The sequence below is a fragment of the Thermobia domestica genome, chromosome 4 (assembly GCF_964235325.1).
Source record: "Thermobia domestica chromosome 4, izTheDome1.hap1.1, whole genome shotgun sequence".
Taxonomy (NCBI): Eukaryota; Metazoa; Arthropoda; class Insecta; order Zygentoma; family Lepismatidae; genus Thermobia; species Thermobia domestica.
In genome coordinates, this window is record NC_137457.1 from 168,250,238 (window position 1) to 168,394,416 (window position 144,179).

Here is a 144,179-nt window from a genome sequence, read left to right on the forward strand (position 1 = left end):
TACAAATAGATGCAGCACTTCTCTTTCAGAGAATGATGACTGTTGCTGCTGGTGGGGATATGAATCTTGAAGATGTGATGTGTTATGAACTTTGTTCTTATCCTCCTGCGTTATTTGAATCTCAGAGTGTGATGAGGAAAGCTGACAAGTCTCAGTTAGGTCATGCGATACTAAAATACACAAAAAAAGTACACATGGAAGAACCTGAAGACATTCAGTTTACAAACCAGTATGTATTGGACGGCGGATCTCTCCTATATCGGCTTTCATGGCCTAGCAATGAAACATATGACAACATTGCAGCTTCTTATGCAGATTTCACCCTGAAGACATATGGGAAAGCTATAATTGTTTTCGATGGTTATAGTGATTCTCCAACTATCAAGGATATGACTCACAGAAGACGCTGCACCAAGACCAGTAAGGATATTAATTTCAATCCTCATATGAAGTTTGTTGGCAAGAAAGAACTATTCTTAGGTAATGCAAAGAACAAACAGGCAATAATTTACCTAATAACTAAAAAGTTACAGGATCGCGGATGTACTGTGCACAATGCAATTGGAGATGCTGATGTAGATATAGTTCGTGCTGCAGTCTCATCATCTGAAAAAGCAAATACAACAGTCATCGGGGAAGATACTGACTTGCTTATTCTGCTTCTGTATCATGCAAATAATACAGATTTCAAGTTATACTATCGCAGTGATATAAGACGGGGACAATATCCCAATCCTGTGTATGATATTCTCCTCATTAAATCATTATTGGGTCGTGATATATGCGAATTCCTGGTATTTCTGCATGCTTTCACAGGCTGTGATACAACGTCCCGAATTTTTTCAATTGGAAAGTCCTCAGCATTTAACAAGCTGCTCAAGAATAGTGACCTCCGTTCAGTTGCAAATGTATTTTGTTCTGACTCTTGTCAACAGTCTGAAATTGAGGCTGCTGGAAGAAAAGCAATGCTTCTGTTATATGACTGCAATTCACTGGAATACACAAATGTATTACGCCATCGAATGTTACTTGAAAAGGTAATTGCAGCTACATCATTTGTTACACCCTAAGGTTTACCACCTACTGATTCGTCTACAAAGTACCATAGCTTTCGTACATACTTTCAAATAAGAATCTGGAAATCTACAGAAGGGGAAATGAAGGCTGAAGAGTGGGGTTGGTATATAAAGGATAATTCCTACCATCCCATACTTTGTGATATGCCACCAGCTCCAGAGCATCTACTTAACATGATACGGTGTTCTTGTACAGCGGGGGACACTTCTAAATGGTACACCTTAGCCGTAAATCTCCATATGGCTGTACCATTTAGAAGTGTCCCCCGCTGTACGAGTAGATGCGCAACTTTTCGATGTGGATGCAGACGTAAAGGATTGCCATGTTCAGCTGCTTGTGGAGACTGCCAAGTCACTGGTTGTGATAATATTCAAACTCGTGCTGATAATGAATATTTCAGTGATGAGTATGATTCACATTAAAGTGTTTGTATTTTACGAACTTCAATTTTTTAACGCAAACATACATAATTTGAAGTAATTTTATTTAATTTAAAAGTTGATATGTGAACTCTGTTAATCATTGTTACCTGAAACAGTTGCTGTAGAATACTGTTGATATATGTAGTTTTATTTTAAATACTATTGGGTACAAACGAAAGCTGGATTAAGTTTAAAAGTTTTACCTTATGCATACAAAAGGATAAGCACAAACGAGCTATGCTATTTTTAAATGAATTACATTATTAGCATTCTCACACATATAAAACACAGTGAAGTGGCAATAATATTTTAATTTATTGAGCTTTATCAAATGATTAAATAAATAAATAAAAAATACGTTGATTGTAAAATAATAGTTTTTTACACGAAACGGTGTAAGATAGGAGAAAAGTGTTATTATTAAAAACTTTAGCATTTATATGTAGCTATTATTTAAAAAATGTTTCATGTAAATCCGATTGCAGATACCCGAGATACAGACAATTGTTTAAGGTGTAAATGTAAGAAATTATGATTTTTAAAATTAAATGTCGTTTTTCACAAGAAACTATACGAGAGAGGACATCAGTGCTCCTAATAAAAAATATAGTATGTAAAATGACCTTTGATTTAAAAAAACAATCGTCAAAATCGGATGACAGGAAACCGAGATACAGAAAAAAATTGCAAGATAGACGCAAGGTTTTTAAATCATGGTCCGCCATTTTGAAAACTGTTTTTGGGAGCGTTCCCGTGGTCCGATTTTGTCGGATTTTGAATATGTTATTCAGTAATGATTCCTGAATAAAAAACTGTTTTAAAAGCTTCTATTGCAATTTTGCCCAGGTTAAGGGTATAATTGCTCTAGATTTCCTGGACTAATTCGCGTATCTAAACCGAACTAATAATAAATTTTGACTTTCACATTTACCATATGACGTCACGAGAATTGTGTATTTGAATTAACATTGCGCAATTATGAACCTTATTTGTTTAATTTTTCATTGATATCCAATACAGAATTTTTTTAGACGTTACAGACTTTCTTTACACATAGTATTGCGCAGATTTTCATAACATGCTTTAGTAAACAATATGTATTCTAAGGTATGCTGAAACATAGTATGTTTAATCTGAAATTACTAACATATCTTTCATGGATCACACCTATTATGTATAGAATGACAGTAAACAATTTTTCTTTGAAATGAAACACAATGCCGTAAGACATGTTATTAGCAAGTTCGAATTCTATAGGACGAACTCCAATACAATCTTGTCCTTGGTATGCGAAAATGGACATTAACATTACGGTTCCTAAATATTTCTAATTCTAACTTAGTTAGTTCCAAAGGTTTATTGGGGTCCTTCTGGTTAGAATATAAAATACTTTCACGAACGATTAAATCCAGAATATCAGCACTAAAAACATTTGGGAATATTCAATTGGAGATCTGATTTTATTTGGAGAAGACAAACGCGATTTCTATTGTGGTGACTGAAGAGGTGGATAATTTCTTGTTATTCTTTTCCATTGGGGCTGACGACTGGCAGCAGTTGTAGCCTGACTGGAATTGGCATTTACTATTTCATCTGAAGAAAGAAAAAAGCAAATGATTCTTTCAATTTACTAATCTAAAAGTATCTAATTCAATGAAATCAATGTAAAATACTGGAATACAATAGTTTTGAACATATCTTCTGATTCATTTGAAGTTTCAAATTTATGACGCCATTCTTCATCGTCTGAATCTAGAACTCCTAACTCTATCGCTTACCTGGAGCTGCTCATCCTCACTGTTGTCAGGAGGTATGTATGGCTGAACGAGTCGTTTTTCCGAAATATATTCTTGCTTATCTGTTAAAGTAATATAAGCTTTTACAGTCTTCAAGAATCTTTATCGGGCAATAAATCGGTAAGTAATACTAAAGAGTAACAGAAAGGAAAGAGAGAGAAAGAGTAACTGAGGTTTTCAAAGTAGCACAAAATCGAAAAAAAAATAGAGAAAGATGTCCGAAATGACGTTACGTTTAGTATTTTTTTTCGTGTTCAACTTCATATTATTTTTATTCATAAGTTGGTAACACTGAAAGCATACACTACACGCAACAATGCTTTCCATGAGCCAATAAAAATTCCAACAAAAGTCAAAGAAAAGAAGGTAAGAAACCAACCTTTAAAACTTTCCATTAGGCCTATCAAAGAAATGTTTGATTCTTAGTAAAAGAGGTTCGTAGTTGCTCAATGTTAATCAGAATATACAAACATATTTTGGACGATTAAATACAAAACGAAATTAGTGTGATAAGTTACAAGCACTTAAAATAAACAACAGACACAAATTTCCCTGTTTTCGACTCCTCTTGCTTCAGAAATAAACAAAGCAATGCATTTCACCCAGGCTGTATCCGCCCTCGCAACAGAAACTGCTGGAAAACCTCTCCTTCCGAAAGAGATGCAATTATGAGTGTTCATAACAGATGGCACGGCATAAAGGAAACCATCTGAAACAGAAGTGGCACCATCTACGGTATGACTTTCGAAGTATCACACTCAACATGGTTTGTTAATTTGGATTAACACTGCGCAATATAGGGTTAATATTATAATTGATACTGTGTCCCTCCCTCCAACTTTCATTTATGCACCTTAACCTGCTAAAAAAATGTTATAATTTATATATTTCTCACAAGCGACCGCAACGACCAGAAGTGAAGAATTTAGCGTGTCTCTTTTGTCAATTGTCTTGAAGGCAGAAGCTCCGAAACAGTGAGGTCGTGTGTTTGTTGAAGCTGTATATGATAATGTGGTTATTTCGTATTTTGAAGGGAGATAAATAAAATCGGAAGAATATTCGTTTCTTCCGAAGCAAAATTTTGTTTAATTGAAATAAAAAATATATATTATATGGATTGATAGAATTTGATTTGGGGGAGAGGGTAGAATACTTCCTATTCCACTATAAGGAAAACGAAGGTGGCACTTTAAGTTTTAATAATTAAAGCTTAGAAAGCTCTATTCCGTAAACAACGCGAATTTATTTCATGTGTTCAGGAGTAATAGCAAAGATTGTGAGAGATGAATGTGTCACTTGTGACATGTAAATATTATATATATGAACTGATTAAGATTTTTTTCAATATAGCAAATATTTATACATAAATTCTAAGACTATCCAAATAGCTACCCTATAGTCAAGTGAGTTGCGATTGAAGATTTAAAGCAGCGTCAAGAAAATCAGTTGCATGTTAAAGGATAGCTTAAGATAGAAACAGTTTCAGTACTCTTTAAATAATTATTCCCTTACTTAATTTCTTTTCCCTTAAACCAACGAAATGACGAGTTTTACGTCCAACGATTATGACAGGCATTCTAAAGGGGACAGCAATGATGGAAATAAATGAAACGGTGGAATGCAGAAAGTAGGAGGAAACGGGAGAAATACGAATAAACAAGCACACGGTGTTTGTCCTTCACAAAGCCCACTTGGCGCGTGCTAGGTTCGAACAAGGAACCTCACGCATCAGAGATGAATTCTCTGTCATGGAGCCATCGCAGCCTCCTTGTTTTTATTAGATTTTAGAGCACAAACAAGAAAGGTGAAAGTAGTAAACCTTGTAACGTTCCTATTTGGATAGGAGCACGTTACTCGGTACGGGACTCCCACCGGTGAAGACCCGCCACATTTGAGAAACAATATATATTTTTTAAATTAAGTATAGTTCACAGAAATCCTAAGGACCACCATATGTTCAGCTTAATTATAAATACCATATATCCTTCCTAAAAATTAGGACAATCGCAAATCCACAAATAGGTCAAGGATTTTAATATTAGTTTCGTTAAGTAATAAGTCAATGATTTAGGAAGCTCTTCTTTATAACAAAATAAATCTATATTACAAATTTCCTTACAAGTCATTAAACTCGCTGGTACTGATTGGACACATTAAATAAAATGCAAGTGAAATTAATATGAGTTCCAATAAATCTCAACTTAATCGTGTTCTACGACAACCTAAAAAGAATTGGATAATTGAACCGAGTTTTCAAATATATATACATATATCAAATACAGGAAGTTATAAGTATGGTTAAGACACAATTGTCTATATCCCATTCAATCAAACAGTTAAGTTTCCATTAGAACATATATGAATTTGAATTAAATTTAAGAAAATTATTATACAACTCACCAGAATATTAAGTAAATAACAGTCCACACTTTAGTATGTCAAGGTGAATTCACTTGTAATATACACACAACTCTAATAGCATAATTTACTAATTTTCGATAAATAGAGCTTACTATTTCAAAGTTTTACCGAGTACCTTTCCAGCACACATCTGATGAGGATAACTCAAGTGCTGGGTGAAGTAACAACAATCGCCACTAGAGGCGCTATATTCAAAATTTGACAAACGAAACTAGTTTATCGAAGACTCGAAATAGAATGAATTTATATAATATCTTACAATTTTTTTTGGTAACTAACAGAGTGACATGTTACAACCTTAAACTAAAATAATGGAAATTAATTACTGAGACAATGTTCCTCGCTGTACCAATGTTCATAAAAATGTACCAAAAAATGAAAAAAGGTTCTAGTCGTTTCTACTTACTATTAGTAGTAGTGGCCGTGTATATTGAACTGGGTCAGCAAATGCATCATAGGACAAAGGTCAATGCCCCTGGCCCGGAATCACCTGGGGGTACCTAGGACCACCCCTCAAGATTTTGGCCGGGATACCTTGGCCCACCCCCTAAATTTTGGCAGGGTTACATGGGCCCTTGGGCCGACGCCTTTAAATTTTGGAAATTGCCAAATCTAAAAATTTGATATAGTAGCCTAGGATATGGTATGTATCACTATTAGTATTCGGGGTCTATTTCGTTCCGTTTCATGGGTAAGAAATTCCCAAAAAGTCACATTTCGGGGGTTTTGACCTAATTTATTCCCTTTATGAGGTTTAATTTAGGGGGACAAAATTGCCAAAATATAAACGTAAGCTATACGTTGTTGTTTTGGCATATTTTATCCCCTTTAATGAGGTCCTATTATCTTATATGGTTATATGCTCATGTATAGTTGTCTATTCCCTTACAAAAGAAATGCGTACATTGATGCACCCCTTTAAATTATAGGAGGGGTACATTACCCCCCTTCAATTTTAAAATTGCCCAATATAAGCATAGTACATAGTACAGGACCTCAATGTGTATCATGATACATTTCGGTGGTAGATCTCGTTACTTTTATGGGTACAAAATTGCCTTTTTCTATTACAAACAACGTGTTCGGTTATTGACACAATTTATCCTATTTGATGAGATTATATAGGGTTATAAGGTGTGGACGCGTACCTCCTTTTAATTTGGTAGTACCCTTAGAGTGTCAAATGCTAGTACGGTCATGTGATCGATGATTTGGTTTTGATGTGCGAGTCTTTGATACTCCGACGGATCCCTGCTCAATGTTCTCTAGGAATTAGGAGGAAACTTTGAACCGATGCATGGCATTTAAAAATGGTTTCAACTTTCAAACTAAAAAATTCAAACAAAAATTTTTGAAAAAAAATTGTAACGAAAATTTTAAACAAAAGTTTTTAAACTAAAACAATTCGAAACAAAAAAATTTCAAACATGATTTTCAACAAAAAAAAAATTGAAGTCACTTTAAATACGCATCATATATGAAACAATGTGTTAGTGTTCATCATGGATACACGGTGGTAAAATCCATTTACATATCTCGCATGATCTAGTGGTTTTGGAAAAACGTATTTTGTGAAGCGATTTCTGTCACACCTCCCAACCATGATTAATACGAAATTTCGTAAGATATACTGGTATTATGCAGAATGGCAAGACATGTATGCAAGAATGCCGGTTCCAGTAGAACTTCACGAAGGACTTCCACGAATAAAAGATTTTCTGCCTCAAGATGGACCACATTTGATTATTATTGATGTCCATATGCGAGAAGTGAATAGTGATATTGCTGATATGTTCATCATCGAAATATTAGTGTGATTTTTAAACACAAAATGTATTTCTTCAAAGTAAAGGAAATAGAAATATGAGTTTAAATTGTTCCTATTTAGTGTTGATTAAAAATCCAGATGACAAGTCACAAATCAAACATATGAGTTATCAAATCATGCCTGAGCATCCACTGTTCCTTCAAGAAACTTATGCAGACGCAACAAGAAATTCACATGGCTATTTACTGAAGGATCTTAAACAAGATACACCTGATGAAATGCGATTTCGTACAAATATTTTTGCATCATTACGTTTACGTAACAACAAAACATGTTTAAATTATTGTGCATGTGAAAAGGATGACTTAGTCTGTCACGATGTCTCCTACAGTGCAACATGCTGGTCTGCTACGTGCTCTTCACAAAGCTAAACCGAGATTGCGTAAAGCCATTATTATCAATGCAGACACTTCATTAATTCATAGTATTTGTGAATGTTGTTATAATGTCTTAAAAGGCAATGTTCTACTGACAAGTGCGCAGAAGGCAAGATTAAAGCGTTTCAAAAACACGTTCCGCTATCTCGTGAACAATACAAAATCATTGTAAAAAAGAAGAAACATTTACCCGTATAACAAGGAAGATTCTTACATGTACTACTTGCACCTATCGTAGGAAGTGTATTATTCAGTATTTTGTTTAAACAATAAACACCATTGAACATAGAAAGAATATTGTTTTAGTCCCACCTGAAATGCTTCAACGAATGCACGCGTCATCCCGTGTGAATGAAATTCGAGAATCTAATCTCGATCGTGAAATGCAATCTATATTGAATACATCGGATCCAAGTGATGAGGAAAAATGGAATCAATACAACAGAATATTACAGAAATATCTTTATAATATATGTAAACAAGAAGAACCAATACCACTTACAATTACATCAATGAAACCTGATGGCGCCGTTCGGAATGGTGAAGATAGCTACGAATTGTCAACATGGATTCTGTGAATCATGATTTTGGGAGTCATGCAATACAAATCTTTAATCCTGCACATTATGTTACGGTGGAAAAAATGAATTTTGAGGAAAAATAAATCGATATAAGGGATAGCACAGATCATCGTATGCCATTCACCTTTGTAACGGTGATTACAAAACAACATTTTTGTCGTCGTCGTCATGACTGATCAGTATTGGCAATACTACCAAAAACAAGCGTTATCCGGTATCGGCAACATCTATGTGGGAAGTCCCTATCAAGCAGAACATGGCATTGGAAGTTTCCTAGGTGGCTTATTTCGGTCAGTGTTACCACTTTTGAAGCAAGGAGCTAAAACTGTGGGAAAAGAATTATTAAAAGCAGATTAATAATGTATTAATCATATTAATGTGTAAAAATATGATTAATAATGTTGCGATCTCGAATAAACCGCTGAAAGAATCGTTTCATCAACGTGTGCAAGAGGAAAAATCAAATTTATAAGAAAAGGCTAAAAATAAGTTGAAAACTATGCTGGGAAGTGGATATCATAAGCAAAAATGGGACGACTGCTTTCAGTTTCAGGTTGAACATCCAACAAACAACAACATCACCACTCCTACGAAGAGACCTAAATTATCACATAAGAAGAAGAAAAGATAATTGGCGTTGTCACCAGATATTTTGATTAATTCAACGATGGCTTTCTTGCATCATAAATCCTGTGAATGTGTAAAAAGTAGATTGGACATTTTTCAACTTTACCCACGCAAACCAGTGTTCTGGACAATTGTATTGTTGGCTACAAACCAATAGCTGAAAATACACCAATAGAATTTATAGTGAGTAATAGCAGTGATGAATATATTGATTTGCCACAAACCTTATTGTATCCTCGTCGCCAAAAGTGCCTTTACATCGCCGTGACGGGTATGTGACAGCGCAGTACACCAAGGAAGGGATGGTTGCATAAGAAATTGTGATTAATTTTGAAGAGTTTTTATTTTGACTAGGGAAATAACGTAGGTATAGGGAGTAAAGGCACAGATTTGAACCGTCAGTACTCTGCCATCTCTTAAAAGATTCGTATTCTCAGTTTTTCAATTTATTGTCTTATATGTTAAATTAGTAACTGCTAACAATTGCTACTAGCGCTTTTTACTCTTCAGAAATTTCCTACGACATGTTCACAGGACATTTTTCTAAGTCCTAAATTTGTGCGTGAATAATATCATTCGCTTCACTGACCTTATTTGAGAATGGAATCTAATTACACTGAGCGTGAATATGTTTCGCTGTTGTCAAGCAAGGGCCGTAATAAACATAAATAAGATTCTTATTATTAAATAAAACACAGAAGTATTTATTGTGTATCACAATATAATACAGTAAGTAAGCAACATGATAATCACTAACACCAGCAGAATTTTTTCCAACGGGAGGGGGGGGGACAAAAGGCCCACATAGAGTTTTTCGATTTATTGCCCTATATATATTGTTTAAATTCATAACATTTATAATTGGTAGCATATATCTTCTTACTTTCTAAAATCGCCGCTGTAGCCTATTAGTCAGAACATTCATCTCCAGACACGATGTAGAGAGAAGAGAAAGAAAGAGCTAACCAGTATATGACCAGTAGCGTAACTAATTTTACTGCGCCAGGGATCGATTAATAATCAATTTACTCATACCCGCCGCCTGCCCCAGGAATTTCAGATGCTGCTTTATATATATGGTTCTATGTCAAAAGGGCCAGACAAAGGGCGAGGAAAGGGCTCAAGGCAAAACGGGCCCACGTCAAAAGGGCCCTGCGTCAAATGGACCCGTGTCGAAACGAGAGCCGCTACAAAAGAGCCCGAGTCAAAACGGACATGGTCGAAAGATCTCCGCAACAAAAGTTAACGAGCCAAAACGGCACCGCGTCAAATGGATCCGGCTCAAAAGGGTCCTGCGACAAAAAAGACCCGAGTCAAAAGGGTCCTGCGTCAAACTTTCCCGAGTAAAAACGGCCCCGCGTGAAAAGAGCCCAGGTCAAAAGGTATCCGGTCAAAAGAACCCGGGTAAATGTCCACCCGCGACAAAAGGCCCCGACTAAAAACGGCCCCGGGTCATGAGCCCTTCATGACAAAAGGCCCTGTGCCAAAAGGGCCCGAGTCCAAACTGCCCCGCGTCAAAAGGAGCCGGGTCAAAAGGGCCCGCAACAAAGTGACCCTGGGTCAAAAGAGGCTCGGTCAAGAGGGCCCGCTCAAAAGGGCCCGAGTGAGAACGGCTCCGCGTCAAAAAGGCATGGGTCAAAATGTCTCCGCGACAAAAGGCACGAGTCAAAACAACCCCTGGTCAAAACGATCCGGGTCAAAAGGTCTCGAGTTTAAAGGGCACTGCGTCAAAAGAGCCCGGGTCAAATGGACCCCGCCTCAAAAGGTCCTGTTTCAAAACAGCCCAGCGTGAAAAAGGCCTTGGTCCAATGTTCTCCGCGACAAAATGACCAGATTCAAAAGGGCCCCGTGTTAAGAGGGGTAGAGTCAAAAAGGCCCTACGTCAAATGGACCGTACCAAAAGGGGTACGCTACAAAAAGGCCCGAGTCAAAAAGGCTCGGGTCAGAAGGTCCCGCGACAAAAAGACACGAGTCAAAACGGCCCTGCATCAAACGGGCCCGAGTAAAAACGGCTCTGCAGAAAAGTGCCCTGGTCAAAAGGGCCCGGATAGAAGGACTCCACGACAAAAGTGCCTGAGTCTAAACGGCCCGGGGTCAAAAGATCTCGACGACCAAAGGGCTCGAGTCTAAAGGACCCGGGTGAAAGGGTCTCCGCGAAAAAAGGGCCCTCCATTTAAACGGCCCCAATCAAGAGGGCCCGGGTCAAAAGGACTCTAGTTAATAGGGCCCTGCGTCGAAAGATCCCGAGTCAAAAGGACTCAGACTCAAAAGGGCCTTATGTCAAATGGACTCATGTCAAAACGGGCTCCGCTACAAGAAGGCCTTAGCCAAAAGGTCCGAGTCAAAAGTCTCCGCAACAAAAGTGTCCAAGTCAAACCGGCCCTGCGTCAAAGGGTCCTGCGAGAAAAAAGAAAAGACTCAAAAGGACCCTGCGTCAAACGGACCCGAGTAGAAACGGCCCCGAGTTACAAGAGCGAAGGTCAAAAGGGCTCGGGTAAAAGGGCTTCACGACAAAAGGCCCTGAGTAGAAACGGCCCCGCGTTAAAATTGCCCGGGCCAAAAGGGCTCGAGTTAAAAGGGTCCTGCGTCAAAAGAGCCAGGGTCAAAAGGGCCTGAGTCAAAACGTCCTAGCGTGGAAAAGCTCCGGGCGAAAGGGCCCCTCGACAAAAAGACACGAGTCAAAAGGGCCCAGTGTCAAAATTGCCCGGTAAATACGGTCCACGTGTAAAAAGCCTGAGATGAAAGCAACAGTGGAAATCAGGCATGCACAATGGGAAAGTATCCCCTTAGTAAGTTGAAGTGTTTGTGCAAAAGAAGGAAAAATATCTGTAGTTATTAGTAACAAATAGGAAATTTGAATGGTGAAATTAGTTTTGTTCGGCTGTTGATTGTTCTGCAACAATCGCTATTGCTTAAGTCGTTCTCCATTAAAGTTTGTTTGCACTTCCGACTGTCTGAGTTTCTATTCTTGATACATAGCCTAATCAAACTCTATCTATTATTGGCTTTCCCCTTAGTTCTAAAATTTCATTTCTACCCCTGGATCAAAGTATAGAATGAAAAATATTCTGTGGAAAAGATTAGTATAATGTTGCTGTGAGAAGACATATGTGGATCTGTATACAGGTCATTGGGACAGAACAATAATAACGACATGCGTAGACGCACTGATTTGGAGTGGATGTTTCCTTCTGAGTACTCATATCTTTATAGGGAATATATACTTGACACAGCGAGTAGTAGGGGTCCCGTTATATTGAGCCGAGTCAGCAAAAATTTTTGTGACGTCATAGGTCAAAGGTCAATGACCTTGGCCCGGGGTCAATGACCTAGGGGTACCTAGGACCACCCCCTCTAAATTTTGGCAGGGGTACCTTGGCCCACCCCCTAAATTTTGGCAGGGGTATATAGGACCACCCACCTTAAATTTTGGAAATTGCCAAATCTAAAAATTGGGTATGGTAGCCTAGGACCATAGTATGTACCTCTATCAGTATTGGGTGTCTATGTCGTTCCCTTTTATGGGTAAAAAATTGCCAAAAATTCAAATTTCGGGGGTTTTTGACCTAATTTATCCCCTTGGATGAGGTATTATTACCCTATATAGTTATATGGGCGTATACAGGGGTCCATTACCTTTCATAACACATGGGAATATTAATGCACCCCTTGAAAAATTTGGGAGGGGTACCTTGGCCCACCCCTTAAATTTTAGATATTGCCCAATTTAAACATTTGGTATTATAGTACCGGACCCTAATATGGATCACTATAAATTTGGGTGGTCCACCTCGTTCCCTTTTAGGGGTACAAAATTGCCAAAATATAAACGTAAGCAATACGTTGTACCACGTGTTTGGTTTTCGACCTAATTTATCTCCTTGGATGAGGTCCTATTACCTTATATGATTATATGGTCATGTATAGGGGTCCATTCCTTTCATAAGACATAGGTACATTAATGCACCCCTTGAAAATTTTGGCAGGAGTACATAGGACCACCCCCCCATCCCCCTTAAATTTTGGAAATTGCCAAATCTAAAAATTTGGTATGGTAGCCTAGGACCTTAGTATGTACCTCTATCAGTATTGGGTGTCTATGTCGTTCCCATTCATGGGTAAAAAATTGCCAAAAATTCAAATTTCGGGGTTTTTTGACCTGATTTATCCCCTTGGATGAGGTGTTATTACCTTATATAGTTATATGGGCGTATACAGGGGTCCATTACCTTTCATAAGATATGGGTATATTTGTGCACTCCTTTAAAAATTTGGGAGGGGTACCTTGGCCCACCCCTTAAATTTTGGAAATTGACCAATTTAAACATTGGGTATTATAGCACAGGACCCTAATATGTATCGTGATAAATTTGGGCGGTCCACCTCATTCCCTTCTAGGGGTACAAAATTGCCAAAATATAAACGTAAGCAATACGTTATACCACGTGTTTGGTTTTTGGTCGATTTTATCCCCTTTGATGAGGTGTTATTATCCTATATAGTTATATGGTCATGTATAGGGGTCCATTACCTTTCATAAGATATGGGTATATTTGTGCACTCCTTTAAAAATTTGGGAGGGGTACTTTGGCCCACCCCTTAAATTTTGGAAATTGCCCAATTTAAACATTTGGTATTATAGTACCGGATCCTAACATGTATTGTGATAAATTTGGATGGTCCACCTCGTTTCCTTCTAGGGGTACAAAATTGTCAAAATATAAACGTAAGCAATACGTTGTACCACGTGTTTGGTCTTTTGGCCCAATTTATCCTCTTGGATGAGGTTCTATTACCTTATATGGTTATATGGTTATGTATAGGGGTCTATTCCCTATCATAAGACATAGGTACATTTGTGCACTCCTTTAAAAATTTGGGAGGGGTACTTTGGCCCACCCCTTAAATTTTAGAAATTGCTCATTTTATATATTTGGTATTATAGTACTGGACCCTAACATGTATTATGATAAATTTGGATGGTTCACCTCGTTCCCTTTTAGGGGGTACAAATTGCCAAAATATAAACGTAAGCAATACGTTGTACCACGTGTTTGGTTTTACCTAAGTTATCCCCTTGGATGAGGTTCTATTACCTTATATGGTTATATGGTTATGTATAAGGGTCTATTCCCTATCATAAGACATAGGTACATTTGTGCACTCCTTTAAAAATTTGGGAGGGGTACTTTGGCCCACCCCTTTAATTTTGGAAATTGCCCCTTTTTACATGTTTGGTATTATAGTATAGAACCCTAATATATATTACTATAAATTTGGGTGGTTTACCACGTTTCCTTTCATGGGTACGAAATTGCCAAATTTTAGTACAACCACGTGTTTGGTTTTGGCTCAATTTATCCCCTTGGATGAGGTCCTATTACCTTATATGGTTATATGATCATGTATAGGGGTCCATTCCATATCCCCTTAAATTTTGGAAATTTTCCAATTTAAGCATTCGGTATCATAGTACATGACCTCAACATGTATCATGATAAATTTGGGTGGTCCATCTTGTTCCCTTTCATGGGTAAAAATTACTAAAATATAAACATAAGCAATATGTTGTACCATGCGTTTGGTTTTTGGCCCAATTTCTTCCCTTTGATGGGGTTCTATTACCTTATATGGTTATATGGTCATGTATATGGGTTCATTTCCTATCATAAGACATGGGTACATTGACGCACCCCTTGAAAAATTTGGGAGGGGTATCTTGGCTCATCCACTCGGTTTTAGAAATTGTTTTAATATAAGCATTTGGTATCATAGTACAGGACTTCAATATGTACCACTATAAATTTGGATGGTCCACATCGTTCCCTTTCATGGGTAGAGAACTACCAAAAATCGAATTTCGGAGGTTATTGACACCTATTTAGCACGTTATATGGTTTATTACCTTTATATGTTTATGTTCCCTTTTAAATTTGGGAATTATCAAATAACAAAATTCGGTAAACGTTTTCTAGGACCCATTGGTGTTCCTCTTATGGCCAAATATTCAAAATTTAAATGTTATTGACCGGCTTTATTATTGAATAAGTACAGGATTTATTACTTTTTCATAAGACACAGGTGTATTTGTGTACCAATCTTTAATTTTGGGAGGGGTACATTTCTTATTGTCATATCAATAATTGGTAATTGTTCTTTGGGTAAATCATTATGATCACGTGATCAGTTATTGACCTATGATGGGATTAGGAGTCCAGGACATTGGTACATTGAAACTTTGTAGGATAATTTGAGAATGCGTCATTGGTATTGATTATTACAGCCAAATATAAACGTAAGCAATACGATGTACCACGTGATTGACCTTGATGAGGTAGTGTACAGGGATACATAGCTAACCTTATTGAATCTTATGACTCATAGTCTTAAGGGAATACATGCTACAACTCTGGCAAAGTTATTGTTGATGCAATTTGATTGGTTGATCACTATCTTTCGTGCAATCTGATTGGCTGATCACTATCTTTCGTGCAATCTGATTGGTTGCTGATTTTCAAATCTTTGCTGCATTCAGTTTTTAAGTTTTGTTTAACATTTAAAAATCTTGGTTTCGTTCAACATTTTGGACTCACTGATAAATATGATCAAAACCGTTTATTTGTTAATCGAATAGTTAAAAACCGGATAAAGTTTGACGGTTAACCGTGAAACGTAAAATTTTTTTAGTTTGAAATTTTTTGTTTTAATTTTTTTGTTTCAGAATTTTGTTTGAAATTTGTTTCAAAATTTTTTGTTTGAAAATTTTTTTGTTTGAAATTTTTTGTTGCAAAATTTTGTTTGAAATTTTTTTGTTTAAAATTTTTTGTTCGAAATTTTTGTTTTGAAATTTTTCGTTTCAGAATTTTGTTTGAAACTTTTCGTTTGAAATTTTTTGTTTAAAATTTTTTTGTTTGAAATTTTTTTCGTTTCAAATTTTTGTTTAAAATTTTTCGTTTCCAAATTTTTTGTTTGAAATTTTTTTGTTTGAAATTTTTTCGCTTCAAAATTTTGTTTGAATTTCTTTCGTTTGAAATTTTTTTTGTTTGAATTTTTTTTCGTTTCAAAATTTTGTTTCAAAGATTTTTGTTTGAAATTTTTTGTTTCAAAGTTTGGTTTGACATTTTTAAAAGTTTGTGCACCTATTAGTAAAGAACCGGAACTGTTTAGAACTAAAACCTCTGGCAACATTGTGGTGCAATAGTACACGTTAGAACATGATGCAATAGTACACGTCAGAATATGGGGTTGTACTTGAAATGAAAAAAACACAATTCATTGAAATGGATCATTTTATTACACTTCACATACATCCATACCAGATAGTGGTTCTGGATATTGTCGATACAATGTATTTTGAACTTCTTGCACTAGTTTGTCTTTAGCGTATAATTTTAATTCCAATTGAAGTCTTTTAAGGTCTAATGCAATATCAATTGGTGGAAACTCAATGTCCATTTGATCACAAATAAACTGTTTATCAATACAGTTATGCACCCACGAACGATGTTGACAACCATCACAATATCTAGATACATGTTGTACAATATGCATAACACATTTTTCAAAATAGTACTTTTTCAGGAATATACTTGTTTTGTTGCACACTTCCACTTCATGTTTCGCGCACTGAAATACACTGATGAATTTGTTCCATTCAGTTTGTGTTAGATACACCATATTGCGAGGGACATGAAATGTACTCTTCTTACGTAACAGCACCATCTTCTCTTCGAGGACTGTACGCAGCACCACTTCATGATTTGAGCCTAATGATTTGACTATGGTCACATTTAGCTCATCATGAAAATAATCGTTCATTTGGTCGATTTGTGAACATAATATTTGCCATTCTTCACAGGTCAGTTGTACACCAAATTGTTCTGCTTTGCCCAATCGAATCACAGGTTCAAATGTTCTAGCACTGATACCAATCATCACATGTTTTGTTTATTGGATAATAGCTTGCGAAGATGAATTCTTTATCGTTAGAAGTACACATCTTTCCTCCTGAAAAGCACTTGCTCAAATGATTTCACGGTATTGATTGATTTATAGAACTACGGCTGACGTCATGTGCTGACGTTTGAATTCATGGTTTCATCACAGTTGTTGACGTCATGCTGACCAACCACATTCATACAACTATGTCTGATGTGCTGATTCGTGATTTCATCACAATGGCTGACGAATCTGGCTGTGTACTAAATTCAAGTTGATGACTTCGACCCAAGAATCCTTTGTAACATAAAGATACAGATCCAGTATTTAAGAAACGCAGCAGTTCTTCTTGTTTTGATGCTTCCATGGGTAAATATCTTGCTGGTAAAATTATATTCTTATCATTTTCAAGCTTCACTACGATTCTTAATCCAAACTTTGTAGGGATCATTTGGCTAGCTAAGATTCTATAAGGTACATTCTGTTGTAATCTTGGTAATTGATTTCATCACATCACGCGTGTTTAGAAACTGCAGACAAGTAGCCATGATGACGTTATCATGAATACTAACTCGAACGATGATGCAAAACTGATGACGTTGCATGATCATGTTCTGACGTGTACTATTGCATCATGTTCTAACGTGTACTATTGCACCACAATGTTGCTAGAGGTTTTTGTTCTAAACAGTTCCGGTTCTTTACTAATAGGTGCACAAACTTTTAAAAATGTCAAACCAAACTTTGAAACAAAAAATTTCAAACAAAAATCTTTGAAACAAAATTTTGAAACGAAAAACATTCAAACAAAAAAATTTCAAACGAAAGAAATTCAAACAAAATTTTGAAGCGAAAAAATTTCAAACGAAAAAATTTCAAACAAAATTTACAAAAAAAATTTTTCAAACAAAATTCTGAAACGAAATTTTCGAACAAAAATTTCGAACAAAAAATTTTAAACAAAAAAAATTTCAAACAAAATTTTGCAACAAAAAATTTCAAACAAAAAAATTTTCAAACAAAAAATTTTGAAACAAATTTCAAACAAAATTCTGAAACAAAAAAATTAAAACAAAAAATTTCAAACTAAAAAAATTTTTACGTTTCACGGTTAACCGTCAAACTTTATCCGGTTTTTAACTATTCGATTAACAAATAAACGGTTTTGATCATATTTATCAGTGAGTCCAAAATGTTGAACGAAACCAAGATTTTTAAATGTTAAACAAAACTTAAAAACTGAATGCAGCAAAGATTTGAAAATCAGCAACCAATCAGATTGCACGAAAGATAGTGATCAGCCAATCAGATTGCACGAAAGATAGTGATCAACCAATCAAATTGCATCAACAATAACTTTGCCAGTTTTGTAGCATGTATTCCCTTAAGACTATGAGTCATAAGATTCAATAAGGTTAGCTATGTATCCCTGTACACTACCTCATCAAGGTCAATCACGTGGTACATCGTATTGCTTACGTTTATATTTGGCTGTAATAATCAATACCAATGACGCATTCTCAAATTATCCTACAAAGTTTCAATGTACCAATGTCCTGGACTCCTAATCCCATCATAGGTCAATAACTGATCACGTGATCATAATGATTTACCCAAAGAACAATTACCAATTATTGATATGACAATAAGAAATGTACCCCTCCCAAAATTAAAGATTGGTACACAAATACACCTGTGTCTTATGAAAAAGTAATAAATCCTGTACTTATTCAATAATAAAGCCGGTCAATAACATTTAAATTTTGAATATTTGGCCATAAGAGGAACACCAATGGGTCCTAGAAAACGTTTACCGGATTTTGTTATTTGATAATTCCCAAATTTAAAAGGGAACATAAACATATAAAGGTAATAAACCATATAACGTGCTAAATAGGTGTCAATAACCTCCGAAATTCGATTTTTGGTAGTTCTTTACCCATGAAAGGGAACGATGTGGACCATCCAAATTTATAGTGGTACATATTGAAGTTCTGTACTATGATACCAAATGCTTATATTAAAACAATTTCTAAAACCGAGTGGATGAGCCAAGATACCCCTCCCAAATTTTTCAAGGGGTGCGTCAATGTACCCATGTCTTATGATAGGAAATGAACCCATATACATGACCATATAACCATATAAGGTAATAGAACCCCATCAAAGGGAAGAAATTGGGCCAAAAACCAAACGCATGGTACAACATATTGCTTATGTTTATATTTTAGTAATTTTTACCCATGAAAGGGAACAAGATGGACCACCCAAATTTATCATGATACATGTTGAGGTCATGTACTATGATACCGAATGCTTAAATTGGAAAATTTCCAAAATTTAAGGGGATATGGAATGGACCCCTATACATGATCATATAACCATATAAGGTAATAGGACCTCATCCAAGGGGATAAATTGAGCCAAAACCAAACACGTGGTTGTACTAAAATTTGGCAATTTCGTACCCATCAAAGGAAACGTGGTAAACCACCCAAATTTATAGTAATATATATTAGGGTTCTATACTATAATACCAAACATGTAAAAAGGGGCAATTTCCAAAATTAAAGGGGTGGGCCAAAGTACCCCTCCCAAATTTTTAAAGGAGTGCACAAATGTACCTATGTCTTATGATAGGGAATAGACCCTTATACATAACCATATAACCATATAAGGTAATAGAACCTCATCCAAGGGGATAACTTAGGTAAAACCAAACACGTGGTACAACGTATTGCTTACGTTTATATTTTGGCAATTTGTACCCCCTAAAAGGGAACGAGGTGAACCATCCAAATTTATCATAATACATGTTAGGGTCCAGTATGATACCAAATATATAAAATGTAGGCAATACCAAATATATAAAATGAGCAATTTCTAAAATTTAAGGGGTGGGCCAAAGTACCCCTCCCAAATTTTTAAAGGAGTGCACAAATGTACCTATGTCTTATGATATGGAATAGACCCCTATACATAACCATATAACCATATAAGGTAATAGAACCTCATCCAAGAGGATAAATTGGGCCAAAAGACCAAACACGTGGTACAACGTATTGCTTACGTTTATATTTTGACAATTTTGTACCCCTAGAAGGAAACGAGGTGGACCATCCAAATTTATCATAATACATGTTAGGATCCGGTACTATAATACCAAATGTTTAAATTGGGCAATTTCCAAAATTTAAGGGGTGGGCCAAAGTACCCCTCCCAAATTTTTAAAGGAGTGCACAAATGTACCTATGTCTTATGATAGGGAATAGACCCCTATACATAACCATATAACCATATAAGGTAATAGAACCTCATCCAAGAGGATAAATTGGGCCAAAAGACGAAACACGTGGTACAACGTATTGCTTACGTTTATATTTTGACAATTTTGTACCCCTAGAAGGAAACGAGGTGGACCATCCAAATTTATCATAATACATGTTAGGATCCGGTACTATAATACCAAATGTTTAAATTGGGCAATTTCCAAAATTTAAGGGGTGGGCCAAAGTACCCCTCCCAAATTTTTAAAGGAGTGCACAAATATACCCATATCTTATGAAAGGTAATGGACCCCTATACATGACCATATAACTATATAGGATAATAACACCTCATCAAAGGGGATAAAATCGACCAAAAACCAAACACGTGGTATAACGTATTGCTTACGTTTATATTTTGGCAATTTTGTACCCCTAGAAGGGAATGAGGTGGACCGCCCAAATTTATCACGATACATATTAGGGTCCTGTGCTATAATACCCAATGTTTAAATTGGTCAATTTCCAAAATTTAAGGGGTGGGCCAAGGTACCCCTCCCAAATTTTTAAAGGAGTGCACAAATATACCCATATCTTATGAAAGGTAATGGACCCCTGTATACGCCCATATAACTATATAAGGTAATAACACCTCATCCAAGGGGATAAATTAGGTCAAAAAACCCCGAAATTTGAATTTTTGGCAATTTTTTACCCATGAATGGGAACGACATAGACACCCAATACTGATAGAGGTACATACTAAGGTCCTAGGCTACCATACCAAATTTTTAGATTTGGCAATTTCCAAAATTTAAGGGGGGTGGGGGGGGTGGTCCTATGTACTCCTGCCAAAATTTTCAAGGGGTGCATTAATGTACCTATGTCTTATGAAAGGAATGGACCCCTATACATGACCATATAATCATATAAGGTAATAGGACCTCATCCAAGGAGATAAATTAGGTCGAAAACCAAACACGTGGTACAACGTATTGCTTACGTTTATATTTTGGCAATTTTGTACCCCTAAAAGGGAACGAGGTGGACCACCCAAATTTATAGTGATCCATATTAGGGTCCGGTACTATAATACCAAATGTTTAAATTGGGCAATTTCTAAAATTTAAGGGGTGGGCCAAGGTACCCCTCCCAAATTTTTCAAGGGGTGCATTAATATTCCCATGTGTTATGAAAGGTAATGGACCCCTGTATACGCCCATATAACTATATAGGGTAATAATACCTCATCCAAGGGGATAAATTAGGTCAAAAACCCCCGAAATTTGAATTTTTGGCAATTTTTTACCCATAAAAGGGAACGACATAGACACCCAATACTGATAGAGGTACATACTATGGTCCTAGGCTACCATACCCAATTTTTAGATTTGGCAATTTCCAAAATTTAAGGTGGGTGGTCCTATGTACCCCTGCCAAAATTTAGGGGGTGGGCCAAGGTACCCCTGCCAAAATTTAGAGGGGGTGGTCCTAGGTACCCTTAGGTCATTGACCCCGGGCCAAGGTCATTGACCTTTGACCTATGACGTCACAAAAATTTTTGCTGACTCGGCTCAATATAACGGGACCCCTACTACTCAGCGTACCATTTAAATCTGCGCAGTATGTGAATTCCGCCATATTGCATATTACACAATATTGTTTTAAATGTAAAAGGTTATGATTTTACACTTCAACCTAGGCTTAAATATTCTCCCAAATTAGAATGTGAACTCATTTTTTACATATCATCTGTTTGGGACAGGGAATGCTGTTTGACATATGTATCTAATAGAAAAATGTATTGTGACAGGGCAGTAACAAAGAGACGCATGAACGGAGTAAACGAAAATGTTACAATTTGGCATTGGTGTAGAAACAGCGTTAAATGATTTAGTGTACATCATGGCAGCCATCTTGAATTCCGTATATTGTATACCACACAGTGGGTGATATCAATAAAACGGAGAAGTTACTCATTATTCCCTAATTTGTAGTAGTTACTCGCATTGCTATCAATAAAAAGAGAACCAAGCACTACTCGTCTCGGCTGACCTCGGAGAAGCCCCGCCCTTCTGGAGAAACCACACCTCTATTCTCGAGCCGAGTAACTATTTCGCGTTTGATATCAATAAAAATCAAAGACTTCTCTGTGATGCTAGTAACTTCTCCAAATTTGTGGAGCAAGCTAAATAGGTGACTCCGTGCGAAATATGGCAGAGAATATGATTGTTTTACTACGTAGAAAAACTTATAAATTGCATAGAAATGTTAGAAATGGAGATTACAAAAAGCATTATAAGCTTATGAAAGAAAATGTAGAGTGGTTAGCACATTTTTAAAGGAGAATCAACCGAAATTCGGGGTGGTGGAGTACGTAATGATGAAAAGATGCGGGTTTTCTTCAAGGGCGCCGATCCTGTGGGGGCCAGGGGGCCCGGGCCCCCCGATTGTATTTATGAATATTCAATATTTGGCATAATTAGAGTGCAATTTGTCTTAAAATCCTGATATATATATACCTTCTGCATCTGAATGCCCCACCCCCAAATTTACAGAGAAATCGGTACCCTTGGTTTTCTTGCGTTACGTGAATGATCCGGGATTCCAGGTAGGAATGTCAGGAGATTCTGGTGTGGCTCAAAGTACTGTGTCTATGACTACCTGAAAATGGATTGTTTCCGGAAGTGTGCGTAATATGCAAACAGCAAAGGCAGAGTGGCAAGAACAATATACATTTCCGGGTGCTCTCGGAGCACTTGACTATACGCAAGTGGCATTAAAGAAACCTAGTATTTTGGAGAGTAATACGTTAATAGGAAGAGCTATTTCGTGGCTAAGTGGTTAGCGTACATGCCTTTGGCATAGAAGACCCGCGTTCGATTCGAGGTAGGAGCTCATGTGGTTCGGATTCCACGTTAATCAGTGGGTTCCGCCTCATATAGGCACGCTACTGAAAAGGACGTTAAACTAATAATCAATTCAACTCAACGTTCATAGAAAGGGTGTATACGTGAGAATGTATTTGTTTATGTCAAGGCGAAAGGGGACAGGAATGGTGTGGAAAACGCAATAAGATGGACATGCTTTATGACGTGAGTGGCTGGACTTTTTTAAAAAGAAAACAAACGAGTCAAGTGTCTGATTTCGTTCTTAAAGCCAAACAATCTACAAAGAACTTGGACAACACGTGATATGCGCTTGTCGTGTTAATCTTGATATTGCTGGATTCGAATCAACATCCATCAGCTCAAATAGGTTCATTCCCATGGTTTCAGTATTACTTTCTTCTATCCCGTTTTTTTTTATTCTTTCTTTTTTTTATTTTTGTTTTATTCTCGCTCCAATATTAAAGATTCTCTTTTGAATTTGTATCTCAGTCGTAGATGTATTTGATATTTCGTTGCATTTCATTGCAATTACCTTCAAAGTTTCGGCTTTTCTTCGTTTACTTTCTGGTAGCTGTGACTTTGAAAGTACCATTGGAAACTCTTTTATAATACAAATGCACTTTGACTGAAACTGTTGTTGCTACCTGCCCGTTCCGTGGCGTTTAGGATACTACGCCACAGGTTAAAAACAACGAAATTACCGCGCGACGGATGGAAGAAATGAGTAATCACTTCTTTTATTGATACGACTCACTACTACGCGCAGAAGAAACGCGAGTGAACGTTCATAAATCTGGAGCAGTCTAGACCTGAGTAGTGGCTGGTTTTATTGATACGAAATTGGGTGATATCAATAAAAATATGTAACTACTCCTGAGAAGTCCTGCTCGAGAATCGGAGTAACTACACGCGGAGTAATCTCCTCCTTCAATTTCGTATCAATAAAACAAGCCACTACTCAGGTCTAGTCAGCTCCAGATTTATGAACGTTTACTCGCGCTTCCTCTGCACGTAGCGCTGAATCGTATCAATAAAAGAAGTGATTACGCATTTCTCCCATTCATCGCGCAGTCATTTCGTTGTTTTTAACCTATGGCATAGTATCTTAAAAGCCATGAAACGGGCAAGTAGCAACGATAGCTTCAATCAATGTGCATTTGTGGATATTGTAAAAGAGTTTCCAGTGGTACTTTCAAAGTCACAGCTACCAGAAAGTAAACGAAGGAAAGCCGAAACTTTGCTGGTAATTACAGTGAAATACAACGAAATATCAAATACGTCTACGACTGAGACACAAATTCAAAAGAAAATCTTTAATATTCGAGTGAGAATAAAACAAAAATAAAAAGAAGAAAAAAACGGGAAAAAAGAAAGTAATACTGAAACCATGGGAATGAACCTATTTGAGCTGATGGATACCGATTCGAATCCAGCAATATCAAGATTAACACGACAAGCGCATATCACGTGTTGTCCAAGGTCTTTGTAGATTGTTTGGCTTTAAGAACGAAATCAGACACTGGGCTCCTTTGTTTTCTTTTTAAAAAAGTCCAGTCACTCACGTCATAAAGCACGTCCATCTGATTGCGTTTTCCACACCACGCGTGTCCTCTTTCGCCTTGACATAAACAAAATACATTCTCATGTATACGCCCTTTCTATCAACGTTGAGTTGAGTTGATTATTAGTTTAACGTCCTTTTCAGTAGCGTGCCTATATGAGACAGAACCCACTGATTAACGTGGAGTCCGAACCATATGAGCTCCTGCCGGCAATCGAACGCGGGTCTCCTATGCCAAAGGCATGTCCGCTAACCGCTTAGCCACGAAATAGTCTTCCTATTAACGTATTACTCTCCAAAATACTAGGTTTCTTTAATGCCACTTGTGTATAGTCAAGTGCTTCGATAGCACCCGGAAATGTATATTGTTCTTGCCACTCTGCCTTTGCTGTTTGCATATTACGCACACTTCCGGAAACAATCCATTTTCAGGTAGTCATAGACAGTACTTTGAGCCACACCAGAATCTCCTAACATTCCGACCTGGAATCCCGGATCACTCACGTAACGCAAGAAAACCAAGGGCACCGATTTCTCTGTAAATTTGGGGGGGGGGGCATTCAGATGCAGAAGGTATATATATCAGGATTTTAAGACAAATTGCACTCTAATTATGCCAAATATTGTATATTCATAAATACAATCGGGGGGCCCACATGATCTTTGGGGGCCCCGGGCCCCCTGACCTCCATAGAATCGGCGCCCTTGAAGAAAACCCGCATCTTTTCATCATTACGTAGTCCACCACCCCGAATTTCGGTTGATTCTCCTTAAAAAATGTGCTAACCACTCTACATTGGGTGATATCAATAAAAATAAGTAACTACTCCTGAGAAGTCCTGCTCGAGAATCGGAGTAACTAAACCTGGAGTAATCTCCTCCCTCAATTTCATATAAATAAAGCAAGCCACTACTCAGTTCTTCCCTACTCCAGATTTATGAACGTTTACTCGCGCTTCCTCTGCACGTAGCACTGAGTCGCATCAATAAAAGAAGTGGTTACTCATTTCTCCCATCTGTTGGGCGGTCATTTCGTTGTAGATAACTTATGGCACAGTATCCTAAACGCCATGGAAGGGACAAGTAGTAACGACAGCTTCAATCAAAGTGCATTTGTGGATATTATAAAGAGTTTTCAGTGGTACTTTCAAAGTCACAGTTTCCAGAAAGGAAACGAAGAAAAGCCGAAGCTTTGAAGGCAAGTACAGTGAAATGCAACGAAATATGCAATACATCTACAAATGAGACACAAATCCAAAAGAGAATCTTTAATATCTGAGCGAGCATTAAAAAAAAATACTGAAACCACGAATCTCTTGGAACTGATGGATGTTGATTGGAATCCAGCAATATCAAGATTAGCACGATAAGTGCATATCACGTGTTGTCCAAGGTCTTGTCCAAGATTGTTTGGCTTTAAGAACGAAATCAGACACTTGGTCCCTTTGTTTCGTTTTTTAAATAGTCCAGTCAGTCACGTCATAAAGCACGTCCATCTGATTGCGTTTTCCACACCATACGTGTCCCCTTTCACCTTGGTATAAAAAATATACATTCTGATGTATACACCCTTCCTATCAGCGTTGAGTTGAGTTGATTTTGAGTGTAATGTCCTTTTTAGTATCGAGGCTATATGAGACGGGACCCACTGATCAACTTGGAATCCGAACTATATGAGCTCCCGCCGGGAATCGAACGCGGGTCTCTCATGTCAAAGGCATGTACGCTATGCGCTTAGCCACGAAGGAGCTCTTCCTATTAGCGTATTCGTCTTCAAAATACTAGGTTTCTTTATTGCCACTTGTGTATAGTCAAGTGCTTCGATAGCACCCGGAAATGTATATTGTTCTTGCCACTCTGCCTTTGCTGTTTGAATATTACACACACCTCCGGAAACAGTCAATTTTCATATTTCGCAATAATCGCATCCATTACACTTGTAGTAGTCAAAGACACAGTACTTTGAGTCACAACAGAATCCCCTAACATTCAGACCTGGAATCCCGGATCACTCCGTAAAGCAAGAAAACCCGCATCTTTTCGTCATTACGTAGTGCACCATCTCAAATTTCCGTTGATTCTCCTAAAAAATGTTGTGCTAACTACTCTACATTTTCTTTCATGAACCTGTTTTTTGTAATCTCCATTTGCAACATTTCTATACAATTTATAAGTTTTGCTACATAGCAAAACAATCATATACTCTGCCATATTTCGCACGGAGTCACCTATTTAGCTTGCTCCACAAATTTGGAGAAGTTACTAGCATCACAGAGGAATCTTTGATTTTTATTGATATCAAACGCGGAGTAGTTACTCGGCTCGAGAATAGAGGTGTGGTTACTTCAAAAGGGCGGGGCTTCTCCGAGGTCAGCCGAGACGACTAGTGCTCAGTTCTCTTTATATTGATACCAATGCGAGTAACTACTTCAAAATTGTTCGTAATGAGTAACTTCTCCGTTTTATTGATATCACCCATTTTCTTTCATAAACTTATAATGCTTTTTGTAATCTCCATTTCCAACATTTCTATACAGTTTATGTGTTTCTACGTAGTAAAACAATCATATTCTCTGCCATATTTCGCACGGAGTCACCTATTTAGCTTGCTCCACAAATTTGGAGAAGTTACTAGCATCACAGAGAAGTCTTTGATTTTTATTGATAACAAACGCGGAGTAGTTACTCGGCTCGAGAATAAAGGTGTGGTTACTTCAAAAGGGCGGGTCTTCTCCGAGGTCAGCCGAGACGACTAGTGCTCAGTTCTCTTTTTATTGATACCTATGCTAGTAAATACTTCAAAATTGGGCGTAATGAGTAACTTCTCCGTTTTATTGATGTCACCCATTGAGGGAGGAGATTACTCCAGCTGTAGTTACTCCGATTCACGAGCAGGACTTCTCAGGAGTAGTTACTTATTTTTATTGATATCACCCAGTATTTCGAAATAGTTAGAGGTAGATGCGTGTCACATAAATTGATGCTAGAATCTTCCTACAAATTACCTTCATTGTCCGTTTCAAAAGCATCGGAGTCTACATTACTTATTATTTCCGTAATCCTTCCGGCGCGAAAATACGCCACTATCATAACCACGTGTTGTCCCGGTGTTATTCATACCCAAAGGTTAACTAAAAAGACGAAGTGAATCCTAACTAATTACAAGAAGGGTGTTCAAACAGCCATACACTTCCACTGGCTAATAGAAAAAGGGGAACAAAAATAGCTACATGTTTTTTTTTCCTTCTCAGTACTCATATCTTTATAGGGAATATATTCTTGACAAACATATAATTTTAATCGACGCAGTACGTGACCCGTACCCGCGAAGGTGACAAATATTCGTGAAAAGTAAACAGAAGGGAGTAGTTTTATATTGCTGTTGTTTCCTTCCGTCGCAGGAGCTGACCTTGGTAGGTGCGAGGCAACCAAGAACAAAGTTGTCTCCCTGGCTGAACGCCTTGTAACAAGAGAGCAACTATAATTGTCCATGGGTCTCACGTCTCATAGTTCTAAGTATTTGCAGCTATACAGCGAGTTGTGTGCGTTCTGTGCCACTCTATGTCACCCAGCTGTGGCTATTTCCGAAAATATTGTTTGATTTTCATTGGGGTAAGGCAAGAAGCCCTTCACCGTAGCGAGTGACGTCACACAAAGTAGTGATAGGCAGGCGCACAATTGCTGGGTGGAGACACCTAGCTCAACACGAGAGTTTTTTTAAAAGAAACAAGCCGTTTTACAGACATTTTTGTAAATCATGATATATATATACAGGATGTTTCAAAACAACACCGACAACGTTTGGAAGGTGATTCCTGACACCAAGATAAGACAAAAAGTATAGACCAATCTAGGTGCACAAATGCTTGCTTTCGGAGTTATAGGCTGTCGAAAACATGAAAAAATGAACTTTAATGGTCCATAGCCCCAAACCTATGGGACCTACTCGGGTCAAGACTTCACTTAGGAACTAGCGTGTACTCTATCCAAAAATACATGTTTCAGAATCGTGCGGTACTTCCGCAACAAATTTTATAGAAGGAATTTGGCTACGGGCATATAATTTGAAACACTCACCAACAACCTCTATAAAAAAAATGTCGCGAAAGTACCGCAGGATTCTGAAACATGGATATTTGGATAGTGCACATATTAGATCCTAAGTTAAGTCTTGACCCGACTACGGTAGGTCCCATAGTTTTGGACCTTTAAATTTCATTTTTTCGCGTTTTCGGCAGTCTATAACTCAAAGGAAGCAGTTGTGCACACAGGTTGGTCTATACTTTTTGTCTTATCTTAGTGTCAGGAATCAGCTCCCGAACGTTCTCGGTGTTGTTTTGAAACACCATGTATATAGTAATTTTGAATGATACGCACTAAGTGCTAAGAAGATATATATATATATATATATATATATATATATATATATATATATATATATATATATATTTGGTCTAGGAATTAATTCGTGCGGTTGGTACGCACACATTGAAGCTGTAGTACAAACACAAAATACATAAATACCTTAAGAAAAATATTGTCCATCGCTAGCCACCACTTTCGCCCATCTGTCAGGCAATGTACGGATTCCGTGGCGAAAGAAGTCCTCATCCTTGGAAGCAATCCAGTCAGAGACCCATGTTTCGATATCTTCTGAAGAAGTAAACCGCTGTCCAATCAAATCGTTGTTCATGCAATCGAACAAGTAGTAGTCCGAAGGAGCAATGTCTAGTGAATACGGCGGGTGGGGTAAAACTTCCCATCCGACATTTTCTAAATAGGTTTTAACCGGTTTTGCGACATGTGGGCGAGCATTATCATGTTGATCAATAAGTTTATCATGTCTGTTCTCCCATTCTGGTCGTGTTCTGGCCAGAGCTTGCTTCAAACGCATTAATTGTCGTCGATAACGTTCTCCATTCATAGTTTCACCCGGTTGCAGCAGCTCATAGTACACCACACCTTTCATATCCCACCATATGCACAGCATAACCTTTGCACAGTGAATATCTCGTTTTGGTTGTGATGGACCTGGTTCACCTGGTTTCACCCAGGCCTTTTTTCGTTTATGGTTCTCGTAATGGATCCACTTCTCATCACCCGTAATAATTCGATGCAGAAACCCCTTTCTGCTCTGTCGTTGAAGCAGCAATTCGCAAATGGTTTTTCGTCTTTCAACGTCTCTGTCTTTCAATTCATGTGGAACCCAATGTGACATCTTTTGAATCATTCCCATGGCTTTCAAGCGTTTGGAGACTGTTGTTTGATCAACGCCTAATGCTGCTGCAAGTTGTTCCTGCGTTTGACACGAATCCTGCTCGAGCAATGCTGTCAATTCTTCGTCTTGAAATTTTTTTGGCTGTCCAGCTCACTCTTGGTCTGCCAAGCCGAAATCACCACTTCTAAACCGTGCAAACCACTTCTGACACGTTCGCTCAGCTAGAGCATGGTCACCATACACTTCCACCAAAATACGATGACTTTCAGTCGCACTTTTCTGCATGTTAAAGTAATGCAGCAGGACACCCCGCAAAAACACTTTATCAGGCACAAATTGCGCCATGTTCACTTAACTACAAACTGGTGTTGTTGACGCTTTAATCCACTGCCCTATACTACGAACGATACGCGATGACAGGGGTTTGCAACACATGTGTGGATACACTGAACTGTGGGACGCTCCGTTCGTTGCGCCATCTCTTGTCCACCCGCACGAATTAATTCCTAGACCAAATATATATATATATATACTGTATAACTTAAATCCTATCACATTAAAATTGTTATTGTCCGCAGAATAATGGTAATAGAAAACATACGTATTATATAAAAAAAATTCTTAGAAATTATATTTCTGACAAAAATTTCAAGAGGATAATAGGTTAGTAGGATTTATAACTACGGGTTCTTCTAAAATCTTTGCATCATACTAGATCGCATAGAAAATTTTTCGTTTAAATAAAACATATCTGATTAGAAAGAGATTATACTTCAAAGAGAAATATTTAAATTCAGTTTAACTTTTAAATACTTGATGAATCAAGCAAATCGAAACAAGTGGCATGAAAGGTAATTGAGAAATTTAGTATTTGGAGAAGCAAAAAAGTAATGTGCAGAATACAGAAATTTCTCGTGTCGCCTCGGAAACGAGACGAGAAGTGTATCTTCTAATAAGAGTTCAGACAAGAGGTGTATGTCCAAGTTAGAGACGATACAAGAAACGACAATTCTTGTCTCATTTTCGAGACAAGATATTTATCAAGTCTCATGGGCAATAATTCACTGAAGTCTTAGATACCAGTGTTTTAGTATTACATCATTCATAGTAAAAGTTCATAATTTATAACAGTGGTTGTACGAACACAATGAAGAGTAAAATGAAATCTTTCAGTTTTACGTCCCACGCTTATGCCGGTTAGGCTAGAGTTGACGGTGATGATGAGAAATGAATGAAATGCTGGAATGAAGAAAGGGAGGAAACGGGAGAATCCTGAGAAAACCCAAGAGCCTGGACAATGAAGAGTATTTATCAACATTTTAAGATACGTAAGTTATTACATAATATACTTCAATACTAAATATGATTTAAATATTGATATTACACTCTTAGTGGAACTCTCGTAACTCGGAAGCATTCTCATAATTTCTAGATAAAATTAAGAAGAAAGCCAAGGCATAAATTTATAAAACGGGAAGAGAAATAATTCTTCGAGAATCAAAACGAGACGAGAATCCAACACTTAATTTAAGAGACGACAGGAGAAAACTTTATTTCTCGTCTCGTCTCGTGCGGAACAGTACACAAACGTTCAAATCAACTCTTCCGTGTCACTAAGGAGGAAGAAGATTGATGGCTCAGTAGTACAGCCTTTAAATTTGATGTGAGGACCATAATTCAATCCCAAATATAGTATGTTCCTCACGAGAAGGACGAGTAATAAGATTTTCTCGCCTCGTCAATTTTTATAGAATTCTCGTCTCGTCTCGATTTTCGAAGACGATTATTTCTCTTTCGTCTCGATAATCTTAAAAGTTTTTCCCATCTCCTCTTGTCTCGTAAAGTATTTTCTGGTCTCGATTCAGAAGAAATACTCTGCTAATTTTTATGTAGCTTGATGGCAATTGAAGAGAGTACTACAAATCTGTTTTGAGATCAGCCCTATGTAATTGGGAGAGAGACGAAACCAAATCAAACAAAACATGAATTCTAGCTTTCTTCTTGAGAACCGAGATTATATGAGACGTAGATGGTAGATCTACAGTTTAAAATGGAACTCGAACTCGAGCTCTCATACAGAAAAGGCTCATGCGCTAGTCGTTAGAGCAACAGTTACGGCTACGATAATAACATATATATATATATATATATATATATATATATATATATATATATATATATATATATATATATATATATATATACAAGTATCAGTGATTAACGCGGACCACGTGTTCGTAATTATTACATAATGTGGAATTATATATACAAAGTTGTCACATTATAATCACACTTTTTTTTGTCTTTGCACTGTGGAGTATGGAGTTTTGGGATTTAACTTCTCGTAAGATATTATGTAAAAATAAATATGTATTATGTTAGGATATATATTCAAAACTCACACTTTGTATTTCATTATTGAACTTACTGTAATATGAACTTCTAACTTTATTATATACAGTATGTTACCTGTCTTTCTTTTCCGTCTTACTCTTATAAGTTCTCCTAGTAGAAGTTGCATACACAAGATTCGTTCGCGATGCCCTTCCACTTTTCATGCCCTAACACGTTTGTGATACCCCCAATGAAATGAAATGAAATATTTGAGTTTTACGTCCCACGGTTATGCCGGTTAGGCTAAAGGAAACTGTGGTGATGAATAATGAATGAAATGGTGGAATGAAGAAAGTGGGAGGAAACGGGAGAACCCCCGAGAAAACCCACGCACACGGTGTTTGTCCACCACAAAGTTCACTTTGCGGGGTCTGGGATCGAACCCGGGACCCCAAGCACCAGAGGTGAACGCTCTACCACTGAGCCACCGCGGCCCCCTCATGATATATATACTACTGCGTTATATTCAGCTTCTGCGTTATATATATATATATATATATATATATATATATATATATATATATATATATATATATACAGTATACAAAGTTATTTTTATTAAGAAATCTAAGTTTTTACTTATCTTTTTCCTAAGTTATCACTACATACTTAACTCGTAACTACTATCGTGGGGCCAAATTTGACCTAGCTGTGGAAAAAAAAAATATATATATATATATATATATATTTTTCACTGAGGTTTCAGTCGTCTATTCTCAGTTGACCTTGCTAGGGGGCCGCGGTGGCTCAGTCGTAGAGCGTTCACCTCTGGTGCATGGGGTCCTGGGTTCGATCCGAGCCCACGCAAAGTGAACCTTGTGCTGGATAAGCACCGTGTGCGTGGGTTTTCTCGGTGTCCTCCCATTTCTTTCCACTTTCTTCATTCCACCATTTCATTTATTTCTCATAATTACTGTCTCCTTTATCCTAGCCGGCATAATCGTGGGACGTAAAACTTAATGGAGGCAATTTTCAGTTGATCTTGAGATCTCGTAGCGACTAGGTGTTCGTGTCCATGCGCTTTGTTGTTTCGATGTTTTCGGACCTCTGGGGTCGAAATTTTCTCCAGGATAGTACTTGCGCTATCTGTTTTCTGCATTACATTTTTTCTGTGGTTTTCTTGGGGAGTGTTACGGAGGTGTGTGCAGAACTGCGAACTAGCAGATCGTGCAGAAGGTGGTTTCTTGCAATTTTCTACAGAATATTGGACGTTGCATGCTTAAATATTCTTGTTTTTTTACCATCTTTCCAAAGAACCAAGAAGGCTTCAGAGGCGAGACTTCATGAGGAGTATTCGGATGACTCTCATTCAAGATCACCTAAAATTAATGGGTTAATGCGAGACACTTTCTCGTAGGCTTCGGCAGTCATTGTTACGAATAACTGGTAGGAACATCAATGAAGACCGTCCGCAGACAGATTCTCCAGCTAAAAGGAGGAGATGTGCTATTTGTCCTCGAATTGATGACAAAAAAAAAGTCCTTTGATTTGTTCTGTGTGCAACCGAAATGTGCACAAGGGTCATTCAAGAAAAAACACTATATGTACTGACTGTCAGAACAACTAAAGTCTTTATTTGTTCTGTATCTAACGGATATGTGATTAAGATACATTTAGGGGTCGTTCACATATTACGTAACGCGGCAAATGGGGAGAGGGTTCGGCCTTGCGTTACGAAGCCTGACAAGGGGGAGGAGGGGATTTAGGTCTTTGTTACGTTACACTTTTCTCTGCTGTAATTTTTATTTTTATTCTCAGATTTATATGCAATCTTTTAAACAAATAATTTTATTCAGTCTTTTCTTTTTTTATAGATTAGCTAGAATACTCGTCTTCATACGGGGAGAATACGTTTCATTTTGGATATAAATAGAACCAAAACTGTCACCATCAACTTACGGACTCCACAGACTATGGATTCGACACAAATATAAGTCATTTTCGATCATTTTTATATACATCTCCCCTTCCCCAAGTTGCATGGCTAAATTTTAATTTAAACGGCATCGAAAGTGTTACTGTTCATCTCAGCGACCCCAAACCCCATGGAATCATACAGAAGAGATTCGAAGACGCACTAGACACCAGCATAAATGGTGGCGAAACCTGCATGTATTACAATAGAATAAAACTCCGTTTTGTGGCTATCGCAGCATTGGATTTAGGGAACATGCTTTTTCGGAGTTAGTTGTTAGTGATCGTAACCACCGCCTGAAAATGCCCTCATGTTCCCACTCGTATTGCTATTTTTAAGAATGTTATCTGAAACCTTTGATTCGAATCATTACTCACTCTATTCTTCTAAGGGGTTTTGCATGGGAGACAGAAGCAATTCTTTTTCGTAAAATTATATTTTTCTCGATGGAACGATCCAGGATTTGTAGATCAAAATAAGATATTAAAAACCTAATTCGTACTATTTTTTATTTTTGAATTTGAATATTTCTGAAGAAATTGAGTTTATTCGCATTCTCGCAATGATTTAGGACAAGAAGAATATGAAAAGAGGTAAACTTAAGTCCGAAGTCCAAAAAAGATGCTCGAAAGCTTGTTCACAAACGAGATGTCCCTCCTCCTCCACATTCACAGCCACTTCGAATCTGTGGTCGACGAGGAAGAGAACTTTGCATCGTCGACACTGGCGAACTTCAAATGCACGAAGCATACTGGATCCCTGAAAAAGAGGTCAATGTTAGTTCTTTGGATCCTGTTCCACCTTCATCTTCCTTGTCAGTATTTCCTCATTGTCATCATCTGACCGAAAAGGATAGGTGTGATCTCCTTGGGAAAACGACAGTATGCAGTTTTGAAGAATTAGGATTGTTAATTAAGCAATCTTATGGGGTTAAAATATGATTACCATCCTACCATTTTCTAATATGTACCAGTATTTGATTTATTGGCGAAAAACACTACAAATATATTCAGAATAAAAGCATTTTGTAATAAAAGTTCTCCCATTAAAAATAGTGTTTTATTATAATAGCTCCCAAAATAAGCAAGATTGGTGAAAAACAAAAATACAAAGGTGTTATGTAACGAACGGGGGAGGGGTTCAGCCTTGCGTTACGAAGTGTGACAAGGGGAAGGGAGGGGGTAAAAATTGGTCATTAGCGTTATGTAATATGTGGACGGTCCATTAAGACTAAATATTTTGTGTATTGATAGGTAGCCAAGCAGGCCCGGAGCCAGCCCAAAAATATGAGGGGGGGTGATCCAACCATATGATAGTTCATCACTATATTATAGTAGTTCATTTGCAAGCCTACCGTGAATATTTTAGGGGGACAGTAAAACTTTAGAGGAGCCCGGCCCCCTAGTCCCCATGTGGGTACGGGCCTATAGCCAAGCAACTGATGAAACAAAAAAGCATCAATTGTCAGTTTTTTTAAATGACAAGTTACATTTTCTCGGCACTAATAATTGAATGCTTTCCTTATATGAAAATAAGTTTATTTTCATACTCTGTTATTTTCGGATAACAAAAAACTTTATTCCATTTAAGTATGTTGTTTCGCTTTGTAATCATCTATTACTAAAAGACAATTAGTCAAAAAATATTTTGAAACTAGTTAAATCCATTAAAGTATAGGACTAGTAAAAGGTCCACAACTGCTAATGGTAATACGTTTTAACATAGTTTAATTTCAAAACAAATAATAGGGTTAAATCTGACCCCACGATAGTACTTATGCAGTATAAAAATAACGATATTAGTGAAGAGTTAATATGAATTATGTTAATAGGAAATTAAATTAAAAATAGTTTACTCTACATAATCTAATTTAAGAAAAAATAATGATAATAATAAAATAAAATAATGCAATAATAAATAGATGGTAATAAAAAAGTTTCATTTTTTTACGGTAATCCTGGATTCTCTCGTGTTGAACAACATGGCTTTCCTCAATGCTGCCTCCAGAAGGGCGATAAATACGTATTAGAAAGCACTCCAGCTCACATTTTTGGTTAGCGAATCACATATAGAAAAATGTCTCAAATTTATTTTTCAGACCTGCGCCCCTCCCCATCAAAAATTCCTGGATCTGTCCCCGATATCGGTTGTTGACAATTAACTGATAATAGTCATAGCGTACCTTTTGAAATGTTTTCAAACGCTCTTTGCATAAGGAACAGTTCTCCGTATTCTTTCTTTCTTTTTTCTTTTCTTTTCATTTTTTTCGTCCTTGCGCTCCTTTACTGTGCTGGAAAGGGACTCCAACTATGAGCAGTGTTTCGCCAGGGCGCTTTAAATTAATAAGTTAAAGCGCCTTGGTTTGGCACATGCTATGTAGAACAGCGAGCAGCTCTGAAGTTGAATGTTTTCAAGACCAAGGCCACCGTCGCATTTTGATAAGTACACTGTCGCGTGACACCCTTAGGGAGTGAGTATGCCACAGCAATTGCACTGTGTGTTTCCGTATGATACTGAGATATTTCGTTGGCAAGGAAAACAGTTTTGGAAGGAACCAAAGACGACTGTATATAAAAACATTAAAAAGGTATACTCGGCCTGCAAGACTTACATGCCGGGCTTTACTTTGATGAATAAGGACAACCACAGTACATGTTGTGGCACGAAAGTTATAGTCTATGTATCTACTATGCGACGTTGCCAAGTGACGCCTAATATTTGGTGCGATCAGGAAAAGGAAAAAAAGGAAATGAAATCTTTAAAAAATGAAATGAAATCTTTGAGTTTTACGTCCCACGGTTATGCCGGTTAGGCTAAAGGAGACGGTGATAATGAGAAATGAGTGAAAATGGTGGAATGAAGAAAGTGCGAGGAAACGAGAGAATCCCGAGAAAACCCACGAGCACGGTGTTTGTTCACTACAAATTCCACATGTTCCAAGCTGGGATCGAACCAGGGATCCCAAGCACCGGAGGTGAACGCTCTACCACTGAGCCACCGCGCCCCCAATCAGGAAAAGGAATCACAGACCAGTGTTGGGCAAAATCAATTGAAATCAATTGCAATTGATCAATCATTTTAAAGTAATTGCTCTGAAAATTAATTGCAATTGATTTCAATTGCTAATGATTTCAATTTGTAATTGACAATTAATTTCAATTGCAATTGAATTCAATCATAAAATTTGCAATTAAATTTTCGTCAATTGTTAATTGTTAATTGGTCACCAGGCAATTAAACTTTTTAATTGTTAATTGTCAATTGCAAAGGGTGCAATTGAAACATATAATTGTTAATTGCAATCGATAATTGAAACTTGTTTGTTAATTGTAATTGTTAATTGCAATTGAACTCAGCAATTAAAACTGAAGATAAGAAGATGTGTGTATATTGTGTTGTCCACTTGTTCCTGTTTTACATATTTCAAATAAGGTACTTATAAGAAATGCTGGATAACTACCATCCCTTCGCCCCCCTGTGAAGAAAGCCGTGAAACTAAGAATTTTTAAAAATATATTATGTTTATGGTTCTATTCCCCTCGAAAGAACTCTATATGCCCGTCATGCATACAATAGGAATGGGCACGAGCGAGCTCGAGCGAGGTTTCTTTAAAACTCGACTTGACTCGAAGCAGACATCTTTGAGCTCGACTCGAGAACTCGGCTCGAAACATTTCCCCCAACTCGACTCGAATTCGGATCGAGTTTCCAGTCGAGTCGAGCCAATTCGAGCTAAATCCTTTGTGTAGTTCCAAATACTACTATCTTCAAGTATCCTACATAGACAATATATCTATCAATGATACTACTAGTACTACTATAACTCATTATTATTATAACACAGTGTACCTGTATAAACATGGAATATAGGCGGCTTTCATCTTAATACTAAAAATTAGTTGACTGTCGATCTCGGTCGTCAAGAAATCTTCAGGAGGCAAGGACATCGGTCACGAGGTTCTAGGTTTGAGTTCAGGATGAGCAAGTATTCGGACTCAAGCCGAAAATTGTTAAAAGTTATAGGACTCCAGTCAAAAATGTTCAAAATTTCTCGACCCGGGTTTAGAGTTGTCAACGACTCAAGCGGCTCGTTCACAGCTCATTCACTTATCGAGCCGAACCGAGAAGTGAGCCGAGCCAACAGATCATCTAACCGAGCCAGCTCGAGCCGATGACTCACACAAGCCGAACCGAACCGACCTGATTGCTTACCCCAACCGAGCCGGTTCGAACCATCAGCTCATTTAAGCTGACTCGAACCCAGCCTATGGACTCGTTTCAACCGAGCCGGTTCAAGCCATTGGCTCAATTGAGCCCAGTCGATGGGTCATCCCAACTAAGCCAGCTCAAGCTGTACGCTCAGTTGAACCGAGCCGAGCCGGTTGACATCACTATCCCGGTTGGGCTTCTACTTTGGCTAAAAAATTGGACCGTGCAGTTCTCAGCCTTGATGGTAAGAACTACAAAAAAATTAAATGAAATCTTTAGTTTTACGTCCCATGGTTATTCCGGTTAGGCTAAAGGAGACGGTGATGATGGGAAATGAATGAAATAATGTAATGAAGAAAGTGGTAGGAAAGGGGAGAACCCCGAGAAAACCCGCGAGCACGGTGTTTGTCCACCACAAAGTCCACACGGCGCGAGCTGGGATCGAACCAGGGACCTCAAGCACCGGAGGTGAACGCTGAGCCACCGCGCCCCCTGGTAAGAACTACAGTATATACTTAGGTCTATATTGGTGCTCACCGCGTCATTAACTTGTTCCGCGACCAACAAATTTCGAGGTACTTTGTTTTGCATCTTTTCTGCGAGTTTTGTGTCGCTTTATGCGCTTATTCACACATTTTGTGCATCACCGGAAGTGGGTCAAAATGGGCCTACAAATATGGCGGAACAAGTTATTGCTGTTCTGCCACCAATGAATTTCGAGTTCGTTTCCTTCACATCGTTTTGTGCCGTTTTGTGCGTCTACTTCCACGTTTTGTGCGTCATGGGAAGTGGGTTAAAATGAGTCCCCGTATTTTCACGTTTTGTGCGTCACCGGAAGTGGGTCAAAATGGGCTTCCAAGATGGGACGAAAATGATCAAGAGTTTCGCCACTATCGAATTTTGAGGTCGTTAATTTCACATCGCGTACCCTTTTGTACGCCTATTTCGATGTTTTGTACGTCACTGGAAGACGGTCAAAATGGGCCTTGAAGGTGGGATAAAAATGACCCACTGCTCCGCCATTACCGACTTTCGTGGTCTTTCCTTTCACATCGACTAGTGAATGTTTCGTGCCGTTTTGTACCCTTATTTCCACCTTTTGCGCGTCACCAGAAGTGTGTCAAAATGGGCCTCCAAAGTGTGACAAAAATGACCCAATGTTCCGACACTATCGAATTTGTAGATCGTTACTTTCGCATCGTTAAGTGCCTTTTTTGAAAGCTTTCTGCGCCTATTTCTCGTCTTGTGCATCACCCGAGGTTAGTTAAACGGGCCTTTAAAGTGGGAGTTAAATGGCTCATTGTTTCGCCACTATCGAATTTCGGGGTTGGTTCTTTCGCATCTTTTAGTGCCTCTTTTGTACGTTTTGTGCGTCGCCGGAAGTAGGTCAAAATGGACCTACGAATATAATGAAATAAGTTAATGTTGTTCCGCTACAAACGAATTTGGAGAACGTTTCCTTCACATCGTTTAATGTGTATTTTGTACCGTTCTGTTCGCCTACTTCCACGTTTTAAGCATCACCAGAAATGCGTCAAAATGGTCCATCAAGGTGTGAGGAAATAGTGCCATCCTCCGAATTTGCCACTATCGAATTTGGAGGTCGTTTCTTTCGCATCGTATAGTCCCTGATTTGTACCGTTTTGTGCTCCTGTTTCCACTTTAGTGCGACAACGAAAATGGTTCAAAATGGTCTACAAGTATAGGGGAATAACTTAATGCTGTTCCGTCACCATCGAATGTCGAGGTCGTTTCCTTCACATTTTTATGCATGCTTTGTGTCGCTTTGTGCATCAGTGCAAGTGGGTCAAAATGGACCTTGAGAGTGGAAGGAATATGTCTTTTTCTGCCATATTTGTAGGTCGTCTTTGACTCACTTTCGTTGGCGCACAAAACGTGAAAATATGCGCAAAAACGGTATACATGCACTAAACAATGCGAAAAAAGAAACCTCGAAATTCGATCTTGGTAGGACAGTGGGTCATTTTTCTTCCCACATTGAATGCCCATTTTGACACACTACCATTGATTTACAAAACGTGGACATAGGCTTACAAAACGGTAGAAAACACGCACAAGACGATGTGAAGGAAATGACCTCGAAATCGTTCCTGACGGAACAGCATTAACTTGTTCCGCCATATTTGTAGGATAACATTGACCCATTTCCGGTGACGCAGAAAGCGAGGAAATAGGCGCACAAAGCGAAACAAAAATGGAAATTTAGCTTAATTACATGGAAATTTTAAGTTTGTAAGCTTAATTATATGGAAAATGTTATACATTTTTCCTTTACGTTGGTCTACTTTACGTTGATTTGGGAGTTCCAAATTTTATTCTTTTTTCCACTGAAAAGTATCTATAATTCAACAAGGAATTATAGTATATATGTAATTGTAATATTATGTATTACAATTATAATGATTATCTATATAATTGAATTCATTGTAATTTGGTTCATAAAAAACACTTTACCATTTCGTACTAGCTGTTATGCCCGTTCTTCGCACGGATCAGATAAAATATTTATGTAAACAAACTGAACAACAGGAGAACAATTAAGAAACATTTCTAAAATTGGACATATTTTGTGTATCCAACAACGTACATGTGTTTTCATTGGGAAGACCGATGGGGGCTGAATTTGAACGTAAACACTATCGGCGGTGTCACTATACATCTGAGCAACCCCGATAAATATGGATTCGACACAAATATTGGTCATTTACTGCTACTTTTACATGTCCCGGTGAACGCCCCCTCAGACCCCCTTGGTTCGAGTTGTAAAAAAAAACCTCTGGCCCCCAACCAATACCGCGAAAACTATGAATGTGACACTAATATCTGCCATTTTCTACTACTTTTTACATATCCCGGTAAAAGCCCCTATGATCATCTGGTTCCAATTTTGAAAAAACAACTCTGGTCCGCAGCCGATGGGGGCTGTCTTTGGAAGTCAACGCCTGTGAAAGTATCACCATTCATCTCAGCGACAGCGACAACTATGGATTTGCCACTAATATCGGTAATTTTCCAATATTTTTACATGTCTCGCAATCCCCACCCCCGGTGACTCCCGGCCCGCATACAATGGTGGCTAAATTTGAAAAAAAAATCGCTAATGAAAGTATCACCATTGATCTCAGCGACCGAGAAATCTACGGATTTGACATCGGTCATTGTGGATTATTTTTACTTGTCTCGTGATCCCCTTTATAATGCCCCCGTTCCTTAGCTGATGGGGGCTAAATGTAAAAGTAAACGCGGTTTTAAGTTTCACCATTGAGCCCAGCGACCCCAAAAACTATGGATTTGACATTAATATCGGTCATTTTCGATTATTTTTACATGTCTCAGAATTCCCCCCTCTGGTGACCCAAGGCCCGCATACAACGGTGGATGAATTTGACTCATTGTTAATGGTAGTGTCACCATTGATATTAGCAACCGCGAAAACTATGGATTTGACACTAATATCGGTCATTTTGGATTACTTTTACGTTTCAGTATCCTCCCCCCCCCCCGTTGACTCACGGCCCGCAGCTGAATAGGGAGAATTTGGAAGTTAATGCGATCGGAGTTTCACCATTGATCTCAGTGACCGCGAAAACTATGAAATCGACACTGATATCGGTCATTTTCTAGTACTTTTACATGTCCCGGTAGACGCCCCCCTGAGACCCCCTGGTTCGAATTTTGTCAAAAACGCTTTGCCTTGGTGTGGGACCTGGACCAAGGTATCTTTGATCAAAATTTGGTAACTCTCGGCCGTCAACTTGTCTGGTCCCCAGGCCGGTCCCTGTAAACGTGCCCCTGAGATCCCCTAGTTCGAAATTAGAATAAAAGCTCTTCGTCTTGATCTGGGGCCCTAGACCAAGCTACCCGTGACCAAATTTTGAAAAGTTTCGGTCCACTCGTCCGGTCCCTTTTGACGCGGATACTTTTCACTCGGACCTATTTTACGTGGGACACTTTCCACTCGAACCCTATTGGCACGGGGCCATTTTGATTCCGGCCCTTTTGACCAGGGCTTCTTTGACGTGGACTTTCTTGTCACCGAGTACGGGTCCTTTTGAAAAGGAACCATTTTAATTTGGACCCTTTTGACTCATGTCCTTTGGTCGCCGAGCCCTTTTAACACGAGCCCTTTAGACGCGGGGCCGTTTTGTCGTGGGGCACTTTTGACTCGGGCATTTCGGTCCTCGCCCTTTTGTCCGTGCTCTTCTGACATAGAATATTCAGCAGCTGAAATGCGTGGGGGCATGGGGAAGGTATGAGTAAATAGATGATCAACGATATAGAGCGCAGTAAAATTTGTTACGCAACTGGTCATATCTCTCTCCTTCTCGTGATTTGCACTCCTGATCTCAGGCTTTTGAGCCGTGGAATTGTATTTACCGGGCCTTTCGTCGCTGGGCCTTTTTGACAGGGACCTTTTTGACGCAGGGCTTCTTTGATTCGGCCTCTTTTAACGCTGGGTCTTTTTTGACTCGGGGCTTTTTGTCGCGGGGCCCTTTGAGTAGGGCCATTTAGACACGGAACCGTCTTAAGCCGTGCCCTTTCGAGGTGTCATTTTTTACCCGGGCATTTTGAGATAGGGCCTTTTTGTCGTGACGAACTTTTGATTCGGGCACTTTTGACATTGGGTCTCTTTTGACTCGAACCCTTTTGTCGCCGGTCCCTTTTTACTCAGGCATTTCTGTCTTCGACCTTTTGTCCGTACCCTTCAGACAGAGCTATATATATATATATATATATATATATATATATATATATATATATATATATATATTCACCAGCTAAAATGTGGGGGGAGGGATGAGTAAATAGGTGATGAACGAACAGGCGCGGAATTGTATTTTCCGGGCCCTTTTGACGCGGGGCTCTTTTGGCAAGGCTGCTCTTAACGATGGGCCTTTTAACTTCGGTCTTTTTTACGCAGCGCCGTTTTGGTGCGGAGTTTTCTTTGACCTGGGCTTTTTTTTGACATAGGATCCTTTCAACTCGAGCACTTTTGTCGTGGGGCCTTTTTGACCGGGTCCGTCTTGACTCGGGGCTTTCCATTCTCGCCCTTTTGTCGGGAAATTTTGATATTTAACCACATAACACAGAAGCTGAAATGTGTGGGACAGTGGCGGGTATGAGTAAATCGATTATTCAGGGCGCAGCAAAATTAGTTACGCCACTGGTCATATCTCTTTCTTTCTCCTGATTTCCACTCTTGATTTCAGGATTTTTAGCCGTGGAATTGTATTTACCGGGCCCTTTTGACGCGGGACCGTTTTGAGCAGTGCCCTTTCAAGGCGGGGTCCTTTTTGACCTAAGGTTTTTACATAGGGCCCTTTTGACTCGTCCTCTTTACTGGTGAGGACCATTTGACCTGTGCTTTTTTGAGGCGGGGTCCTCTTTGACTCGGGTTTTTGACATATGTCCCTTTTGACACGGGCTCTCTTCCCGCGACGATCTTTTGACCCGGTCCCTTTTGACGAGTTTCGACTCGGCACTTTTGTTGCGGGCCACTTTTGAACTTGCTCCTTTGACGCGGGGTGTTTCTGACGGGCCATTTTGACTTCGGCCTTTCTATCCTCGCCCTTTTGTCGGGCCCTTTTGACATGGAATCATATATATACATACAGGGTTTTCATAAAGTCTGGGCGGATTTAATTTGTTTATAATTTTCATAAAAATGCTCATAATGAAATCAAATAAAGTGCAAACGGTAGCGGAAGGATTAAATTTTTAGTTGACAACACTGTTAGATAAGCGGCAACTTTGAACACGTTGAGAAAGGGAGAGGGAGGACAAGGGTCAGTTTGTTATATTCTGTGGTACGCAGAGCTAAAATCACCAATTCTGGTGTGTCGAAAGTTCACCAAAGAGTTCAAAAAGCCGGCACCGACTGAGAGTGCAATTCGAAAGTGGCATGCTAAGTTCTTGGAGACAGGAAGCGTCCTGGACCGTCCTCGAAGTGGGAGGCCGCCAACATTCCAGCGCCGCCTACGCGTATGTGTGGACGTAAATGGCGCCCAGTTGGAGGTGTGGCGGTGAATGATCTGAGCTGGTGCAGATTACAGGTAAAAATTTAATCCTTCCGCTACCGTTTGCACTTGATTTGATTTCAATATGAGCATTTTTATGTAAATTATAAGCAAATTAAATCCGTACATACTTTATGAAAACCCTGTATATATATATATATATATATATATATATATATATATACAGGGTGACCGCGTGACTATGTTACAAAATTTAAGGGATGATTCCTGACACGGGAACAAGAAAAAAAGTTCAAATAAACTTTTGTCCAACGTACATAATTTCGGAGATACAAGGTGCCGAAAGCGTGGGAAAATGACATTCAAAGCTCTATAGCTCGACTATGGTGAATGATAGAGCTAATGCGGCATGGTCACGTCAAAGACTCCCAAGCTGTTGTATTCAAAAATGCTTAGGTCGAGATCGTGCAATTCGTGCACAAGGGATTCCCCAAAGGAGCGTAGGGATTCCCGGATAATCTATCAAGAAAGATGGGTCGAAAAGGATACGGATGAATAGCTGTCCCAACTGTTAGCAATAATGCGTCTATACTAAGTCGATATCTCGCACAAGCACAAAATGGCGAACAGTTTTATACGTGCCATGTGTGGTTGCATACGCGCACTAAATAAGAGTGGGAAACATGAAAAGAAAATGTGAATAAATTGGTACAAATGGTAAATACATGATATTACGCTGTCCTATCATTGAACAGACGCTTTTAATAAAAGGTAATAGTCATGAAACGTACTAAAATGTTGTAAAAGAATCACACTATTAAAGTCTTTCTTCCATGTATTGTTGTCATTGAAAACAAATAAACAAAACTGAGCGAAACAACCATAATGCAAATGAGGTTGTTTCCTAAAAACAAGTCAGAAGAATGGGAATAATGTCTTCAATCAACATTTTACAGCAGGATTGAATGCAGCCAAGAACATCATCAATGACCTGTAAACGAGACCAATCTCCGAATTATCCTACAATAGATGATGGGCGTGGCGTCCCTCTACTTCAACACAGGCGTTACAGCGTCGCAGTAAGTTCTGACGCATCTGCTGTAACAACCCAGGAGCTGTTCTTATAGTATCACAGGCAGTGAGTATTCGTGCTAATAGTTCTTCTGCGTTGTCTATAGGCGTTTCATAGACAGGTGTTTGACATGAACCCACAAGTGGAATCAAATCTGGGGAACGTGCAGGCCAATTACAAGGACCGCCTCTTCCAATCCATCTGTCACGAAACGTTTTATTCAAATACTCTCGAGCACTAGCTGAAAAGTGGGCTGGGGCGCCATCATGTTGAAACCACATCCGTTGAAGAACACTGAGAGTAACATCCTCTAATAACTCTGGAAGTATGTCTCGCAGGAATCTCGTATACTGGTGCAGTTAATCGTAGTGGTAGTAAATATGGACCTATTATCTGATCACTGATAATACCCGCCCACATATTTATGGCGAATCGGTATTGGTGGCCCCTTTCCACAATTGCATAAGGATTTTCGTCTGCCCATACATGACTATTGTGACTATTAAATACCCTCTTTCGTAAAACAAGCTTCGTCGGTGAAAAGCACGTAGGAAGCAAACTGCGGATCAATTACAGAGCGTTGGAGAAACCACTCACAAAACTGAACGCGAGGTTGAAAGTCAGTTGGACCTAAGGCCTGAACCCTCTGCGGATGATAGGGGTGTAACTGTTGCTCGTGTACTACTTTCCAAACAGTATCTTGTGCTACTTCCCTTTCACGTGCTACTTTCGGTGTACTTTCTGTTGGGTCTTGGGCGAAACGATCAAGCACTTGCTCTTCAAAGTCCGGAGTCCTTGTGGTTCTTCGTCTTCCTTAGTCGTAGTATTGAGGTTGTAAATTCCCCGTGTCTCGTAAGCGTTGGAAAAATCTGGCAAACATAGTATGAGCTGGATGTCTTCTTTGTGGATACTGCAGTCGATATAACCTATCAGCTTGTCGACTGTTGCCATTTGCTTGACCGTATAAAAATATCATGTCCGCAAGTTCTGCTATCGAATACTAAATTTGATCTCACGTTCGAACAAGCAAAGCACAAACTGCACTAAGGAACTCGCACACTACAAACAAACCACATGAAGAATGATTTCCACCTTCCACAGCGCCTTCTAGTAGGGTTGTCTTATACTTTCCTTACCTTCGATTCTTTTCTACGACAGAAGGAAGAGCAAATGCTTGTGATCGAACCTGCAAACTATGGCGTACATCAGGTGATAACACCGTCTGTGAAAACAAAATATCTTCTAAACGATAACAATATGACGACATGTTAAGCATTCTAGACAAAATCTCGGAATCAATCCTGCAAAACATCGGAAGAAGCGACTAAAACAAACGTCCTGATAAATTGTTTTTCCTTGTTCTTTTTCAATGTTCGGGTAACGCACATTAGGGTTAATGATAAGAAACGGATATTTTACTGTTGTTCTCTGGCAGTGGTCACATTAACATGGGATGGCGGAAAAATCCCCCTCTCGTTAAGAGTATCCTCGGCTCGTATCATCAAATAAAATAAGATTTCTGCCTGGAAGAAACCACCCATATCCCCCGGTTTTTCCCCTTAGTTTTACTTGCTTTCAATGACAAAACTACATGGAAGAAAACAATGTTAGTTTGATGTTTGTACAACATTTTAGTACGTTTCATGATTATTCCCTTTATTAAACACGTCTATACGTACAGCGGGGGACACTTCTAGATGGTATACCTTAGCCGTAAATCTCCATATGGCTGTACCATTTAGAAGTGTCCCCCGCTGTACAATGAACAGAACAGTGTACTATCATGTATTTACCATTTGTACCAATTTATTCACATTTTCTTTTCATGTTTCCCACTCTTATTTAGTGCGCGTATGCAACCACACATGGCACATATAAAACTGTTCGCCATTTTGTGCTTGTGCGAGATATCGACTTAGTACAGACGCATTATTGCTAGCAGTTGGGACAGCTATTCATCCGTATCCTTTTCGACCCATCTTTCTTGACAGATTATCCGAGAATCCCTACGCTCCTTTGGGGAATCCCTTGTGCACGAATTGCACGATCTCGACCTAAGCATTTTTGAATACAGCAACTTTGGTGTCTTTGACGTGACCATACCGCATTAGCTCTATCATTCACCATAGTCGAGCTATAGAGCTCTGAATGTCATTTTCCCACGCTTTCGGCACCTTGTAGCTCCGAAATTATGTACGTTGGACAAAAGTTTATTTGAACTTTTTTTCTTGTTTCCGTGTCAGCAATCATCCCTTAAATTTTGTAACATAGTCACGCGGTCACCCTGTATATATATATATATATATATATATATATATATATATATATATATATATATATATATATATATATACAAATATAACGCAGCAGCTGAAATGCGTGGGACAGGGGCGGGTATGAGTAAATCGATGATCCAGGGCGCAGTAAAATTATTTACGCCACTTTTCACATCTCCTTCCTTCTCTCTACATTATATCTGGAGATGAATGTTTTGACTAACAGGCTACAGTGGCGATTTTAAAAAGTAAGAGGATATACACTATCAATGATAAATCTTATGACTTTTAATATATATAGGGCAATAAATCGAAAAACTCTATATCGGTCTTTTACTTCCCCCCTTCCCGTTGGAAAAAATCCTGCAGGCGTTAGTGATTATCATGTTGCTTAATTACTTTATTATATTGTGCTATACATAGAATAAATACTGTTGTGTTTTATTTAATAAGAAGAATCTTATTTACATTTATTGCGGCCCTTGCTTGACGACAGCGAAACATATTCACGTTCAACTTAATCAGTTTCCATTCTCAAATGAGAACAGTGAGGCGAATCAAGTAATTCACTAACTCATTTAGGACTTAGAAAAGTGTTCTGGGAAAATGTCACAGTAAATTCCTGAAGAGTGAAAAGCGCTAGTAGCAGTTGTTAGCAGTTATTAACTTCACATATAGGACAATAAATTGAAAAACTGAAAATACGAATCTTTTCAGAGATGACAGTTCGCTGATGCTTCAAATCTATGCCTTTACTCCCTATACTACGTTATTTCCCTAGTCAAAATAAAAACTCTTCAAAATTAATCACAATTTCTTATGCAACCATCCCTTCCTCGGAGTACTGCGCTGTCACATACCCGTCACGGCGATGTAAAGGCACTTTTGGCGACGAGGATACATTCCGCATCAAAAAATTGCACAGTTAACGCTGCGCAGTTAGGCCACCCAACATACACTTTCTTATCCCATAATCGTGTCAGATAAGAGACCCCTCTCTCTCCTCCTTTTTTTCTCTCATACTAAAATGAACTAAGAAAATAAGCGCAATTCTAATTTCAAACTATACATATATTATCTTCGAAAAAATGAAATAACAAAACCGAGAAGAAACAAAATTCATAAGTTGATGTAGGGAGAAACTGAAACACACACAATGAAAATTTGAAACCAATGGATGTCTATTACACAGACATTCAAAAATGAAGCAGAGAGAGTGAAAAAACAAGAAGAAAAATAAAAAGGAGAACAGATAAAATTGTGGAATTCAATCGTAGACAGAAAAGTACCTAACATTATAACGTACCGTTTCCAGAAATCGAAAACTAATATAGAAATAATGTTTGTTTTCACAGATTTTTCAGAACTATTCGAATAAATAGAGGATGATTCAAACATTCATTATGTCACTATCATAATAAATAGCATACTCATTCTCCAGCAGAACTGTATATCTCCGAGAAACATCTAGGATAATATCAAATGTTTAACACACATGCTTTGTTTCCGCGTGGTTCGATTGAAATTCGGTAGTCTTCATTGGACGTACTGATCTAAAAACACATTCTAATATACACAGTAGATAGTGTTGGTCATATCCTCCATTTCAGACTACTAAAATGTTCCTTTTAGATGTAAAATGCTTCAAGTTTCAACGTCAATAAAACACATTGAATTATAGGATGGAAACAAATTTTGTGACGAACTAGTATACATAAGACTATTTTGAAATAACCAAAGAGGTTACTATTTATTCTAGTCTTTTCCGAAGATTTATCTGTTCCCCACAACCAGCATTGATTTCATCTCCCCCGGATATAACGTAACTTGCACACATAGAATGAACACGTTAAGAGCTCAAACGTATCATCGTGTCAGTCGGATGATGTAGACCACCACTGGGTCGAGGAGTCGAATCCGCAGTGACCCGGTAGTTCGACTGAGACTCGGTAACCCAGTGGATAAGAAAGAAATTTTACTTATTTCCGCGCGTTTAAACAGTATATGTGTCAGAAGTGACCAAGACTTGAGATGTTATCCCTAGAGCACGAAAAACTAGACGCCGAAGTTCCCAGTTAATTAGATTCTCCAGACCAGGTATATTGAGCTCTTGCTCTGTTTTAACTTTGGAACATGAAGTGCGTGTGTGCATGGGGGAGAGAGGGGGAGAAATGAAACATGCAAAGACAAGATAGGAAAACGTCAAGAAAGAGTGAGAGAGAGGAGAGACGAATATAAATATGAAACATACTTATCATTGCAGTGTATGATGTAGAACGAACACACTGTTTACTCAAATTATCGCCAGTGATGCTTTGTAAGTTCTCCATCAGAAGATAAATCTCTGTTTGAGCCATTATTTTATAGAAAAATAAAACATTTTATTTGATGGAGAATCGAACCAAGATTTTCCATTTGGAAGTGTAGCATGCTACCACTACACCACCGTTCGCTATAATCAAACTTTGTTTAAAAATAGTGTAGTGTTTCTTTCTGAGAACGATAAAACGGAAACTGTATATTACAGATCAATGATGTTTTTGGAATGTCCTGGTAATTCCCTTCCCCTATCCCAACCAACATTCGTAAATCGTTTTTATCATGATACAGGTGTTTGCTTCCACATTTTATGTATTGCTTGTGCAGTATGATAAGTCGATTCTTCACAATCACTTTGTAAAAAAAATTAACTTTGGGACCAACAGGACTTGAACCTATGCTAGATACCTGTATTATTCATAAGGCCATTACGTTACCCCTTGTGGCGTGCCTTGGTGGCCACAAGAGGTGGAAATAATTTTCGATGAAGTGTGGAGAAGAAATTATTGTATTTTCACAAAATTCCTGGAAACCCTGACGACGGCCATGAATGGGGGTGAACTTTTTTTTAAAAAAGAAATAGTTCTTTATTTAATGAATGGGCCTTTAAATGATGACATTTTATCTTTTTTAAAATCATTGTTTGATTTGCTCTCTTAAAAAAGAAATGAAAAGATAAGAATGGAAAATAATGAATATGTGGTTATTTAAAAGGAAGAGAATTGAATGCAATTTGTAATTTCTTTCTGAGCGAAAGGCAAAGAGAAAGAAAGAAGTTTTGTATGTATTACGTCAGCACTCAATGGAGTATCTTTGCGCTTCTGCCTTGTGGCTGAAGGTCGTTGCGTGAAGCTTCAGTTGCAAGCCAGAATTGTAACGCGGATAGTATGGGTGTCAAACTGAACCTATTAACGTGACTCGACTGTGAAAGTTCGTGAAGACTTGCTGGACTTAGGTTGCCGTGATTAAAGTTTTGAGTTGAGAGAGAAAATTAAAAGCTATCTTGGAGTTATTATTATTATAATCTATAAGAGCAGTTTAAAAGGACAGAACTTTTCTTTGACGAAGATATGTTGTTTGCCTTCGTTTTTGGCTGCTTGTCCATTAAAAGTACCCATTTGTTGAGTGTTATAATTGAAGCCAGAGAAAGGGAACGTTTTGGAGTAGTATACGGTAAGTGTAATTAGGTCAAACTTGTAGAAAAATCCTTTGTGTTTGTCCAATTTATGTATGTGTGGTCGACTAATTTAAGTCTCAATTTTGGCTGTAGATCGAAGTCCGAGTTGTTCAGCCTTTCTCCCTTTCGATTGGTTTCCGGAAAATTTAACGTCCCTCTTTTGTGCATTGATGTTGAATTGCAAGGTTACGATAACGCAGCTTGTAGATTATAATAATTGACGAAAAATTAGATGAATTTGACTCAGATTAATTAAATTAAATGAAACAAATACGACTTTGAAGCCTTGACTGACGTGTGAATTCCTTAACGCGATTAAATTCAAATATTATTCCTACTTGATTTATTAAGAAATTTTCCATAGATTCGCTATTCTAAAGTAAACTTGGGTAACCATTGAAGGTTGACTTTTGGTTGCTTTTAGTTGATAAATTGAATAAAAATGTGGAAAAGGGAAATTTAATATTAATTGGTTATTGTATTTAGAGTATGGTGAGCATAAATAATCAAAAATGTTTGAAAGTGAAAATGTTTAACTTGTTGAGCTCTTTTTATTAAAAGGATATTCAAGTTACTTATAAAATTTAGGATTTTACTCGTTAATTAATTTCAGAATTGTTGTTATTGTTGGAATTCTAATTAAAGTTATTGAAAATAAAATTATATAATTGTTTATGTGAGTTTAGTATTCGACTTTTCAACCATATATTCTGTTCTTTTGCTTCACCTGATAATTTTGAATTAAAGAGGTTCTATTAACGTTATCGTAGATTTGAAAGAAAGCTAAGAAAAATAATTGGTGTTTCTCAGGTATGTCTGAACCCCTTAGAAGCCGCCCGTTGTGTTGGATCTACAATGCTTTAGTTTAATTTGTGCCATTATAGATTTGTTACCAGTCGCTACATTGCGGATTCCAAATAAGTGTGGTAGCATTGCACCACCCTACACTATCGGGCCAGCTGAAATTACAAGCCAAATATGACTTACTTCAGCCCTGATTTTTGGATCCGACCAAAGTACACACGAAACTCATTTATCTTACGTCCTAGAGAGAAATTAATGCCACCTAATAAAGGAGAAACATACAATCCATGAAAAATTACAGAATTAAAACATATTTTGCAGCAATTTCGCGATGCAAGTTCAAAAGTACGTGAATAATAATAATAATAATAATAATAATAATAATAATAATAATAATAATAATAATAATAATAATAATTAACGTGGGATCCTGTCACCACGGCATGGCGTGTTCTCAGGTTGCGGATCGAGGAGAAGGCCTCTAGATATAGAGATTAGCTGCGAATATACTGAATAAGCAGTCGCGGACAGCCGACTAGGAGTGGTCCTGCAGCTTGGGGGTTTGGTTATGGGTAATAACCTCATCCTGTAAAAAAAAAAACACTTGTTCAGAAATAGTCAGAAAAGCCTCGGACAAGGACTTATAACTTGGCACGACATCAGCAAAAGAAAATGGACATGAGATTAGAACATGGAATATTAGTAGTCTTTATAGGACAGACGCGCTAAAATCCGTAACGAGTGAGTTAGAGAAATATAGGATGGACGTAGTAGGAGTTCAGGAAGTTAGATGGGAAGGAAAGCTATCTGTGAATTCTGGAAATTTTACGTTTCTTTTACGAGGAAGGTAATAAAAAATCACGAGTTAGGAACAGGGTTTTTCGTTCATAAATGTATATTACCAGCAATTAAACGGGTTGAATTTGTTCCTGACAGACTTTCTTTTATTACTCTTAAGGGCCGGTGGTATGATATTATTGTTTTAAATGTACATGCCTCAACTGAAGATAAGGATGACGATATAAAAGACAGCTCTTACGAAGAAGTGGAACGGATATTTACCCAACTCTCGCGATACCATGTGAAAATTCTATTAGGGGATTTCAATGCGAAGGTAGAACGAGAGGATATTTTCAAACCGTATATAGGGAACGAAAGTCTGCATAAGGAAAGTAATGACAACGGTGTTAGACTCGTGAACTTTACAACATCCATAAACCTAATCGTGAAGCGTATAAAATTCCCACATCGTGAAATTCGTAAATACACTTGGACACCATCAGACGGGAAAACACATCTTCATATTGATCACGTTTTAGTAGATAAAAGAAGGCAATCTAGCATAATTAATGTCCGGTCGTTTAGAGGGGCTGATTGTGACACTGACCACTATCTGGTAGCAGCGATAATACGAGAAAAGTTATCGTTGAATAAAGGTAATATTCATTGTCCGAAAAGATTCAATTTAAAGAAATTAGAAGAGAGCCAGGTAAGAGAGATATATTAGATTGAAGTTTCGATTAGATTTTCGGCTTTAGAAGTTTCGGAGTGCACTAGTGTTGAGGATACGTGGATTGAAATTAGAGATAGCATTAAAATTTCAGAAAAAGAAAAATTGGGACAAGCGGAAATACGTAGGAACAAACCATGGTTCGACGAGGAATGCATTAAACTAGCAGAGAAGACAAAACAGGCAAAATTACGCTGGCTACAAAATTCGAATGAAATAACTAAACAAAATTTCGCAGATATCAGGAGGGAAACTCCCAAAACGTTTAGAAAAAAGAAATGTGATTTTCTGAAAGCTAAAATTAAGGAACTTGAAGATAATAGTAAAAATAAAAACATCCGTGCCATGTATAAGGGAATCAACGAATTTAAGAAAGGCTATCAACCTCGTGCTTATATATTAAAGAAATCTGACGGTACAGGTCTCACTGACACGGATAGCATCATATATAGATGGAAAGATCTGTTTGACGATTTGCTTAACACGCAACCAAAAACTAGTATGCGTGGGAAAAGGAGATACACACCGCAGAACTGTATATTCCAGAACCCAACCGAATAGAAGTAGAAAACGCTATAAAGAAATTTAAGAAACAAATCTCCGAGTGTAGATGAAATTCCGGTTGAGTCAATTTTAGCTGGAGGCGAAATATTGTGGAACAAGATACACAAACTCATTCTTTTTATCTGCAACAAGGAAGAATTGCCACCAGAATGGAAAAAATCAGTCATTGTTCCAATTCACAAGAAAGGCGACAAAACTGACTGTAATAATTATCGAGGCATTTCTCTTCTGTCAACATCCTATAAAATCTTTTCAAATATTCTCTTAGCAAGACTGACCCCATACGCAGATGACATTATTGGAGATTATCAGTGCGGATTTAGACGCAATCGATCAACTATCGACCAAATATTTACCATTCGCTAAATACTCGAAAAAAGAGGGAACACAATACCCCGGAACTTAACTCTTTATTGATTTTAGAAAGGCGTACGACTCGGTAAGCAGAGAAGCATTATACAACGTTCTTACAGAACTTGGAATACCGAGAAAGCTAATTAGATTAATTAAGATATGTTTAAATGAATCGCAAAGTAAAGTCCGTTTAGGAAACTTTTTGTCCACAAGCTTTCACGTCGAAAATGGCACGAAACAAGGAGATGCGTTGTCGCCATTATTATTTAACTTCGTTCTCTAATACGGTATAAGGAAACTCAAACATAGCAACCTTGGCCTAGAGTTGAACGGTATTTACCAGGTTATGACATATGCTGATGATGTAAATTTAATAGGTGATGATAGGAGAACAATAGAAAGAAATGGAGAGATCTCACTAAACGCTTGCAGGGACGTGGGTTTAGAAGTAAATGCAGATAAAACTAAATACATGGAAGTGCGTCGGGACGGGAATACAGCAAATAATGGATGCGTTAAAATATTAAATAATACTTTTAATAAAGTAGAAAGTTTCAAATATCTAGGAACAATATTGACAGAGGAAAATCATATTCAGGGAGAAATTAAATGTCGACTAAAAGCAGGGAATTCGTGTTACTATTCGGTTCAAAATCTCTTGTCGTCGCGAATTCTGTCGAGGAATTTGAAGCTTAAAATATACAAACCGATAATCATGCCTGTTGTTTTGTATGGCTGCGAAGCATGGTCACTTACTCGGAGGGAAGAACATAGACTGAAAGTATTTGAGAACAATATCCTCAGACGAATATTCGGACCCAAGAGGAACGGGAATGGGGGAATGTCGGAAACTTCATAACAAGGAACTACAAAATTTATATGGTTTACCCATCATTGTTAGGGTCGTCAAGTCTAGGAGGCTTAGGTGGCGGTCATGTAGGTAGAATGGAAGAAAGTAGAAACGCTTTCAAAGTCTTAACTGGAAGATCAATCGGAAAACGACCATTAGGAAGACCTAGGCGTAGAAGAGAGAACAATATTAAGATGGATCTCGCAGAGATTGGAATACAAAGTAGAAACTGGATGCAGTTAGCTAAGGATAGAAGTCAGTGGAGAGCTTTTGTGAACGCGGCATTGAACCTCCGGATTCCGTAGGCTATAGAGTTAGTTAATTAATTAATTAATAATAATAATAATAATAATAATAATAATAATAATACATTTTTACGTTTACAGTTATTGTCTATTATTACTATTATTATTATTATTATTATTATTAATTACCGTTGGGTTAAATTGAAAGAAAATAGTAATATGTTCCGTCACTCAGTCATTGTTTAGAATTATTAAAGCGCTCTTTGATATCGGTCATTTTCAATTAGTTTTATATATCTCCTCCCCACTCTATGTTGTGGGGCACGGCATCTGCATTGTCATTGTTCATCTCAGCGAGCCGGAAAACTGAGTTCAACACTGATATTGGTTATTTCGATAATTTTTATATGTCTTTTCCTTCTCCAAGTTGCTGTGCTGAATTTGTATTTAAGCAGCATCACATATGTCATTGTTAATCTCAGCGACTACAAAAATTATAGTTTCGCCGCTAACACTGGTCATTTTTCGTTATTTTCTAAATGTTGCTCCCCTCCCCATCTTTTAAGTTACACCGTCAAAGTGATATGACACAAACCATCTCAAAAATGAAATGAAATCTTCGAGTTTTACGTCCCACGATTATGCCGGTTAGGCTAAAGGAGACGGTGATGATGAGAGATGAGTGAAATGGTGGAATGAAAAAAAGTGGGAGGAAACGGGAGAACCCCGAGAAAACCCCCAAGCACGGTGTTTGTCCACCACAAAGTTCATTTGGCGGGGGTTGGGATCGAACCCGGGACCCCAAGCACCAGAGGTGAACGCTCTTCCACTGAGCCACCGCGCCCCCAAATTCCTCCCCTCCTCAACCTCCCCAAAGTTCTACTGTTAAAATGTAATGGTAAAAAAGCTTCCCTGGCCCGAACCTTATCAATGTTTGTAGGAGCAATATGTATGTTCTGCAGACAATCTTCCCCCTCTTAGTACTTTTACCAGCACAGTAGGATAGCACAAAGCATTTACAGAAAGGCCCAACTAACTATACGAAGTTACATAGCGCAAAGTATTTACATAATTAAAATTCTAAAGTGAGATTGGGCAAGGTGTCATTTAAAATCATAAAATACTTACATCTATAACTTATCACTAAAATTACATTATCAAAGTAAAAAGCAGCAAAACATGTGCACAGGTGGACTTGATTGGACTTACGCCTTTCTCTTATTTGTTTGTTTGGTTTTGCTTTTGGCTGCCTCTCAGTCTCCTTTTCTGTTTGTTTCTCTTTCTGTTGCTTTTGCTGCTGCTTCTTGTTGTGCTTCCGTTTTCCTTTCCCGACTAGCGGCTAGTCTCTATTCACATGAACTCTCTCTGATTGGTTTAGCTTCTAGAGGAGAGAGTGAAAATCCTTCTTCCGGCTTGGAGACGATTCGAACCTGTGACGTCGACTACGCCAATAACTACTCGCCGCTGGCCAGACCATGAGCGAGTAAGCTCGGCTAACACGTACTCAAAGAAATCAGGTGAAAATCAGTCCTTATATATGAACAAATACTTCTACAAACATCGCCATGTATTAGCAGTCATAAACTAAGATCATACGTAACGCCATCTATTGAGTAAGTGAGTAACTGCTTGAATATGTTCACCTAGCCGGCAAATTCAAATAAAAAAATATGAAAATTGTGGATATCTTGGTTCCTATAAGAGATAGAGGGCTGATATTTAATTTTTGGCAATTAGTCTGGCTGACCCATAAGTGTGGCCAACCCACAAAATTAAAAAATCACTAACTCTAGTAACAAATTTGATCCTAAGTTTGCAACATCGCAAAATATAAAATTGAGATATTAGAAAAACAAAAAAATACTAGCAGAATCTACATTAAAAATTCTAAGACTTTTTAAAGAATAACATTGTACGGATTGAATAACTCAAAGAATAGCTCGTAAAAAATTCCCGAAATTTTGAATTTGTTATAACTTCGCCAAATATTAATCAATTTTAAACATTCAAACGAAGATCAATTAAGAAGTAAATTTGCTATATTTTGGGAGCCTTGCAAGCCTCGTAACTTTAAGAATATTATTACAAAAATTCAAATATCTCTTAGTTATATATGGATCTTTAAAATTCAAATGGCATTGATAAGTACTGCTTTTCCTTATTCGTCGTGAATGTAAATCTCAATTTTTATGAGTTTATAACCATAAAATACTTAAAATATACTATGAATTATAAGTTTGGATACTGGTAATGGAATCTTCTGCTAACTTCGTTCTTTATGGGAAACAATGATTTCTTAAACTCAGTCCATTGTTCATAGTTCAAGCTGAATAAGCAACCATTGTTATCGAAAAAAATTTGCCTTTCGTTTTGCATATTTTTCGCAATCACATTGAAATTATTAGTAAGAAGTAATTTTTTTGAGGGTCCATACTAACTATTTAATTTATTACTTTAAAAATTTTAAAATCATTTTTGGTACTTTTTAGATTAATTTTTAAAGAAGAGCTGGTGCATTTCATAACCACTAGAAAGATCTTTTATTCCACCATACCTCATAAAGAGTTTCTTAGTTTTCATCTCTTTTAAAACTTGATTAGTATCCTCATTATAACTCTGGGGTAATATGGTTATGTATTTTTCATTAAAATGTACTGATACTCTTTCACCAGTGTATTTTGTTTGTATCAATTTCCATAATGTTATTTCGTATGATTTTCCTTCTTCCAAATCTTGCAATTTAACAAGTTTTAAAATGGTAATATTGTTTTTTGTTTAATTGTGATGCCATTTCCTATTTATTGTACAAAAACTTTTAAAAAGTTGTTCATTTTTGTAATGACCTTATCTCGTTATAAATTCTATTCTTTAAAATTCTATCAACAATGTTTTTATATGTTCGTCTGTTAATTCTCCATTCAGTACTTTAAGAACATTAAGTTAATCCTTAAACATAGCAATTTGAGTAACCATATTTTTATAATACTCTTCGAAGCCATATTAAATCGTGTAGATAAGCCAGTGATAACAGCAGAAGTAGATGTAAATGCTGTTGTAATAATTGAATAAACTATAACGGGAATAAATATATTTATAAATACTGTTGAAGCAGAAAGCAGTATCGAAAATCCAATAATAGTAACATAAATACATTTTAATCTCTTAAATTTCCTTTTATTTTTCGCTAGTAAGTTTTGAAGTGTTAGTATTGTATCCTCGATTAACGCAATTACATTCTCTCGTGAATGTTATCTAGATTATTCATTTTTATTAAATAAGTTTTTATGATATTACCTTAAAAACACATACAAACTAAACAAACCTAATAAACATATAATTGGTTTATATCTTCTCAATCTTCTTTTCTTTTTGTACATCATGTTCAAAGTTTTTCTTGCCCATCACTACAACATAACAAATTGTTTTATCTCGTACATCGCTCTCAAAATTAACAGTGAATTTCAAATTAGTTCTATCATTTACAGTTACTGATTTATGCATGTGGTCTATATTTTAATATCTCCTTAGGATAATAAAACATCACAGTGTTTCCAATTGTAACTCTCTTGTATATAGTATACATTTCGCAAGCTTTGAAATATTTATGCTTTTCAAAATCTATGCTCAAAGATTCTAAAGGAAACATTTCTAGAATTACGAAAATGGATATTCTGGACTTTACAATGATAAGAATGGCTTGAATCTCGTTCATGATTATCATTGCTATCAGTTTGGAAAAATTCAATCACGAAATTAGGCATATCAATTTCACTTGAGTTGATTTGTGTGTTTGGATCGAATTCCAAATATTTGCCTGTAACTGATTTCTGTAAACATTGATATGTGTTGGAAATAGGAATCTTACCCTCTTTTAACATGTTAGATCTTAGCAAGGTAGCATAGTTAGGTCCATAATTAACAATAGGCATTCTCAACTCCATATTAGTAATCTTAACTTTACCTGGATGTGGTTGATCATTCTCATATGTTCCATCTGCCTTTTTTGTTTTCCAAATAACAAATGCATTATCATCAGAACCACTTCTTTTAAATGTATATTTCAATCCTTCTTTCCACGTAATATCTTTATAATCAGAACAAAATACTGGTAAAAGTCTTAGTAAAAATACTAATTCTTCATCTGCCTTCGCCATGTAACTCCTTCCCATCCACATTCATCATAATGATTTGCTTCTGCTTTTGAAATCGTACATGACTTTACAGCTTTTGAAGTTAAACCAGGATAATCTATAATATCCAATATCTGTCCATGCTTACTAACTTGTATTTGAGAAAACAGATGTGGGAAGAAGTTATTAATAAGTCTAATATTTTGACGAGCAGTATATTCTCCATTAGCATCTCTACCTCTAATTTCAAAAGTTACATAAATATCAGCAAAAGAAGGATAAACAAACCCATGTCCAACATCTGTATCAAACTCCATATATCTGTTTGGTTTACTTTCAATTGTCTTTTGATCAGGTTTAAAGGATTGTAATTCATATGACTCTATTTTATCCATATTTATTATAAAGAAAAAATATTGTTAACGTTTTATGAATTCAACCTATAAGACAAACTTAAATATAGCTTCTCCAAATATCCTTATTCCTATTCACCTGACTAATGATTTCTGAAAAACTATATCCATCTGTAAACATTTTTAATACTATAAGATATAAATGCCCACAGATTACCTCGTTAAAATATTGTGTACGATCGCTACTGTACTCTATATTTTATCCAAGATATCTTACGAGTGTTTTCGATGGATTAACCCCGAATGAATCAAACACATACTTTCTACTTCCTTCTTTCCAATAACAAATCTAATGAGTTACTATAGGTGTTTAACAAGATGAATTAGATCCAAGTTTCTTAAAGGTTTAATTTCTTCGTCTTTACTCTTTGAGGATTTACGTTTTTTGGGAAGCTTACCGCCTTGTTTTTCTTCCATTGCTGAGTTATGTCTTTTTTGTTCTTCTAATTCCTCTTTATTTATTTTTCGCATCATTTACCATTTTGCCTATAGCAGCAGCTCCGGTGGCAGTAGAACCTAGAGCACCTATTATGTTAAAATTGTTGGAAGAGTAAGTAAAAAATCGTCATAAGGAATATTGTCTTTAGTTTTCATTTCTTTGTTTATTTCGTAGGCTTGCGGTATAGAAAGAAATAACTGACATTCTCTGCCTTCTTTAATCTTCTTAGCTTTATCATTTAACTGTTTCTTTGTTAAAATGTTGTCAATATTTAATTTCTTGAGTTCGCCGTTATGTATTGTAAACGTAAAACTACTTAACTTCATACTTATATTTATTATAAAACTTCCATGGAAAACCCATAAAAGTTAAACACAATATATATAAACGTAAACCAAACCTTCCTTTTGCATTCATAAGCAAAGCAGTTCTAAAGCTGGTAATCGTTCTGTTATCAAGTTTGCATCTTTAGCAAAAGCTCTTCCTCATGCTTTATTTTCTAATGTTTTGTCTGCAGTATGTCTGGAAGCTGTATTTTTATTATCTCTGTAGTAAATATAATGTTTTCTACAAGCTTCATCTGGAGGGTTAATATCTTTATCCCCTCTTTCTAATCTTTCTTGTAGCTTCGTGAACAGTCCACAAAATTCATAACCTGGTATATGTAACTCTGGCAATCCCTTTATGTTTAAAATCCTATTTATTAATCCTTTTCCATATTTCTCATTATTCTAAAATTTTGATGGCAACGTATTCAATATCTTTATCAGATAAACTATACCCTTTGAGTCATTAGGAATAAATTGCGAGAGTTTAGAATTAATCATATCGATTATGCCTACTTTCTCATTATAAAAGTTATCATTTTCAGCTTTTTCTTCTCCATCTGTAACAATTAACCTATCTATTAATTTTCTCACATCATCCATCCATAAATATTCTTTAGGTAATTCGTTGTGTATTTTTCTTTTTTCCCCTGTTTTCTTTCTTGTTGGTGTTGGACCCAAAGTTGGTTTTATATATCTATCCCAAATAGGTTTAATAATTTCTTTATATCTTTCGCTTCTACTAGATCGTTGTTTTCTTGTATTTGGATCATTGTTATGAAATACTTCATTAGAATCAATAACTATTTGTCTATATTTTTCTAGATCATCTTCATTATAGTTTTTTTGGATTATGTTTTGTTAGTAATTCCCATAAACCTTCTGTTCCTGTGTAATGTTGATTATTAATAACTAAATCATCACCATGAATTTTAATTTCCGTATCCCCTATCATATGTATGATTTTTCCATCTTCATCATATGGCTGTATTCGAAAACTTTTAACATCTCTAGTTGCATATCTCGAAGCAACCTTACCAAAATTGGTAGTTGCTAAAGATTCTATTCCTTCTACTTTATACTTAATTTGCCTTTTCATATGTGTGATTTCTTCTGTTATAGGCGTATCACTTTCACTTATTGAACTCTCATACACAGGAGGGGTTACTAATAAGCTTGAATCTACTTTCGTGCTTTTATTTACAACTGGAACTAACTCTTGAATTATATTTTTACTTTCTTCTGTCCTAAATCTTTAATTGCATCAATAACAGGTTGATCTTGTTCTTTAGATTTCTCATATTTATTTATTTATTTATTGAACAAATTCCCAGATACACCATAATTATGACATTTTACACAGGGAAATGTCAAAAAGCGGAAAAAAAGAAAAAAGAAAAAAATTAAAAAATAAACAACAACAGTAACATCAATAGTATTAACAAAGAGTGCAAAAGGATTATTATTTAGCCAGCACGCGTTTTATTGCTCTTTCAAACACCGGGTAACTCGAAAAAATGTCCACCTCTCTAGTTAGATTATTATAATATTTGGGTACTCGGTGAAAAGGAGACCTCTGTATAATTGTCAACCTAGGGCATGCAAGATGGAATAGGTGGTATTCCGGGTTTTGCTGGAAGGGACATGTAAGAATAATTGTTGAATTAGGGTTTCTGATCTTAGGTTCCCATTTACAATCTTATGAAGAAACTTCAAATCAGAGTTATTTCTGCGTACTTCCGGCGTCTGGATATTAAGATATCGCAAAATTTCCTCCTTAGGTAATATTCGAAGTGCGGGAACACGAAAACGTACAATTTCAATAAAGAAATTGAGAACAGACTTAAGTCTAGAGAGATGTGTAGGTGCGGCCATGGCCCATATAAGAGAGCAGTATTCGATCTTGAGTGCTATTAGAGTTTTATAGAATGTTGTTAATGATGCCATAGTACGTAGTTCAGTGAACCGGTAAAGAAGCCCCAGCATACGCATTCATTTCTTAACTATTGAGGAGATGTGTTCAGAGAACGAGAGTTTCGAATCAACAATGACACCAAGATCATTGTGACTGACATAATGTGTTATAGGGGAATCGTTAATATAGTATTTGGAAGGTACAGGAAACTTTATCAGAGTAAGATTCTAGCTTTCCTGGCGGCGTATATGATAAAGTTCTTCTCGGGCAATCAGCCAGGTGAAAACTGGCCCTGATGATGAGAAGGATGACAGTTCTCGAAACGTTGGCCTATCCGCCAGTTTTCACCTGGCTGATTGCCCGAGAAGAACTTTATCAGAGTAATTGTAATACCGTCACATTTCTAACTGTTAACCTTCAATTGCCACATTTCACACCGGCCCACAAGATTATTTATGTCTTCCTGTAGAGCAATTGTGTCATGGAAACATGATATTTCTCTATATAATTTGCAATAGTCACCAAAAAGCAAAATTAACTACCACTAGAATTAACTGATAGGTGAGAGTAGAGATCGTCCATATACAGGACAAATAGAAGTGGCCCTAGTAGGCTTCCCTGAGGCACCCCCGAGATCACAGGTTGGGGGTTAGAAGTCGCCCCTCAAAGAACAACTTTCTGTTTACGACTCCTTAGATGGCTGGTGATTAAAGAGAGAAATTTACCATGTACACTAAACCTATTGGAAAGCTTGTGGAGAAGAAGAATGTGACTGACAGAATCAAAGGCCTTTGAGAGATCAAAATAAATGCCATCTAATTGAGTATTGTTATTTATACATTGAACTGCACAGGAAAGAAGAGTACTTAAGTTTGTGAGGAATGAGCTTTTCGGCAGAAAGCCATGCTGAGAAGTGTGAATGTTAGGCGACGTGAATTTGAGAAGCATGTCTTTGATTATTTTTTCGCAGATAATAGATATTACAGAGAGAAAAGATATTGGCCTATAGGGAGATACTTGATCTTTAAGTCCTGATTTATATATTGGGGTCACATGAGCTAGTTTCCAGGTGGTGGGACAATATCCTTCTCTGAAGCATCTATTGAATAGGATGGATAAAGGAACTGAAATAGCTGAAGCGTTTTGTTAAGATAGAGAGAGCCAGTGTTGTTGGGCCCAAAATATCTATGTAGAGAAAGCGACTGCAAGAGAACGAAAACTTCACCCGAGGTGGTAGAGAGGTCTGATAAGGTGTTAGTACAAATGGGGAGGAGACGGGCAAGATGGGTTGTAGGGGGAAAGGCGGTAAATGTTTTACAGAAGTAGTTATTAAAAAGGTCGGGTCTCTGACCATCACTAGCATCAAAGTTCTCGTTATGAACTGTTACTGGTATGGCGGGAGATTTCGATCGAGTTTTAATTTCAGTCCAAAATAGTTTATGGTTGCTAACAGTAAAATCACCAATTGAATCCATGTATTCAAAGTACTTATGTCGCTGTATCTTCTTTGTAAATCTTCTAATTTTAGCGAATTGTTTGTATGTGTTGTCACTCGGATGTGACTTCCACAGATTCCAGGCAACCTTTTTGTTTTTAAGATCACGCAGCTAGGTGTCGAACCAGACCGGAAACTTCTTCGATACTGATGTTTTTACAGGGATAAAATCTTTATAGTTGAGTGGACAACAGATGTGAATAGGTCTACCGCCTCGTCGACAGATCCTGCCTCCAACAAATACCAAGGAAAGAGTTCAAAAGGCCGACAGATGTCATTCCGGGGGACTTTCTTCCAAAGAAATTGTGACCTACTTTTAAGGGGCTGGTTTGTAGTACTGGAGGGGAAGAAATTGAATGAAATATCCAAGGAATCGTGGCCCGAGGGAAAGAGATTTCTGCATGGAACAATACGACGAGGTTCTAAGTTAGACTTACTTCGATTAAACTGTTTAATTTCCTTAAATCTTTTAGCAGGTTCTTCTTTTAACTTTATATATTTCTTAGCTTCAGCAGAATCTAACTCACTCATTTATTATATAAAAAAATAAAAACGTAACATAACACATCGTAACGTAAGATAACGTAACACAACATACACGTTCGTCTACGTTCACCTACGTTCAAGTACGTTCAGTCACGTTCGTACGTTCAAGTACGCTCGTTTGAGTTTTTTTACGTTTAAGATTTACCTCGTTTCCATTTGACTTCTTAATGAGATAGTACGTTCGAGGTTCGTTACCAAAACTGTGTGAGGATGTATGTTTGGCAATAGAGGCGTTTCATCTCCGTTTGATTCACTGTACTTTTAAAAAGTCTTTAATTTTATTTCTATATTTGTCATTATTAGTTTTCCTAGTCACATCTATTGTTAACAAACCATCGTCTTCTTCTCAACACTCATTGCAGAGTGATTGTAATTTTTCAAACAACATATGCGATCCAACAAATTCAATATATATATGCTTTAAATTTACATTGTTTTGTCTAAAGATACAAAGAAAGTTTAAGTTGTCTCTAATTAATGGTTTTGGCACTTTAGAATATGTTTGTCCAAGATAGAAACTGTTAAACCACTATGACGACCTCGAGTAAAATGTTCTCTAACGTAGTTTTGTTGTTCTAAAATGAAATCATCAAACACTACCACAGAATCATTTTCACATTCATCTAATGGAATAATCTATTCGTTGTTTCCTCTTACTACTGTTACTGCTACTGTGTTTTTAATATTACATTCTATATCTCGAAAAAGTTGTATTAGCTGTTGGTATTTAGGTTGATGTAGACTTTCAGAATACATATAAACATTTGCATATTTTAACCATTCAGGTGCTAACATTAAATTATCAATCATTAGCGCTGTTTTTCCGCACCCACTAAGTCCAACTATTAAACATCTTATATCATCAGGTAACAAAACACCGTTCCTCTTTTTCTTTGTGGCTTTTTCTGTTAACCTTCCTTTAATATCCCAATTATCCATTTTATTATTTATTATATAATATATAAAAGTATTTAATTTAAATTTTCATATATCTGTATTAAACATGTCTTTGCATTACCCATTTGAAAACAAGCTAGAAATAGTTCTTGCAGGATTTTATACCACATACTTAACTACAAACATTACGGAAAGAAATAATAAATTAACATTTTGTAGTAACGAACCTAACTATCCTAATCTTACAAAAAAACTCATAGTTCAACCTAGTCAATATAATTTAAAAGAATTAGAAGAATATATTAAATCAAATCCTCCATACTCCACCGATCCTTTTAAAGATATTAAATTTACCGAGGACAGAAAGAACAATATAGTTAAAATATTTAACAGGCATTGTGACATAATTTAGATACCATAAATACTGTATTAGGTTTTAGTGAGCAGAACGTGGCAGGAAACATAGAACATGTTGGAGATAAGGTACTAAAGTTTCATCCATTTGAGACTATTAATATTCACTGTGATTTAACAGAAGATATGATTTTAAAACATAATGATACAACATATAACGAAACACATTTAATCGCAACATTTAGGACAAATGCAGAATTTAGAGAACCAATTATATGTGACACTAGAGAAAAGATATTTTCCCCATACATCACAACAAATTTAATAATTTCATAGTTTCAATTCGAGATGAAAATGGTGATTTGATTGATTTTGGTTGAGATCGTATAACCGTTCTTCTCGTTGTTAAACAGATATGAATTTGTTATAAAATAAATATGGATATCTTTGATAATGTTAAAGATAGGAAGAATAACATCATTAGTAAAGAACAAATAAAATTTTTAATAAATATAAGTACTAAAGAAGAGCTCAGAAACCTTATTGATCTAGATCAAATAATACAACAGGGGTTAACTTTAAAAATGAAAGACTTGTTAATGTAGCTAATGCTATTGATCTATATGATGTAGTAACTTTTCATCAGCTTCAATCAATAAATATTCAGTTAGAACAGCGTTTCCCAACCTTTTTCAACTTGCGGCACACTACGGGTGTTACTTGAACTCTCGCGGCACACTTAATAGATATTATTATTTGTAAATATAAAACACAGTTGTATTTTTTCTGTGATTGCTGATCTCCTCACAGAGAAGCAAGCTCGATCACTGTCTTTTTTCCTGTGATAAATCATTATGCTTATTTTTCATTCTAATTTAAAAATAGAAAATAATTGCAATGAAATATTGGACTCAGGTTTTTAAAAATACGCTTTCTTTTTATAAACTGTATCCAACCTTTTACTGAGAAGGAAGATCACTAAATAACGAACGAACAAACAAATCTCTTTTACTTTTAGAACAAAAATGTAGGTAATTTGTCGAAAGGATTTGAATGATATTTTAAATTTTCAAGTTACGAAATAGTCTGCTACAATAAAGAAGCAATAATGATCAAGGGCGCCGATCCTGGGGGCCGGAGGGTCCAGGCCCCCCAAGGTTCTTGTGGGACCCTATTGTATTTATGAATATTTAATATTTGGCATAATTTGAATGCAAATTGCCTTAAAATCCTCATATATATATATATTGTTATATGTTGTATTGTTCTGAGGTTGACATTTATATTTGTGTACAGTTTCTTTTGTGAAATCGTATTTGAGATCACTCATTTACTCTCCACCCAGTATTACAAAGTTGGTTCTGAGTCCAACTCCCTTTAAGCCTCGGTCTTGAAAACGTCTTTGGCCTACTGGTTCGAAGATGATGAGAAAGTGCACTAAAAGTCTCAATATTGGGGGGAGACTCGTATTTCAGTGGTAGAGCTTGTACTGGAAATCGAAACCCAGGTAACATATGAAGACTGTGAGCTGAATCTAGATAGGGAGGGATAGCTTGACTAAATTAAAGAGACCATTCCATTTTACCTTTTATTTATAAGAATAAAAAAAATAAAAATGAGAATACAGATGAATTTCACAAATCGGTTACTTGGAATTACAACTTGAAATTCTTACTACATCACGTTTATGGGCACAACCCCTTCGTAACCAAATGGGTGCTAGAAGGTTTTTTATGCTAAACCGCGATTTATTGAAAATAGTGAAATTGAAAAAAATCCGTACATCGCAACTTGCATTGGCCCAAAAGGAAAAGTGTTAATTCTCGAAGAGGGAATTTGGTCTCGAGTTGAAAATAAACTTCATATTTGTCACTAAACATTCTCAAGGTGCTCATCCCGAGTCGATGGGGGGGAACTTAGAAAAAAATAATCACATACCTGATTTTCTGACGAGCGTCCCTATCAAGACCGAAGTTCACTGGTTGTCGGCAGGCCGCAGAATCACCCGAGCCGGCGAACAGGCCTCGCTTATATAGGCGCTTCGTCCCACGCATTTCTGCCAGTTCTGACGTCGCTCGAAAGCTACGTCACGAGCCTCGACGAGCTTGGAGAAGTTTCTTCATGCGCATGCTCAATAGTGGCTAAGACTTCTAGTTTTTCTATGATTTGTCCCCATCACGTCGGGACAGAGTTATCTATTTTATATTTTCATTTACATTTTTTATTTCACGCATAGCTCCAAATACATAATGTTTTTCATGTATTTATCGCTTGCGTGGTATTACCTAAATTTGCATCCGGGACCCGGCGCTGTGATCTGAGTAAATCAAAGCCAGGGTCATACCACTATTACATGCGTGTGGGTTGGTGTCAATGAGGCATCAGGTTGCTAATACAATCAGAGCCTAACCTGACTCCGTTCTCCCTTTCTCTCTTTTCCTTGCTGCACACACAATTTGAAAAGCGCGGGCGTCTCGCCCCATAATTTGAGTCCGGATTAGGACTTCGAGGCATAACTGTTAACAGTTATCCGCCGACCTCGGTAAAAAAAATTTAAAAAAATGTTGAAAATATTCCTGATATTTATATCCAAATACAGAAACGGTTGTCCAAGGCAAGTTGCTGGGATTTAAAGGATTAATATAGAACGGGCCTTACGTAAGACGCTAAGGAACTAAAAAACAAACTTTCCTGAGAATCTGGAGATTATGAGTTATTCCTGAGAATCTGGAATAACTTGCAAGAGACGGGATTGTAAGATTTCATGTGTTTGACTATACTACGTTTAACTGCTACAACAGTTCCGCTAATAAACTAGTAGGTTAAAGAACCATATTTGGTATTACCATGTTTAGTACGAAGCTTTATGATTTAAAATTTGTAGGATGAAACCTTACAATCATGGTATCCTTCTAGCTTAAAATTGTCAAGAGGTTTCGTGTGAACCCACAATAGTAGATTTAAAAAAAAAAGAAAGAAAAAAAAAACAATTCCTAACCATAGTATTAAGCATGACTTTGAACCGATTATGAGTACAACTTCTAGTATCATAAAGAAAATTAAGATTTTGTGAGTTTACTGATTTGCTAAGTACAATTATATTTACTGTACTGAGTACAATTATAGTCATACGTGTTAAATGTGATTGTCTCAGGCTACTAATATGATTCAACTAAAAAGGAAAGAAAATCAGCATTAAATACACTCAAACAAAATTAGCGTGAAGCGCTTTTTAAATTTGACTGAGATGGACGATAAAATTACAACAGCCGTTTTCATTGGTTATAGTATAAGCCAAATGAGAAACATGCAATGATATAGAATAGTACACTCGATTGTGTTGCCTTAATTCTTAAAATATTGCGGGGTTGTGCCTTACAGTTTGTGAACTAATTCCTTACGTTGTTTCAATATACCATTTATAATTCATAAAGCATAGGCGATACTCTACTTTCCTATAAACCCAGAATCAAGTGATTATTGAATATTTATGGCATATAAGAAAAATATAATTTGGAAAGTCTTTGAGTACAACATTACATATCCTGTAATATATTTATTGTAATATAGAAGCGATTGCATACTAAATGCTTAAATCGCGTATGCAAGATAACTTGAATAATGAGCAACTAGCGATTCTAGTTTTTCTATGATTTGTCCCCATCACGCCGTGACAGAGTTATCTATTTTATATTTTCATTTACATTTTTTATTTCACGCATAGCTCCAAATACATAATGTTTTTCATGTATTTATCGCTTGCGTGGTATTGCCTAAATTTGCATCCGGGACCCGGCGCTGTGATCTGAGTAAATCAAAGCCAGGGTCATACCACTATTACATGCGTGTGGGTTGGTGTCAATGAGGCATCAGGTTGCTAATACAATCAGAGCCTCACCTGACTCCGTTCTCCCTTTCTCTCTTATCCTTGCTGCTCACACAATTTGAAAAGCGCGGGCGTCTCGCCCCATAATTTGAGTCCAGCTTAGGACTTCGAGGCATAACTGTGTAACAATATATATATATATATATATATATATATATATATATATATATATATATATATATATATATATATATATATATATATATTTCTGCATCTGAATGGGATAATCAAATTTACAGAGAAATCGGCGCCCTTGATAATGCTCATAACAATGATGACAAATACTTTTTTTCAACATTAGAAATGTACAGAACAGTAACATGGTATGAAACTTAAAATTGTAGATTCATAGTAGAGGTTCATAATAATGTGAAATACAAACATACATTTTTCCCTACGTTTTGCAATTTGATTGCTATAAAATTATAATTTTGTTTCGATTCCTCGCGGCACACCAGCGGCCTATTCACGGCACACCGGTTGGGAAACGCTGAGTTAGAAAGTGATAGAAACAAATTTGAAGATGTATTAAAATTATTAGAAGACACGTACATAAAGACAGATGATATTAATGCTTTGAGGAAAGAATATATGGAAGAAATCAAAAAAGACCAATAATAATGTAGTTCTTTCGTTTAATGTAAAGGATCCTATATCAGAATTTAATAAATACAAAGCGGAAATGTCATTGCAGTTAGGTAAATTTGTTACGAAAGATTTCCAAACATCAAACAAAGAAGCAAATATGTTCACTATGAAGAAAGAAACTATAAATCTATTATGTTGATTGAGGACTAAGAATGTCAAAGACCCAATCTTTAGAGTATTTAATCTATCGAATTTTTATAAAAGTCCGTATAATGGGAAAATAATGCATATGGAAATATCCCATTTGGGACCAAATTATTATTTTTCTGATTTCTTTCACTTTATGAAGTTAATTGAGTTCATAATTGCGTAAGTATAACGAAAATATAACAAGTTGATTTTTCCTGCGCATCAGATGTGACTTACTATAAATAGGACTCTGGTCCTTTCTGACATACTAGAGAGTACGTATTTTTAACTAATTGCATTCGATTGTCTTAGTGAAGCAATTCAAATTTTTACCGCTAAGTGCCTCAAGGCATTGAGTGATCACGGCCGGTCTATCGAAGCACGAAGTCTTCTTGAGTATATATATATATATATATATATATATATATATATATATATATATATATATATATATATATATATATAGTGTGTGTGTGTATGTTTGTGTTTTCAACTAACGTTTATTTACGAAAATTATACAAAATACGATATATGGCACACAACTAAACAGAACATACAAATACCAGTATTTAGAACATCCAACTATTACATTTAAAGCACAGGTAATTGCTAATTTGTAATTTCGACCTACCTGTGCTAGTTTGTTACACGTGTTTGACTTTGATTCAAGTTTATTTTCCTTTACCTTCGTGGTATTTTACGAAACGCTTTTAAACATAAAATGGCATTACAATTTTCAAAGAATGATAATGGTTATGTATACATTCATTATCATGCCATATTTACGTCTTCTTTTCGATAATGAAGTAACCCCTTCCAGCGAGGCGTACATCTTTGAATACATTTGAATAAGCGATCACAAAGTTTGATATAATTTGACAGAAATGTTGCTCCTAAATGTCATAAGATCCACATTGGACTGAGTTGGTTTTATAAATATAATCATGAGTTTACGATCTTCATGTTAATATTTCGTGTAAATATCACCCATTGCCTGTTATATCAATATGTAACAAATTGAGATGGTCGATACCTCTCATCTGGTTGTTATAACGTGAGGAAGCTCAATTCTAATATGTTCATAATGAAGTCGGCTCCGCCTCTTCGTTCGCGAAACAGCATGTGTGCTTTCAAAATTTGTGGCAATTACAACAAATCGATTGTCATGCCATTTGGCAATATGAACTTATCTCCTAGTCGAATCTGTATTCATGTGAACTACGTGCATATTTACTCAACTCTTTTGAATCAGTCAGTGGATACTGAGACACACAATTGCTTTGCAGAGAAACGGTTGCTCTGAATCCCAATTCACGAAGTTGAATTAGCAGATCTCTCCTTGCGAAGAAATTCTCCAAATAAAGCACAAGATATTTCGGATCATCTACGATGTGTGGTATATTGAGAATCACTCTGGAATCTAAAGAAAAATTTGCTTTATCATTATGTATATTGTCACGAGCACTATCCTTTTATCTTCAGATTATTTCCATAGCAGAGATCAAATTTTTATAACAAGTTTTATAACCGCATATCAGAAAATGATGATCGTTCTTTATCTCCACACCATAAAGAACTGTCTCCCTCATTATAGCTGTATTGCATTGTGTCTCTGTTGAAAATACAATAGAATATCTCTGTGATTTGTTTACATTTTTCTTTCAGTTCGCTCAAGTTTCTGTCAGTTTGTACACGAAATTGGGAAAGCTTTGTGTATGATGCGTCCAATTTTTTCAAATTTGAACACTATTATAGAGCAATTTTCTTTTTCTACCGCTTACTTCTCTACTGTAGCTATACTAAAGCTTAGATATAAATTGCATTTAATTGAGAAAAACAAAAAAAAACTTGATGTTTTCAGCTGTTGAATAATGAATGATAAGCGTAAGAACGCGAACAAATAAAGGGCGTTGGGCTATTTATATATTCGCTTTTATTACTCGGTAATATATTGCTTTGGACCAGCGTCCTATTTATATGACACTAATGTGTCAACATTTACAGCACTTAAAGTTATAACAAAACTAAAATAACTTTCCTACAGTCTGCCGCATACCTATTGCTACATAACACATATAAACAAAATGCATTGTTTGCATTAAAAACAAAAAATAACGTTCCCCGATTCATACTCAAATGGAGTAACTCACACAAGTAAATTTAAGTGTCAATATTTTACACAGGGGAAGGAATGAATGTATCAAAAAATTACAGTGAAATAGGACAGGCCTCCAATTGCTCCCTGTAATTAGCAGAACGCGAAAACTTCACTCTTTTTTGTTATAAAAAATAAAAATATCAAGTGTCATAAAAATAGGACGCTGGCTCCAAATGGGTTAAGTTTTGACAAATACTATCTACATATATTTTTGAACGATGCTGTAGTTCAAACTTTTCCTTTAGATGTTAAAAATGGTGATATAATTACGTTTCAAGCAGATAAAAATTCAGCTTTCGAAGAAGGACAATTACTATCTGTTATTATATACGTAGAAAGAGAACATAAATGATTTTCTATATAATAAACAGGATATGTTGTGTTAAGCGTAAGAAATCAACAGATACGAAGAAAAATACCATTAGAATATAACAAACAAAACATTGAAGATATATTAAGAAAGGTATTTGTTCTGTATGTGGTGTTACTAAATCTCAATTCGTTAAAAAGAAAGATTGACTAAAAGAAGGTAAAGGTATTAGAGAAGACATTATAGAAGAAATTCACAAACCTTCCAGAAAAAATTATCCTAGATTGTGTTATTGTTAAAGGTATAGATGCTTTATGGTAAACAGATCTTGTGGAAATGGATAGTGGAGTATTAAAAGGTGTTTCTAAATTAAATAAAAAAATGAAATGAAATCTTTGAGTTTTACGTCCCACAGTTATGCCGGTTAGGCTAAAGGAGACGGTGATGATGAGAGATGAGTGAAATGGTGGAATGAATAATGTGGGAGGAAACGGGAGAACCCCGAGAAAACCCACGAGCACTGTGTTTGTCCACCACAAAGTTCACTTGGTGAGGGCTGGGATCGAACCCGGGACCCCAAGCACCAGAGGTGAACGCTCTACCACTGAGCCACCGCGTCCCCCTAAGTTAAATAAAAGATACAAGTATTTGTTAACGATTATAGATGTGTTCTCGAAATATGCGTTTTCTGTTCCTATTAAAGATAAGAGCGGTAAGTATGTTACAGAAGCATTTGAATCCATATGGAAAACGAGAAAACCTAGTAACTTACGAACTGATCAAGGCAAAGAGTTTTACAATAAAGAATTTAAGAATTTCATGGAGGAAACTATTAAAGACGAAGCATAAAATGAATACTTGGTGGAAAAGTTTTGAGAAAGAAAGGTGACAAAGTATACGTTAAATGGTTATGATTTGATGATTCACATAATAGTTGTATAGACACAAGTAATGTTGTAGTGCAAATTTAAATGTTGTCTTTTATGAAATAATAACCATAAAAGCTAAACACAGGATACTTCAACGCTACTAAGTTGTGTTAAAGAGTTGGTAAAAGGATTGATCACTGGTTAGGAAATAAACATTAAAAGAAAAATAAGGTACTATGATGAGAAATTCGCCTCCCGGAATTCTAGGAGTCGCTCTAAAGGGATTGATTACTGGTTAGAAAATAAACATGCAAATAAAATATTAGAATACTACAATAACAAGCTAAGTGGAACGAATTCGGGCCACTTCAGAAACTTATCTTACGCAGTAAAACTAGCTGGTAACAAAATAGTTAAAAATATTTTCTAAACAATAAATACTCGTACTATGGATAGTTTAAACGATATTTGAAACAAACAGATTAAAGATAACTATTGGTATGGTATCTTTACACAACCATTCGTGACAAAAAAACCAATAGATACTTTTGGGGCCAACGCCGAGATCACTCGCCTTTCCGAATCAGCACACAAACAACCACCTCCACCACGACGACTCTCACTTCTCTATGTGGGTATCCGCGGCGTAGATCCGTCACACACAGGTGATGAAATTCATAAGGAACTGAAACTCGATTTCTACTCTGTTACTAGAGTGCTTAGGATTCGTAACGACCGTAGCCCCAGCTACATGCTCCGAATTCTTACTCCGCATCACGAGACGATAGACGATCTACTTGGACATGGAGCATACATTTATAATCGAAAAAAAATGATTCGAACCTTCGCGATCGTTAGCATCATTGCCAGTACGATGTGATCGTTGTCAGGAATGTAGAACACATACCACATCTGAATGTAAAAACAATTATAAGTGTGGCTACTGTGCCGGGCCCCATTCAATATGGTTCTCTCCCAATTTACACCAGCCAGCGAAGTGCTCCACATGTCCAGATAACCACTTCATTTCCAATTGCTCACCCTTTTTTTACTCTGGCACTCCAAAATAATCACCCTTTCATAAGGCCATCTCTTCTACAACAAATTACTCTAGCAGCTAAATCGACATGCCATCTCACTTTCAAGCTACTTATTCTGGTAATACAGTTCACTTTCATGCATCTCCAATCACTAAAATCGGATAATCACTCTTCCGCTATGGCTTTAAACTTCCTGTACTTGAATATCCAATCACTCTCCAAAAACAAATTCCTGTTTGAAACTCTCCTTATGGAGGAACATATCACAGTTTTTCTGCTAAACGAAACATTCTTGACAAAAAGAACTCCATGTCGCATACCAGGCTACACCATCCTTAGGTTAGACAGCCACATTCCAGCACAAAGAGCAAATGGAGGCGTAGCAATTGGTTTCTCCGAGTATCTGCAATATCGTCAACACCATTGTGCCATCAATCTGTTACCTGAGCATCTCATCACCTCTGTATATTTCAAATCTCTCAGCATCACGTTTGCAGCCGATGACGTAGTCCTGGTGACCCTCTTCCGACTGAGTTTGTCAGTATTTTTCAAACACATACCGTCACTATATCATCATAGCCGATTTTAGTCTTCATAGTCGCTCACAACTAGATCGTGTTAGTTTCGAAGCTTTTATAACTACGCACACATTTGGGATCAAACATCCTGTCCCAAAGTTTACTCGACCCATTTCCAACACAACATCTGACATTGTCATCTTTTCTGATAATCCCTCCACCCATAGTCTCATTAATGTTCTCGATAGAATAGGTAGAGGTCACGCTCCTGTTCATCTTACGCTCCAGCTACAAGTCACTACATCACCTCGATCGCAGGTGAATTTCTCGTACTTGTTATCGCTTCGATAAAATAAACTGGACCGATTTTGCAATTATCTGACTCAACATACGGCACATCTCACATCACCCAGTATAGAAGATTAACTCTACTCTACAATGGCTACTATTACCACTACCATTCAGGAAGCCAGTAAACTTTCTGTTTCAACCAGTAAAAGCATTCCATACCAACCACTGCTACCACCACACTATCTGACTATAATATCCCGCTCCCGCCAACCCTTCAGAGATAAACTTCGCACCGGAAACCCTAAAGCTTTACATCATCATAAACAACTTCAACGGTCAGTGTACAACTACATCAAAGCGTACAAACTCAGATGTTGTGTTAAAATCTGCAATAGCCTATCAAACGTCAGTCATCCAACTGAGTACTCGAAAAGATTCAACGCTCTATGTGGCAAGTCCAGCAACACTTCATATCAAATACTGATCAGAAAATCCGCTGTTTCTACACATACAGACAAAGCAAAAGCATTTGCCAATCACCTCCAGACCATGTTCACCCCGCCAGCCTCTGAGGACAGGGCACACATTGCTGATAGAGTAAATCCATCTACTCCATTCTTAGAGTCTAGTCATCTACATGTTCCCAATCCAATTCAATCTGTTACCGCAACCATCACCGTCACGGAGATCACCGATAGCAAACGATATAAACGACATATAGCACCAGGACTCGATAATATATCGTATCGCCAGATCCGAAAATGTCCTTCTACATTACTACTTCTTCTTGCAAACATTTTCACTTTCATTTTGCGTACTGGATACTTCCCTATGTCTTGGAAGACTTCAAAAACAGTAATGTTTCCGAAACCGCACAAACCACTTCCTGAACTGTCTTCTTACAGGCTGATTCAACTCACATCATTCAGCAATATTCTTGAGCGCATTCTTATTAAACACCTTCATAATTATCTCTCACAAAGAAATATTTTACCTGTCAGTCAAGGACTCTTCCGCTCTCCCTTTTCTATATAGGACCAAGTCTTACGCCTCGCCAGCCTAATCAGCACCCACTATAATTCAGTGCACCAATCATGCATCGTCCTCTTCGACTTGTAAAAAGCATTTGATAGAGTGTGGCATCTTAGACTTATCTACAAGCTTATCAGGCTTCAGCTACATACCCCATATATATGCCTCGTCTTTAACTTTCTCTCCGGCCGTCTTACATACGTAGCCTTCCGAAAGTGCCTATCTCACCCAATCTTCTTACCCTCAGGAGTCCGTCAAGGTTCTGTTCTCTTACCTCTACTGTACATTTTGTTTGTAGCTGACATACCACGCCATCCAGATTCCGTTCATGCCTTCCAGGATGCATACGACACTGCTTTTCTAGCTCTGGGTACATCCATTCAATATAACAACCGAATCTTACAAACCGCCATAGATGACTTTTGCCGATGATGTAGACACTGGAAACTTAAAATTAATGCTACGAAGACACAAGCCATAGTCTTCTTCCCCGGGAAGAAAACGTTTAAAGTACACACAAATCGACGCTGTCTCTCAATGCATGTAGCTACCAGGGCAGAAAACTACTTAGGCATCGCTTTTGATACTCACCTTACATGGAGCACCATCTTAAAACCATAACGACAAAGGCTTACAATAGACTAAATTCGCTTAAACATCTCGTGTAAACAACGTGAGGCCTAACACCTTCTACTGTATTCAACACCTACAAGTTCTTTCCGCGCCCTACTTTAACGTATGGCTTCAAAGCTTGGATCGCTGCTTCCGACATTTTCTATAATAAACTACTTCTCCTTGAACGAAACACTTCCCGGATAGCTGTTCGTAGAACATTGCCTATCCCAACACGTGACCACTATTCCCGTATCTCATTCCCAACGTTGCAATATCACCTTGAAACACTCCGACACTCCTACATACGTAGCAGCTTTCAAGTTCACCATCCCCTTCTCTTTGACACAATGCAATACTATTGTTAGCTTGGTCTACTTCAGTTCAAAATGAATGTCGGGATTGTAGCTAAGAGGAAAAGACCAGACCACACTTAGAAAAATATTTGAAATTTCTCTTATGAACATGCTCTTGACAGTTAGGCAAAATTGTGTGCAATGAAACTAGAGCTAATTCAAGTAATGATCAATGAGGTTGATGTTTAATTTAGAAAGGACCTTTCCGTTCATTTCAAATCAATTTATTGGACATAGAGTTTCGTGTTCTTAGATTAGACGTGTTTAAATGTCTGAAATATTGCGTAGGATAAGGGAAAGGAAATCTGGCCAAAGAGAATGTCATACCTTGAGTACTTTTGGATCCATGTTGCCAGGAGTCCTTCTCTGGAGTTCCCTTTCAGGTGTTATAAAATGTCCTTGGAAGTATCAAATTTGGTAATCGAAACGCTTGATAGCAAGAATCGTTGACGAAATTTCCGAACACTTTTTGGACCTAAGTAAATTATTCTATCTCGTTAGTCCGTGCGTAGTACAGTATCGAATAGTGACATGTTCGTCTCTTTAAGATTTGCGGCTCACAACGTTTACTAGTTTGTCCCAACTTTCTAGTCTGCGCTTTCCCGACTCCCGATCTTTACTACTCCTTCCTATTTCCAAGGAAACAATTTTATGTAACCGAAAACATGAGATTGCAGATTTCAGAGATACTTTTAAACAACCATGGCTCCAGCCAGCACGTGGAAATTCTTGAAAAAACTCAGTTGAGAAAGAACATTCTGCTGACCAAAAATCCTTAAAATCTCAAGACACAGTCTTCCATATAATCTAAATTTTGTCAATCTAAGAAATTTCAGGAAAAGTTGAATACAAAGATGCTTACAACATTACAAAGATTTCCTGTTACAATTCTGGAATTAAAATGCTGATTTAATAGTAGTTATCTAACAGTTATATAATGGTCTCATTATGTAAATTCTCTTTAACGGAATATTACTAACTTGCAGTATTTGGTTTTCGTAACTAAGACTATAATTCATGAACAATGTAAATAATTTTCATAACGCAAGTTCATTATATCATTGTCAAGCAACAAGATGTAATAAACACAACTGGTTATGCAAATAAAATTAAGTTAAATTACTTTCAATAATGTAATATATCTTAGTATTACCAAGAACTAAACTCAAGTACCATAAGATCCAATAACACCCCCCCGGCGATTAAAACTTCGACACATTCGTGCTGTCGAAAAGAAAAAGAACTGTATTTTACATAAAAATAAATTATGAATATATATATAGTCACGATATAATGTAAATATGTAAAATATTAAATGTAAAAAATGAATGTTAATATTTCAGTATCTGCAATCTTCTGATACTAAGATGATAATAATAATTTCACCAAAAGTAATAAGATTCTTTAAAGTAAAATCATAGTCCTTTTTTGTATACACATATTGTATAAATATTGTCTTTTGTTTTATATGGTATTTAAAATTGTAATATCAGTATATTTCACAAGGACGTATTGAGATATAGTTTGTCTAGTAACTTAGACATTAGATTTAAACACCTTTCCAGTACATGCTGCCATATGGCAACGTAAGAACAAAACAGTAGAACAACAACACAATAAATCACAGTTAAGTATAGGCTCCGCCCACACCAATGACTGAACGTCTGCGGACTTTCTTGTTCTTAGCGGGACAGGTTATAATTGGTTCTCATAACTAGTGAGATACCTTTGTACTGACGATCCGGTATATATGATCTGCTGAGAAAGCAGTTCACACCTCAATGATAACATCCTTGTTAATAAATAATTAAGTAACACTGCACTTTAACGTTAAAATTATCTAAAAACTTGCCTTTAAACACTATCTTTAATAAAATATTTGTTATCACATTTCACTAATTTATTCACTCGTTGCTAATTATGGCGCAAGTACTCATGATGAAGGTTGCACACTGCATGGTGATGATTTGAGAAGAAAAACGTATTGCCAGCATAATAACTCAGCTATTGTAGTCTTTTCTGCAATGTTCATACGTGTCATTCATGTCGGTTCTCGCTTAAAAATAGTATTTGGCACTTGTTTCGTGGTAAGTTTATCATTGTGGGATGATGATATATTCTCAAAAAATTAGTTAATCGTCTCTTAGTAAAAGGCATTCAGACGGTGTTGTAGTTTTGTCGTTTTCAATATTTGAAGTTACTTGCTGGATCTCTTGCGTATCGGAGTGGTTTGAGTTCGTGTTTAAAAAAGGCCATATCTTGGTCAGAAAAATTCGGAAGGGGGTGAGGGTAAGGATTCAGTTTCGGGTAAAGGACAATCTTAGAGAAAGTGGTTTCTAAATTTCGTTGTGGTGTGTTGGTGAATGAAGATTTATTCAAATCGTCAGTGTTTGCTCTGTGAGTTTTTGACCCTGATAAACCTTGATATTGTGCATATACATGTAGGTTGGTTTGTGATGCGCAAGAATGAGTTTGAAGAAAACCATGATGAGGCATTAGTGTGGTTGATATATGGTCATTAATATGAATAGGGGTAGGGTCTTTGTCCTAAACTTGCAAATTGATTGTATATATGCTCGATACATTGCCTTGGTCGTTAATTCTATGCTTCATTTTCGTTATTTTTACTTTTTTTTCTCTCTTCTAATCTTGCATATTTTAAATACGATAGGTGTTAGGACGATAAAAGCACCTGATACTAATATCACGATAAAAACGATTTCACAAATCTGCATATTCTGTAACGAAACACGTAAAACTGAGTATAACTAAAATGTCTGAAATATTAGACGAAGTAATTAATTAATTATTTTGTTCATGACGTAGGTTCTAGGTTATTGGTTCTAAATTGTTAACTTTAACTTGTTGGTTCCATAGAGGTCGTGGAATTAGAAATTCTAATAAAAATTAATAACCCAAAATAGTATCTTAATTCTTAAATAGTATGAATGTTTAACCGTTACCCTAATAGTATTCAATATCCTCAGGATGTCGAATGGGATGTCCCGATGGGATATTTGCGACGTCCATGCGACATCCCACGATATCAGCAGGACGTCCTGTAGCTGTTGATTAGATGGCCGAATGTCCGCTTCATGGATATCCCATGGACGTCCCGCGAGACGTCCGTGTGTTGTCTGTGAGACGTGATTTGTACATCGCGATGGGACGTCCGGTGAATGTCACATGGACATCTCAAATTGCCATGCTGGACGGAGAAGGGAGGGAGCACCCTTTGCCCTTCCTTATATTACTAAACGAAGATATAAATGTCCTTTGTGATGCTTGAATGCCCTGCTTCCGAGAGACGGGCTTTCCATCGTCAAGAGTCCTAGTTGAATGTCCATCCAACTATGACTCCTGATCTAAAGTCCGTCACTCGGAAGCAGGACATTTCCTGCACCATAAAGGAAATTTAATTAGATCTTCATTTAGTAATAAAAGAAAAGACAAAGGGTGCAAACAATGTAATTTCTGTAATACTTACATAATTAATTTCGATGTAGCATTCTAGTGGACATACTAATTCAGAACAGAGAAAAAAGTTTCTAGGAAAACTGACTTAACCATACCAGCTTCGTGGAAATGTGGTGTATTATATAACATACCAAAAGATAAAAAAAACTAGTTGCGTTTTCAAAATATATGTCGCGATAAACTACGAAAGCAGCTCTGTCAGCCATACGCCCTGAGCGAGAGTAGTGAACATTTTTTTAAAAAATTTTAGTTTAGTGTCGACAGGATTTCAGTTTGCGAACTATCAGCCACCGGTACCGAATCCTATCAGCTGCGCAACAAAGTTACATATAATTAATGAAGAGAAACGGAACAATCAACTATCATAAGATTATATATAGTGGGTTTTCAAGCGTCTGATCTAGAAACTGATGGTCTACTGAATCATAAGCTTTGGCTAAATCCACTGCGAGTGCGCCAGCAGGAACATGGCGAAGGTGATAATACGCAAATAGGTCCCGCAGGGAGCGAAGCGTGTATTGGATGTTATGCGAGTCATGTAGCGCAGCTTGATACGGGCTAATGTATTTCCGAATAATGGGACGAAGTCTGGCAGCGAGAACGTTTGTAAATAATTTAAGATCCTTTGGTAATAAGGACAGCGGCCTATAGTCGGTCACGACTCGCGCGTTGGATTACTTTGGTAGGAGAACCACAATAGCTACGTTGTGAAAAAAGGGCTCCCCAGATAACCATGCGTTAAACAGGAAAACCAGTGTACGGCTAAGAAAGGACCAGTAACGCTTATAAAAAGCAAAGTCAATCCCAGGGGAGCTACGGCCTTTGGTTCCCCGTAGAACAGAAAAGATTTCATCCACAGTGATAGGACGTGTTAAGGCGTGAGAATCAGTCTCTGTCAACTCGTAAGGCAGAGCAGAAAAGAATTCTGGGGCGGTAGAGAGATCCGGAGTCTGCACACTTGTAAAAGCTGTATAATGCCTTGTGAATTCTTGGAGTATTTGTAGCGAGTCAGAAACTACCATTCCACCTGCCGTTGTGAGAGAGTCAATGTACGTAGCTTTCCGCTTCCGAAACAGAAGATCAATTTGGTAGATGGAAGCAGTTTCTTCTGGGAAGCAATGATAAAAATCCTCCGAAAAATAGGCTTGTATTGATGCATGTGAATCTAGTTGACGCAACCTACTCTTAAGTTCCTGAATTTGGATCCTGTTGGGCAAGGTTGGTGGGATGTCCATAACTCGCTGAGAGCACGATGGAAAAATTCTGAAAGCGTACGGTCCTGCTGTTGTGCCAATTTACCGCGCCATTGGAAAAACTGCGAATTTTAGGTTTACCGTATACTTTCCACCATGTATCAACATTGGGGGAAATGTAGTTGCATCTTACACCAATACTCAAAGCGCGTCGTAAATTCATCTATCACGTCCTCACGAGAGAAAAGGGTATTGTTAATCTTCCAATACGATGGACCGCTTCCAGCGGGAAGAGAAAAAGGAAGCTTAAAAGCTACTTCAACCGCAGCATGATTTGACAAAGGGGGCAAGAGGGTTAAAACGTGAAGCACTGCCTTGCATAAAGGATTTTTGACATAAACCCGATCGAGGCGACTTTGAGTTGACAAACAGATAAATGTCATCACATGCGGTGAGTTAGAAACAAAAAGAGCATCATGTAGCTTCATGGCACGCACAAGTTCAACTAGTGCTGGGCAGGGAGGTGAGGGGGTGAGGGAGTCCCTAGGATCTATCACCGCATTAAAGTCGCCCAACATTATACATTGATCGACACCAGGAGGAATCATAGATGGTATAGTCGTTGCAAAAAACTCATCCCTCTCTTTAATTTTAAGAAATCCAGAATAAGCATACAATAGAATAATGCATATTCCTGAGATATAACATCTAATTGCTCTACCATCAGGTGATAGCATTACACGATTATAAACTAAACCTTTTCTTACAAGTATCGCGACTCCTGTGGTGTTATGACAGTTAATTATAGCGTTATAATCGGGGAGAAAATCGAAAGAATGAAAAGTCAATTCAGTGAGACAACATACATCAGGACGGCGGCGCTCGATAAACTGCTTTAATGACGTTAGATTTGGTGCAGAGCTAACCCTATTAATATTAAGAGTTAGAAGAGTGAAAGCATTTAACATGGGCATGCTCTGAGGCACTATGAAAAAACACACATTACAGTACTTACTTGAAAAATCCGTAGAAATATTGGTAGATAAGACCATAGCAAAAATATTATTCTGGCACACTTGATAACAACAAACGAGGAAAAATAGAGAAAACAAAAAGACACGCATAACATGCGAATATGTATCGACAAAAAAACGCAGCTGTTATCGTATCGTTACAAGAAGGCAAACAAACAACAATCACTATAACTCAGAGTCAGACGTGGAACGAAATTGTGGGGGAGGTTCTCGTGAACTTGGCTGTTTGGCTCGTGGTGGAACACACTGGGAAGCAGGTTGTACATTCTTTTATTTGCTGACCTTGAAACTCGGCGGCGTTTTTGTTGTGAGAGAGAATCAGACTCCTCGGAATTAGCACTCTGGGAAAAAGTAGGAAGAATAAAAGCTTCATTACCACTTGTCATAGACTCTGTTGAAATTGTTGTAATATTCTGATTTGTAAATTGCACTGACATCTTCGAAACTTCCAGTGGCGGATCGGTAGGTTCCTGCGGGGGCGCAGGTAGTGTGGGCTCCTCCATCTCGGGCTGCAATGATTTATATGACGTAGAATCATCTGATCGGCGAGGTAGCTCAGGGAAGTCATCAACATCAAGGATAGGTGTATCCTGCGCGGGGCCGGACGGGAGGTCTGAGGGAGCCCCCGCCAGGCAATCCACAAAACCTGAGGAAGGAGCAGGACGCAGCACTTTCCCTATTTCCGTCATCTGAACTGATACAGCGTTAGGTTTCACAAACTGTGCAACTGGTTTTTTCTTGACTGGGCAGCAGGATACGGTGTGGGAAAAACTTTGGCAAAAAAAAACAGGTAATGGGTTGTCCCTCATACGAGACACTCACTTTGTAGCCCTGTACGATGACACGGGAAGGGATCTGTTTCGCCAGTTCCATGTGTATGATTCTAACACCACTGTCGATTCCAGTGCGAAATGGGGCAGTCCAATATTGCGTTTCCACTCGACGCACGGTACCATAGGCCCGAAAATGGTCCTCTAACACTGTGAGGGGCACTTCTAGTGGAAAATCATAAACACGAACAATTTTCACTGGGTCTTCTGCTGGGACTATGCGCACTAGGCTTGTGTTGCCGTCAGCATGCTTAAATGGCACTGTGTCCGGTACTGTCAATGAAAACTGATCATAAGCCGCAATAGATTTAAATTTGATATAAATACTATAAGACTCTTCGTGGAGCTGTAATGCACAAATTTTCTCGAAAATACCTGGAAAATTATCAGTCAACCATTGGTACACAAGCCTCGAATGGGGTCGAAAACTCCGGTATCGCTTATCTAAAATAAGCTTGTATTGCAATTCCTTCTTATAAGGCATCGCACTAGAATATGAACACAACTTAAACGAACTTCACTGTGGGAAAATAACACCAATCAGCCGAAATAGGCCTCAACTATCGTAGAGGAACAGTTCACAACAGGTGTGGATAAAGCAAATAGTCACTTCCGGTTCTCCTGCGATCTGCACTGCTCGAAGGCTCGAGCGAAACTGCACTACCATGCCACCTGAAACTCAAGCCGAAATATTACCTACTTTAGCGTTGATCTACCTCGCCCATCTTAGCTACAAAATCCAGCCACAAAATTAAGGACGTTCAAGGTCACACACAAAATACACAGGGTTACAAGCACTACAAAGTTATAATAAAAAAAATAATAAAATCCTATAACCAGCCTACTCCATGCTTAAAGGGACCCATGCAATCATCATCCCTAACACCCCTTTCCTTAATATACAAAATTTAGTGCTGCTAAATGTCATGGTATCAATACAACAAGACATAAACGAAACGTATAATTTTCAAAAACTTTTGTGGCCAGGGTCGTGCTCGTTCACTAGCGGGTCAGGACAAATGCGATCGTCACCCCTATCATCCCTTTACTTACTATGCAAAAATTTGTGCTGTAAAATGTCGTGGTATCAATAACACAAGACATGAAGGAAATGGTTCAAATTTTCAAAAAAACTTTTGTGGCCATAGTCGTGCACGTTCACTGGCGGGTAAGGACTCATGCGATCAACATCCCTATCATCCATTTACTTACTATAAAAAAATTGTGCAGTAAAATGTCGTGGTATCAATACCACAAGACATAAAGGAAATGGTTCTAATTTTAAAAACCTTTAGCGGCCAGGGTATTGCATGTCCACTAGGGGGTCAGGACCCATGCGATCATAATCCCTATCATCCCTTTCCTTACTATACAAAAATTTGTGCTGTAAAAAGTCGTGGTATCAATACCACAAACGAATTGGTTCAAATTTACAAAAACTTTTGTGGCCAGGGTCCTGCACGTTCACTAGCGGTTCAAGACCAAAGCGATCATCATCCTTATCATCTCTTTACCTCCTATACAAAACTTTGTGCTGTAAACGGTCGTGGTATCAATACCACAAGACAAAGGCAATGGTTCAAATTTACAAAAACATTTATTGGCCAGGGTCGTGCACGTTCACTAGCGAGTCAGGACCCATGCGATCATCATTCCTTTACCTGCTACACAAAAATTTGTACTGTAAAATGTCGTGGTATCAATATCACAAGACATAAAAGAAATGCTTCAAATTTAAAAAAAAAACTTTTGTGGCCAGGGTCGTGGATGTTCACTAGCGTTTCGCGATCCTTGCGATAATCATCCCTATCATACCTTTACTTACTATACAAAAATTTGTGCCGTACAATGTCGTGGAATCAATACCACGAGACATAAACGAAATGGTTCAAATTTTCAAAAAATTTGTGGCCAAGGTAATGCATATTTACTACCGGGTCAGGACCCATGCGATCATCATCCTTATCATTCCTTTAATTACTACACAAGAATTTGTGCTGTAAAATGTCGTGGCATCAATACCACAAGACAAAGTAAATGGTTCAAATTTTCAGAAAAAGTTGTGGCCAGGGTCTTGCACGTCCACTAAAGGGTCAGGACCAATGCGATCATCATCCTTATCATGCCTTTACTTACTATACAAAATTTGTGCTGTAAAATGTCGTGGTTTCAATACCACTAGAAGTAAAAGAAATGGTTCAAATTTTCAAAAAATTTGTGGCCAGGGTTCGGGACGATCGCTAGCGGTTCAGGACCCATGCGATCATCATTGCTATCATCTATTTATTTACTATACAAAAATTTGCGGTGGAAAATGTCGTGGTATCAATACCACAAAACATAAACGAAATGATTCTAATTAAAAAAAAAAACTTTTGTGGCCAGGGTCGTGCACGTTCACTAGCGAGCAGGACTGACGAGATCATCATGCCTATCATCCATTTACTTACTATACAAAAATTTGTGCTGTAAAATGTCGTGATATCAATACCACAAGACAAAGGGAATGGCTCTAATTCTTAAAAACTTTTGTGGCCAGGGTCTTGCACGTCCACTAGGGGGTCAGGAACCATGCGATCATAATCCCTATCATCCCTTTACTTACTATACAAATATTTGTGCTGGAAAATGTCGTGGAATCAATACCACAAACGAATTGGTTCAAATTTAAAAAACCTTTGTGGCCAGGGTCGTGCACGTTCACTAGCAGGTCAAGACCAATGCGATCATCATCCTTATCATCCCTTTACCTACTATTCAAAAATTTATGCTGTAAAATGTTGTGGTGTCAATACCACAAGACATAAAAGAAATGGTTCAAAATTTCAAAAACTTTTGTGGCCAGAGCCGTGCACGATCACTAGCGGTTCAAGACCAATGCGATCATCATCCCTTTACTTGCTATACAAAAATTTGTGCTTTAAAATGTCGTGGTATCAATACCACAAGACAAACGAAATATTTCAAATTTTAAAAAAAACCTTTGTGTCCAGGGTCGTGCACGTTCACTAGCGGGTTAAGACACATCCGACCATCATCTCCATTATCCCTTTACCTACTATACAAAAATTTATGCAGTAAAATGTCGTGCTATCAATACCATAAAACATAAACGAAATGGATCAAATTTTAAAAAAACTTTTGTGGCCAGGGTCGTGCACGTTCACTAGCGTGTCAGGAAACATGGGATCATCATCCCTATAATTTCTTTACTTACTATGCAAATATTTGTACTGTAAAATGTCGTGGTTTCAATACCACAAACGAATTGGTTCTAATTTTCAAAAACTTTTGTGGCCAGGGTCATGCACGTTCACTAGCGAGTCAGGACCCATGCGATCATCATCCCTTTACCTGCAATACAAATATTTGTGGTGTAAAATGTCGTGGTATCAATACCACAAGACATAAAGGAAATGGTTCAAATTAAAAAAAACTTTTGTGGCCAGAGTCATGCACATTTACTAGCGTTTCGCGATCCTTGCGATTATCATCCCTATTATACCTTTACTTACTATACAAAAATTTGTGCTGTAAAATGTCGTGGCATCTATACCACAAGACATAAAGTAAATGGTTCAAATTTTCAAAAAAAATTGTGGACAGCGTCTTGCACGTCCACTAAAGGGTAAGGACTAATGCGATCATAATCCTAATCATGCCTTTACTTACTATACAAAAATTGTTCTGTAAAGTGTCGTGGTTTAAATACCACTAGACGTAAAAGAAATGGTTCAAATTTTCAAAAACTTTTGTGGCCAGAGTCGTGCACGTTCACAACGGGTCAGGACGCATGCGATCATCATCCCTATCATCCATTTACTTACTATAAAAAAAATTGTGCTGTAAAATGTCGTGGCATCAATACCACAAGACATAAAAGAGATGGTTCAAATTTTCAAAAACTTTTGTGGCCAGGGTCTTGCACGTCCACTAAAAACTCAGGACCAACGCGATCGTCATCCTTATCATTTCTTTTATTACTATACAGCAATTTGTGCTGTAAAATTTAGTGGTATCAATACCACAAGACGTAAAAGAAATGGTTCAAATTTTCAAAAACTATTCTGGCCAGGGTTCGGCACGTTCACTAGCGGGTCAGGGCGCATGCGATCATCATACCTGTCATCCGTTTACCTACTATACAAAAATTAGTGCTGTAAACTTTCGTGGTATATATAACACAAGACATAAAAAATTGTTCAAATTTAAAAAACTTTTGTTGAGAGGGTCGTGCACGTTCGCTAGCGGTTCAGAACCCATGCGATCATCATCCCTATCACCTATTTATTTACTATACAAAAATTTGTGGTGGAAAATGTCGTGGTATCAATACCACAAAACATAAACGAAATGGATCTAATTCAAAAAGAAACTCTTGTGGCCAGGGTCGTGCACGTTCACTAGCGGGTCAAGACCAATTTGATCATCATCCCCAATATCCCTTTACCTACTATACAAAACTTTGTGCTGTAAAATGTCGTGGTATCAATACCACAAGACATAAACGAAATGGTTCAAATTTTCAAATACTTTTGTGGCCAAGGTCGTGAAAATTTACTAGCGTGTCAAGACCCATGCGATCATCATCCCGTAACTGGCTATACAAAAATTTGTGCTTTAAAATGTCGTGGTATCAATACCAAAAAAGACTTGGTTCAAATTTTCAAAAACATTTGTGGGCAGGGTCGTGCACGTTCACTAGCGGGTCAAGACCAATGCGATCATCATCCCTAACATCCCTTTACCTACTATACAAAACTTTGTGCTCTAAAATGTCGTGGTATCAATACCACAAGACAGAAACGAAATGGTTCAAATTTAAAAAAAACCTGTGTGTCCAGGGTCGTGCACGTTCACTTGCATGTCAGTACCCATGCGATCATCATCCCTACAATCCCTTTACTAACTATACAAAAAATTTTGCTGTAAAATGTCGTGGTATCAATATCAGAAGACAAAGAAAATGGTTCAAATTTAAAAAAAAGTTTTGTGTCCAGGGTCCGGCACGTTCACTAACGTGCAGGACTCATGCGGTCATCATGTCTATCATCCATTTACTTACTATACAAAAAGTTGTGCTGTAAAATGTCCTGGTTTCAAAGCAACAAGAAAAACGAAATGGTTCAAATTTGCAAAAACTTTGTAGCCAGAGTCGTGCACGTTCACTAGGGGGTCAAGACCAACGCGATCATCATCCCTATCATCCATTTATTTACTATACAAAAATTGTGCTTTAAAATGTCGTGGTATCAATACCACAAACGAATTGGTTCAAATTTACAAAAACTTTTGTGGCCAGGGTCGTGCGCGTTCACTAGCGGGTCAAGACCAATGGTATCCTCATCCCTATCATACCTTTACCTAATAAACAAAATTTTGTGGTGTAAAATATCGGGGTATCAACACCACAAGACATAAACGAAATGGTTCAAATTTACAAAAACTTTTGTGGCCAGGGTCGTGCATGTTCACTAGCGGGTGAAGACCAATACGATCATCATCCTTATCATCCCACTACCTTTTATACAAAACTTTGTGCTGCAAAATGTCGTGGTATCAATACCACAAGACATAAAGGAAATGGTTCAAATTTTCAAAAAAAATTTGTGGCCTGGGTCGTGCACGATCACTATCGGGTCAAGACCAATGCGATCATCATCCCTTTACTTCCTATACAAAATTGTGCATTAAAATGTCGTGGTATCAATACCACAAGACATAAACGAAATGGTTCAAATTTAAAAAAAAAACCTTTGTGTCTAGGGTAGTGGACATTCACTTGCGGGTCAAGACCCATGCGACCTTCATCCCCATTATCCCTTTACCTAGTATACAAAAATTTATGCAGAAAAATGTCGTGCTATCTATACCATAAGACATAAACGAAATGGTTCAAATTTAAAAAAAAATTTTTTTGGCCAGGGTCGTGCACGTTCACTAGTGTGTCAGTACCCATGCGATCATCATCCCTATAATTCCTTTACTTACTATATAAAAAATTTTGCTGTAAAATGTCGTGGTATCAATACCACAAGACATAAACGAAATGGTTCAAAATTCCATACTATTTTGTGTCCAGGGTCTTGCACGTTCACTAGCGTGTCAGGACCCTTGCGATCATCATCCCTACCATGCATTTATTTACCATGCAAAAGGTTGTGGTGTAAAATGTCGTGGTATATATACCAAAAAACAAACGAAGTTGTTCTACTTTAAAAAAAAAAACTTTTGTCGCCAGGGTCGTTCACGTTGTCTGGCGTGTCAGGACCCATGCGACCATCACCGCTATTTTCCATTTACTTACTATACAAATATTTGTGCTGTACAATGTCGTGGTATTAGTATTACAAGACATAAACAAAATGGTTCAAATTTAAAAAAACCTTGTGCCCAGGGTCTTGCACGTTCACTGGTGGGTAAGGACCCATGCGGTCATCATGCCTATCATCCATTTACTTATTATACAAAAGTTTTGTGGTGTAAAATGCCCTGGTATCAACACCACAAGAAAAACGAAATGGTTAAAATTTTCAAAAACTTTTGTGACCAGGGTCGTGCACGTTCACTAGCGTGTCAGTACCCATGAGATCATCATCCCTATAATTTCTTTACTTACTATAAAAAAAATTTGCTGTAAAATGTCGTTGTATCAATACCACAAGACATAAAAGAAATGGTTAAAATTTTTATACTATTTTGTGTCCAGGGTCTTGCACGTTCACTAGCGTGTCAGGACCCATCCGATCATCATCCCTATAATGCATTTATTTCATATACAAAAATTTGTGGTGTAAAATGTCGTGGTATCAATACCACAAAAGAAAGGAAATGGTTCTAATTTAAAAAACTTATGTGTCCAGGGTCCTGCACGTTCACTTGTGGGTAAGGACCAGTGCGATCATTATCCCTATCATCCCTTTACTTACTATGCAAATATTTGTGCTGTAAAATGTCCTGGTATCAATACCACAAACGAATTGGTTCAAATTTACAAAAACTTTTGTAGCCAGCGTCATGCACGTTCACTAGCGGGTCAAGACCTATGCGATTATAATCCTTATCATCCCTTTACCTACTATACAAAAATTTGTGCTGTAAAATGTCGTGGTATCAATACCACAAGACATAAACGAAATGGTTCAAATTTTAAAAAAAACTTTTGTGGCCAGAGTCGTGCACGTTCACTGGCGGGTCAAGACCAATGCGATCATCATCCCTAACATCCCTTTACCTACTATACAAAACTTTGTTCTCTAAAATGTCGTGGTAACAATACCACAAGACATAAACGAAATGGATCAAATTTAAAAAAAAACCTTTTGTGGCCAGAGTCGTGCACGTTCACTAGTGTATCAAGACCCATACGATCATCATCCCTTTGTTGCTAAAAAAAATTTGTGCTTTAAAATGTCGTGGAATCAATACCACAAGACACAAACGAAATGTTTCAAATTTTAAAAAAAACCTTTGTGTCCAGGGTCGTGCACGGTCAGTTGCGTGTCAGGACCCTTGCGATCATCATCGCTATCATCCATTTACTTACTATACAAATATTTGTGCTTTAAAATATCGTGGTATCAATACCACAAGACATAAACGAAATGGTTCAAATTTTAAAAAAACCTTTGTGTCCAGGGTCGTGCACGTTCACTACCGGGTCAAGACCCATCCGACAGTCATCCCCATTATCCCTTTACCTACTATACAAAACTTTGTGCTGTAAAATGTCGTGGTATCAATACCACAAGACATAAACGAAATGGTTCAAATTTAAAAAAATACTTTTGTGGCCAGAGTCGTGCACGTTCACTGGCGGGTCAAGACCAATGCGACCATCATCCTTGTCATCCCATTACCTTTTATACAAAACTTTGTGCTGCAAAATGTCGTGGTATCATTACCACAAGACATAAGCGAAATGTTTCAAATTTTCAAAAAATTTTGTGGCCTGGGTCGTGCACGATCACTAGCAAGTCAAGACCAATGCGATCATCATCCCTTTACTTGCTATACAAAATTGTGCTTTAAAATGTCGTGGTATCAATACCACAAGACATAAACGAAATTGTTCAAATTTAAAAATACCTTTTGTGTCCAGGGTCGTGGACATTCACTAGCGGGTCAAAACCCATGCGACCGTCATCCCCATTATCCCTTTACCTACTATACAAAAATTTATGTAAAAAAATGTCGTGGTATCTATACCATAAGACATAAACGAAATGGTTCAAATTTTAAAAAAAACTTGGTGGCCAGCGTCGTGCACGTTCACTAGCGTGCCAGTACCCATGCGATCATCTTCCCTATAATACCTTTACTTACTATACAAAAATTTTGCTGTACAATGTCGTGGTATCAATACCACAAACGAATTGGTACAAATTTACAAAAAAAAAATTGTACCCAGGGTCCTGCACATTCACTAGCGGGTCAAGTCCAATGCATTCATCATCCCTTACAACCCTTTACCTACTATTCAAAACTTTGTGCTCTAAAATGTCGTGCTACCAATACCACAAGTCATAAACGAAATGGTTCAAATTTAAAAAAAAACCTTTGTGTCCATGGTCGTGGACGTTCACTTGCGTGTCAGTCCCCATGCGATCATCATCCCTATAATCCCTTTACTAACTATACAAGAAATTTTGCTGTAAAATGTCGTGGTATCAATACCACAAGACATAAAAGAAATGGTTCAAAATTCCGTACTATTTTGTGTCCAGGGTCTTGCACGTTCAGTAGCGTGTCAGGACCCATGAGATCATCATCCCTATCATCCATTTATTTACCATGCAAAAGGTTGTGGTGTAAAATGTCGTGGTATAAATACCACAAGACAAACGAAGTTGTTCTAATTTTTAAAAAAATCTTTTGTCGCCAGGGTTGTTCACGTTCACTGGCGGGTCAGGACCCATGCGATCATCACCGCTATCTTCCATTTATTTACTATACAAATATTTGTGCTGTACAATGTCGTGGTATTAGTACCACAAGACATAAACAAAATGGTTCAAATTTAAAAAAACTTGTGCCCAGGGTCGTGCACGTTCACTGGTGGGTCAGGACCAGTGCGATCATTATTCCTATTATCCCTTTACTTACTATGCAAGTATTTGTGCTGTAAAATGTCCTGGTATCAATACCACAAACGAATTGGTTCAAATTTACAAAAACTTTTGTGGCCAGATTCATGCACGTTCACTAGCGGGTCAAGACCTATGCGATTATAATCCTTATCATCCCTTTACCTACTATACAAAACTTTGTGCTGTAAAATGTCGTGGTATCAATACCACAAGACATAAACGAAATGGTTCAAATTTAAAAAAATACTTTTGTGGCCAGAGTCGTGCACGTTCACTGGCGGGTCAAGACCAATGCGATCATCATCCATAACATCCCTTTACCTACTATACAAAACATTGTTCTCTAAAATGTCGTGGTATCAATACCACAAGACATAAACGAAATGGTTCAAATTTAAAAAAAAACCTTTTGTGGCCAGAGTCGTGCACTTCACTAGTGTATCAAGACCCATGCGATCATCATCCCTTTGTTGCTATAAAAAAATTTGTGCTTTAAAATGTCGTGGTATCAATACCACAAGACATAAACGAAATGTTTCAAATTTAAAAAAAAAACTTTGTGTCCAGGGTCGTGCACGGTCAGTTGCGTGTCAGGACACTTGCGATCATCATCCCTATCATCCATTATTTATTATACAAAAAGTTGTGCTGTAAAATCTTAAGTAGCACAGTCACGTCATAAACACGTCTTTTTTTGGGGTTCGAATTCAAAATGACGTCTTTTGAAAATTTGGAACGTCTTTATCACGTACCAAAATGGTAACAAAAATGACGTGTCAAACATGACCTAAATTGTACGTGTTTATCACGTGTCAGAATGGTACAAAGAATCACGTGTCGAACATCACCAAAAATAGACGTCTTTTTTAGGTGCTAAAAAGCGCGGACGTTCCCCGTACTGTAACTGCGAGCAGTGCATGCTGGGAATCGTGAGCTATTTGCAGAATCGTGTTTTGATGGTATGTGAATATGCATAATGTGTTTTGTTAAAGGCATCTGTGATAAAGGTCAGCTTTAAGACAAGTAAGTATAATTCCTATCCTATTCCTAGGTGCATTCTGTGTAAAATTCAGCAGATTGAGTATTATAATTGTGAAGATTAGCTCCTCATACAGCGTTGCCTATGGTTTCTTATTACAGTGTATTAAAATACCGTAGAAAGAACGAGGATACCTCCATTAGGTTAACATTTGCAGACGCCTGTATCAAATTAAGTATTTTAGGTAGAATACTATATAAAATATTAATAGTGAAGGTAGTAAAATGATAATGTATGTTTTATTATTCTCAATAAACCGTATATGGGATTGAGTATGCATGGGAAAGTATGTCATTCTGTGGTGCAGTTTTACTATACAGATCCATAGATTGTAAAATGTACAAAAAGTAGCCTATTTCATGTCGAGAACAGGACCAACCAACCTCCGCGGGGCTTCTTCTAACCCGTTCCTACTACTACTACTTAGACTATGGATCCGTATAATAAAAACTGCACGCATTGTGGTACTATTTGCCAAGGCGAAAGATTGCTAAATACAAGGAAACAACGAGATGACAGTAAATGTATGCTTTTGGAGGCATTACTGGAACAGACGGTTTTACTAAATTTTGATACATTTCTTACATTTTCAGGTTAGGTTAGAGCATTGTATTTCCTATTGCAGAATATACACTAAATGAGGAGCTCCATTACTAATTGCAGATTGCCTTCACGGGGGTTAGTATAAATATAGAGTAGACGCATGGGCCAAGGTTCTAGAACACAGGTCCCCCTTCCCACTTAATTGTAACAAAGACAGAAGAGAACGTGTCGTGCAGGGCTCTAACCCGCCTTCACTCGCTGACGCTCGCTCAACAATACATGTGAATTAAATGTTAAACTTTGGTACAGAAAAAAACCAATCTAGTTGTTAACCTATATGGGGGGACTTGTGTTCTAGAACCTTCCCGACGCGTGGCATATTAAGTACAGTGCATAAAACACGAAACAACTTTTGCTAGGTGCCCACTAAAAAACACAAATGCATTCTATTGGAATCAGTGCAGAAGCAGAGCAAGAGGGCCCGAGCGGAAACGAGGGGGTGCGTTACTAGGGAACAGGCACGTCAGCGACGGGGACTATGCGCGTAAAGAAGAATAGTGGAAAAGCACACTTACGTTTACAATGCTTTCACTATCACTCAAAATGCGGCTTCACTCGAGCAGACGGTTCTACCAAATAGAAACTTTATAGGTAAAATATTATAAGAAACATTTTTCATGAAGGAATAAGAGTGTGAATATAAGTAATTACTGTCAGTGTACAGCATATTGAATTGAATTTTAAGTGATCAGTGAAAGTATTGTATATGTAAGTGTGCCCTTCCACTATTCTCGTTTAGACGTATATTCCCCGTCGCTGACGCGCCTGTTCCCTACGGACGCATCCCGTCGCTGCCGCTCGGACCCTGTTGCTGTGCTCCTACCCTGACTCGGTTATATATTATTCCTGCTTTTTAGTGTGGAGTTGATATAAATTGGTTCATGTTTTATTCACTGAAATTGTTACGCTTTACGTCCACGCTGTATTTGTACTGAGGCCTGAAGTCAATCTGCAAGCACTAATGGAGCTTCTGATTTAGTTAATGCTCTGCTAAAAGAAATGCATTGTTCTAACCTGATATGAAACTGTAAGAAATATGTCAAAATTTGGTAGAACCGTCTGCCCGAATAATGCCCAAAATTCATTTCAATTTGCTGTGTACTGACATTAATTACTTACATTCACACTTTCATTCCTTCACAAAAATATGTTTCACATCGTATGTAACCTATGAATTTCCTGTTAGGTAGAACCGACTGCTCGAGTGAATCCCTTTGGGAAATGACCCTCGGCAATTGTTGCAATGCCAATCGTGTATGACTTCAGAGTTAGAAACAACGAGCCCTATGGAAGTTCTAACCCCTTCGCTCACTCAGTTATGTTTTGTTTAGCCTTTTGTAGCACTACTGTCTTAAATTTAGTGAAAAAATCCACAAAATCGATGAATATTTGGTAGACCCGTTTGCTAAAGTAGGGCCCCCTTGTATATGTGCATAATCAGTGGGAGGATATTACTCCAGTTGAGAGCACTCTCAAACTGCAAGCATCGCCCCTACACACCCTCACAAGACACTTGGCTACCGTAACTGTGCTACAGAATTCGGTGTGGAAATCATAATAATGTAACGGGTTTTTGACTGTTCGAATATTTTGTTCATTAATTGAGTAGACAGCTCTCTCGCATTTTAGATTACAGTACTTACTCCAGTGCCAGCATGTGGTGATGGATACTTATCAATGTTGCCACTGAAGTTCAAAAAAATATATTCCAGCTCAATTAAGTATCCTTACATGACTATATTATTATGATTTCCACTGCTAATCGTGAAACGATTCAAAGGAAACCAAATGTCTTATTAAGGGACCGTGGTTGGGGGCTGCGCATTAACAACGGAAGTCTCTTTGGGTCAAAAACCTGCTTTCAGTTAGAACACCAATTCCTCATCATTAAAAAGAAATGAAATTAAATATTTAGTTTCACGCCCGAGGAAAGGCACCGAGCCTAAGGAAGATAGTGATAATGAAATGTGAAAAATGGTGGTATGAAGAAAGTGGGCGAAAACGGGAGAATGTCGAGAAAACTCAGCCACATGGTGTTTGTCCACCACAAAGCCCACTTGGCACGAGCTGGGATCGAACCAGGGATCCCACGCACTAGAAGTGAACGCTCTACCACAGGCACTGCAGCCCCATCAGTAAAAAAAAAAAAAAACATACCTCATTGCTTCGGGGCTTACATATCTGCTGCCCCTCCCAGAGTAGGATATTTTTTATTTTTATAAAAAAATAAAACCTACCCCAGAATTGGAGCTCTTGATTTTTTCAAGCTTGTATTATAAATGTAAGATAATTTTTTTTACACGTTGCAGAATTTAAATGAAGCAATACATAGCAAGAAATTACTTGTCTTGGTGTTTTTGGTCAAAAAATGTCCGCGTTCGAAAACGCAGGTAGTACTTTGTGTTCTTTGTGTTCAAGATGCGATATTTTACGCTCTCACTCCGTTCTCAAATCCGATCCCTGCTTCTTATGGGGCCGCGGTGGCTCAGTGGTAGAGCGTTCACCTCTGGTGCTTGGGGTGCCGGGTTCGATCCCAGCCCCGCCAAGTGAACTTTGTGGTGGACAAACACCGTGTGCGTGGGTTTTCTCGGGGTTCTCCCATTTCCTCCCACTTTCTTTATTCCACCATTTCATCCATTACTCATCATCACCGTCTCCTTTAGCCTAATCGGCATAACCGTGGGACGTAAAACTCAAAGATTTTCCGATCCCTGGTTCTTGTTAACAACGTGCAGACAATAATCCATAAAATCTATCTGTCCACAAGTTTGTCAATATTTATTTTACGTATCTTTCCATTTAAGAAGTGACCATTCCTGCACCGAGGTTGAGACGATTTCAGACTCTTTTTCTCACCGTCCTTTACGCTGAAAATATCCAGAACAGAAAGCATGTGAAATTTATGGCTGATGTTTTCCTGCCAACTCATTTTCCTCTATAAGCTCTCAGTTTTTTTTTTTAAATACAAAATGCAGTAAAAACTCACTTTACTGTTTACATGAAATTAAACTGCTTCATTTCATGTTAAATGTATTTAGTCGTTGTAATAAGCCTAGCTGTAAATACATGTTATTTGCCAAAATAAGCCTTGCATGTACTCCCACTTTCCAGAGCGTGTGGCCAATGCTCCTGCAAATGATGAATTGATCAACAGCAGACCACCTAGCTCGGAATCTTTCTTAACTGAACTTGAAAGCCGTAACTCTGACCCCTTTCTGCTCGTCGAGCTGCTCTAGAAATATCACTGTGGAGGATGACATACATACCAAAGTTGCGACAGGTGAGTTTTTGACATGTTATTTTATAATACCCATGTAAGAAAATGCCGAGTAAGAAGAAAAAAAGAAAGTAGTAATATTTTATTAGTACTTAACTAAAATAAAATAATTGTTGAACAAGGCAATACTTTTATGTAAACGAAATATTCAATTTAACGTTCCACGATCAGGCACTGAGGCTAAGGGAGTCGGTGATGATGAGAAGTGAATTAAATGGTGGAATGAAGAATGTGGGAAAAAATTGGAGAACTCCAAGAAAAGCCGCTTGAAGTGAGCTGGGATCGAACCAGGGGCCCCAGGCACCAGAGGTGAACGCTCTATCACCGAGCCACAGCTGCGCCAATTTTATTTAAATGTAACTGTTTCAGCAACAACCTCTTCTTCTTCAGATACACTCTATTTATTTATTTATTTATTATTTTAGATTTTTAAAGATTTCCTTGTTTATTAATTTTTATTCCTTCAGCAATTATTTTATTTGACTTATTTATATATAAGCAAAGCTTTAATATGGAATGCATCACATGTTATAGTGTTCGCGCTTTTTTTTTTTTTTTTTGAATGGGTAAAAGTACTCCTCCCGAAAATATTTTTCTCAACAGAGGGGTAAAATATAATTTTCACCAAAGAGAAGTTTTATTTTTATTATTATTATTATTGTTATTATTATTAATAATATTAATAATAATAATAACTGCCGCAACTTCTAACCCTGCTCAGAACAAATAATGTGACGATTTACACCCTACTGCTTGTGACAGAATTCTGGTTCTAGAAGTCTTATTTTTTAAAAATACTCCAGTAACAAGTGAGGGGGCGTTTGCTCACAATTTTTTATTTTTCGGAATACATAAGTTATACACCATTTTGTTTGTAATTTTCACTTTATTTTTTGTCATATTTTGAAATGCTAATATATGTTTCGTCTTGCATCATAAATTTAACTTACCAAATCGTATCCAATCAGGATAAAATTTCTTATCACAGTAGAAGGATACCTTTTCTGGTTAGTTCCACCTGTGTACGGCTTGTCAGATTGCTGCATCCGATAGCGCAGTTCTGTCACGATATGTAAATGCGGAATTTTGACTTCATTTTGGGGCTTACATAGCAGTAGTGAAAGATAATACATGTAATTTCTATCGTTGTCTAGTTGTGTTTGATAAATGAGTAGCTATATTATTTTATTATTAGAAAGTTCTTTGTTTCATACCATAAAAACTATTCTTACTACATCAGTCTGCATCAGTTATGATCCCAGTCCCCGCAAAGTGAACTTTGTGGTGGACAAACTCAGTGTGCGTGGGTTTACTCGAGGTTCTCCCACTTTCTTCATTCCACCATTTCATTCAGTCTTCATCATCACCGTCTCCTTTAGCCTAGCCGACATAACTGTAGGACGGAAAACTCAAAGTTTTTTTTTTTTTTTGCATCAGTTGTAATATCATATCAATATACTTGATCGTCACTTTTAGCTCACATCCTAAAGTTGGTCTTAGAGTGGCATTTTATATTATGAGAACATACGTAATGTAGGCTTCTATGAGTGTTTCAGAATTATTTGTCATGTATCTGTATATATAAAGTTTTATATCCCCCAACTTGTTTGATCCTCCTGAACAATCAGAGTTAACAGCTGCAATAAAATCAAAAGTTAAGCTATTACAGAATAACTAAAATTAATGGTAGTTTAATTTCGCTGTATGGAAGGCCGTTAAAAGTGGATTTTTGAGAATAAGTGACTTCATGCAAGCGAGTGCAGTAACTAATCGTTTTATTGCGTATTGATTGTAGTTGCACATGACATATTGTAATTATTTTTTTTTAAATTTTCTCCGCACCTGAAAAATTGCACTATGATTGTTTATGATATTTTTTTTTCTGTTTCAGTGTTCCTATTTGTCATCGTTGGGAGGAAAAGGGGCCTTTCTCTGATGCTTGGTTTCCAGAGCTGGCGATGAAATTTAACTCCCGCGGAAAAAAGAGCAAAGTTCACGTTGTGCAAACTAGCCTTAAAGACACTTATCATTCGTGAGTAAAAATAAAGATCTTCAAATGAACAATTGCCACAAATCTTCAAAACGTTAGTAGAAAGATATTCACTTCCATCTGCCTTGTTGTTTGCGGATGAAAAGGATTCGGCATGCTTGAAACATGTTGACCTGTTCCTCCTCGCTTTGTTGGAAATCAAGGTAAAGCCATCTTTTTCGAAAACTAAAAGATGGAAGAAACTGCTACTGATATAATAGACGAAGAAGTGGGATACTTACTGCAGTCCCCATTTTTAACCTACTTAAGCACGTGAGGCTTTTTTGATATGATGCAGTATTTCTGTACTTTCAATAACTGTGAAAGGTGTTTTCCTTCATACGAAATTTATAGGAAAATTTAATTCTTTTTATTTTATATTATTAAAAGATCTCTGTAAGTTTTAGATTATAACAAACAGATATGCATTGTCTACATATTTCTTGTTTGTATTACAAATAATATAGACAATCAATGTTTCTTGTTGCATTACAAACAGTATGAATATTATTTTATACGACAAAACGTGCACATTGTACCTACAACTAATAAATGTAGAATTCAAATTAATGGTTATGTGTTTTCGCTTTCATCCCTCAGAGATTAATTAATTTTAAGATGTACTTTCATTTTCGATTTTTCACCTCCAAAATAAAGGTGTCTTAAATTGGAGTTATAAAAGTTTAGTCCTAAATTTTGCACTGTCAATAAAACCCATTGTTCTTGTGTGTGTGTGTGTGTGTTGGATGTGGGTGGTTGTGTTTGTGTGTATGTGTGCGCATACTAGCGTAATAATGGATAGCTATAAAATTTAAGGAAGCACGTGTTGTACCGTAATTTCATTAAGAAGAAGGTACTAGTAAATGCACATGAATAAATTCCAGTGACGAAATGAGTGGATTCTTCTTAGTACTAAGGGCCGCGGTGTCTCAGTGGTAGAGCGTTCACCTCTTTTGCTTGGGGTTCGATCCCAGCCCCCGCCAAGTGAACTTTGTAGTGGACAAACACCGTGTGCGTGGGTTTTCTCGGGGTTCTCTCGTTCCCTCCCACTTTCTTCATTCCACCATTTCATTCATTTCTAATTATCACCGTTTCCTTTAGCCTAACCGGTATAAGCGTGGGACGTAAAACTCAAAGATTTCATTTCATTTTCTTAGGACTGTAAGTACAATGTTCCTTTATTTTTCCATTTCATTCTTTGTTTTTACCATGTTTATTCGTCTTTTCTCATTCTTAAGTTATGTAGGGCTTTTTTTTCCGCCAAGGGTGAGTCTTACATTCGAGGTTTTTTTTTTTAATGTTTTTCAAGTCGATCCAATGCGTCTCGGTTTTCTTTTTAATGTATGGCTTTAAATTTATCCTTTCGTGGAGCAAGCGCTGCCGTTTCTTTCCTGTTGCATTAGGTATATACTTATTCCTCGACAGCTATTGTATATTCGTTTCTTAATGTGTAGGTAAATATACCACACATTAAGAGGCGAATATGTACTATTCAATAGGCTAGTATCCAAATACTAAAAAAATAGAAATCAACAACACTAGAGATGGTCAATTGGATATGGAAATCCCCAATCCATAGATAATACGAACCTTCGGAGAAGCGAAATTTCCAAAATCTTGGTACAGACCAATCAAATAGACCACAATACTTTGACGTTCCCCAATGTGTGCTTCCGAAAGAGGGTGGTGATGCATTTCGCTGTGGCAAGATCTAGGGTTCTTAGGGTCTATCCTGATCTGTTATTTATTACAATAACCCAGTGGTCTTGCTTATCTGGTATAGGAGCTTGTAAATTATTATGCAAATTACAACAAAATGGTGAAAAATCAAGCAGCAGCCACGAGGCTAAATTTATTTTCATTATTGTTTTTACTTATAATAAACGTTGTCCAGTTGTTATTCGTAGACTTTTTATTTAACCCAAGAAAAGTGTTGCGGCCAGAGATCAGTTCAGAACTGTCAAAAAAAAAAAAAAACGCAGTTAAGAAGAAAGAAAAAGTATGATATTTTGTTTTTTATCATTTTAAAAAAAATGTGTTGTAAGCTGTGTGTTTTAGAGTAGATATTATTATTATTATTATTATTATTATTATTATTATTATTATTATTATTATTATTAGTAGTAGTAGTAGTAGTAGTAGTAGTAGTAGTAGTAGTAGTCAGTTCCATATGTCCAAATAATCATAAATTGATGTGTATCCAGTGTTGACATTAGGAATCTCAATCTATGTATAGTAGAACCTCGATTATCCGACACAGTTTCAGGGTTATTTGTTTCAACCACTATTCAACCGATCTATTTCAAAATTTACGGGGCCAAAACTAGGTAGCCCTAGTAGCCTAACCTCTAACTTTGGTGCAAAACGGTTGAATAGGGGCTGATAAATAGCCTCAAAAGTGTGGCGAATAATCGAGGTAGTACATGGGATTGAAATTCCTAATGTCAAAACTGCGGATGCACATGAATTTCTAATGGTTTTGACATTTGGAAATGAACAATTCTACAGACTTCCATGACATTTGAGGCAGCGAGAAGCAAAGGAGTATAAGTGACATTTTCAATAGAGTATGTATGTATCTAAAATGGATTCTGCACAGCAAAATATACAAACTGTATAATGAAGTTCGGCGTAGAGCATTCATGGGTAGACTTTCTATTGGACTGCGACGAGCTTCACCATCCAGTTTGTATATTTAGCTGTGCAGAATCCATTTTTGAGGCATCCATACTTTATTGCAAATGTCACTTACACACCTTTGCTTCTCGCCGCCTCATTTCGAGAACGCCCCCCCGCCCAACTCACATGAAGGGTGTGAAAAAGACGTGAGACGTGATTTACACGTCATTTCTATGACGTGTAAAAGACGTCATAGAAATCACGTCATATGCTATCACGTGTAAAAGACGTCATAAAAATCACGTCATATTCCCGGACATTTCCACGTGGGAAAAGACGTGTAAATCACGTCATGTTCGGTGTATTTTACGGTGTTTTACACCAAAAAAACACGTCTTTTCGACGTCGGTGTGCCACTTGGGATGTCGTGGTATCAATACCACAATACATGAAGGAAAGGGTTCTAATTGCCAAAAAGTTTTTTTGGCCAGGGTCTTGCACGTCCACTAGGAGGTCAGGACCCATGCGATCATAATCCCTATCATCCCTTTAATTACTATACAAAAATTTGTGCATTAAAATGTCGTGGTATCAACACTACAAGAAAAACGAAATGGTTCAAATTTGCAATAACTTTCGTGGCCAGGGTCGTGCACGTTCACTAGCGGGTCAAGACCAATGCGACCATCATCCCCAACATCCCTTTACCTACTATACAAATCTTCGTGCTCTAAAATGTCGTGGTATCAATACCACAAGACATAAAGGAAATGGTTCAAATTTTAAAAAAATTGTGACCAGGGTCGTGCACGTTCACTAGCGTGTCAAGACCCATGCGATCATCATCCCTTTACTTGCTATACCAAAATTTGTTCTTTAAACTGGCGTGGTATCAATACCACAAGACATAAACGAAATGGTTCAAATTTTAAAAAACCTTTGTGTCCAGGGTCGTGCACGTTCACTTGCGTGTCAGTACGCATGCGATCATCATCCCTATAATCCCTTTAATAACTATACAAAAAATTTTGCGGTAAAATGTCTTCGAATCAATACCACAATACATAAACAAAATGGTTCAACTTTAAAACAAAATTTGTGTCCAGGGTCCTGCACGTTCACTAGCGTGCAGGACTCATGTGGTAATCATGCCTATCATCCATTTACCTACTATACAAAAAGTTGTGCTGTAAAATGTCGTGGTATCAACACCACAAGAAAAACGAAATGTATCAAATTTGCAAAAACTTTTGTGGCCAGGGTCGTTCACGTTCACTAGCGGGTCAAGGCCAACGCGATAATCATCCTTATCTTCCCATTATCTACTATACAAAAATTTGAGCTGTTAAATGCCCTGGTATCAATACCACAAGACATAAACGAAATGTTTCAAATTTTAAAAAAACCTTTGTGTCGAGGGTCGTGCACGTTCACTTGCGTGTCAGTGCGCATGCGATCATCATCCCTATAATCCCTTTAATAACTATACAAAAAATTTTGCGGTAAAATGTCTTCGAATCAATACCACAATACATAAACAAAATGGTTCAACTTTAAAACAAAATTTGTGTCCAGGGTCCTGCACGTTCACTAGCGTGCAGGACTCATGTGGTAATCATGCCTATCATCCATTTACCTACTATACAAAAAGTTGTGCTGTAAAATGTCGTGGTATCAACACCACAAGAAAAACGAAATGTATCAAATTTGCAAAAACTTTTGTGGCCAGGGTCGTTCACGTTCACTAGCGGGTCAAGACCTATGCGATTATAATCCTTATCATCCCTGTACCTACTATACAAAAATTTGTGCTGTAAAATGTCGTGGTATCAATACCACAAGACATAAACGAAATGGTTCAAATTTAAAAAAAAAAACTTTTGTGGCCAGAGTCGTGCACGTTCACTGGCGGGTCAAGACCAATGCGATCATCATCCATAACATCCCTTTACCTACTATACCAAACATTGTTCTCTAAAATGTCGTGGTATCAATACCACAAGACATAAACGAAATGGTTCAAATTTAAAAAAAAACCTTTTGTGGCCAGAGTCGTGCACGTTCACTAGTGTATCAAGACCCATGCGATCATCATCCCTTTGTTGCTATAAAAAAATTTGTGCTTTAAAATGTCGTGGTATCAATACCACAAGACATAAACGAAATGTTTCAAATTTTAAAAAAAAACCTTTGTGTCCAGGGTCGTGCACGGTCAGTTGCGTGTCAGGACACTTGCGATCATCATCCCTATCATCCATTATTTATTATACAAAAAGTTGTGCTGTAAAATGTCGTGGTATCAATCACACAATACATGAAGGAAAGGGTTCTAATTGTCAAAAAGTTTTTTTGGCCAGGGTCTTGCACGTCCACTAGGAGGTCAGGACCCATGCGATCATAATCCCTATCATCCCTTTAATTACTATACAAAATTTTGTGCATTAAAATGTCGTGGTATCAACACTACAAGAAAAACGAAATGGTTCAAATTTGCAATAACTTTTGTGGCCAGGGTCGTGCACGTTCAGTAGCGGGTCAAGACCAATGCGATCATCATCCCCAACATCCCTTTACCTACTATACAAATCTTTGTGCTCTAAAATGTCGTGGTATCAATACCACAAGACATAAAGGAAATGGTTCAAATTTTAAAAAAATTGTGACCAGGGTCATGCACGTTCAGTAGCATGTCAAGACCCATGCGATCATCATCCCTTTACTTGCTATACCAAAATTTGTTCTTTAAAATGGCGTGGTATCAATACCACAAGACATAAACGAAATGGTTCAAATTTTAAAAAAAACCTTTGTGTCCAGGGTCGTGCACGTTCACTTGCGTGTCAGTACGCATGCGAGCATCATCCCTATAATCCCTTTACTAACTATACAAAAAATTTTGCGGTAAAATGTCTTCGTATCAATACCACAATACATAAACAAAATGGTTCAACTTTAAAACAAAATTTGTGTCCAGGGTCCTGCACGTTCACTTGCGTGCAAGACTCATGCGGTCATCATGCCTATCATAAATTTACTTACTATACAAAAAGTTGTGCTGTAAAATGTCGTGGTATCAACACCACAAGACAAACGAAATGGTTCAAATATACAAAAACTTTTGTGGCCAGTGTCGTGCAGGTTCACTAGTGGTTCAGGACCCAAGCGATCATCATCACTATCATTCATTAATTTACTATAAAAAAATTTGTGGTGTAAAATGTCGTGTTATCAATACCACAAGACATAAACGAAATGGTTCTAATTTTAAAAAAGTTTTGTGGCCAGGGTCGTTTCGTTAACTGTCGGGTCAGAAACCATGCGATCATCATTCCTATCATCCCTTTATTTACTATACAAAAATTATGCTTTAAAATGTCGTGGTATCAATACCACAAACGAATTGGTTCAAATTTACAAAAACCTTTGTATCCAGGGTCGTGCGCGTTCACTAGCGGGTCAAGACCAATGATATCCTCATCCCTATGATACCTTTACCTAATATATAAAAATTTGTGGTGTAAATTGTCGGGGTATTAACACCACAAGACATAAACGAAATATCTCAAATTTACAAAAACGTTTGTGGCTAGGGTCGTGCATGTTCACTAGCAGGTCAAGACAATGCTATCATCATCCTTGTCATCCCATTACCTTTTATACAAAACTTTGTGCTGCAAAATGTCGTGGTATCAATACCACAAGACATAAGCGAAATGATTCAAATTTTCAAAAAAATTTGTGGCCTGGGTCGTGCACGATCACTAGCAGGTCAAGACTAATGCGATCATCATCCCTTTACTTACTATACAAAATTGTGCTTTAAAATGTCGTGGTATCAATACCAGAAGACATAAACGAAATGGTTCAAATTTAAAAAAAAACTTTTGTGTCCAGGGTCATGGACATTCACTAGCGGGTCAAAACCCATGCGACCGTCATCCCCATTATCCCTTTATCTACTATACAAAAATTTATGCAGAAAAATGTCGTGGTATCTATACCATAAAAAATAAACGAAATGGTTCAAATTTTAAAAAAAACTTTGTGGCCAGGGTCGTGCACGTTCACTAGCGTGTCAGTACCCATGCGATCATCATCCCTATAATTCCTTTACTTACTATACAAAAATTTTTGCTGTAAAAAGTCGTGGTATCAATACCACAAACGAATTGGTTCAAATTTACAAAAAAAAATTGTAGCCAGGGTCCTGCACGTTCACTAGCGGGTCAAGACCTATGCGATCATCATCCTTATAATCCCTTTACCTACTATACAAAAATTTGTGCTGTAAAATGTCGTGGTATCAATACCACAAGACATAAACGAAATGGTTCAAATTAAAAAAAAAACTTTTGTGGCCAGAGTCTTGCACGTTCACTGGCGGGTCAAGACCAATGCGATCATCATCCCTAACATCCCTTTACCTACTATACAAAAATTTGTGCTGTAAAATGTCGTGGTATCAATACCACAAGACATAAACGAAATGGTTTAAATTTTAAAAGAACCTTTGTGTCCAGGGTCGTGCACGGTCAGTTGCGTGTCAGAACCCTTGCGATCATCAGCTCTATCATCCATTATTTATTATACAAAAAGTTGTGCTGTAAAATGTCGTGGTATCAATACCACAATACATGAAGTAAAGGGTTCTAATTGTCAAAAAGTTTTTTTGGCCAGGGTCTTGCACGTCCACTAGGAGGTCAGGACCCATGCGATCATAATCCCTATCATCCCTTTAATTACTATAAAAAATTTTGTGCATTAAAATGTCGTGGTATCAATACCACAAGACATAAAGGAAATGGTTCAAATTAAAAAAAAATGTGACCAGGGTCGTGCACGTTCACTAGCGTGCAGGACTCATGCGGTCATCATGCCCATCATCCATTTACTTAATATACAAAAAGTTGTGCTGTAAAATGTCGTGGTATCAACACCACAAGACAAACGAAATGGTTCAAATATACAAAAACTTTTGTGGCCAGTGTCGTGCACGTTCACTAGTGGTTCAGGACCCAAGCGATCATCATCACTATCATCCATTTATTTACTATAAAAAATTTTCTGGTGTAAAATGTCGTGGTATCAATACCACAAGACATAAACGAAATTGTTCTAATTTTAAAAAAGTTTTGTGGCCAGGGTCGTTATGTTCACAGGCGGGTCAGGAACCATGCGATTATCATCCCTATCATCCATTTATTTACTATACAAAAATTGTTCTTTAAAATCTCGTGGTATCAATTCCACAAACGAATTGGTTCAAATTTACAAAAACCTTTGTGGCCAGGGTCGTGCGCGTTCACTAGCGGGTCAAGACCAATGATATCCTCATCCCTATCATACCTTTACCTAATATACAAAAATTTGTGGTGTAAAATATCGGGGTATCAACACCACAAGACATAAACGAAATGGTTCAAATTTACAAAAACTTTTGTGCCCAGGGTCGTGCATGTTCACTAGCGGGTCAAGACCAATGCGACCATCATCCTTGTCATCCCATTACCATTTATACAAAACTTTGTGCTGCAAAATGTTGTGGTATCACTACCACAAGGCATAAGCAAAATGATTCAAATTTTCAAAAAAATTTGTGGCCTGGGTCGTGCACGATCACTAGCAGGTCAAGACCAATGCGATCATCATCCCTTTACTTACTATACAAAATTGTGCTTTAAAATGTCGTGGTATCAATACCACAAGACATAAACGAAATGGTTCAAATTAAAAAAAATTGTGTCCAGGGTCATGGACATTCACTAGCGGGTCAAAACCCATGCGGCCGTCATCCCCATTATCCCTTTATCTACTATACAAAAATTTATGCAGAAAAATGTCGTGGTATCTATACCATAAAACATAAACGAAATGATTCTAATTTAAAAAAAAACTTTGTGGCCAAGGTCGTGCACGTTCACTAGCGTGTCAGTACCCGTGCGATCATCATCCCTGTAATTCCTTTACTTACTATACAAAAATTTTTGCTGTAAAAAGTCGTGGTATCAATACCACAAACGAATTGGTTCAAATTTACAAAAAAAAAATTGTAGCCAGGGTCCTGCACGTTCACTAGCGGGTCAAGACCTATGCGATCATCATCCTTTTAATCCCTTTACCTACTATACAGAAATTTGTGCTGTAAAATGTCGTGGTATCAATACCACAAGACATAAACGAAATGGTTCAAATTTTAAAAAAAAAACTTTTGTGGCCAGAGTCGTGCACGTTCACTGGCGGGTCAAGACCAATTCGATCATCATCCCTAACATCCCTTTACCTACTATACAAAAATTTGTGCTGTAAAATGTCGTGGTATCAATACCACAAGACATAAACGAAATGGTTTAAATTTAAAAAAACCTTTGTGTCCAGGGTCGTGCACGGTCAGTTGCGTGTCAGAACCCTTGCGATCATCAGCTCTATCATCCATTATTTATTATACAAAAAGTTGTGCTGTAAAATGTCGTGGTATCAATACCACAATATATGAAGTAAAGGGTTCTAATTGTCAAAAAGTTTTTTTGGCCAGGGTCTTGCACGTCCACTAGGAGGTCAGGACCCATGCGATCATAATCCCTATCATCCCTTTAATTACTATACAAAAATTTGTGCATTAAAATGTCGTGGTATCAATACCACAAGACATAAAGGAAATGGTTCAAATTAAAAAAAATGTGACCAGGGTCGTGCACGTTCACTAGCGTGTCAAGACCCATGCGATTATCATCCCTTTACTTGCTATACCAAAATTGGTTCTTTAAAATGTCGTGGTATCAATAACACAAGACATAAACGAAATGGTTCAAATTTTAAAAAACCTTTGTGTCCAGGGTCGTGCACGTTCACTTGCGTGTCATTACCCATGCGATCATCATTCCTATAATCCCTTTACCTACTGTACAAAAAATTTTGTTTTAAAATGTCTTCGTATCAATACCACAATACATAAACAAAATGGTTCAACTTTAAAAAAAAATGTGTGTGTCCAGGGTCCTGCACGTTCACTAGCGTGCAGGACTCATGCGGTCATCATACCCATCATCCATTTACTTACTATACAAAAAGTTGTGCTCTAAAATGTTGTATCAACACCACAAGAAAAACGAAATGGATCAAATTTGAAAAACTTTTCTGGACAGGGTCGTGCACGTTTACTAGCGGGTCATGACCAACGCGATCATCATCCTTATCTTCTCTTTATCTACTTCACAAAAATTTGTGAAGTTAAATGCCTTGGTATCAACACCACAAGACAAACGAAATGGTTCAAATATACAAAAACTTTTGTGGCCAATGTCGTGCACGTTCACTAGTGGTTCAGGACCAAAGCCATCATCATCACTATCATCCATTTATTTATTATAAAAAATTTTGTTGTGTAAAATGTCGTCTTATCAATACCACAATTAAAATTGCTACCTTCCGTTTCCCTTGGGTGCTGGCTCCCGAAGATCTCCCTAAGAAAACAGCTGATAACAATTCTGGTCCAGGCTCATACTGTTCGGGCGCAGATTGATGACATTGAAATATGACAAGTGGTTTGACATGAGCCACGTTGGTGCTTTTGAGACTCAGGTTGTATAATACTTAGTTTTATGTATGCGCACGCATACGTATACGCAAGTGGCAAGTCGTCTGCTCGCAGGATTTCACACACACATGAATGAAGACGATGATATTTACTTAGGTAAATTCCTATTTATTGAGTATGAATATGTGTGAGTACGGAACGGAATAATATATATATATATATATATATATATATATATATATATATATATATATATATATATATATATATAACAACACACAAAATTCTCACTTTATAGAGCTAAATGCTCAAACAGAAGGAATTGCACTGACGCAATCGAATAAACGAAATGAAGAATAAATTCTTAACACTGCATGGTAAATGTAGATATGCGCACACTATTTACGAACACTAGCCCTTGTTTAAATATTACTTGCACTATAAATTGACTCTTCGCACTGAGTCAAGACTTTCACTTTGTAACAAAGACGAGGGGAAAGGGGAAATGCTGGAAAAACGCTGGTCAACGAAGTATCTTGGCTCCAAAAGGACACTACATATCTCGAAGGTATGTATTTGTCCTTTTGCTTCACATCCTATATATTAATGTCGCACCTCGAAGTTCTTCATACTATCACTTCTTCTTATAACGAACTCTCTTTGCTAACTCCTTGCTTCTACTCACTCTTGGGAACAACCCGTTTCGACACTTAGGGTTGACAATGCACTCTATCCAATAATAAAGAAATGTTAATGTTTTCTGTATTCATACGCAGAACCAATGGGTCGACGTTATAATAGAGAACTCTGGCAACAATTTAATTTGGTCCCGTGAGAAAGAAGCTTGGAAGTAATAGTTAAATAAGTGTAGCAGTCTAAATCGATAAATTCTTTCCATGGTTATAGCATTTTTATGCACTACTGTTATACGTGAAACAGTTCAGTGGAAAGGAGCGAACGATGGTAATTGTGTGTATGAGTCATTTCACCTACGACTCCTGCAGATATGAACACTTGTTCTCACGGCAGAAAGGATGAAGTAATAAGAGTGCGTGAGAACATGACAAACATAATATCATTTCCACACAATATCAACTTCGTATCCAAAAATATTCCCAATCTTAATAAATGTTATTATGAAAAACGTATATGCGGAACAGTCATGGTGACGAAGATTATAAGTTGGAAACTATTTAAGGGAAAGAAAAAAATAAATTTGCTGCTACTAAACACACTGGCTAGACGATAAAAGTTGTATTAAAAAAAAACAAGTTCTTTGTTCTATCGTGAGAAATGATAAGAACGGCCGAAGAGCACCTAAAAACACAGAAAGAATTGAAATTCTCACCAAAATGAAAAATAGCTGTTCGTTTCTATGAGTAAAATAATAATTTCGTTGCATGAATAAAAGTTAAAAAGAAATACACTGGTCGTCCAAAAACACTGTTTTGTGGTCGGGCAGACGGTCAGAATTTGGCGAGCCGCAAGGGAACAACACATTGCGAGTCAACGAAGTAATGTGTTGAGAATCCTGGGCAAACACACACGGCAAAACAAGTTTGGAGGTTTATGGCTTATTTTCAAAATACGGAGTTGGCAACACTGTTCTTGGTTCACTGGGTATGGAGGATTATGGGGAAAACACTGGTAACACTGTTTTCGATGAATACTATTCGCAATGAATAATTAGAATAATATAGATTTCTCACCATGAATCACTAGGGCTATTTATTTTGTTTAGAACACTGTTGATCCAGATAGATAACTATCAGCTGATTCCAGATTCCATGAGATGTTCCTGAAAATTCCATATCCAGATGTCTTCTTTCTTCTCTCTTCTTTCTTCTGCGATGAAAGTTCCAATTGGTGAAATCCAGTCTGCTTTACAATTGGGGTTGTGGGGTGGGAAAATAATTGTAGCACATAAGTGAAAGCCTCTATTATATTTTTTTTCAACACTGAGAATAAATGTTCTCGCTTCACTGTGAACATTCACTTTAAAATAAGCTTTGGTATATTCACTATTTGTTTGTGATGCGTATAACACTTTGGGCTAAACTGATTACATGAAAACGAATACGTGGTTTCACCTGTATGTGTGAAAATGTTTATAGGGCAATATAGTTTTGTTTCTATCTATTTATTTTTATATATATTCTTAGTCCATAGTTTCTTTTTTTTTTCAAAAGTATTCATGCTTGAATAGTTAAAGTATTTAAATAAAAATTCACAAGTATAGATAAAATGTGATAATACAAAACACTAAATATTTTCAAAATTCTGAAGTATATCGAGTGAATACGTTAACTTCAAAGAGAATAAAAAATCGATTTATTAATCTGATTATGAATAATCGTAAAAAAATAGGTTAATTCATCTGTAAACGGATGTTAAATCGTAACAATCCTGAAGGTTTAGACGAATAAACATTCGTGAGATAAATTTGTGAGAACTGTGATAACGCAAAATCTTGCATACTAATAAACAAAAAAATTTAAATTCCCAAATATGGGTAAGACACACATATATACTTTCAACAAAGAAGAATTCTTTTGAAAAAGATTTACGAGTTATTTCTTCATCCAAGTGTATCCGAAACACTCCACGAATTCGCCAGTACATGCCAGTACATGTATATCTTGTTGAATCATTTTAACTAATTTCATTAATTAGCTGACGTAGATGCCAGGTTCCATCTAAACAGTTCTTTGATCCTATTAAGGTAAAGCTAGTTAACCATTATCGAAGAATGCATGTAAAAGAATATCCATTAGTCTTTATGAGGTTGTGAGATGTTACACAAGACGTCTGTAGAACATAATCATGTTCAAAACAAAATATAAGAATGTAAAGGAAAACTGATCTTGAGTACTTCCAAGGAAATTATTGATGTCCAACTCCAAATGCTTATAATAGGATAATAAAATTTTGTTAACACAAAATCAACAATGCATGACAACAATGTGTAGGCATATTATAAATGTAATCATCTTTCATGATGCAAAATTCCATCGTAAACAAACGCCTAGCTTTGGTGTAATGGATGCTCATCGGCACTTCCATAATGTCCACAAAGTCTGCAATAGTATACATCAACATATTGATCAGCGACACATGTATATTTATCGTAACATTCACACATTTGCCATATCGAATTGTGATTTAAGTAATGTATGCCTAAATTAAAATCCTATTAGCGATTCATTGCATACACTGAGAAAAAAATTGTAGGTGACGTTTTTAAAAAGATAAGTTACATGCGTAATTCCTGTAGTTTTTGGACTTAACGTACAACAGACGTATAACTGAAAATGCATGTTTTATAATATTTTCTGTATAAGTGTTCCATCTATACGTACTTTCCGCATGAAACAATGTAGGCGGTCAGAATCCCGCATATAAATGGACGTATACAACATATAGCTAACGAAGGTAACATAAGTATATGCATGTGATATACGGAAAACTGTTAGATGTCAGACATCCTGCAACGGCATGATGTAACATCTAAGGGCAGTGCCTATGTAGTATCCGGATAACGTATGCTCCGTACTGATTTCTATAGTAAGCAAGAGGATACCGTATATTTCTACAATATACCGCTGTCCGGAGAACGGATTTTTCTCTGTGTAGAAGTACAATAACAAGTAATTCCTTAGGATATCAAGATAAAGACACAAGATGTAAACATTCCTTAAATATTCATTATCGATGAAAATAGGACGCCATATGTCGAAACATTGAAATAATATAAAGACTTTAATAATATTTCTCGAATAAGCTTCTTAACTTTTTAGCTGTAAATTCAAACAAATGGTTAACAACAAGAATATTAACGCGAATTTTATTTCACCTAGATAGATTTCAAATTTTGGCATCGACACAAATTAATGGAAATTAGTTGGCATGGTATGAGTAATTAGTTCTTAAGATTGTATGCGTTCTTGCTTCACTAAATAAACAAAGGTTACAATTGCTGAAATACAATAAAAGAAATATTTGGAATATATCACAATACATGCTAACATAGTCTTAAAATACATGAGACAAAATATCACTACACGAATATTTCACAAAATCAAATTATCAGTTATACAGAAATACTTCAGATTCTTCTTGGAAATCTGTTGAAATATGCAAATGGCATTAATACATATAATAAATTCACAAATGTTGAAGTATTCAAGCATGAAATACATTACAATAGTAATACAATGGAACATCATTAAATCTTAATATTCAATATACACAGAGGCATATGTCTAAAATACAGGATATGAATACACAAGTTACAACGAAACCTCAATGTGTACATCAAGGAAGGGGAAAATTTCCAATAATTACCGAATGATGGGTTAATCACTGGGGTGTCCAAGTATTTCATGGTTCACCACGCCATGTCTACCTAGAATGTAGCTTGGAAATTAAATTTAATCATCCCTTACTAATATACCCTAAAATTCCTTCCCGAAGAATCGGTCGTATCAAGATGCTAAAGAAGCAAAAAGAAATGTTAATAAGAAACCCAAATAGATTGGATAGATTCCAAAAGAAATGTTTATCTACGGTTAATACCACAACCGAAGGATACGCCCGTACGTCTTGAATACATATCTTCTTGTGTTTTCTATGACAAGGAAAAAACTATGTAAAATCCTAATGTAAAACATGTTAAAACTTAACAGTCTACACTGCTTGACAGATCTCGATATAAAATATCAATGTACCATATTAGACACATTTGTACCATATTCTTTAAACACACTTAATCATATTAAAAGTCAAAAACTTTAGTAAAAAGTCTGATGAATCTGGCTTCTGCTTTAAAATAGGCCTCTTCTCAATCAGTTCGGTCTCCAGTCAAGTTCGGAACAATCAGTTTGACAAATGAAGGTTGCCAATAAGAAGTGTTAAAATAATATTTCAACAAAGGATCTCCTAGATATAAACATAACAAACGGGTAGATGTTAAATTATTGGTTTGAACTTGCTTTACCTGGGAATCATCTTTCGGATTACCATTCACACTTTCCTCTTCTGTTTCCTCATTGAGTTTGGATAAATGAAATTTCCCACTAGGAGTAAGAGAAGTAAGATTATTCGGAGTGTCAGGTGTTACTAAATTTAAATCTTGTAAAATGTGTTCTGGGAGTTGCCTTTGTCCCAAAGTTAACAAGATTTTGCGGGTTTCAGGCGTCGGATTCCAAAGTTTTGTTCTGTCCATGGAGTGCAAACCTATATATTCACCTGTCGTAGGATCGATAAGTATTAATATAAAGATTAAAAATCTACAAATACACTGAATTATACCTAAGTAGCCTGAAAACGAAAATTGAACATTAAATCTAATTTTCCTGAAAGTCAGAGTCTCGTTCGTGACGATAATTTGACCTTTCATAATTTCGTTCGTTGTTCCGGTGATTTTTGTCATTATCACGATCACAAAATTGTCTATTGTTTTTATTTTTTCGGTGATCATTCCTTTTATCCTTAGAGTTACCATTATGTTGCTTCCGACGTTTATCATGATTGTGAGGGTTACGGTTCCGATTTTGCTCGTGGTTAGTGTTCTGATTACGAGAACGTGGTCGTCGATCGTTGTTGGCACGGTCATTTGCATTTCTCCTGTTCCAATTACCGTTTCTTTGAGCCTTGGTATTATTAACTTTCTGATTGTAATACCTATTCTGATTATTATTACCATAACTAAAAGATCTCTGATAATTTTGAGGAGTTTGATTCTGCCTATTGTTCGAATTGTTACCCTGCGTATGTTTCTCCTCTCCAGTTTGCTGAAAATATAATGTTTCTAATTTCTGAATAGACGCCAAAAATCCTCTGATATTAGTGCAAGAATGTAAATAAAGTTCTGTACGAAATCTCTGAGGTAACATATGTATAATGTCTGTTAATATCAAATTCCCGGCTAATTGCTGTGTCAATTCTCTAAGTTTATTAAACTGGTCTGAAGCAAAAGCATGCTCTGAATCATGAGTCTTAGGATTGAATCGAGTTGCTTTACAAGCTGACAGTCTGTGCTGTATCGTCGCGTCTCCGGCGAAAGATCCAACCAACGCTTTTTTAACCTCTTCTAAAGTTTTAAATTCCTCATTACGTGTGTAGTACCATCTTAAGGCTACACCCTCCAATACATGAGGTATGGCTTGTACTAAAGCTTTTTCTGACAATTTTGCAACTTCCGCGGCTAATGCTAACTTGCGCAAATATGTATGTACTGACTCAGTACCGGGATCACCTCTAAACTTGGGTAAATACGCGATAATTTTCGGTGTAAGATGGTCTTTCAGTTTAGTTGTTTCTACTTCCGTATGTCTAGCTTCACGATTGTTGCGTCTAAAATTTCTATTGGTAATGAGCTTAAAATGAGTTTGGTCGCTACTGCTAACTTCACTATGTTCAGTGTAAGCTGAATCACTGTTAGGTTGGTATCCAGTTCTAACATGAATGTCACTATTGATATTAGGTTCCGATTCCCGTGATTTGTTTACGATTCTTTCTACTTTTTGGTATACTAACGCCAAATCGTGACTAATTTCTCCTATTTCCCGCTGTGCTGTTTTAATTTCAGCGTTGTTCTCGAAAGTCTGTTCATTTTTAACTTTAACGTGATAATCTAAATGTCTAATCTCTTGGTAACACATCTGAAGTGACCCTTCGTTCTTCCGAACCTGTTCTATTAAATCTACAACTTCGTCGTTTATTTCGTCTAAATGATTTTCCGTTTCTCTATGCGCTACAAGACAACGTTCTTTATTAGCGTTACAGATGGTATGATTAGCCTCTACCTGCCCTTATGTCAATTCTAATCTTTCAGACATACCCATTAAATGATTTGTGATTTAGGTTACTTTCATTCCCCTTAAATGTACGTCGCGAACCATGAGCTCTATGTTGTCCCTATTCTGCTGAATAGCTATTATATTACGTTCGATTCCTCTCTGAACTCTTTCAATATTTCGAGCTCCTCCGTGGCTAAGCGGTTAGCGTACGCGCCTTTGGCGTGGGAGACCCGGGTTCGATTCCCGGCGGGAGCTCATGTGGTTTGGATTCCACATTAATCAGTAGGTCCACGTCTCATATAGCCTCGCTGCTGAAAGGGACGCTAAACTAAAATCAACTCAACTCTTTCAATATTTCGATCTACTTTATTCTCTAACGTTTGTATTCTATCAGCTATTTTTGTGGTTCCTTCATCGCTTTTGATTTCAACTGCTTCTGTATGTGCCCGTAATTTAGCAAGATTGTCTTCCTGACTATCTAATTTTTCTCTTACTTCTGCAAAATTTTCCCTGTTCTCATTCTGCGCCTGTTCCTGCCTATTTAATTTTTCTCTTACTTCTGCAAAATGTTCCTTGTTCTCAATTTTTGCCTGTTCTTGTCTATCTAATTTTTCTTCGTTTTTTGATAATGTTCTCTGTTTTCACATTCCATTTGTTCAATCATCTTAAGTATTTCAACTTGTTGGTGAGCCATGATGAAAATACAATTACTAATCGCAAATAATAAATGTAACTAGAACTCAAATAAAATACATATATTACAGAACACTATATGAGAAAGAAAATACTAAGTTTTAGTATTATTATTTATATTGGGACAACCTGTAAAAAGAAAATATGATTAATAAAACTTTCCTATCCCAATATTATTAGTACTTATTCATATATAACTACTGTCTCCATGCACAAATCACTGACGGTCTTGGCTCGTGTCGCTAGTTCGGGCGTCATTAAAATTGCTACCTTCCGTTTCCCTTGGGTGCTGGCTCCCGAAGATCTCCCTAAGAAAACAGCTGATAACAATTCTGGTCCAGGCTCATACTGTTCGGGCGCAGATTGATGACATTGAAATATGACAAGTGGTTTGACATGAGCCACGTTGGTGCTTTTGAGACTCAGGTTGTATAATACTTAGTTTTATGTATGCGCACGCATACGTATACGCAAGTGGCAAGTCGTCTGCTCGCAGGATTTCACACACACATGAATGAAGACGATGATATTTACTTAGGTAAATTCCTATTTATTGAGTATGAATATGTGTGAGTACGGAACGGAATAATATATATATATATATATACATATATATATATATTTATTTATATATATATATATATATATATATATATATATATATATATATATATATATATATATATATATATATATATATATATATAACAACACACAAAATTCTCACTTTATAGAGCTAAATGCTCAAACAGAAGGAATTGCACTGACGCAATCGAATAAACGAAATGAAGAATAAATTCTTAACACTGCATGGTAAATGTAGATATGCGCACACTATTTACGAACACTAGCCCTTGTTTAAATATTACTTGCACTATAAATTGACTCTTCGCACTGAGTCAAGACTTTCACTTTGTAACAAAGACGAGGGGAAAGGGGAAATGCTGGAAAAACGCTGGTCAACGAAGTATCTTGACTCCAAAAGGACACTTCATATCTCGAAGGTATGTATTTGTCCTTTTGCTTCACATCCTATATATTAATGTCGCACCACGAAGTTCTTCATACTATCACTTCTTCTTATAACGAACTCTCTTTGCTAACTCCTTGCTTCTACTCACTCTTGGGAACAACCCGTTTCGACACTTAGGGTTGACAATGCACTCTATCCAATAATAAAGAAATGTTAATGTTTTCTGTATTCATACGCAGAACCAATGGGTCGACGTTATAATAGAGAACTCTGGCAACAATTTAATTTGGTCCCGTGAGAAAGAAGCTTGGAAATAATAGTTAAAAAGGTGTAGCAGTCTAAATTGATAAATTCTTTCCATGGTTATAGCATTTTTATGCACTACTGTTATACGTGAAACAGTTCAGTGGAAAGGAGCGAACGATGGTAATTGTGTGTATGAGTCATTTCACCTACGACCCCTGCAGGATATGAACACTTGTTCTCACGGCAGGAAGGATGAAGTAATAAGAGTGCCTGAGAACATGACAAACATAATATCATTCCCACACAATATCAACTTCGTATCCAAAAATATTCCCAATCTTAATAAATGTTATTATGAAAAACTTATATGCGGAACAGTCGTGGTGACGAAGATTATAAGTTGGAAACTATTTTAGGGAAAGAAAAAAATAAATTTGCTGCGACGAAACACTCTGGCTAGACGATAAGAGTTGTATTGAAAAACAACAAGTTCTCTGTTCTATCGTGAGAAATGATAAGAACGGCCGAAGAGCACCTGCATACACAGAAAAAATTGAAGTTCTCACCAAAAGAAAAAATAGCTGTTTGTTCGTTTCTATGAGTAAAATAATAATTTCGTTGCATGAATAAAAGTTAAAAGGAAATACTCTGGTCGTCAAAAAACACAGTTTTGTGGTCGGGCAGACGGTCACATAACTAAAATTAATAGAGTTTAAACTTGAGTAAGTTAAATATTAGGTATTGAAACCCTTGTTTTAGAAAAGTGAAAAATTATGTGTCTAGTATGTTTCAAGAAATACTGAGAATAGAAAAATACACATGTGTCAAATATATTCTTAGTGTCCAAAGACTCTACTCTTAAAGAGTGTATGTACTCTTACGTACTCAAAATGTACTCTTAAACTGTCACATTCTTGGCTGCAACATAGTGAAAAGTGATTGACAAATATAAGATGAAAGTTGGAACATTTCGTGTAGAATATACTTATTTTTTTTAAGGTTACCATAAGTCTGGTTTCTATTCGTAGACTATTAATAGTGTGTAACTTCGGCAAACGTTTCTATATAATTAGTGAGTTGTATGACAAACCAGAATTGTTAAGTTTTCTTGTATTTTTATTTCAGTGTTACACCTTATGCAAATACAGTATATACTTTTGCTTTCATGTTAATGCTCTCATGCTTGCAACGAAACTTTTTGTATGGAAACATGACATTGAACACGGTTTTTTTATTTTCTGCGAAAAAAATTGAAAATTGACGCCCGAAAGGCAAGGAGAAGTGGACGGAAGTGAATGAAATTTTGCACAGACATTGTAGACGAAAAATGAAGGAATACGGGTTTCGTGTTTTTCTGAAAAGAAAAAAAAACTGTTGAGCGGACCGAGGCGTTGAGTGGCGGAAGGTGTGGACCGAAGCGAATGAAATTGTATGTAGATATTGGATACGTAAAATAAGGCCTTCCATGTTTCATAAATGTCTTCATCTGATTTCTTCAAATTTGGCAGATTAACAACAAGCACAGACATTACAGAGTAGCGTATAGCATTTCAGGAGGCACCTTCAAGCCTTTCAATGTTTTCCGCATAAACAAAAACACGTGTCGATTAATTTACTGTTTGCTCTTGATGTGCCAAATTTGAAGCAAAACAGATAGGGACACTTCAGAAACACGAGAGACCTTATTTTATATAGGGTCTCTAAAATATCTACCCACAATTTTATTTGCTTTGGCCCACTACTTCCTGCGCTATTACGGTAATATTTACTTTTTTTCGGAGGAGGTCTAGGCCCAAGCATTGTTTTTCCGCACAAATTAAAACACGTTTCGTTTATTGTTTTGCGAATTGTCCCTATACGAGGTTTTGATGCAATTCTCCATACTCTTTAAAAACTTCTGACGTATAATTATTTGCACTTTTGACATTTCGTAATCAACGGTTTAAAAGGTCCGTTATATACGCAACCGCTTTTTCTCAGGAAAATACGAAACCCAATTACCTTAATTTACGTCTACAATATCTGTGCACAGTTTCATTCAATTCTGTACAATTCTTCTTGCCTTTTAGGCCTCAAATTTCAAAATTTTTGTGGGAGATTTTTTCCCTTAAAACCGTTTTCCCGCAGAAAAAAACTCGCAATTGTTTATTTTTTGCGCATTATCCCTACACAATGTGTCGTTCCAAATCTTCATGTCCTTTAAGCACTTCTGACATACTGTTATCAACACTTGATATTTCACGGTCAAAGTATTGTAGGGGTCTGGGTTCCTACCAAACCTTCCTTTTCATGAAAATACGAAACCCATATTCACTCATTTTATATCTACAATATCTCTGTACAGTTTCATTCACTTTGGTTCATTTCTTCTGACCTTTAGGGCCTCAAGTTTCAAACTTTTGGATGGGAGCTTTTGCCCTCTGAAACCGTTGTTCCGCAGAAAATAAAAAAAGCGTATTTATTTATTTTTTGCGTATTATACCCGCTCAAAGTTTCGTCGTAATTCTTCATGTCCTTTACATACATCTGACAAACTGTTATTAGTAGTTTTGATATTTCGTGATCAAAGCTTTGGAAGGGTCTGTGCCCCACGTAACCATTTTTTCCAGAAAAGTACGAAAGACGTATTCCCTCATTTTACGTCTACAAAAACTGTGCACAATTTCGTTCACTTCGGTCCACTTCTTTTTGCCTTTCGGGCGTCAACTCAAAATTTTGAGTAGGTGCTTTTGCCCCTCCTAAAACCACTTTTCCGCAGAAAAAAAAACGCATTCGTTTATTTTATGTGTAGTATCTACCTCAATCTTTTTTCAAAATTGGAGTGTTACACTTGGGAAGTATTACTTGTGAGTCATAATGTTATATGCATCACTTTTACTCTTCTCATAGAAACAAACCCTTGACCCCCAAGCGTTCCCGGACCAAATGTTCTTTGGACGAAATGTGATTTGAACTAAACATCCCTGGACGAAATGTCCTTTAGACCAATTGCCTTTTGGACGAAATATCCTTTGGACCAAATGTCTTTTGGATGAAATGTCCTTAGGATCAATTGTGTTTTGGACCAAATCTCTTTGGACGAAATGTCCTTTGGACGAAATGTCTTTTGGGCGAATGGTCCTTTGGACCAATTGTGTTTTGACGAAATGTTCTTTCGACCAAACGTCTTTTGGACGAAATATGCTTTGGACCAATTGACTTTTGGACCAAATGCCCCAGGACCAAATGTGTTTGGACTAAATGTCTCCGGACGTAATGTCCTTTGGACGAAACGTCTTTGGACGAAACGACCCCCAACCACACACCGACCCATTCTGTTCAGTGTATTGTAGACAACATCTTCTGAACACTGGTGAGCTTGTCTACGTTTTACTTCCAAGATCTACATTTTTCTTCTTTTTTCATTTGTTTTTAATGTAAAAACTTCAGGCACTTTTGGTTTTTGATATTTGCAATTGTAAGTGTGGCAATAGCAATAGAAGTTCAATTTTGAGATACAGCTCGTGAGCCTTTAGAAGAGCTAACAGTTGGAAAAAATTTTTGAATCACCTGTAATATAGTTTCAATTTCTTGAGGTCGAAATTTCTCCTTTTTGGATGTTCTAATGGTATTGTTTTCTTACGTGTTAAGGAACCTTTAAAGGTAAAGCCTCGTTACCGAAGGCTAATCCATTTGTGTGTATGTGTGTGTGTGTGAGTGTGTATTTTATCACGAAGACCCATGTTTCTACGGAGGAAGCAGATTTTCATAAATTCTGAAGACAAAACTAAACGATGGAAAAAACTGCTACTGAAATCATAGAAAAGGAAGTGAATGGAGAAGTAGCATGCTTATCGCAATCTCCTTTCTAACCTATTTAAGCACGTAGGCTTCTTTGATGCGATTATGAATTTCTGTACTTTTAATAACTGAAAAATCTTTTGATTGCAAACTTTACCTTGGGAGAATTATTATTACTTAGATTGTCTGAGTAGTCATTCTTCCACACCTTCAGGTTTCAAACATATTCACATTGTGGGATTTGTGACGTTTGTTGAACCAAGACATTTGTAGCACAAATGCATGAATAAAAAATTTCTAAGCAGTATGTAGACATATTGTAAGCATTGTGAGAATAAAAATTATAATTTACAGCAGTAATCAATACTTTTTAGACTAGTCTCTAATTGGAAAGGCATACCTTAAATGATTCTATAAGCTTTACCATTCAAAAGAAGACTGCTCAGTTCCAAGCTTTGATCCACTCCAACAAACACTGAAATTCACTCGGTAACATTTAATGCACACTTTATCATTCAGAAACAAAGAATCCTGTTTTGACCTTTCCGTCATTTATATTTCTAAAACGTCTTACGTATTTTATTTAAGACAGCGTCGTCTTGATGACATGAAATAAGATTGAAGTCTTCAAAAGAGATGCTTTTATATTGATTTCCAACAAAGCGATTAGGAACAGGTCCTTCAATATGTTTCATACATGCCGAATCCTCTCTATCCTGAAAATACAAGGCAGATGGAAGTATATATCTTTCTAATAATGTTTTGAAGATTTGTGCCACTGGTTTACTTGGAGATCTTAGTTGATGTTTTATTTGTACTTACGAACGATGACTGTGTTCAAGGCTAACGGCAACTTCGCCTTTTATACACTGTAGTTAAATTGTGTTGCCAGTTCGTTTGAAACCAGGCGTCGAACTGTGGTCACTTTTCGTCCCAATGATGACAGGTAGGAACATTGAAACAACAAAAAAAAAAAAGAATAGAAAAGTCATAGTGCAATTTGTGAGGTAATGGGAGAAAAGGAAAAACAACATTACAATATGCCATGGTAACGACAATCAATACACAATAAAACGATAGATTATTGGACTCCTTTGCATGAAGTCACTTACTGTAAATAATCGACATTTTAGAGTTTTCCATACAACGAAATTAAACTACTATCAATCTTATTGTTATTTTGTAAAACCTTAACTTTTAATTTTATCGCAGTTGTCAACACTGACTGTTCAAGAGGATCAAATAAGTTGGATGATTTAAGATTTTACAGACACAAGTACAGAAGAACCAATTTTGAAACGGTAATTGAAGACTAGAACGAACCCCGAGAAAACCCACGAGCACGGTGTTTGTCCACCACAAAGTACACACGGGATCGAACCAGAGACCCCAAGCACCGTAGGTGAACGCTCTACCACTGAGCCACCACGCCCCCTATAGAAGACTTGAGTACGTATGAGTTCACAATATAAAATGCCACTCCAAGGCAAACTTTAGCATGTGAGCTAAAAGTGAAGATAAAGTATATTGAAACGATATCATAACTGGTAAAAATAATCTATAAAGTTTGTAATCACAAAGATCCCAAAGTGAGAGCATAACGCTGACCCCCTTGCTTCTGACTGGAGTATGTATAGATCACCGTTGGCTCGGTGATAGAGCGTTCACCTCTGGTACATGGCGTCCCTAGGTCGATCACAATTCACGCCGGGTGGGCTCTGTTTTGGACAAACAACATGTGCTTGGATTTTCTCGGAGTTTTCCAATTTTCTACCACTTTCTCCATTCCGCCATTTCATTTCATTCAATTCTCATCAACACTGCTTCCTTTTAGCCTCAGTGCCTGTTCGTAGAACGTTAAATTTAATATTTCATTTTCTTTACATAAATGTATCGCTTTGTTCAGCAATTATTTTATTTTAGTGAAGCACTATTTAGTTTTATTTTAGTTAACATATGACTACTCTCATACTCTTCTTCTTGCTTGGCACTTTCTTACATGGCTATTATAAAATAGCATGTCAAAAAACTCACCTGTCACGCCTTCAGTGTGTATGTCATTTTCGATAGTGATTTTATTTCTAGAGCAGCTTGACGAACAAAAAGGAGTAAATGTCACGGCTTCAATTTCATTTAGGGAAAATAGTGGTCTGCTATCCATCAATTCGTCATTTGCAGGAGCTCCGGAAAGAGGGAATACATGCAAGCCCTATCTTTCCAAACAAGATGAATTTACAGCTAAGCCAATTATAAAGTTAACAAAGAAAGATCTATAGCATTTTGTGCACGTCTATATTCCATTGCCCCTCACACCATAAGTTGAATGCGAATGGAGATAAGGCGAAGGTCAGCTGTAGGTGTGTATAAATCCAACATATTATCTGGTTGTGGCAGTTCAGTTACACCATGAACTTGCGTAATGGCAGAGTGAACATATGCAAGGAAAATATGCCAGGCGTACGGTGAGGGTGGCGTGAATACGCGGACAGTTTAGCGGTGTTTTAACAAGTTTAACGACCGTGTCGAAAAAATAGAAGACGCACCACGTATCGGAAGACTAACACATGTACAAAGTGAAGATCCTCAGGCGGGCAAATTGAGGCGAACAGTGACCAGACAGTTGTGCAACCGGGACTACAATTCAACTTTAGTGAAGAAACCGTTCGGCAACACCTCTAACAACTTGCGAAACACAAGTTAGGCTAGTGTGTAACGTTCCTTTTTGAGCGTTACATCTTCTCAAAGAGATTACTTTATAGAATATTTAATCAGCTCTTAGTGTTATTTTTATTTTTTATATTTTCTCAATTCTCGACCCTCATGAAGGATTCAAGATGGTGGACAATTGGACTAGTATGTGTAATCGAAATATACTACTTTCTTTGTACGTCTATGGCCTGCATCGAGCGGATGTTTCTCAGTCTCGGTAGATGACGCTGGCTGCTTGAAATAAATTGAAATTTTGTGTTTCGTTTAAAACTGAGTAATTTGTTATAGACGTATATATATAAATACTAACTTACTTAATTTTTATTTTCATTCAGTTATATATATTTTACTATTAAAATAGTCGTTTTAGTTTTACGCTCTGTTGCGTAGAAAGTAGCGGCCAATCAGAGAACGAGCGAGATCTACGAGCGCGTTCTCCATTGTCTTAGCTTTTTCTACTGAAAAAACATGGTGGCGAGGAGGGAGGAATAGTGTTTCGTCTTGTCCTTTAAACATGGAATTACTGCATATTATGCAGCAAAGTGACTGTTCTCTATCTTAAACTTTCCAATGGGATATGCCATAACAGAACACAGATAAGGAACTCAGTGTAACGTGTGATGAATATAATATGTTAGCCTGCAAACATTCCGTTTGTGCCTACTCCGGTTACTAGTGGGATCGGCTTGCTGCTCACTAACAGTTCGTTATGTCATAGGTGGAAATATGACAGTTGCATTGGGGACTACCTCTTTGATTAAGTTCTAATCCGGCCTGCTGTCTCTTTCCTGGATATAGTGTTTACAATGTTGTCAACGAGGATTTTCTCCGTAGAGACTCCTCGTCTTCCTTTCCCTAATTGGGACTTGGTCCTTTGTTTTGCCGACTGACTCCACCTGCTTCAGTGGGACCCAGGCCTACCGCTTTGTTGGATCTTTATCCGTGGTCGTCGTTGTGAGCAGAGGTGCTACGACGACTTATACGGTAAACCTAAGTCTATCTGTTGAACGTTGATGAAGTGTTCCTAGTTGCTGTTACCTAAGAAGAAGGTCGCCATTTGGTTAATCTGTACCTGTGGCTACAATTGCGATTACCGCGTGTCGAGCTTCTTGAGAGGTCATTGGAGACTGGTCGCTGCCAGGAGATGCTCCCCGAAGCTGTGCGCTTTGAACTGGTCCTTGGTGCCCTATTGCCTACCAGTAGGTGCCGAAGGTAGCGGTAGAGCAAGCTTTCGTCACCGTTTCAGGTAACTCTGTCTTTATCGTTATTTCTATCTCGATCTATGGAAGGAGTAACGCCGTTCCGGGAACTGTAGAGGAACTTTGTTTACAACTCATATAATTTTCTCAAGTGTCTGTCTCCGTACATATTATCTGGTGCAATATTATCAATGTCGTGTGTCTATTCTATTGTTTCGAGTCACTCTATAAAGTAAAGGGCGATATATGATTTATTAATAATTTGTGATAATGATTTATTAATAATATTCAGTGAGTTTATATAATATACGTATATTGACTCTACAATGTCCATAATGTTGTCTCAAGTAAATTTTGTCCGTAACATGTCTGAGTAGACAGAAGTGAGTCTCTATCCAGTAAGTCAATTCATACGCCGACGGGGTACACTGATGTCAACACCATTTCTCTCTTGCTTTAAATGTATAATGTATCACTCGCTGCCATCTAGCTCATGTTCGTCCCAGTTGTGGGCACTCCGTATTGTTTATTTTATGAGTATTATGTTTGGTGAAGTTAGAGCTTGATTAGCGATGGCTTGCTCATGTTCGTCCAGTAGTGGGCACTCCGTATTGGTTATTATAATATATATTTCATAGTTTAAGTACTAAGTCGTACGTGGGTTACTGACGATTTGCCGCAATTTATGAAAGAGATCCAGAATTTCGGGAGTGAGTTTGTACTTGACATCCTTCTTAATGAGATCATACAACAGAGAAGTAAGAGTCGAATAATTGGGAATGAAGCGCTGTCGCCATCCCAATAATCCTAGAAATTGACGCACTTTCTTCTTGGTTTTTGGGATAGGATAGCAAGGAATTGGCTCATTATGACGTGGGTCAACTTTAACACTCTGACCACTAATGACATGTCCCAGGAAGTTCACTTCCGTCAGAAGGAAGCAACACTTCCGGAAATACAGGGAAAAATTACCACGCTCGAAAATTTCGAAAACACGCTCCAAATGGGCGAAGTGTTCGTCCAGAGAAATGCTAGAGATTAAAATGTCGTCCAGAAACAAAGTGACGAAGTCTATTGTACTTTGATCGAAGTAACTATGCATTACACTCTGGAAAATGGCGGGCGCACTCTTGATTCGTTCAGGTAAGATCATCATTACGTACTGGCGTCCTTTATAAACGAAACTAGTACAGGGATATGACGAAGGATGTAAACCTACGCCATAATATCCTGACGAACAGTCGATTTTGAAAAATATTGCGCTTTCGCTACACGATTCAATATATCACCTACTGATTCTACTTGAGCCTTAGGCGCCCGAACGCGGAGGTTCAGTAGACGAAAATCAATTACAGGCCTGACAGCACCGGACGCCTTGCGAACACAATGCATGGGGTTCCGGTAAGGTGAGGTCTGTTCACGGGCTACGTCAATTCCATTTTTGTAATTCTGCCTCAAATTCCATTTCCATGGATTTTGGCACAGAATAATACGGTCCTGCAACAGGTACTTCGTTGGTTAATTCTATCTTGTACAAAGGCGTTCATATCCTACGAGGATACTCGCAGAAAATATTACGATATCGGAGTAGCAAATCATACAGACGTTGCTTAACATTATTATCTAAATCATCTCGAGATGAGATGTAGTCCTGAATTTCAGCTTCTGAAAGATTGGATTCAGGAACTATATGCACATCTGACGCAGAAAGGACAGCTGAATTTTTTACTGGAGGAGGAACCTCTAAAATATTAACATCAGAACACAAAAGTTTAGAAGGAAGTATTTCTCGCTTATCTGATGGCCATTCGGTCCTCTCGATCTGAACCTTGTTCGAAGACAAAGCTACCATAAGAGTACTAGGTTGATCAGTCGAAATCACGACAAGACTACCAGTATTATCACACAATCTGATCTCCATCCTTTCTCTGTCGACAATAACTTTAAATTTGTCCAAGAACGGACAACCCAAAATAAGTTTAGTTCGAAGATATTTAAAGCAAACAACGGAATATCAAATAATTGACCCTGAATTTTTGTACTAAATATCTGGAAACCCTGAACTGAAACTTTCTCTGCACCGGCAAAGGCAATGACAAACCAGTATATGGTCGCAATTTAGCAGATCAAAATTTAAGTTTTAACTGTTTCCAAATATTTTAATCTAAAGGCACAACTCAGACCCACAGTCAATAGTACAAGTTAATTGAACTCCTCCAATGTTTCCTTTAACAACAGGGGAGGAAGAAAATAATAGTCAGGCTTTGCCTTTTCTTCATCCTCTTCAACTACAAAGTTTACATTAAATAACATAGCATTATTACTCTCATTATTGTTTAGGTCTCCAGATAATGACTTGACCAAGACATTATAAGTTTTGACATTAGTTTCAGAATCATTATCTACGGGGACCGGAGAAATAGAGCAGTCGTTTCCCCCCGTATTCGGAAAAGACTGCGACCTTAGTTTTCCGAAGTAGATGTAGGTTGATCTTCCCTTGGAGTGGAAGATACCTCATCTTGTCTCCTATCATTATTTTGATATCTTCCGTTACGTCCTCGATTCCTTCCACGATAACGGTTTCTACCATTTCCTCGATATCAATTATTATACTGGTAATTATTACCATTACTATTATTGTTATTATTATTCCTACCTTCAGTCTGAGCATAGCTTAAGAATTCAGTTTGACAGCTACTGTCAACATGTTCTGAATGTTCGGTCTCAATCAATAAGTGCATACATACTTAAACATTTCTCAAGATCCCTCAAAAACTTTCTTGGGGCTCCAGGTTTAATATCCCCAGAATACGAAGGAAAAGATTGTAAATCTTTTTTCTTAATCGCAAAAGGCAATGAACTTGGTGTTATACCACTGAAGGTGGTAACACTGTTACGCGGTACTTAACTATTTGGCACAATAGTATTGTGAAAAACACTGGGATCACAACTAGGCTTTTAATAATTAGTATTGAACACCGGTGGGCTATTACCAACAGAAGAAGTGATCCCTCTCGACACCGACCATGTGACAGTGTCAGTAGTACGAGTACTATTACTTACATTACTATTATAATAAACAGGAGAATTAAAATTAGGAAACATATTCAAAGCACTGGTAACCACTTTAGTTTCACTAGGGCTAGCTGACCACTCATATCTAATATCAGGCTTTGATTGCAAAAAAACAGGTTCACTTGAATGACTAACAGAACTGGTACAAACACATTCTATTCAGCAGACGTATTAACAATAGTATTAACAGGCAAATTATCCCTTGACTCAGAAAACGACACGAGAGAGTTTACACTAGTGCAAGAGCGTTTACAAAGAACGCCTTCCTTAGTCAGGCTTCCACACTCAATTGATGTAAATTTCGGTTTCTGTAATTTTTTCTACTTTATTAGTTACAGTTAACATTTCAGCGAACAGTTTAGATTGACTAGTATTACACCCTTCTAGTTCAATCTTCACTTCATCATTTTCATTCTCAATGTTTTTAAATGCTATCAAAAACAACCTTTAATGCTTTATGATGAGATTCAGCCTCATTTTCTATAGAATCAACACGAGATTCCACGGATTCAACACACGACTTAACAGACTCAATACATGACTTATTACCAGTGGCATATTTACGATTTTGTTTCGGGAGGGACTTTGCTAACTTTTGAGGAGGGCTTTGCCTAAAAATGTGAAACTTCTGCAAGATATTTCATATACTTTACTATAGTAAGTAAGATTTCGGGGATTTAGGGGGAGCCCGGAAGCCCCCCTAAATACGCCAATGCTTATTAGTATCAACTTCTAATTTTATATTGTCTAACTGCACTTGCAAATCTTTTTGGTTAACAGTTAGAGAACTACAAAGATTTTCTACACTACCTATTATTTCATCTATTTTGTGCATAGTAGTGGAAAGGCTATGTACATTTAGAACAATGCACTCCTGAATTCTAGCATTATTAGCTTCGTTACTTTCCTTTATACTCTCTATTTTACTGTTACTTTCTTCTATCTTATTATTACTTTCTTCTATTTTACTATTAATATCAGCATTACTTCGCTCAACATATTCTATTTTACTTAACAGCTGAGTTAACATTGCGGCGAGTTCATTCGCCTGCTCTGTCCCTTTTTCGCTCCCTTGCGAAGACTTGGGGAAGAAAAATGTTTAGGAGGTGATTCATTCTCACGCTCCAACACTTCAGGAGAAGTATGTGCATCATAGTTTAAGTACTAAGTCGCCACGCAAGAAAGATCTATGTAAATCCTCGAGTTGTCCTCATGTCTTATCTCTAATTATAAAGCTACACACTAGTTCAGTTGGACGCGTCGAAGATGGTGGGCATTGGGATAGTATCCACGCCTAGATATGATGGTGTCAGGGGTAGAGTCTAATTTGCTGGCTGGTCTTGTACTTCCTATAAATGTTTCTACAGTATGTATTATTATTACCGCCGCTTTTTAGTCGTAAGCTATGTCGACGGAAAGCGCCCTCTTAACAGTTGGTTGCGGAAAAGTAGTGGAAACGTTATGTTTCTGGGGAGGAAGGTTAGTCGACGCAGCCGCGCACTTACTCCCTCTGTGGTGAGATGTTTTGTAACCAGTACTGTAATTTGTAATGTCCCTTCACTCGCTGTGCTGTAGCCTACTAAAAATTTTGTCTCAATACTTGGTCGAGGAATGTAAACAACTCTTCTATTGTTATTAAGGATAATGTTTAAATATTGTTGTTACTAATCTTTTAGTTGTGTCGGCGTGAGAAGTTTTCTGAGATATGTAAAGACTGAATACGTACGATTTTTTTCCGACGACTGAGTTTAGCTGTTCATGATCGTTAATATCGATACCATTCTCATTATTATACGCTGTTTGCAAGAGAGTTAAATAAACATGATTTGCAAGGTATGTGGTGTCGTTCTGAAATGATTTTTTTTCTTTCTTCTTCCTCATGGTGCCGATAATACCATTAGTGTGCAAGAGTCTGGAGTTGAATAGCGTTGTGCTCACTGGTCCATGATCGTACCTAAAGAAAGGAAATTTTATCGGCGACTTTTTCCTTTCCCCTAATGTTAGCTACGAACAAAAGTGTAAATAATTGGTGCAAACTTGTACAATACAGAGTTGGCTTTCCAGCCAGGAGATCACAAGGTCGTTACGAGTATGGCTACCCAGCCATAGAATCGAACTCGCACTCTTCAAGTTTGTCACTCCAGTTCAGGATTCTAAAGTGACGTAAAACTTAACGTTTCAAGTTGTCGACCCAACATAGGTACGTTTCAAGTTGGCAATACTAGCACAGGATCTAAATTGTGTTCTTTCAAGAGGGTTACACTTTATTTGACTACGGGTCGCAAGGTAACCCAAGGAGATACCTGTTTTTCTTCCTGGCTCATCTGATGAACGAGCAATGTCTGGAAAGAGTGTTAACATGTTATGAGAAGTTGGTTCTATACAAAACTCACGTCGGCGTTATCATTGGTTACCATCCCATGAACCGGTTCCAAAACACCCGAAACCAACACTGTACCAGAAGAAGTCCTTTCTGTCTGTTTGGTGGCCTGCTCGCGCCATCGTACATCGGGAACTAGATGGTCTGAGCATCAATACAACAGTGTACTATCAGCAGTTGGGCGTGTTCAAGACGAACTCAAAACTCTGAAGCAGGCCACTTTTGAATTGCTAAGGGTTCCTGGTGTTACAGGACAACGCTAAGCCCCAAGTGGGTAGGATGAACCGGGTCACACTTCTACTTCTTGGATGGGAGACAATATTGCATCAGCCATACTCCCCGGATATCGCACCGTCCAATTATCATCTGTTCCATTCCTTGGACAGTCACCTTAGAGGAACCCAGTTCAAATCCCAAGTAAAGGTTCAAAATACACTTGATACATTCTTCCCTTAACGGCCCATCTAGCTCTACCGGGAATCCATGGCCTTATAGAACATTAACAGAAGGCAGTCGATGCTAATGGGGAATATTTTTGATCTTCCCGGTACGTCTTTGGTAACTTATCAATGTTCGAAGGTGGGAGTGAAAAAGCGAGACAGCTTTCTTGATTAAGCAACGACTAAATATAATTAAAAGAATTGTAGCTGTTTTATTTCATGTAAATAGTAAAGTGGGGTTTCTACTACATTTTCCATTTTAAAAATATGGGCATATACAAAAGGAAAATGAGTAAGCAGGGAAATACTAGTCATAATTTTTACATGCTTTTAGTTTTGGATATTTTCTCTGTTAAGCATGGTGTGAGGGAGAAATATTTTACAAGAATTCCATGTTAAATGAAAAACAATTACATCGCATTCATTCTAAATATGCGTTTTCATATCTATCTTCTTAAAAAGTCAAATTTAAATAAAAACATGTTAATTAAAAGAGAAGATTACACGAACTGTTCTAATGAAACAATTTCTTGTTTTGCACATGCATTACCGAGACAGGCACATTTTCGTTCTAAATTAGATTCAAATACCAAACCAGGGTTCCAAATCGTCCCAACATCGCTGAGTGAAAGGTTATTTCGCAAATGTAAATACACATAAAATAAATATTGACAAATACTTGTGGACATATAAGTTTCATAGCTTATTGTCTGTTCGATATTAACAAGAAACAGAGATAGGATTCAAAAAACGGAATGTTTGCGCAAAATATCACATCTTGAAAACGAAGAACAGAAATGGCCACTTGCGTTTTCGAATGTGGACATTTTCTGAACAAAAACAACACAGCAAGTTATTTATTGCTATATTTTCCTTCATTTAATTTCTGCAACGTAAAAGGAAATACATTTATCTAACATTTATAGCACAAAGCTGAAGAAAACAAGAGCTCCAACTCTGGAATGGGTTTTATTTTATTTTAAAAATGAAAAAATCCTACCCTGGGAGGGGCAGTTGTTCCCTCTGGATCAGTATCTGAGTGGTTTCTCTTTTCTGATGTGGCTGCTGTGGTTCAGTAGTAGAGCGTTCACCTTTGGTGCGTGTGGTCCCATTTTTTTCAAGCACGTGTCAAGTGTTCTTTGTGGTGTACAAATACTGTGAGATTATTTTTTCTAAGCATACTCCCGTTTCCACTCACTTTCTACATAGCACCATTTTTCACTTCTCTTTATCAACGCCTTCCTAAGCCTCGGTGCCTAACCATAGGACGTGAAAATAAATATTTAATTTCATTTCTTTATGCTGATTATGTGGTGTTCTACGTGAAATCAGGTATTTGTCTTGAAGAGACCCAATGCGCGCATAAACATTTGGTGGATATTCCCCACGTTAATAGCTCTCTTAAATAACATCGTATTGGGATCACCACCAGTCATCAACCACTCACTTTTAATAAGACACTTTGCCTCCTTTGAATTGTTTTAGGGTTAGTAGCGGAAATCATAATAATGTGGAGGATTCTTAGTTGTGTTGGAATATATTTTCTTGAAATTCAGGGCAACACTGATTATTATCAATCCTCACATGCATCCACTGGCGTGAGTGTCTTAATCCAGAATGCGAAAGAGCTCTTCTACACAATTAACGAACAAAATATTTCAACACAGTTCCGACGCCCATTTTCCAAAGAGGTTCACTCGAGCCTACCTTCTACCCAATAGAGGATTTATAGGTAACATAGTATGTGAAATATATTTTTGTAAAGGAATGTAAGTGTGAATGTAAGTAAATACTGTCAGCACACATCATACTGAAATGAAATTTGGGCATTACTAGAGCAAATGGTTCTTCCAAATTTTGCCACGTCTCTTACAGTTCTAAGTCAGGTTAGAGCTTTGTATTTCTTTCACCTGAGCATGAATTAAATGAGGCGCTCCACTACAGCTGGCAGATTGACTTCCGAAGGGCTCAGTACAAACACAGTTTGGACGTATAGCATAGAAATTTCAGTGCATAAAACACGAACCAGCACGTACCAGGTGGCCACTGAATAGCAAGAATGTTATATAACCAAACCAGAGCAGAAACAAAGCAAGATGGCCCGAGAGGCAGCGAAGGAGTGTGTCCGTAAAGAGCAAATGGGTCAGTGACTGGGAGTATACCCATAAACGAGGATAGTGGAAGAGAACACACTTACAATACTTTAACTGTCACTCAAAATTCATTTCAATATGCTGTACACTAACAGTAATTTCTTATATTCACACTTTCATTCCTTCATAAAAAATGTTTCTCATAGTGTTTTACCTATATATATATATATATATATATATATATATATATATATATATATATATATATATATATATTATTTGGTGGAACCATCTGCTCGACTGAACACGGATTTTGTGTGATAGTGAAAGTGTCGTAAGTGTAAGTGTAATAGATCAAAGGCTTAGCTGGAAAAACATATTTCTGAACAGTGTATTAAGGCAAAGCGCATCTTACGACAGCTTTATAAATGAAAAAGCTATTTGTCGCAAAAACAAAACTATATCTTGTTAACACTCTCTTTTCGCCTCTGTTCGATTACTGCGATTCAAAATATGGTAGATCTTTTTCCACTCAAAATACTAGAGCAATTCAGAAAATACAGAATTACTCTATACGCTTTTCTCTCAATTACAGAAAGTGTCAGCATATACTGCCGATACTTAATGAAAACAATATCCTAACCATGCCCCGAAGATGATATCTTTTTTACTGTTGTACGCTATATAAAGTAAATTCACATAAAACACCACCTTACTTGCATCATAAATTAACATCAGAGTTTCACCGTTACAATACCCGAGTAAATAATAAACTGAATATGCAGCGGAATTGTTTAAAAATAACAGAATAGACATTTTCAATTACGGCAGCAAGAATCTGGAACTCTTTACCAACGTGAATCACTGACAAACCGTACATTTTTTAAATCATCACTCCAAACATTACTATTTAGAGCCAGAAACAAAAAAAAAAAAAAAAATTGGCACGTATGAAAGGTTTACGACAGTATGAGATTGGTATGAATTTGGAATAGCAGTATGAGTATAGTGTTTTTTTAACATTTACTGAATGTTTTCTTTATCCTTAGTATTATTGAATGTATCATGTTATGTTGTTATTTGTATCTTTTTCCTTTGTAATGATGACAAGGGTTAGGTGGCAGAGCAGGCTTAGGGTGAACCTCTCCCGCTGATAAAAAGAGTAATTCAATTCAAGTGTGCTCTTCCACTATCCTCGTTTACGCTCCCCGTCGCACATTGGTACGAAATGCTCAAAATTCCTTTCAAAGTGCACAAAAATGTACATGTTTTGGTTTTTTACCTCACTGATCACGAACGTCATATCCAAATTAAAAATTTCAAAATGGCGTTTTCAATATGGAGGATCAAATTTTTAGGAAAAGTAGAATAAGGTAACAAAAATTGTATACTAGGGATTTTCACATCAGTGAATACAAGGAAAAATTAAGTATGATGTATCCAATATGGCGAATCAAATTAATACATTGACATATATGAGTACAATTCAGGATCTTTTGGCAGTGCCCTGTTTTCTAACATTAGGTATTTTCTTCTTGATATTCCCATATCAAGGAAAAAGGCAAGCACTTCATCATTGGTATACACGTCCGTGTGTAAAGACATTAATGTCACGATATACTTCTCTACTCTCGATAGACTTGAAGATAAAACGCCTTTGACAACTTTTGAAGCACTTAATTTTCCGGAAGAGCGAATACTCATTAGCTTAGCGTAAGCAAATATCTTAACGTCATTATTATAGCGAATTTCTTCAGTTCTTCTTCCCTTTGAACATTCGCTCCCAATATGGCGAAACAAATTAATACATTGACATATATGAGTACAATTCAGGATCTTTTGGCAGTGCCCTGTTTTCTAACATTAGGTATTTCCTTCTTGATATTCCCATATCAAGAAAAAGGGTTAGCACTTCATCATTGGTATACACTTCCGTGTATAAAGACATTAATTGTCACGATTTTTATATACTTCTCTACTCTCGATAGACTTGAAGATAAAACGTCTTTGACAACTTTTGAAGCACTTAATTTTCCGGAAGAGCGAATACTTATTAGCTTAGCGTAAGCAAATGTCTTAACGTCATCATTATAGCGAATTTCTTTAGTTCTTCTTCCCTTTGAACATTCGCTCAAGGATAAAACTTCCCAGGAAGGTGGTCGATTTTTTTTGTTTCCTTGATGTCTTAGCAGTATTACTATGTACACAAAGCGATAACATAACACTTAGCTATTGATTATTCTTGTAAAAAAATCTCGGTCGTCTTTTCTATTTGGCTCTTGATATTCGTCCCTCATTCTGTAAAATAAAGATGCCCGTCTTCATATCGTCACATTTTTAATACAACAACGACTCCTTGAAGAGAGGTGATGTTCTAAATTTTAAACTATGATTTGTAGATCACTTTTCAAATCGTCTTTCATCAAAACAAATACCTTTTCTTATATTTCGATGATTTCATCTTTTGGACCTAAACTTAATTTAATTAATATTGTCAAATAATCACTTTTTGGATTACTAAATTATTTAACTTTATTCAATTTATTTTATATATTTCAAATGAATTATGAAATAATTAAAACTAAAATATGAATATCGACTATCCTCTTCTATTTTATGCTGAAGTATTTTGTCTCCTCTTCTTATTTTTTGCCTTTTACTATCTTGTTTGCATGTACACTCATGTCAAAAATTATTGTCGCATGTCTATAAATATACTGTTGTAGGAATATAATTTTATAACGAATTGGCCCGGTATTTCTTATAATGTTATTATGTGTACAATCGGCAAAAGCACGTATGTGGCAAATTTAATATCAAAAGAGCAGTAAATAAGAACAATAAAACGAAAATAAATATTAGTGTCTATTTAGCAACCTTTTGTTTTACTCATTCTAATTTTCGTATTTATAACTTTTTTCCATGAAATTTACCACAAATATACATGTCTCCATTATACATCTAGTATCAGTATTAAAAGTACTCTGCAACAATTTAATCAAATTAGTTTGTTACAGGAAGACAGTTATAGATATGCGACAATCATTTTGGACATGAGTGTACCTTTCATTTTCACTTATTTTATAATAATTTTAGCTTCTTTAATTGTTGCTTTACATTAACAAAATACTGAAATATTCATTAACTGCAACTTTCTATTCAATTGCAATTTACAAGAAAAAAAAGAGCGGAGATAAGCGCAGCTGCATTCTTGTAGTAAATTAATAATAGATTATGCGCCAATACAAAATTTAGTGGAATGTTATATGTAACTTTGAGTTCAGGTCATAATTCACTTTGAAATAATTTGAAGAAATTTTGATATAAACATTAATGAAAACGATTGTATAATAACTAACGTATTATGAATAATATATGATCTTAAAATCCTTTATATACCTCCCAGAACAACGTCCATTTTGATTTAAATAGATCGGATAAGTATACAATGAACTATTTCATTGAAAATCAAGCTATATTGCTCGCGCGCATTACGTATTACAAGATACAAAAAGTAGGTTCAGTTTGACTTCCAATACTAGCTCTGGTATAAACGGCTGGCCGTTTCCATGGGTGAAGCTTACCCAGATAGCAGAAACAGCTTGCCACAAGCATGATATAAGCTTGTCGTGACAAGGATATAAGCTTGTCCCAAGCTTGTTACGACAAGTCTGTAAGCGTATATCAAGGCTGATTCAAGCGACGAAGTTGACAGGCGACAAGCATATTGTAGGCTTGTACTGCAAGATTGTTTCAAGCTTGTCAGTTCAAGCTTATTGCAAACTTGTCACATAAAGCATGCTATAGGCTGGTTACCTCAAGTTTATTTCAAACTTGGTACGTAATGCTTGCTCCAGGCTTGTTACCTCAAGTCTATTTCAAACTTGGGACATAATGCTTGCTACAGGCTTGTTACCTCAAGTTTATTTCAAACTTGGTACATAATGCTTGCTCCAGGCTTGTTACCTCAAGTCTATTTCAAACTTGGTACATAATGCTTGCTACAGGCTTGTCACCTCAAGCTTATTTCAAGCTGTTCACTTCAAGTTTAGCACATGCTTAATATGTCTCGTTTATTGCAAGCTTATCAGTAAAGCTTGATACAAATTTATTTCTGCACGTGAGAAAATGATTCATTTGCTTGGCGACATGTATAATGTTTGATGTGTAGGTTAGTATAATGTTCAATGTGTAAGTTACATAAATGATGGTGTGTATTCTTTTGCCATCTGAGGGTGTTTGGATATTGCCATCACTTTATTGGCATTCTTTTAAATATATATAGGGGAAACCATACCATACTTACTATTAATAGTAAACATAGTAGTAGGCTATGGTTCCTGTTATTATTTCGCATCCTGCTGCTACATAATTGAAATAAATTATACCTACATTCTACGCAATAACCGATATAAGGTTTCATGAAAACAATCAGCTTGTATTACAATGTTATTTATTGAACTTATTTACATTTTTTGTATTATTTCTAACTTATTTCCTTAATTGGTTTCCTCAACTTCAACGGTGTCACCTTCCACTACAGGTTTTGAATTTCTTCGTTCTCTGCAAAATAACGATCATAAATACGTACTGAAAAACATGTAATTGATTGCACAGTTAAAAGAAAACATTCATATTGTTTACCTTATAAATACGCTTTCATTAAAATACATTATTCTTTGAAGTAAGTGCCACACAAGGCAACAGAGTCTGGCACTCGTTTCTCAGATCTGGTGATCCATGGCTTGGAAGCACTCCAAATATAATCTCTATAGCATTACGGTAGAATTTTTATAGTGAATTAATATTCCCTAATCGAGCTCACCTATTCAGATGTTAGATTTGCAGTGTGACACTTCTTATTCAAAGTATCTTGACTGTCAAATACAATATAATTCATCTTCCCATACTGAAAATTAATAAAGTAATTTTAAACACTACTATACACAAACATTATGCAAACACTATTTCGGTTCAGCGGAATCCCTTATATTCTACATTTTACGTTTTACAGCCTTATTCGATTAAATTTTGACGATCACTCATAAGAAACACTTGAAAGGAAAGAATCGCGTTTGTTACAATTACAACATACTCACCCATAGTCTGATATTTAGTCGTCTCGGGATCGCACGGATATGTCTGGATCATATAGGGTCAGGGATCTGACTATTTCGTGATCACGAGTCACGAAGTATGTGACCCGTTTCATCACTGGTACCACTGCATGGTATTTATTCACTTTACCTATTTCAATATTCTAGTGCCAGTAAATTTTCAGTAGAAGTTTTTTCCTAGCTGAAAACGTGCATTGTTCTGTGAGAGCATCAATTGAGATAAATCCAGAAAATGTCATATTGACTCACTCGGTACTGTTGTATAAGTACGGCGTTACGAAAAACAAACGAAGTGATCACTGATATAAGAAATCACTGAGGGATGGAAGAACAAATATTTACGTATTTCTTTAATTTTCTCTCCATGCCTTGTATGAAATGCAATCTGATCTCACGATTCACAGAAAAGATAGGCCATAAGTGTGTGAACCTATATACCTTGTATTCTTCACGGAGCAACACAAATGATAGATGATGACCTACAAGGCGTTATCCTGCATAATGTACAACAGAACGCATGGGAAAATGTAGTTCTCAATTTACAGGAAAAGCGTAAGAATTTACTAAAATAGGTACCGTGTACACGGAAAACTTCGTACCATTTTGCAACGAGTTTGGAACATACCTTAGAGGTTCAATGAAATATTTCTCTTTAAAAATATAAAAAAAAAAGTTACTGGTGACTAATACGTAAGGAGGTGTTGAGCAACAATTCTCTGGATTTATTTGTGACAGTAAAATAAACGGATTTCAATCCTGAGCCTTACAGCGGAGGAATACATCTTTGCAACGTTTCATTCTTTCAAAACACAAGAATCACTGATAGGAAGACATGCATATTGCCTTCATCATACGTATCAAATGAAGAAGGGATGACTCATTACCGTAACTGTAACACTAAGTTTATTTGACCCATATTCATGGAACGTCGTGTCGGAATCATTAGCGTCGTTTCACAATTCATTATAGAGAAGTAATAAATACTCCTGCGACCTATATTCCATCTTTGAAAGCAGAAACATTTCTCAGTATACATGGCACAAAGCAGGCAAATCACTTCATTTACTTCAATCCAGTCAAATTCTGAATGCATTTTAAGACCTATGTCTCCCTATTTATTTTCCTGGTAATTTGTTGTTGAGTGTTTACGCATACGCATACTTTGGCGTGCTCCATCCTATTGAAATCTTTTTGTCTTTGGGGAAAAAACTACTCTTACTTTTTTCTAAATTTATTTTTATTACTGCCACTGCTGAATGAAGTCTTTATCTTGTGGATAAAACATTAACCTTTGTTTCTTGTTCAATTTTGGTATTGATTACTTCTTTTTCATACTGAATGAAGTCTTATCTTCCGGGAAACTCGGGAATGTCTTTGTAAGAGAGAAATGTGCATTTACTACTATTTTGTCTTTTAACAAAATTTTCTAACTGCTGAAGTCTTTATCTTCTAGGAAAAAAACTGTTTCTTGATTAGTTTTAATGTTATTTTACTTCTTTTCTATCTCCTTAATGAAACCTTATCTTTTGAGAAGGAAAAAAACAACTACAATACCATTCTGTATCTTAATTAATTATAGTGATTTATTGCTTGTTTCTATACTAAACGAAATAATCTTATCGTCTGAAAGATTCTGCAATTGCATATTTCTCTATTACAATGGCATTGCAGAGTTTTCCAGAATGTAAGATGGTTTCATTTAGTATAGAAAAGAAGTAATTAACTCTAATCAATCAAGAAAGAGGGTGGTATTGTAGTTTTTCTCTCAAGAGATGAGTTCGTTCAGTAGATAGAAAAGATGTAACACTAAAATTAGTCAAGACAAAAAGACCCAGACAGCATGTTTGCTTGCCGCAAGCTTGCCTGCCGCTTTTATTTGATTTTATTTCGCTTTGGCTTATACACAAAAGCTTATTTCTGCTTAGCGCAAGCCGTAGTGCGGGCAACCCACGCTTCGCTTGCGAGATGCTTTTCTTTAGATTGAAGTAAAAAGCCAGCGCGCGTTCGATTTTCAGTTGTTCTCAAAATCCACGTGACGCTGACCTCCTTACTTTCGGCGATAAGGTAGTGTTTGCGTTGTTAGTGTCTTGTTAGCATTCAGCTTGAATAAAGGACAAACTTAATTATTTTTTTAATTGTTCTGTCTAGTACTCTAGTACTCTAGTCCCACGTACCTATAATATCACTCTTTATTTCCTCATATTTCGGTAACTATGAGGCATAACGAATTGTAGTATTTACGTATAAAGCATAAATGTGAACATAGATGGCAGCAGATTTGAGCCTACTTATTTCGCGAAAGAATACAGAACTGTTGCAGATATTTTAATATAAACTTCAAGTTTAGCTTACAGTTTACTATAAACTTTATCTGAACGCTGCGTTTAAAGTATAAACATTTTTCTGCGTTTTTATATAAAAAGGTAGAAATTTCAAGTACTCGCCACTAATATAGCAACATGTTAGATATTTGTAAGAAGCAACGGCACGTTGCGTGTCCTCATATCGACCGATAAGCCTGACTTCAGTATTTAGCAAAACACTGGAAAGGATTCTAGTTAAACGACTCCATCCTTTTCTGGCACAGCACAACATCCTTCCACCTACTCAAGCAGGATTCCGACCATTTTTCGCAACCAGTGATCAGCTCCTCAAACTCTCATCACTCATTCAGAATCACTTGAATAAGCACCTTCCATCTGTGCTTATCTCTTTCGATATCGAGCGCGCCTTCGATACTGTCTGGCATGAGGGATTAATATATAAACTCAAACGTCTCCTCCCACTGCATTATGTCCGTCTGATAGCAAATTTTCTATATCAACGCCGTGCCTTCATTCAATTAAACCAGGGACACTCTCATGAATTTTTCTTGAGAGCGGGAGTGCCACAGGGATCCGTTCTCTCTCCGCTGCTATATATCCTATATGTCGCCGATATGCCCTCTCCGTCACCTCCAATCTATGCCTTACAGTTTGCCGATGATACTGCCTATCTTGCTCTCGGCTCCTCTGTAGACCGCATCAATATTCATCTACAAACAGCAATAGACACTTTAATCTCATGGTGCTTACGTTGGAAGCTAAAACTGAACCCACTTAAAACACAAATGACGCTCTTTGCTCGCAGGAAACATAAATACTGCCTCACCCGAAATCCTGAACGCCTTCATATTACGGTACTCGGCTCAGCGATTCCACTTCAAAACAGCGTTAAATATCTTGGGGTATATTTTGATAAACATCTAACATGGCGCACACACTTAGCTGCTCTCGAGAAAAACATCCGCCAACGCCTAAACCTATTACGAAACTTGAAAGGCACAACTTGGGGTCTAAGCACCAAAGTGTTACTATACACCTATAAAGTATTTGTCCGCCCAGCTATGACATACGGCAATCTGGCGTGGCTTTCAGCTCCACCACATTTCTATGACCGCCTTCAACTTCTCGAGCGCAAGGCCTTACGCATCGCCTACTCTCTCTCATACCATACCCCAAACGCTCATCTCTATCAAAATTCCACCATGCCCCCTATTTTGGACCATCTATATACTCTCCGAACCCGATATATCACACATCATATAGCTACATCTCATCTTATAATCATGGAACTCTTGGATCAGCCTCCTGCTCTTCCACGTTCTGAATATCCTCCTCTGGACCATCTCCTCGCCATTTACGAAAGAGCTACAAATTCACCTGACTACAACCCGGATCGCAATATATACCAAACCCATCCCCATCTCTATCGATAAAGATCCGAGCACATAGGCCACGACTTTTAGCCTAAGCTTACCACTCCTTTCACAGGCACACAAAATTTGACATTTTTACCTTAGGTTCTCCACCATCTTATTGAAACCTGACGTCCATCTCTACAGTACTTAACAATT